Genomic DNA, 144,179 nt, shown 5'->3' on the forward strand with positions numbered 1-144,179 from the left:
TAAAATGTTAGGGAGGGAATTGTGGAGAAGAGATCCAGTTTGATTGCACTCGGGTGTTGCACTTGTGGCACCCAAAGTGGTCCAGACGCATGCCACATACAGTATAGGCTTTGGCCTGACAGTGCGTCGAGTGTTCGAGTCCTGTTCATGACAACCTTTGCAGTGTGTCTCTCCCCTTCTCTCCCTCTTTCCTGTCAGTCACTTGATACTAAAGTCAGAAAAGGCAAAAACAAATCTTTAGAAAAAAAACGAATCAAGACTTTGACGCAATCAAGGCACGACCAAAATACTTTTTTGTAGACAAAATGATTTATTTAGTTTGCTAAAACCACATATTTTGTCGACTAAAAACTAGAATCAAACAAAAACATTTCAGATGACTAAAATATGACTCAAACTAAATGGAATTTCTTTCACAATCAACAATTGAATGTCTGTGGAGAACTATTTTATTGTTCATTTCTACAATATGATTTTAATTACGTTTTATATAATATATATGTTTTGTAAAGTTAAAAAGTAACAATTAACAGGCAGAGAGTTGGTTGTATAAACCATACTGGCATGTGGCTGTTATGAGGACCAGTTCCTGCGTTTGGACTTTGACACTGTCAAATATAATTCAAACTTTCCTGAGGGTAATGGTGATCAAAGATGTTAAAACTCCAGATATTTATAAAGTTTGCATGTGGATGTGGGTTTAGGGACCCTGTTGGACATGGTACGCAAGTATCTGCTTGGCAGTTAACACAATTACACCTAGAAAGCATCTGTTATTTTAGCTTTATATTTAGCAAAACATCTCCACCAAAAGTTAGCGTTGGATATCTTTTTGTAAATTAACGCCCTGCCACGCAAAAGCAACAAGAGTAGCAGATCTACTTCGCACCGCGTTTTGACCTTGTTGATCTGCTACTTTTGATGCTCTTGAATTTGAATCCTGAAGAGTAGCAGTTTTGGACCTATGAGGTTTCCCCCCGACAGACGATTTGTAGAATCTAAATGGGGTCAGTCGTTAACCCCTTTGAGGTTAATTATGACTCCCCCGCCCTTGCCCCGGGTTCGATTAGTAAAATAAATAGCCCTATATACTTAGTAGTAGCAAAATAACCAATCTACAAGCTCACAACACGTCACATTGTGAAACATTTTGAGCTTGTAGATCAGCAGACTTGGATGTTTTTGAGGAAGTAAAATATGCAGTTTGAAAAATCGAATCAAAAAAGGATTTCACCTCCACTCCCCCGCAGCGAATTCAACCCTGCACCTGCTATAGAGTTATAGCAGAGTTATAGAGTCAAGTGATCAAGTGTTTGTCATCTGTGTTTTACTGCTGCTAATCTTTGGACCCTGATCTGATGTTGAAAAGTAGCTACCCAAATTGATGATGCTCAGTCGGAACTGTTAACTGGCAGCTTGTATACCACATTACACAGGGCCTGTACTCTGGGGGGAATTAAGGAAAAGATACCTACAGTATTAAGATATCATGTATTAGACATACAGTACAGGGAGGTGGTAGAAAAATGAAGAGATCCTTAAGAATGTCTCTACAACTTCTCATCCTGTATGTTCTGCTTGCTTGTGGTAAGACATCACTTATTTGTACAATATTCTGTTAATGCTAGCGTCCCTATTTTGGGAAAGATTTCCAGATTTGTTTTAAACATTTTGAAAACGGCAAAGAGCAGATTCCATGCGCACAACTAGAGCTATTCCTCTAGTAGTCTATATGATGAAGTGTATAGGGCTATAGGGTGGTTAATTCAATGTATGTATATTACATTTTGCATTAATTCCAACATGGGACCAGAAATAAAAGATGTTTGTACTAACTAGGCTTAGGTATATATATATACTTCTGTGCTTGTTAAAATGTCAGATTTCGGGGATGTCTGGGTTAAACAACTGCATGCATCCTTGTTGCTGCAGCACTATTGACAGCTCCTATTGGTTTCTAATGTTTGTCGGATGTTATTGAATTGTCAGAATTAACCTTTTGGTGTCATTCAAAAGCGTGTCAATCTGGATATAAAAATCATCTAAAACCCCCAAAAGAATGTAAATTGGGTAAGATGTCCAGATATGGATGTTTTGGTGGCAATGTTGACCATTTAATTTCAGTAGAGGAATCCAAACTAATTCCATATCATTTAGCTAATTAAGATCTTTGCCATTGAATGACCAACATTCCAGTGTCATGTCATAGGTCTATTACGGTAGATCTGATGCCATTTATAACAATTACAGAAAGGTTTAGTCTGTCAGACAATTTATTTATTATTACATTTTTATATTCTCACAAATCTGATACATGTGATGAAATGTTCATATTGTGATGTTACTTTATATAGGGAGACGTTCCTGCTGTACAGTGATAAAAAGCTTGCATATTTTATTCTTTTTTTGTTTTTTTTCTTAAATGAATGCCCTACTTCGTCACAGTCACACAAAAGGAGCAGACGTGGAAGATGGAAGATCAAAAGGTGTAGCGATGAGACTAGTTTTGAGCTTCTAAATGATCTATTTTTGAATTTGAATCCTGAAACATAACATGAGGCTTCCACAAAACATCAACGATATACAAGAAAATTGTATGAATCATAATTTCCGTGTGTTATTCTGTATTGTTTTCATTTCATGTCAATGGTTGTGAGGATGATCTAATTACCCTTCATCGGTCAATAAAATATGACCTAACCTAAAACATGAAAAATAATACTTGATAAAAACAATAAAGCTAACACTTTAGAAAGTTTAGAAGGAGAAATATAGATGCTTGTAGGTGCTTGTGTCACATCAGGTGACGTGGGTGTGTGTGCGTGCGTGTTCGTGCGTGTGCGTGTGCGTGTGTGCGTGTGTGTGCGCGTGCCCTGCTAATGTCTATACTCTGTAGGGCACGTGTTGCCCCGTGACATCTTTATGGCATAGTGTCTGTAAAAGATGTAGAAGTCAAACATTACCAAAAACATTAGATTTTTATGTCTGGTATTTGTGATTGTGAATCTGTCCTGGGACTTTGATCTAAGCAACATGTGTCCAGTTGGTTAATGACCTCTTAACCTTTATAGTTCCTTATAAGTATTTTTTATGACTTTCATATTATTCTGTTGAAATTTATATATTGGCATTTGTAATCTATGCAAAGTAACGCATCCTGCACCCTACTTGTGAAATTGTATAATTGTGCATAAAGAAATACATTAATTTAAAATAAATGATACATTTGCTGCCCTGTCTGTATTGTAAGCCTTGCCGAGCCATGAGGCCCATAGGTCAGGAGCCTATCTCCTGTTTCTGTAGCGTGAGGCAGCTTGATGTGATGTACAAGTACACCCCCTGGACATGACGCTAGTACAGTATGACACAGGGACTTACCCCCAATCCAATTGGTGTAGCTTGATAGGGGTCATTAATTCAGTCTGCATTTTGATCTGTGTCGCTCCTGAGTCCTGTATGTACAGTAACTGTGATATTATGTTGTGCTATGGTTAAAGTCTACAGTCAGTGTCCGCAAGGCTGGAGGCCATGGGACGGCAAATGTTACTACTTCTCTGTGGATCTCAAGACGTGGGGAGAGGCCCACACCTTCTGTCTGGGTCAAGGAGAAGGAAGTGACCTGATGAGTATAAATGAGCATCATGAGAGGGTGAGATGAGGAAATTGGTGACATGATTACTGTATGCTCAAACACATACGGCACACACACACACACATACGTTGGAATTTCTATACTTGTGAGGGCATAAAAGTTTTGGGACAGCGATATTATTAATGACATTCTTCACGCACACACGCACGCACACACACACAGGCATCTGAATTTGACTCAAATATGTAAATCCTTTCAGATTGTGTAATTATCTACACATTTCTGCTTGAAATTTGTAGCAATGGGTCCGGACACAGATTGGAACATCCATCTACTGGATCGGCCTGAATGATGTCGCTGCAGAAGGCATTTGGGAGTGGACTGACGGAAGCACATTTAGCGCATATTTAGCGTATGTAAAATATTTTCTTTTATGATGTTAATGTTAAAATATGTGTCAGCTCACATAACCATTAGATAATAAGCCATACAGTACTTTTTTTTGTATAGGTTTTTACATGCAGCTAATTCATAAGAACAGACAATTGACACTTGACTAACTATTGTCAGTTAAATGTGGTACTGTCTGGAATAACTATACTGTGGTTGTAGAATAAAGTCAGAATTCCTCTCCTCTCCTCTCCTCTCCCTCTCTTCTCTCCAGGTCATGGGCTCCAGGTCAGCCTGATAACTGGGGTGACCCTCCTGGGGAGGACTGTGGTCAGGTACAAGGAGACCTTGGACATTGGAATGATGAACACTGCAATATCAAGAGGCAGTACATCTGCAAAATCCGAAACCGTAGGTTTTTAAAGGGATATTTCACTTTCCAAAATACTTTTCATCTACTCGGGCTTATGTGAACACCCCAGACAGTTTTCAAGTTGCTCGATTCAATATTTTGATATTTGATATTAATTTCAGCTTCCAATACAAACCCATGATAGGTTCATCGAAAATACCTATCCTTTTTTCTGGTGACTGATATTGTCCTTCTAATACGTGAGGAGCCGTGTTTTTTTTACTTACTTTAATTGTTTTATATATTTTTTCGTCTCCTCCGTCCTCCTGCTGGAGGCGCTTCTTTTCCAAAATAATTATAAAAAATAAATGAAAAAGCTAATAAAAAAAAATATGCCTCCTCACGTATTAGATGGACAAAATCAGTCACCAGAATAAAGTATGTGTGTTTTCGATGAATCTATCATGGTTAAAATGGAGTTTGAAGTTACAATGGGTTATATAGGAAGGCGGGGCAGTACAATTAATATAAAAAAACTAAATACTGAATCGAGCATCTTAAAAACTGTGTGGGGTGTTCACATATAAGCCTGAGTAGACAATGAAATGACCAAAGGTTTTGTTAGGGTTATGATGTCTTCTGACTTCTTACTCTTAAGAATTAAGCGAATAAATACACAGGGAAGACATGTTTGAATATTCTAACCATTTTTAAGTGGTGCAAACCACTTCTACATCCAGCTTGCAATGTCCGTGTAGCTGTGTACCTGTGTGTGTACCTGTAACCATGAGCATGAGTGGTGCGCATGTGTGAAATTGGAACGACAGAAGTATGTGACATGGCTGCCACCTGCTGGACGCAAACGATACAGAGTTGCACCACTTACTTGGTTCACACTGGTGTGATTTTTAGAGTAATGTTAACTCCATAGACACATACAAAACATAAAAATACGGCACTCCATCTTTAAGGTTTGTCTGTCTGTCTTTTTTTTTTACATTTCTCTTCATCTCTCCTCAGCCAATCTTCCCACCGAGTGTGACCGTGCTAACGGCTGGAGGCCGTACGGCTCCAACTGTTACAAGCTGAAGTCTGAAAGCACAAAGAGCTGGTCAGCAGCCCGATATGACTGTGTGAGAGAAGGAGGGGACCTGGTGTCCATCGTCTCAGCTGCAGAGGAGCAGTATGTCGTCAGTCGGTTGGACAATTCATATTACGACCTCTGGTTGGGATTTTCCACACTGGTGAGAGTCCTGCTTAAAAGCTGCAGTCCGTAACATGTATGTCCTACCAGGATTCAAACCCTCTTGGATGAGGAACCCCCGACATGACCACCTCCAAGGTCCACCCACTGTAGCCTATACTAGTTAAAACGTTAATGCTACAGTAGGGCTACATATTGGTGGTAATAACATTTTTCAACATATTTCTTTAAAACAGGTTTCAGGCTGCAGCATCAATTTATACTCTGCTATATGATGGCGGTTTGTTTATGTATTTATTTGTGTTTTGCTGTTGTATTGTAAATGTATTTCTAAAACGTACTCTGTTGTTTTTAACAGAAATGCAACAAGATATCATGTGCGATCGAAGCTGGCAGCACTGCTTTCACCTGGTCTGATGCCTCGACATCTCAGCCCCCTCCGTTCCTGAACTGGGGGACGGGTGAACCCTCTGCAGTGTACGACTATCATTATACCATATCTATGCATGCAAGTAGTCATGCAATTAAGATGTTGACGTGTGCAAGAATGCTTTAGATATGTCTGTGATCTATTTCAATGTATCCGACAACACAGTGATCCAAATGGAGGTGCATGTGCTGCGTTAATCAAAGACACAAGCGACGAGTTCGGGAAGTGGAGGTCTCACTTGTGTCGACAAGAACGTCCTTACATGTGCAAACGAGGACTCAACAGTAAGACTGATTGCTTTGGAAATAAGCAAAGGAAACTTTACCCACCCAATGGTTATATTAACCATGCATGCCAATATGTTCTACTAAATATGACGTTATATCTTATTGACTCCTAGCCGTCTGCCCTGCTGGCTGGGAGAGCTTTAGTGGCAGCTGTTACTGGATGGTCAGTAATCCGGACCTCCTGACCAACTTCCATGAGTCTCATAGAGCTTGTATCCAACTGGGGGCCAACCTGCTGATAATAAACAGGTAAAGGATGAATTAAATTAACATTTTGGCCGCGACAACTACATTTAGGCTAATTTTGGTCTTCATGTGGGTTTCATTTACCCCAGTCCGTCACAGGTTACTACATCTCATAGGCCATTGCATAATACATTTTATACGACTATGAGTACCAGTTCGTCTTCACCTATGTGACTATGAGTACCAGTAGGGGCAAAAGTGGCGCTGTTGTGCCAGAAACGGAGAGAGAGAGATAGTGTTGCACTGTTGCCTGCTAATTACAGAGAGAGAGAGAGGCAGGGGGAGAGGGGAGTTGCAACACTCAGTTCACACAGGTGTGATTTTTTTTCAAACAGTACTTTTCTTCCATTTTTCTCCCAATGTAGTAATTGTGTCCATTCTCAAGCCACCTTGTAATGTAGTACCTTGTTGCTACTGACCCTATACTGTTTGATCTTATGGGGGCATAGGTGCCTGATCATGTGATGTGTCTCCTCCGCTTGTAGATCTACAACCCTTGTAGATCTGATATTTTAGAACGTTTGAGTACTTTTAAGTATATTTTCATGCCAATACTTTTGTACTTTTACTCTAATAAAAATGTGAACACTGGCCTTCAACTTGTAACAGAGTATCTTTCTATTGCGGTATTGATACTTTTACTCAAGTAACATTTCTGAGTGCTACCACGACTGTATATGTGTGTATAGCCAGGAGGAACAGTACTTCATCAATGGATACCTCCCAGATTTTCACCAAGTGGAAGTTCCTGACATCTGGATCGGTATATCAGGTACTGTGGTTGAGTATGATACGCGATGCATTGGGTGTGTCATATACTGTACTTTCAGATTTCAATTGTGGTGTAATTCTGATAAAGAGCAGCATCTAAGTGGATCATGTGACATTGTCTTATAATTTCTGTTTTGTAATATCACCAGACCAGGACCAAGACGGGGTGTTTAAATGGGTGGACAAGAGTCCGATCGAGGTGTCCGTGTCCAACTGGGCTTCTGGATGGCCTCAAAACACTCCCAACCAATGGGACTGTGGACAGATCTTCACAGGTTAACACAATTAAGCCTTTTACAACACTTAGTTTCAGTCATCATGGCTTAGTTTTTATTCCGTTTTCCCCGGTGAAAAAAGGTAGTTTTTTCACCGTAGTTTTTCGTCATAGTTTTAGTTAACAAAATCATAGCATATACTGCTCCTGCATTCGCAAGAAAAAAAGTGCTTGGAATAAAAATAATATTGCAAGCCAAGACAAGCGGAGACTTGTCGTTGTCGATATGTGGCGAGAACACCACTGACTGTCTGTATAACGCAGCGGGTCTTGACTTTTTTTTTACCCACTGTTTCACTTTACTACAGGAAATTACGCGGGCAAATGGGAAACAACCAGCTGCTTCAAAAGTCATGGTTATATTTGTGAGATGACAGGTGGTCAGAATGTGAAACCTACTCCAACTCCTGGTTAGTAATACCACATTTACACCCTCCTCTGTTATACTGTGGCACTTATCAGACATCAATGATATATATTATATACGCACGCACGCATGCACATATATGGATTTCATATTTATATTTATATTAGCCTTTACACTCTAATATTCGTTATGTCTTTGTAATAACAATGCTGAGGAACCTAAACCAAATACTTTTATTTACTCTTTTGTACTCGGTAGCAATAAAATGCCTGAATCTTGAATCTGGGAAGGTTTTTTTTTTTTTTTTTTGTCTAGCCTGGAGCAGATGAAAGCTTAAATAAATAAAACTAGAAAAAGTGCCCTTCTGGGCACAGGTCTCCACCAGGATAGGAATGTAGGACATTGCAGCTTGCCTTCATCTGGTGGTTGGATAAAAGGGCAACAAAAGTAAATTATCCACAGATCCGTGCAGTTTTTCGGCCAGTTATAGCGCCACCTTGAGGCTGAGTTGAAATTGTTCATGTGGCATTTCGTCCTCGGCCTAGTGGGAATGTGCGTGCACAATTTCACGGAAATCACGCGATGTGTTCATGATTTGCAGCATTTTGTTTGAAACTGAGCACTCCTGTGAACTTTGGAAGCCAATCTTAACCAATCAGGATGGAGTCTGAGAAATCTGAAAGACCGGTTTCGTTGAATGGCTCTAGAGAGACTGTGTACCAATTTGCGCGATGTTTGGACAGAATCTGTAGGTGTACTGTGCAAAAACTTGTTTTGCACAAAGCGGCCTCCTGGTGGCGCTATAACAGGCCCTTCTGGAAAGTTTGGGGCAGAGGTTCATCGTTGGCATCCAGGGAGTGTGTGTGCAAAATTTGGCATTGACCGGGTTAACGGTGGCCGAGATTAGCTGCTCACGGACACACACACGGACACACGGACGGACGGACGGAGTGCAAAACATACTCTCCCCCCATGCCTTCGGCCTGGTGGAGACAACAATGAAATCATGTGATGTTGCTGTTCCAGGCTCCCACTGTGACCCTGGGTACTTGCTGAATGGAGAGTCCTGCTACCACTTTGAGACAGAGTCGGTGCTAAACTGGAACACTGCCTCCACATACTGCATCAACCAGGGAGGAAACCTGGCCAGCTTCCACTCTCCGGAAGAGCTCAGCTTCCTGACTGGTGAGTGTCCCAGACAACAACTGTCAGTGGATATTAAAAATGTTGGATTAGTATAGAATAGAACCCGAAGGGAAATGAATGGATTAAAAACCACAGCCACTCTCATCAGAAAATCACATCCAAGACAATACCTAATAAAACACAACATAAGATAATTGATATATTCTTATATCGATTATTTTAACACAAATAACACTTACACCCCTTTAACTACCGGTGTACGTAGGTTGCCTTTTTATATTCTTTGAGAACTGAACCATCCTGAGAGAGACAACACTAGCATAAGATGCATGTTTATTGACCCTGGAGATAAATACAGTATATAGTATATGTACAGTGTCAACAGGCCTTCAACAGTGAATATATGAATTAATGTTGTAGTCTATCCTTAACAGAATCAGAATCAGAAGACTTTATTGCCATTACATGTAAACATGTTAGGAATTTGGTTCGGTGAACAGCAGAGTGCAGTTATGACATTTAAGTGCAAAACAGGACAAGATAGTGCAAAAACAACATTGTGCAAAAAGATAGTGAAATGAAATAAACAGGCATGCCTCCTAAGGATAACTTTTGAGAATCTTGACATATTATGTCAAGGTGTAGTACACATCCTAGTAGTTCAGTCAGTAATAATCCAAAAGAACAGACAATGCCAGAGTTAAAGCAGTATTTCCCAAACATAATACATAACAGACAGTGCAGGGTTTCTGAAGTTCTCTGAAACTGTCTTCTTTTTATAACCATATTTCTTATCCCGGCTGTAGCTCACATGCCAGGTGAAGGCTGGGTCGGCTTGAGCGACACAGCGACGGAAGGAACTTGGATATACACAGATGGAACCCCAGCTGTAAGTGATATGTGTCATGAACGACAGATATTATGTCGAATTACAAAAATCCTTCCTCTCCACCCACTACCATTGAAATAACAGGTTAACCCTATGCCCAGCTTTCTGGGTTTGTGTGAACATTGGCTTGTGTTGGCTGATCACCCCATATAGCGATGATTTTATTGGCTGAGCCAAGTACAACTGAAGACAAAAGTGAGGGCAGAAAAGTGAAGACGCAAATTGTGTTTGGCCAGAATGAGATGATGTATGATGATAAGAGCGCCCCTCACTTCACACAGGTGTGATTGTTTTGGTATGATAGTGTCCTGCATCACAAGATGCCCAGCCCGCTCGGGCTAACAAGACACTCACGAAATGAACATACGTCCAAGATGTCCACAAACGGAATACATAAACATATTGATTGTCCAGGCTGTGAGTTAAGGATACATCGTTCAGACTTCGAGTGTAAAATGAACACAGGCTGAGTGGCCCCACCTCTCCTCTGGAACAGCTCCAGAAACCCTGCTGGGTTTCAACCACAGGTGGGTGTCCACATCAAATGCATAAAGCTCATTGTAGTACTCCACTACACAGTGGCCTCCCCAGATGTAGACTGTATCTTCTACCAGCACAGCTGTGTGGCCGCAGCGCCTGGATGGAACCTCAAGGTGACCGTCTCCTCTCCTCTTGTTGAAGACATGGACATCCATCTGATCCTTGTTGTAGCTCCATCCATCACAGTAGCCTCCAAAGGAATAAAGCTGGTTCCTCACTGCTACAGACGCGTGAGAGACTCGCTTTGGTCCTCCTGCTTTGGAAACGTTCCAAGAAAACATCACCTCTGTCTGTCTGTCTGTCTGTCTGTCTGTCTGTCTGTCTGTCTGTCTGTCTGTCTGTCTGTCTGTCTGTCTGTCTGTCTGTCTGTCTTGTTCTCGTTCTCTCCCTCGGCGTCTACTGTAACTTTCAACACAGTTCATTATCTTATATATTCTGGTTCTCCATTTAAAATCCTGTTCATTCACACTTACTGTAAACCGTCGGTATATATTACAGTTGTGAGTCATGTGTGAACGTGTTCCAATCTCGTACGACACAGAGAAGAGCTCTGAGAATCCAAGAGATCTTCTCTCTGCAGCTGTGCTTCCTGGTACAGAACACGTCTCTGTCGGGGTGGAAAGCTCAAAGTGAATTGTACTGTGATACTGTATGTACTGTATGTACTTCAGGACTACCTGCCCTGGGCCACTGACCAACCAGACAACTGGGACGACGACGAGGACTGTGCCCACCTCAGAGGGTTCAACCACCATGAAGCTGGTTCACTCAACGATGACTTCTGTACCGCCACAAAGGAATTCATCTGCAAAAAAGGTTTGGTGCCATTAAATATTGTGTCTGAATATTCATTTTGTTTTCATCACCTTTTTCTTTTACATAATTGGCATTTATATTGTCCACAGTGGCTGGGACAGGTCCTCCACCTCAACCTCCAACCTCTGGACCAGGTAAAAACATCAATGCTGCTGAATTACTCATCTTTTATGCATTTATACAGTTATATCTAAACTGCATTTTTATGGAGGATCTGTGGGGGTCATATGGCCAATGACCGTGGCTGGGGGTCATCATTGGTGACACATTTGAAGTACACACGCGCACGCACGCACGCACGCACGCACGCACATTTATAGATTGATAGAGGAATATGTGTTTGTATGATAACTGAATTTCAGTTGCGTGGGATGTCTGTCTGTCTGTCTGTGTAAACAGATTGGAGTGAGACATGTGGTTCGTGGACAGAGGGACACTTGACGGACTACTGCTACCTGTTCAACTACCTGTCTATGAGGAAGTGGTCTGAAGCCAGAGCTGACTGCGTCAACCAGGGAGGAGAACTGGCGAGCATCGGACATCCATTGGAACAAAGCTTCGTCTATTGTAATCCTTCGTGTTTTTTGAGGGGCACTAGCCCCTCCTATATTCAGCTATTAGTGTACATTTATGTCTTGCACAAACAGTAAATTCCCATTGACAATGAATGGAGAATTTTTGTCATTATGTGGACGAGCAAATCAGTATTTTCCTCTTGCACAACAGTAAATTCCCATTGACAATGAATGGAGAATTTACGTGTCTGAGCAATGACAAGAGCGCACCCTCACTTCACACAGGTGTGATCTTTTTATGTCGTACTTTATTGTCCCCTCATGAGAAATGAGGGTGATTTAGCATCATACACAGATAATACCGCTGGTAAATATAAATAAATAAAAAATGAATGAAATGAATAAATAATTATAATATCCCATGCTCTTTTTACTGTATCCTCCCCAGCCATGGCGAAGCTGGCTCCCACGGGTATCTCCTTGTGGCTGGGCGGTCATGACTCTGTCACCGAGGCGGGCTGGGAGTGGAACGATGGCTCACCTTTCAGATATATCCACTGGAGTGGAGGTACAGTTCACCAATGAAACCACATAGATGTGATGGTTTCCCCGACCGTGGGTCGGGACCCATGTTTGGTTTGCGGACCAATTTTTATGGGTCGTGACTAATATTTCATAATATTTATACATATATATATATATATATATCATCCCCCCAAAAATCACAACTTTTCCCTAAATAAATTAAAACACGGTTAAAGGTATATTCAGTGATTTCACTCAAAAAACCTTAGGTTTAGTTTTTGGCTGTGGGACCCAGCCTTTCGTCCAATCAGGATAGAGAGTCAAAAACGAAACCTAAGGTTCTTTGACCCCCAGGGGTTAACTGGGGACAGGGAGGAACTCCTTATATGGTCAGCACACTCTATAGTAGGGAGGATTATCACAACAAAACAAAAAAAGAAGTGGTATTTGAATTAAGTGAAATCACTGAATATACCTTTAAGAAGTAGTGAAAATAGAAGATCTACAAGCCAAAACGTCTGACTTCTCCTTTGGGTCATGAGCTACAGTAAAAGGTTTGGGAAGCATCCACTGACCATAGAAAGTTGTAAAGTTGGATTCATAATGGTGGTGTACCCGTACACCAAAGAATAGCTGTCCTACAAACTGACAATGCTTCATGTTGTGACATACAGTGTCGTGAGTTTGTGTCGGGCTAGTCATTATGTGGGACTCACTATACTGTACGTTTCCCTTGCTTTCTCCTTTCCTCCCAGGCAATCCGGACGATTATTACGGTGAAGACTGTCTCACCATGCTAATTGGCTCTGGCAAATGGAATGATGACAATTGCAACGCTAAAAGAGGCTACGTCTGCAAGCGTAGAGGTAAGAGTTATTAGCGGTATTGGCTTAACTCTTAACCCATTGAAACCGAGGAAGCATTTGTGTGATTTCAGATTTTTGCACTGGATATTGAAAAATAGCATATAATATATGCTCACTCCACAAAAAAAAAACGTTTTATTTAACGTTTCATTTCCATTTAAAGGTATATTCAGTGATTTCACTCAAAAAACCTTAGGTTTCGTTTTTGGCTGTGGGACCCAGCCTTTCGTCCAATCAGGATAGAGAGTCAAAAACGAAACCTAAGGTTTTTTGACCCCCAGGGGTTAACTGGGGACAGGGAGGAACTCCTTATATGGCCAGCACACTCTATAGTAGGGAGGATTATCACAACAAAACAAAAAAATAAGTGATATTTGAATTAAGTGAAATCACTGAATATACCTTTAACGGGCAGAAGCTTGTTTTGTAACAGCGTTTTTGGTTCTTTCAGCCAACACGCCGGAGCCTCCACCACCTCATGATGGTACGTATGGCGGCCAACTGTCTTGAAAATGTGGCAACTTTCACTCCTTGAATGTATTTTGAAGGGGACGACATCTATAAAATGGCACATATTATTAGTATTTAGTGCAGTACACGTTATCAGAAATATGTCAAATCTGGTTGTTGTTTGTTGTGTATGTAGGGTATATGACTGCGCTGGTCTGCCAGGACTCCACCGCTGTGCTCCACTGTCCAGAGGAAAGCGTCATCAACATCCAGTCCGCGTTCTATGGCCGCAGGAGTGACGACATCTGTCCGCACCTGGATGGATCAGGAGCAGGTACAGAAACCTCAAATCTGTGTGAAGCCTTACGTCATCTAGTGAAAATGGGGTTACTGAACTAGGCATCTCTGTTGGCTGGTTTTGTGCCAATCGATGTTGCTCTCTGTTGTATTGTAGAGCACTGGTTCTAAAACGTTTTAGCCTGTGACCCAAAGCAGAAATTAGATACCGGTATTTGCCCGGGACCCAAACTACCCAAACTTGAGCTTGTAGATCTGCTATTTTCACTTACGCTTTTTTGCGAATATTTTTTTAAAGTGTTTTGAAATAATAATTAAAAAACAAATGTAGGAAACAACAACTAAGGGGACCCATAACAATGTGTCTGTGACCCACAAATGGGTCCTGACCCAGTGTTTGGGAAACTGTTTTAGAGTGTCGTCATCTGATGGCCCCTTCAGAACCTTGCTTTTCACCATTAGATGCCAGGTGTTTATGAGGTTTGATAAATTCGTAACTGTTAAAGTGTAAAATATGTATCGATGCCCTTCTCACTAACTTGACTAGATTTATTTTTTATATTTTTGCATACAATGCGCTAAAGAGGAAAACCTTCATGAATGCTATTAGCAGATTTTCTGCATCATTTTAACAAAACACCTCTTCTTACTTTGTAGGAAGTTGCGATGTGCCCGGGATCCTACCTCTGTACAGGAAGATATGTGACAACCGTCCCTTCTGCTTTGTGTACGCCCACGCGGATCCGGACCCCTGTCCTACTGTCTCCAAATACCTGGAAATGACCTACAGCTGTGAACAGAAAGGTGGCTTTTCCAGCATAGTTCCACGCAGTCTATTCAGAGTTACAAAGTATACAACTATATTCATAAGCCTATGCTACTTCATTTCATCTTAGATGAAGAGACTCAAAACTTTAATGAATACCAATTGAATATCCTTGTTTCGTTTTGTTTGTCCGAGACCGAGCACTACAAAAAAATAAGTCTTTTACTTTGAGAATCATGTCTGTCTGTCTGTCTGTCTGTCTGTCTGTCTGTTATTATTTAGGTTTCTTTTTTAAACTAACGTCAAATCAATCAGTTGCTTTTATTATGCAACAAAACTATATAAAACGTCTAGCTCTCAATTCATACCATCATTTTTTTATGAACTACTATGTAATATAACAAGTGTTGGCGTGTACTCTGTGTGTTTATAACAAGTGTTGGCGTGTACTCTGTGTGTTTATAACAAGTGTTGGTGTGTACTCCCAGTGTGTTTATAACAAGTGTTGGTGTGTACTCCCAGTGTGTTTATAACAAGTGTTGGTGTGTACTTCCAGTGTGTTTATAACAAGTGTTGGTGTGTACTTCCAGTGTGTTTATAACAAGTGTTGGTGTGTACTCTGTGTGTTTATAACAAGTGTTGGTGTGTACTCCCAGTGTGTTTGCAGGGCCTAGGTGTGGAGGATGGAAACATCACAGACTCCCAGCTCTCTGCTTCCTCCTCCATGGGTTCCTTCGCTCCTAGCAAGGCCCGTTTGAATGGCAACTCCTGCTGGAAGCCCGCTGGAAGCCGTATGTAGCATGCAGTCATACCATCAATAAATGCAGCTAATTAACAATGGGAAAGCCAAAACACACTAACCACTGCTACAGTGGTTAGTGTGTTTTGTAATAATAATCAAAATCTACGTAAATCTATGTATCTAGCAACTAAAGTTTTAATATAGTTGTAGTGGAGTAAAAGTACAATATTTTCCACTGAGATGTAGTGGAATAGAAGTAAAAGTATTAAGGAATAAGAAAGTAAAAAAAAAAAAAATACGTCCTTGATGGCAACGCTATGTGACCGAGTTCTGCGCTACAGCGACGTGTGAGGTCACAGATAAGGTTATGTCACGCATACGTACAGTACATACATACTGTACATCCTAAGTTGCTGTCCTGTCTTCCAGCGACATCAAGCTGGATCCAGGTGAACTTGGGAGAGACCAGGAAAGTGACCGCGATAGTAGTTCAGGGTTGCCCTACAGCCGACAACTGGGTCACCAAATTCAGTGTCAAGCACAGTGTGGACGGAAACACCTGGACCGACTATACTGCTGACGGGCCGGTGAGCTTTCAAAGCAACGCTTGCTCTGTTGTGATGGAGAGAAAGTGTCTTGTTTGAAAAGAAATGGACCACTTTTAGGTACATTATTTGTATTGATAATTTTCTATTTTTTTTATTTTTTCAGTCTTTCCCAGGTGCCACGGACAGGAATACTGTAGAGACCCAGCTCCTTGGTACTCCTGTGTCAGCCCAGTACATCCGGGTCTTGCCGTTGGAGTACCAAGGAGTGGCAGGCCTCCGTTTTGATATCCTGGGATGCACACCTGATTGTAAGCAAGCCAGCTTTTTATGCTGATAAACAAAATGCTAGTTGCAAATAAATAACATGAGGATTAGATTTAATTTGAAAAATATATATATGTAAAAATCTATAAAATCTATATATGCTTTCACATATAATCTGTGCTTAATCGGCTCTCATGAGTAATAGCACGTCTTTGCTCTCTTTCAATACAGATGCAATCACATGTGCTAACAAGCCTAACTTCATCTTTTCCAATGATCGCATGACGTAAGTAATTAAATTCTAAACAATTAAAATGTGGTTTTGACATCGTTATATCCCATGTTCTTAATCTTCTTTTGTATTCTTTATTGTGTGATCGTATGGTCTGATGCTGCTACTGCATATTGTGTCCACTGTCAGTGTCCACTGTCCAGCAGGATGTGCCAGAGCTCCTTACAATGTGTTTGGAAACGCAGTATACCGTGGGGTGAGTTCTTAACTAACTCTACTAAAAATGTACAATTAAAGGACAACATTCAGCCATTATTACAACACTTCTTTATATAAAGTTTGCTCATTTATTTCCCTTTCACCCACAAGGCAGCAGATGCACCGATCATGAGGTCTGCAACCAACCCTCTTCTTGGTCAAGACAACAAACCTAAGTAACAAGTAACAGTCTCCCATATTGTGTCTCTCTCTCCTCTGTTGTTTGTTTCGTGTAAACAGGACTCAAACACCTGTGCAGCAGCCATCCATGCAGGGGTGCTTCTAGACGACGTAGGAGGAGACTGCACTCTGCTGAAGACAGAAGGACAGGACTTCTATCCTGGCTCCACCAGGAACGGCATCACCTCCGCACAGTATGTACCAAACCAACCTTCTAACGCAATAAGCGCCTTCTCATATAGTTACAATTCAGAAAGTGCACATAAAAGCTCAAATAAAGGAGGAAGGAATCTGTTTTCTGCAGATTTGATGGAAGCTATTCAGTGTCTTACACGTTTGCAGATGGCGGTGAGTTGAACGGCAATAGGTTTCAATTTACTAGTGTTTTTGTTTCATATCACGTTATGTTTCGAAAAATGACTGTATTGTGTTAATTTGACGTTACAAAAATAATTGCTCATAACTGTAACAACCAAACAAACGGTACGTTCAACCTGCAGAGCTGAGATGTTCGGGACCGGACTGGTATGAGTTTGGAGACTTCTGCTACAAGCCGTTTGACGCGCAAAAGACATGGGCCGACGCCCAGAGGGCATGCAGTAATTTGGAGGCCAACTTGGTGTCCATCCTCTCAATGAAGGAGCAGATGTGGCTGGAGAGCTATCTTTACCTCGGTAAAGAAAATAAAACATAATTGAATATGATTTCTCTGATGAACTGGCTGTTACGGTTAATAATGGAACACAAATAAGGCAGATTTGTGACAGCCATCTTGACGTTGTTCCCTCCAGCTACCAGCCATGTGTGGACTGGACTCAACGACAAGCAGTTCTCAGGTCTGTACATGTGGAACGACGGTCACCACGTCACCATGACCTACTGGGCACCAGGGGAGCCCAACAACCACGACGGCTTCACTGAGGACTGCGTTGAGATGCTGTACACGGTGAGGATATGATGACGCCTGCCTGGGATTCTAATTCTAACCCCCCGGGTCTCCTGACACTAAAGTCAAACATCTTATCCACTAGCCTAATGGGGAATTTTCCCTTAGCCTGGGGAGATATTGTGGCTTTTCTTTGGGTCTTTATAGGCAGAGGCTCTGAGACACGCTTCTACATACACACACTTGCTTCATTTAATCTGCTGTTTCAAACTACAGTATTCAACCTACCAATATGTCAGTGGTTTCATACTGTATAAAGAAGAACGAACAGCTATTTAGGGCGTTATTCATTCTCTCTCTCTTTTTAGAGTAGCCAATAATTCTTTACCCCCTTTTTCTCCATAATGTAGTCGTTCTTTCCAATTCATTTGTCCCCACACACATTTCTGTGTGATGATGATGATGATTCCTATACTGACTCACCTCCCAGTGAGTAGCCCTTCGTCCTAGTCCTCCCGCCCTACACTCCCTGCTGACAGCCCGTAGGAGTACATGCATGGATGGATGGATGGATTTTATTTTGTCATTGGACACAAGTGTACAACGAAATTAATCTGTTGGCATCAATCCAATGCAATACAAAGAAATGGTCATATAGTACTGCAATAGTTGTTAGTATTGGCAAGAGTAAAAACAGTAGGAAAAAAAAACATTTTATGTACAGTCAGGAGTTCATATGTTGACCTGGGGGGGGGGGGGGGGGGGGGCAGACTATTGTTTGCTTAAAGAGTTCAGGAGAATAATGACTGAGGGGAAGAAGCTGTTTCTGGATCTGGTGGTTGAGGTCTTGAGGCATCTGTAGCCCTTTCGCCTCTGTGAATGGGAGGGGTGGAACAGTCTGTTGTTGGGGTGGGAGGCATCCTTAATGATACTAAGGGCCTTAGACCGGCAGCGCTGCTTATAGATGGACTCTATTGTTGGCATTGAAGAGCCCATGATACGCTGCGCGGCTTTCACCACCCTCTGCAGTGTTTTCTTTTCCGCAACAGTACAGTTGCCGTACCAAGCTGTAATGCAGTAGGTGAGTGTACCCTCGATGGTACAGCGGTAGAAGTTCTCCAGAGTCTGGTGGGAAAGCTTAGCTTTCCTCAATCTCCTCAGGAAAAAGAGACGCTGGTGGGCCTTCTTTATCCGGGAGGAAGTGTTTTGTGTCCAGGAGAGGTCTTCCGATATGTGGACCCCCAGGAACTTGAAGCTGCTGACACGCTCCACCTCCACAATGCAATGACCAATATCACCCTCGCCCTGGCTTCCCTCCCCCGAACATGGGCCAATTGTGTTCGCTTAAACGCTTGACAAAGCCGGAATTACCACGGTGGATTCGAGTCCGTCATGGTGGGCAGGGACTTTACCACTGCGCCGCCATAGTACCCCTTATTATTCACTCTTTATAATATAATAATATTAAATAACTTTGTTCGGTTAAATCTACCTTTAGCGATGTGCTCTTTACTTATGGAATGGTATTTATCTGTTTCAGAACGGTCGATGGAACGATGTATCCTGCACAAAGCTTAACACTTACATCTGCAAAATGCCCAAAGCTCACTACCCGCTGCCATCTGTAAAACCCACCGTTTATGGATGCCCTGAGGTAATAGCTTTACACACACGCACAATCATTAATGTCATTTATATTTGGAATTGTACAGTATATTGCATTGTGCAATATTGGGTGCTGAACTATGAAAAGAAAAAAGAAAAGTCCAAAACACACGACACATGGTGGTATTAAGCACTTTCTAGTGTGCAGACTTGTCTTTATATTTCTTATTGTATTATGCAGTTGAACTTGAAATAGCCGTTGTTGCTACAGAGAGCACTGCTTTTTGTTGAATGGTTCCAGGGTTGGGATGCATATGGATATGCCTGCTACTGGATGGAGACCAGAGCCATGACCTGGTCTGATGCTAAGACGTTTTGTAAGGAGGAGAAGGATGGCTTCCTTTTGCACATTGGAGATATGTAAGTTTGACAACTACTGTACATCACTCATCCAGTAACAGTAAGCAGGGTTTACCAATATGGAATACAGTAGCAGGTATATGTAGATGAGGTTAGACGTACTGTAAGATGCAGCAATAAGAAATAGAATAAGAAATTGCATACTGTGTATGCATCACGAAAAGGTGCAGTAACAGATGTGGGGCTCAGGCCTTCGTGCAAGAAACAGGTGACATAGTCCACATGAGGTGAAAGAAAAGAAGAAAACGCATCAGTAGGTCCCTCCCCTTCTCACTCTCCCTCACTTCAAGAATCCATAATAGTAACCAAACAATTAGTTTTTTGCAATAATACAAATAATACACTCTTTTCATCCTATGGGGGGAATTCAGGTTGAGGGCGGGGGGCAAGTCGTCATATTGCCAGGGCTCGAACCTGGGACCTTGTGCGTCACAGGTGGCCTCTCTACTCATTCAGCTTCCCCCCCCCCCCCCATATGAGCAGTGATAAAGTGTGCACACATTTGATGTACCGTTATTAAGTATGGTCTCTTTCATGTGTGTTTCAATGCAGTTATGAGCAGTCCCATTTCACAGTGGACCTGTCGGGGGAGACAGGAATGTGGTGGATCGGTCTTTACGCCCGTGGCCAGGACGGAGCAGTAGACTACATTTGGGACAATGGAGCGTCTCTCACCTTCAGCCACTGGGACAGAGACCAGCCAGGTACAAAGATATGCACGCACGCACAAGGGTTACTCAGAGTTACAGACCTGTAAGAGTCCATTTGGAGCCCTCTCAAGGAACCCTGAGGGTCCCCGGACCCCACTTTGACTTTTACTATAGCGGAGTAGTTCTACATAGCCGTATGGATACTTTCACTTAAGTAAAACAATTGAGTACTTTTCCCACCACTGGTATTGTCCCTCAGATACTGGAGAAGGCACGTGCGTGGCAATGACATCGGGTGTGATCGGTGGCTTTTGGGATGACAAGGCATGCACGGAGCAGTACAAATTCTACTGCGAGAAACCAAGGCCTGACATCACCCCGCCCACCAAACCTCCGACTAATCCTCCTGTGGCGGGCTGTGCTACCAGCTGGACGGGATTGCCTCACTTCAGAAACTGTTACCGGGTAAAAAAAAATGATAAAAAAGGTTTTTGTTCAATTGAGTGTTAAATACATTAGCTCTATATTCTATAAGCAATCATTGCTATAGAGAGTTTGTTCAGTAACAGGGGTCACCCACTCACCCCCCATCTCTCCAGCAGCTTTGGTAAACAGAAAATACATTTACAGGTCAGGATACCAATTTTATCCAATCAGGAGAGAGAACTCATTCAAAAATGATTTGATCTTTGTGGATCTTTGTGACTAAAATAAAGTTGGTATCAGACCTTTTAATATCCACCGGCTAAAAGTATGTGAACGCCAACACCAATAATAATAATAATAATAATAGCATTAATGACTGTATATGACTGATCTGTGTGGCAGTTGTTCCATAAGGTGGAGTTCTCTCAGAAGAAGAGTTGGGATGCAGCGCGGGCAGACTGTCTGTCCAGAGGGGCTGACCTGGTCAGCATCCACGGCCAGGAGGAAGAAAACTTCCTCACTCTCTACAGCAAGGGGACCAGCAAGTGGATTGGTCTCCAACTTAATCTGGACGGAGGTTGGTGCTATAAAATCTACAACTAAGTAAAGTATGTATAATATATAGTATATATACATAATTATATTCATGAAAGGCAAACGTATATGATTCCTTGAGTTTCATAGGAAGGGAATGCACACTCCTATGATCAACAACATCATCACAGTACCATATTTCCCGCTGAGATGTAGTGTTGAAAAAATAAGTATATTGTACTGAAGTACAGTATACTTGAGCAAATGCACTTGCCAGGTTACGGCTGGAGTGATGGCACGCCTCTGTCTCACACCAACTGGGGCCACGGAGAGCCCAACGACCATGACGGCCGTGAGGGATGTGTGGAGATGGTGAGCAGCGTCAACGGGACTCACTCCTACTGGAATGATCTGAACTGTGACGCCCATCAGGACTGGATCTGCATGATCGCCAAGGGAAAGACTCCCGTCCTCCCCCCGGTGCCGCCACCACCTGTCCCAGGTGGGTGCCCTTAGCCCATTCTGACCTGAGATCCGATTCTAAAAATGTCTATTACATCCTGACAGTTTCATTATGAACCCATTCTGACCTGAGATCAGATTCTAAAAGTGTCTTTGATTTTTCAAAAATAGCAGACCTACAAGCTCGTATCGCGCCACTCGGTGGCGCGATATGAGCTTGTAGATCTGCTATTTTTCAATAGCTAAAGCATAACATGATGCCAACACCAAAATGCATGCCCGGTCAGAATGGGTTAGATGGATAGATACAGTAGGCAGGCGTAAAATAATAAGTGGTATAATGTTGTAATGTTTGGTAATTGCTTCGTTCAACCATGTTAAAGCAGCCCTATGTAACTTTTTTTTAATGAATGAAACATTTATTTGGTCCAATCTGTATGGTTGTATGGTTATGTCAATGTGCAGCCTGTGTAGTTAGTTCAGGCCTTAGCTTAGAGTATATATGAATAGAGAAGACACCCGAGTTCTCCTCCCATCCACTTGCATTAAGTTGCTCAAAAGCGCATGAGGCGATTTCACTCCTCCTTCCGTGTAGGAACAGAGTGCATTCTGGGATGGATTGGCCCCAAACACATGAACGCGCTGCCGTTGACTATCGTTGTGCCGTTTGTGCGCGTTCACGTATGAAACATTCGTTCACGTGTCATGGCCCCAATAACATGAACGTGCGCAATGATAGTCAATGGACCAGCGCTGGCTCGAGCTGCAATACCAAATTCGGCCACTATGTCCATTTCGCCTCAGGGTTTCCTCCGGGTGCCGTCTCTATTCATATATACTCTAAGGTTCAGGCAGACAACTCAACTCAGCCTACCTGATCAGGTGACTATAGTCACATGCACTCTTTACCTGATCAGGTGACTAGTCACATGCACTCTCTGCCTGATCAAAGCAGCTAATTAAACTTCTCTGTCTACCTGCTCATTCCTGGCTTCTCTCCTGCTGTGCGGACGTGCGTCGCTGCTGCTGCCTCCCTGCCTTGCTTGCTACTAACCTGCTACCCATGAGGTTTTGCAAATCCCACCGCCTCCCCAGCATCCACCTGTACTAGGCTCTGTTTCTAGATCCCCCTGTGGTCTCAATTCATTCCCTGTAGTTCTATTTGGCTTAACTTAACTCAAATTCAAACTACTACGCCTCATATATCTATGCTCAATTATGCTCAAAAGTATATATTCTAAATTCAATCTAAGAGTTGTCTGACTGAAATACGATATAACTTGTCTCCCTTATTGAGACATTTAGATTGTGTCAGAGGTCACATAGACACAGGATCTGACACGAAAGTTAATCTGAAGATCAAGATTATTATCCTCTGTGCAAGCAGGCAGGCTCTATTAGCTCAATGGTAAAAAAACAATCACACCCGTGTGAACTGAGTGGTGCAACTCCCCTCTCCCCCCCCCTCTCCTCTCTCTCTCTCTCTCTCTCTCTCTCTCATTTCCCGTTTCCAGACCTAAGCGAAAAACGGTTTTGCGCTGCGGACAGAAGAAGTTGTGCGCAGCTTCTTTTTCCGGGTTTTTAGACAGCTGGTGGATGGAAAAAAAGCTCCACTTCCGCGGACGACTTGCGCGGAGGAGAACGCTTCCGGGAAGCTGGCCGTCGCGCAAGTCGTCTGTGGAAGTGGAGCTTTTTTTCCATCCACCAGCTGTCTAACAACCCGAATTTTCCTGGCTGTCCGCAGCCGAAAACGTGCGCAGCTCTTTTGATAGTGTGGCAGTACCCATAAGCAGGCAACAGTGCAGCACTGATACTATCTCTCTCTCTGTTTCTGGCACAACAGCGCCCCTACTGGTACGGTAGTCTTAGTCATACAAAAAAAATTCAGAACCTGTGCAGGAAACCAGGTTTGAATCCGAGGTCGAAGAGGAAAGTTACATGGTGCAGCTTTAACATTCCGTCATCATTATAAATAGTCATAGATGTATGTGATGATGTCACGCGTTTTCTTTCTCCCGAATCTCAGCTCCTGACTGTGGAACCAACCCCGGCTGGAGGAAGGACAACAACATGTGCTACTACTACAACGACACAGACATAGTGGATCTCTACACGGCCGTGGAGCGCTGTTACGCTGAGAAGGCCTTGCTCGTCTCCATCATGAGTCCATATGAGCAAGCATATGTCAACACCATGGTACGGCACTGTACACTGCTACACTACACATGATCCTAACCTGTCAACACCATGGTACGCACACTGTACACTGCTACACTACACATGATCCTAACCTGTCAACACCATGGTACGCACACTGTACACTGCTACACTACACATGATCCTAACCTGTCAACACCATGGTACGCACACTGTACAGTACACTGCTACACTACACATGATCCTAACCTGTCAACACCATGGTACGGCACTGTACACTGCTACACTACACATGATCCTAACCTGTCAACACCATGGTACGCACACTGTACACTGCTACACTACACATGATCCTAACCTGTCAACACCATGGTACCCACACTGTACACTGCTACACTACACATGATCCTAACCTGTCAACACCATGGTACGCACACTGTACACTGCTACACTACACATGATCCTAACCTGTCAACACCATGGTACCCACACTGTACACTGCTACACTACACATGATCCTAACCTGTCAACACCATGGTACGCACACTGTACACTGCTACACTACACATGATCCTAACCTGTCAACACCATGGTACCCACACTGTACACTGCTACACTACACATGATCCTAACCTGTCAACACCATGGTACGCACACTGTACACTGCTACACTACACATGATCCTAACCTGTCAACACCATGGTACCCACACTGTACACTGCTACACTACACATGATCCTAACCTGTCAACACCATGGTACGCACACTGTACACTGCTACACTACACATGATCCTAACCTGTCAACACCATGGTACGCACACTGTACACTGCTACACTACACATGATCCTAACCTGTCAACACCATGGTACGCACACTGTACACTGCTACACTACACATGATCCTAACCTGTCAACACCATGGTACGCACACTGTACAGTACACTGATACACTACACATGATCCTAACCCCATATTTTGCTGGAGACAAGGTCGGTGATGTAGGGTATGTTGACACTGTCCCCTCCTGTTATGAAGTAAAAAACACTGCTACCTTAGCCTGTTAAAAAAAACAAGGAAAGCATCTGTGTCATTTTGGTTGGCGATTAAAACAATTGCAGATCTACATGCTCACAGCGTGCTGACAGCTTGTACATACCGGTATACTATTTTTGAAGTTGTTTTGAAAAGTCTTGAAAGTGTTTGAAAAATCGTGAAAGTTTGAGAACTACTTATTTAGAAGCATTTGTAGAATTGACCTCAGGTCTTAATGGGCGAGAATAGACTAGCGCTTTTGTTTTCCGCTGTAAATGAAAGACACGTAGGGCACACAGTGGTATGGGACACAATTTACTTCATACATCAGGCTATTGCTTATAGTGGCAATCTGAAGACCTGTTGTGGAGCCAACATGCCTAAGACACACTCTATAAACTATTCTTAAATTAAGAATTACATTTCTGATAGCACTCCACTCAGACCCCAAAGAGCACTGACCAGCGCCTTTATAAAGCCTTTTGGTAATTTCCCATAAGGTTTCATGTAAACAAGTATTTGACCATTTAAAGTTTAAATGGTTTTTACAATTATGAAAAACATAATTGTAAAAAAGGCAAAGAAGTTTAGGGATAAAGGATTTAGCACTGACAAAACTAGGGCACCACGACTCTTCACCAAAAAATCTACAAGCTTGCGCTGCATCATGTCATGTGTCCTGAGCTTGTAGATCTGCTATTTTCACAGAATGTTCACTCCCAGAATAGGGAAGCTTGGCTTTAAAAGGAGGACAGTGTGAACATGCCCAGAGACATATTCTATACAATCAATTGCCCATACACCTATATGTATTTCATAGCAAGAAATATAATGAAATGTTATGATTGAAATGTTGTGGTGTTGGTTTTCCAGGTGGGGACAGGCGAGGTCTCTGCAGCGTGGATTGGAATGGTATTGTTTGGTATTACAGATGGACAAGCCATGTAAGTTCTTTGGGAATGCATTGCATTTGATTGTATTGACCACATGATAAAGATCACCTTTGTATAATTTCTCAAACACCATTTTTACAGAGTAAAACTTGATCATTGATCATCATTGATTTGATTAAAGATTTATTTTAATGAATGAAAACGTGTAGTTTCCATTGCTTTATTACTCTATTTATTGTGTTAAATATTCTATTTATAGTTCTTATGGATTTGATCTAACTCTAAAGCTCTGTTTTGAATGCTGCTATATAAAGCTATTATTATTATTATTATTATTATTATTAGTAGTAGTAGTAGTAGTAGTAGTAGTAGTAGTAGTAGTATGATAAAGAATGACAATATATAAGTTCTCATTCTAACTTCTAACCTCAGGTGGATGGACCAGTCTCCTGTCATCTATACTCACTGGGGTGCAGGCGAGCCCAACAATGCTCACGGGGAGGAGTTCTGTGTGTCCATGAACAGACATCAAGGTATAGTCTACTGACAGTGTGTCAATTCATTCATTTAGAATCACTGAATGACCAGACAGTGGTCTTGTGGTTAGAGTGTCCTGAAACTGGGAAGTCGTGGGTTCGATCCCCGGCCGGGTCATACCAAAGACTGTAAAAATGGGACCCAATGCCTCCCTGCATGGCACTCAGCATCAAAGGGTTGGATTGGGGGGTCAAATCTACTAATCAAATGATTCCCGAGCGCGGCACGGCTGCAGCTCACCGCTCCTTGGCTGCGGCTCACTGCTCCAAGAGATGGGTCAAATGCGGAGAACAAATTTCACTGCGGTAACGCGTGTGACAAATCGTATGACTTTGACTTTCTTTTTTCTCTTCGCACTGAGCGGTTCATGCTTAAAAGACACAGTTGTACGACAACAATAGCAGATGTACAAGCTCACAATGCATCGTATTGTAAGCTTGTAAATTATCTTAGTATTACATGCCAGAATAGAGACTCCAGCGTTATCACTTAAACTCTTAAACGCTGCAGTCCTGCTACTAAGGGCAACACAAGGGCATCAGAAGAGAATTTCCCATTCATTTTTCCATAGACGTTTCAAAAAGTATTTATTTAAAGACCGTTAAAGCCTCGGACAAAGCCACCTCGGATGATGACAAATCATGACAATAAGCAAACCTTTTTGGGCCAGACAAATAATTAGACCGAAGAAAGAGTGTTGTACACAGCACAAGGTCTTTAAATAAATACTTTCTGAAACGTGGGAAAATGAATGGGAAATTCTCTTCTGGTGCCCTCGAAGGGGGCGGGACTGCAACACTCTATTCTTGTATACTTAGTGAGATTTAGAAAAAAGAAATGTAATAATCTTAAAAAAACAGAGTTAATGTATAGCCCTCGATGTTCATTCTATTGTACGTGTCTGTTCCTTCAGGAGGGTGGAATGATATGAACTGTGGCATACGAGCAGGGTATGTGTGCAAGAAGTACCCTGGAGACATCCACACCCCTCCGCCACCTACACAGCCTTGGGAAGGCAACTGTCCTACAGGTAAACAAGCACATCATGCACACACACAAACGTCATTTATTTGATTCATTTTGCAATCCCTAAGCTATACCGAATGTCCAAACCGGGGATTTTAACCCAGGTTTCCCATGCGAGCGCCAAAATGTATACTGCTAAGCTAAAACAGAATATTAAGCTTCCTCTTGTCCCCCAGTTGTACCTACTAAATGGTGCATTTATATAGCGCCTTTTATCCAAGGCGCTTTACATAGATTGGGCATTACATTCACCCATTCACGCGCACATTCATACATCGATGGCAGAGGAAACCTTGCAAGGCACCAACCTAACCTGCACACAGGGAGCAATTAGGGGTTCAGCGTCTTGCTCAAGGTCAAGGAGGACACTTCGACACTAACTCTGGTGGAGCCCGGGATCGAACTGGGAACCTCATGCTTGGGTATAGCTGTTCTACCGGCCATTCTACCACTGAGCAACTGAGCCATCTCAATAGAAGAGCAGGGAGCAGGAGAGTACTGTACTCTAAGATAAAATGTGTCAATCAATCAATCAAACAAACAAATCAGCTGGAAAAAATGCAGCTCAATCTGTAGCTCACCAAAATCTAATGTCTTGTGAAACACTAGCCTGAGTTCTTTCCTTTTCATAATAACGCCTTTGTCTTTGTGATTGCAGGTTGGCTGCGTTTCAACAATAAATGTTTCCTGTTCAGAGGACAAAAGGATGACATTAAAGCCAACTGGTCCTATGCTCGCGCCTTGTGCAAGGCACAGGAAGGAGATCTGGCTGTAATTGACAGCCAATATGAAAATGGTAAGGCGATCAGCGAGAGCGAAAGAATTAATCCCTTCATTTAAACGTTGAAAGCGGATCAGTGGGGTAACTTGCCATGTTCCTCTCTTCAATAGACTTCGTGACCAGCTATCTCAGGGACTTGCAGCTCCCAGCATGGATTGGCCTGTCGGATGTTTTGGTGGAGAACCAGTATGGATGGTGTGACGGTATCAGTCCAGTACTGTACACCAACTGGAACAGCAATGAGCCCAACAATGCGGGAGGGACGGTGAGAACCCTATTGGGTATTGCCATACCTATTGGGTATGGCACTGTTTCCCAAACAGCGGGACGGGGCCCATTAGTGGGTCGTGGACATGTTTTTATGGGTTCCTTGATTTTTTGTTTTTTGTTTTGAATGATCCTTTCCAAACATTTTCAAAAAAACGTTCCCAAAAAAGCAAACATTTTCATGAATAAAAACTAAATTCAATGATTACATGAAGCAATCAAAGAAAACATCTAAGAAATTCCATAAATTAGAAAATCTACAAGCTCACAACGTGGCGACGCGTTGTGACCTTGTAGATCTGCTATTTTCACTAGTTGTGTCGCGGGGAGACAACAAATTCCTCTTTTGGGTCACAGGCTAAAACGGTTGGAAACCACTGTATTATAGAACTTGACTTAACATGACTAACTTAACTTGACTTGACTTAAATCAAGGCGAGTTCTACAACACAAATGTGTGCTGGATTATTTATCTACTACGAACCAGGAAGGGTATGGCCTGGTCAGCCTGCAATGACATGCATAAGATCTGGTCATCCCAGTTTAGTAGGATGTTAAAAGTAAAAATATTTAGGACGACCGTTGAGCCGATTCTACTCTATGGCTCCGAGACATGGACACATTCAAAGAAACGAGAGAAACGGTTGGATGGCCTTACACCCGCCTTCTAATGAGAGCGCAAAATCTGTGTTGGAAGAGCCACCCATCGACTAATCTAATATACGGCAACCTTCCCCGTGTTTCTTCACTAGTCCGATCCAGAAGAACACAGTTTGCCGGCCACTGCTACAGAGCTGACAATGAGGTTATATCTTCACTTCTTCTCTGGAGTCCTGCCTCAAAGCAGACCAGAGGTAGAAAACTGTCGTTCCCTGATGTCATCGCTAGAGACACAGGCATCAGTAAGCAAGAACTGGGGATGGCAATGAAGGACCGGGAAGTCTGGCGTGATATTGTGAAATCCACGATTTCGACTGCGGTCGAAAAATGATGATGATGATGATTTGTCTACCTAAATAGCTTCAGGTTGTATTTTTGCTCCTCAACAGGAAGACTGCGTGACGATGACTCACCACCCCCTGGTGAGCGGGAAGTGGAACGATGACGCCTGTACCGAGGAGAGGAGCTTTGTGTGTTCCAGGAAGAAATGTCAGTGCTCACTGTCTTCACTCTGGGCTAATCTCACTGGCCAAATAAGTAGTCAAATGTTTTACTCGAGTAACGGTATCAATACTGCAATGCAATCTGTTAGTTGTAAGTAAAGTAAAAGTCCGGAATTCAAAATGTACTTTACAGTACAAAAGTATTGGTATCAAAATGCACTTTAAAGTACCAAAAGCAGATAGTACTCTCATTATGCAGAATATCACAAGTTTTCAAATGTATGAAATGCATACATTACAAATCTTTTGAAATGGCAGAGTCACAATGCGTCACATTGTGTGATCACACATCACAGGCGAGTCGGGCAACATATTGTGAGTTTGTAGATCTGATATTTTCAAATGGCCGAAATGGATATAGGGCTGTAATAATAATGTGTGTGTGTGTGTGTGTGTGTGTGTGTGTGTGTGTGTGTGTGTGTGTGTGTGTGTGTGTGTGTGTGTGTGTGTGTGTGTGTGTGTGTGTGTGTGTGTGTGTGTGTGTGTGTGTGTGTGTGTGTGTGTGTGTGTGTGTGAGAGTGTGTGCGAATACATTTTCTATAAAACAGAATCCTTTGAGGTCCTGTTGATAACATTCTCTGTGTTCTTCCTATCTTGTGATGTCCAGCTAGCTCCATAAACCCTCCACCCCCGACCAAGACACCCTGCTCGGGTGAATACATCTCCTGGTACAACAACTGCTACCTTCTGGTGACGGAGCCAGCCACATGGGAGGCGGCTCAGGCAGCTTGTCAGCAACGCGGCGGCAATCTGGCCAGCATTGACATGAGCTACGAACAGGCGTTCGTATCTGGAGTGGTGCTGCAGGGCAAGGCTGATGCCTGGATTGGCCTCAGGCGTGCGGTAATTAATTTCAGTAAATCTGTTGTTTTGGGCTGTGTGTGTCTCTATGTCTCTCTCTCTATGTCTGTCTGTTTAGAGTACGACCTGATTGTGGCTGCATTCGGGCCACACACTGTTGAGCATGAAGCCGGGCCATTCACACTGAGCTAGGCTCGTATTTGGGTCCCACGCTCGCACGCACGCACAGACGCACAATTTCAGACAGATTTCCAACAGTGATAATTTCCCCCTGATTTGTTTGTCTGAAATTCAAATTTAGTGGCAGATTGTGACTATTTGGCTTGTGACGAATGGGTCCAATATTTCCTTTGGGGACTGCACAATGTGGGGCAAAATAATCGGTCACATTCTGTGCTCATGGTTGTTTCTCCATTGCAATTAAGAGACTCGACACACCTGACAAGCCATCGGCTGGGTAAACGCAGAAAAGTAATTTCACTGTGCATCTTGCATTGTAGGCGGACAGTAATTCTTACACGTGGACAGACGGGTGGCCAGTGTTTTATACGCACTGGGGCCCAGGAGAGCCCAGCAGCAACACAGGTGAAGGCTGCGTGAGCATGCACGGAGGCCTAATAGTCCACGGGACGTGGAATGACACCAAATGTGATGACCCCAAGGCCTACATCTGCAAAATCTCTTATGGTAAGATACAGAGTGAATTCTGACCACCATTGAATTGAATATTCCAATGTTTTGATTAGGAGGCATAATGTTCCAGCATGTTACATTACACAAACATGTATGATAATGTTTCTTTGATCTAAAAGTAGATGGCACATTTAACTACTTAATCCCTATATTCTCCTTATACCCTGTGTAGGACTCTGTCGCATGATGAATAGCAACAATAGCCTCTCTGCAAGCAATGCGACAAGTTGTGGGATTGTAGATGTTTGAAAAGGCGTTTTTGCATTTTTTTAGTTTTAAATTTACATTTTAAAATAACAAAATATAGCATATCTATACACAGTATAGGCACTATAGGGCTATAGGCTATATGTCAATATATTTGCAATATTTGTGGATATAATAATATAATGACAGGGACGCCAGGTTGAAAGTAGTTAACCCATTTAAACCTGCAGGACGCATCTGTGTCAACTTAGCTTTTAACCACTTTAACCACCATAATTTTAAACTTCAGCTGTTAAAAATAGCAGATCTACAAGCCCATAGTGCGGCACCGAGTGCCGTGCTATGAGCTTGTAGATCTGCTGTTTTTGAAAAATCATGAAAATAAATTGATATTCTTTGACAGCAAACGTTTTAAATTCATGTCTTTGCTTCTGGGGGTCTCTGGAACAACATATTTTCAGATGGGAGTCTGCGACCAATTCATATTTGGGGTCCTTGACATGAAAAGGTTTGAGCACCACTGATATAGAAACATAGGTTTTTCCAGAAAACTGTCAGGATTTAGAAGGCATTTGTAGAATCTGTTCTCAGGTCTAAAGTGGCTATTATAATGCATGGTGCTTGTTCTCAGACAAGCCTCCGCCAACTCCTGCCCCTGGGGATGGGAAGTGCCTGCACCACTGGACACCTTACGGCCGCCATTGTTACCTAGTGGTCAACCAGAAGTCTGGCTCCTCCTGGCCTGACGCCCGCCACCAATGTCAGCAACACAGAGGAGAACTGGTTTCCATCCACAGCAGAGCTGAGATGGAGTTCCTGAGAACCATGAACCACAGCAAATATCACAACGTGTGGATTGGTCTCACCAGGGACAGCAACTGTGAGTAGGGAGATTGATACTGTAGCAGGGATGGTATTTCTTTGGTCCCATTATGATATTGATATTGAACTTTATTTATAATTGTGCAGCTTTCAAAAGACTGTTACCTAGTGCTTTAATTAGTAAAGTAAGTCTTTGCAGAGCCATGAGGCCCATAGGGCAAGAGCCTATCTCCTGTTTCTGTAGCGTGAGGCAGCTTAAAGTTCACCTCTTGGACATGATGTACAAGTACACCCCTGGATATGACACTACTATGTCGCAGGGAATTATCCCCAATCCAACCCTTGATGCTGAGTGCCAAGTAGGGAGGCACTACAGGGTCCCATTTTTCAGAGTCTTTGGTATGACCCGGCCGGGTATCGAACCTCGTGTCACATTTGACTGTATGTGACACCTGTCTGCATTTAGACTTATTTAAACAAATCGGATTTCAATCTTGATGTGGCACAGATCAGACTCAGGCTAGATTTGGCTGCCAGTGTAAATGAGGCCTTATACAGTAGTCTAAGCATAACAAACACATGAATGACCTTTTCATGCAATGATAAGGATATAATTTGTCTCAGCTGGAAGAAGCATGATTGTACAACCCTTGTTACCACTAGATATGAATACCGGTTCTAACGCATTATTTTCCTATAGTTGGCTGGGCCTGGACAGACGGCACATCTCTAGCGTACCTGAACTGGGCTCCTGGTGAGCCCAATATGGCTTTCCATCCCGGGGAGATAGCAGAAGAGAACTGTGTGGAGATGTACCCTGACGGACGCTGGAATGACAACAACTGCCTTCAGAAGAGAGGTTATGCCTGTCGCCATCGTCAGTGTAAGAGGCTGCATATTTCCATAAGATTGATGCTGTAAACTGCCATTTTAAACTTTGATTTACTACCAATTTCTCATCGATACGTGATACTTTTGAGTAGACGTTTTCACATTTTTGAGTGGTGCAACCACTCCATTGCGGGGCTACTGTATGTGTGTTTGGGTCCCTGGGTTCCTGCTGTGTCCCTTGGTCCGTCCGAGCACGTTTTCACCACCAACCGTCACTGTTGCCCAGCCTAACACACACACACACACACACACACACACACACACACACACACACACATATTAATGATGATTTCGGGTATGACAGTACAGTACAGTTACAGTATTATACAGTACAGTATGGAACCGGCCCAGCCCCCTGGGCGCATTCCTGGAGGGCTGTGGACGGAGTTGCACCACTCAGTTCACACGGGTGTGATTTAGAAACATATTTCTTTAATATTCTAATAAATTGATTAGTTTGATTAACTCATTGTGGGAAATCATGGTAGTGTACAATACATACAACAATTCACTATGACTATGGTGTATGCAACATAACGGTAGGTTAAACTTGCTTTTCCAACTTGTTTCAGACTATACAACAGATGAAGGCGGTGGAATCGTCATCCCCACTGATCCAGCTCCATTCAACAGTAAGTTGTTACTCGTGCTTTTTGGGAACTGGAGCCATCATGTACACATCAAATTCAGGTGCTGGGTTAAAAACAAGCCTAGAACCATGATACTCAATCTAAATACACCTATAATTGTGTCTGGGTTGAAACATCATCAGTATTTTCACCCTGGTGAAGACCCAACAAGCCAAATGGTGTCATCATGATGTTATGATGACGTTCAGCACTAGGCCAGATCATAGCCCATATGGGGATGATCTTTACGTCATTTCCAGGACGTCTTCACCAGTTGAAATAATATCATTATTCTGGGCCAGATCTGACAGTTATGATATGACTTAAGTTGATCTGTCCTCGATGCGACTCTTCCAGGGATGTCCATCTTAGTGGGCAGTATTTATGTTGGTTGAAATCAGGTCTTGGTTTGACTTGATTTGGCCCCACTAATTCGTCCAGATCCTGACCGTGCTTGCTGGGCGACCTTCCGAGGTCAAAACAACAGCTTTTCTTCTTTACTAAAATGTAAGGTATAATTTGGAGTACAACGTGCCTTTATAGGGCTACTACACCTTTGTTTGATTATTGAAACTATACAGTATATTTTCTGGTGTAAGGACATGAAAGTTATAGGGATTGCAGCTTTAACGTGCATCTGATTTCACAACAATCTGACTCATACACTCTGTGTCCTGTTTGTATAGATAGTGGAGTGATAGCCGGCGCTACGATTGGAGCCATCATGGGTGTTACCGTGATACTTGGACTGCTATACTACCTCCACACTGTTAAAGGAATTAAACTGAGCGGCATTAGCCTGCCATCGAGGACACCCAATAAGGTTGATGTTGATGTGGTAAGTGACACGAAAAAAGTACAAAGACATGCACATCCACATCCAATCCAAACTTGGGCAGGGGCTGAGCGGTGAGCAGTATACAAAGACGCTCGCACACTGTGGGCTCCAATGCTGTGATAAGTGCCAATTTATTTGCCCCTTAAGATGACTGTGACGTTTCGAGCACAATGCTCTTCCTCAAGGCCTATTCATAGTCTGGATTTTCGGTGGTCAGCTCACCACCGGAGACCACCGGAGCTGAAATAACGTTGAGCGGTGGTGAGTAAAAACAGAGAGAAGGGCTGGAGCGGTGGCGGTGGTTTGCTCTTCACCGCGGCTCGTGACGTCATGTTGTAGTTCGGTGGTCACCCCACCACCGTAAATCCAGACTATGTATGAGCCTTCAGACTCAGTCTCATCACACCTTCACATGTGTTTCCAGTTCCAAGCTGCAGCTAAAAACTAAACAGGAGAATTGTGTACTGTACTTTCTGAAAACCTAGGACTACAGTTATGCGACTATTCCATTTGAGAATTGAACTGACTGTGCCCACTTTGGCGGAGACATTATTTTGTACTAGTGGACGTGTCTTCGTAATTTAATGATCTTTGCCAGTGATGTGCCAGCACCCATTATTCATTTTATTAGCATGGGGAAATGCAGCTTTTTTTCTTGGCGCAAATCAGCAAATGTCAACAAATTGCACAACACAACACAACATGGTGCACTTTGTGAGCTTATGTACTTTATGTCTAAATCTAAATCTGCAGAGAATAATAATAGGTTGTATTCTTCTCTTTCAGCCTGCTTTCAACAACCCCAACTTTGGAGGAGAATCCGATACCTAAACCCTCAATCACCTTTTGTATATTGGTTTAATTGTTATTTCTAAATTATCCAATGTTTGAGATATACTGCATATACATCATGATGAATGACAAATAATTTGTTGTACAACCAATTAACATGATGAAGTGGTTTGGATGTTTCATAAGGTTTAGCTTAAATTAAGCCATGCTTATGTTGTAAAGAATTTAAAGAATCCACTTCAAAACACTCACCACTTACAAAGCACTAAACAACCTGGCTCCCCCATACCTCTGTGACCTCCTCAAACGTCATGCTCCCTCAGGTCTAGTGATGCAAACCTCCTCGACGTCCCCAAAACCAAACTCTGTATGTGGGGTGACAGAGCTTTTGCCTTTGCTGCCCCAACCCTGTGGACTCAGAGATGCCCCCACCCTCCAAACTTTCAAAACCGCCCTCAAGACCCACCTGTTCAATATAGCCTTTCCTATGTAGCTAACCCTTCTCACTGTCTTTTTAATGTTTTCTAGCTTTAACTGTTTTTTTGTTGTTACCTCTGTAAAGCCCCCCCCATGTAAACCGTCTTTGGGTACTCAGAAAAGCGCTATATAAGTTTGAGATATTATTATTACTGTATATACATAATTATTTCCTTGGTAATAAAATTAAGATAAAACCTTCCGCATGTTGGACGGTCTCTGTGGTATTGTGTATTGTTAAAATGGGACCTGCACATATCTCATACCTTAATTGCATGTGAAGTTTGTGAACTATTGTACTTTGTAGTTTTGTCAGAAAGGTTATGTATAGGCCTAATATAATCTGTATACTCTAGGGGAAGGTTTTCCTGAACAGATGTGTTTTCAGAAGTCAAGTTTGAATGGGATTTCTAGGTGTAAGTATGTATAGGACTAGTAGCATGCCAAAGTTTGTGCTATTGCCATAGAGAATGCATTGGGCGTTTAAGTTACAACTCACTACTACAAAACATTTCAAAGTAAAAAGTTCCAGCATGTGTGCCCTCAGTACGCTGAATTATAAAAAGTGTGAATGGAGTTTCTAGGTGAAAGTGATTTTTGACATGCCTATAGAGCTGCCATTGAGCCCCATTATAAATGTCTCAAATTTGAAAGCCTTATATTTCTAAAACTATGAAACATTTCAAAGATTCCTTTTCAGGCAAACATGTCCACCGTAAGATGAACCTAAATAGGTTGGAATGGGGTTTCTAGGTGTAAGTATGTAGGACTAGTAGCATGCCAAAGTTCGTGCTATTGCCATCGAGAATGCATTGGCAGCTCTATAAGCACGTCAAAAATCACTTTCACCTAGATACTCCATTCACACTTTTTATAATTCAGCTTACTGAGGGCACACATGCTGGAACTTTTTACTTTGACATGTTTTGTAGTTTCTGAGTTATTTAACTTAAACGCCCAATGCATTCTAGTTAAATACGGCACACTTGCAAAGGACTTTAGCGTCCAAAGTGGTTGAATTTATTATGTTTACAGTATGTTTCGGCTTATTGCTTTCATGTCTTTATAATGACATATGCCTTGATGTTTTTGCAACGAGTCTCATCCCTTCTTGTCACTGATAACTGGTGATAAAATGGCCACCAACGTAATCAAAAAAGTCAATCAAAGAACAAGATTCCTTTACAGGATCTCCTCACTGGTCAGCAAAAACACCTTGAAGACCTTAACAGGAGCCCTCGTACAAGGTTTCTTTGACTATGCATCCACCTCTTGGTACCACAGCACCTCAAAGGCCCTTAAAACAAGGCTCCAGACCTCCCAAAACAAACTGGTCAGGCTCCTACTTGGCCTCACCCCCCGAACCCACCTCACCCCTGCCCACTTTGACAGGCTGGGATGGCTTAGGGTCGACGACAGAGTACAGCATCTTGCAATGGGTCTGGTCCACAAGATTCGATACACCACCAAGATACCCATGTACCTGTCTAAATACTTCCTTAATGTAAACGAAGTCCACACCCACAACACCAGAGGGAGTGCAACAAACCATGTACAACCCAGATTCGGCACAAACAAGGGACTAAATTATTTTCGCTCCTATGCCACCAAAATGTGGAACGCCCTACCAACAGTCATTAAGACATGTGAATCCCTTGACTCCTTCAAAACCGCTCTCAAAGGGCACCTACGGATGGCTGCAATTCGAAACTGGCCTCTGTTAAATCTGAACCCCCCCCCCCTCCCCCGCCCCATTTCCCCTCACTGTATATGTATCTTTTCCCTTTTTGCTTCCTATATGATGAATTCCTGTTCTGTTCTTTAGCTACATAGAAGTGTATTTGTATGTCTCTAAATGTTTTGATGAATTGAACAATGTGGACCCTGTTGTAAACAAGTGTAATGCTTAATTGGGTCGTCCACTCACAGTTAACAGTCTTTGTATTGAGTTTGTGCTTAAAATGTACTGTAAATTCTACAAACTGTTAATAAATATTTCAATCAATCAATCAATCAATCTCACTTCTGAACTGACTTTTAACCACTTGAACCCGAGCATCCCTATTCTCTGGGAAACATTTGCCAAAAATAGCTGATCTACAAGCTCACAACACATCGCAAAGCGGTGTCTTTTCGTCAGGACAGAGAGGCAAACAAGCAAATGTTTGGGGCCCACAACCTAAATAGTAAATTTATATAGCGCCTTTATCCAAGGCGCTTTTACAGAGATTGTGCATTACATTCACCCATTCACACACCGATGCCGGAGGAAACCATGCAAGGCACCAACCTGCACATTGCCATTAGGAGCAATTAGGGGTTCAAAGTCTTGATCAAGGACACTTCGACACTAACTCTGGAGGAGCGGGATTGAACTGGGAACCTTGCGGTTCCTATCTGGTCACTCTACCCCTGAGCCACTTCCGCCACTACCAAAACTGCCGCCACTACCAAAAAAGGGTAAAATGTTTCCCGGATTGCCACTCAAATTGACATAGTTCCCTTACAGTTCATCACCACTACCCCAAAAACATTGCACCCCTCCTAGCTGAGGGGGGATGGGGAGTGTTGGCTGATGAATGAACATCAACATCCTAATACATCCTAATACTGGGGGGTCTGTTACGCTGCAGAATGATTTGAACCCAAATGCAAGAGCAGAGTAGTTTCAGTAAATAAAGTATTTATTATATCCAAGGCAGCTAGGAACACAAACAGAAATGTAAGCTGTATGCTAGCTCAGGAAACAATCCAAACTTATCAAAGTACAAAGAAAATCTAGGCATAGCAAAAAGGCAAAAACAAGGGAGTCCAAGGCAGTCAAACAATAATTCCAAAAATCAAACCTCAGAGAACCACGGAACACGGAACCAGGAACACACAGGGGACATCGACAACACCAAACTATGAACTGACCAACATGTTTGTAACGAGTCCAGTCTTATAGGGGGAGGGTTGATTGATGAATTGTTCACAGGTGGAATGAATGTGACTGTAGAGTGGAAGGGGGAAGTGAGTGTTGCCAGGTCTGACAGTCTGTGGAGAGGTTGCCAGGTCTGGCAAGGTAAGCGGAGGGACAGATCCTAACAGTACCCCCCCCTCAAGGGACGGATACCAGACGTCCAACAAACATAACGAGGAACGCGCAGGGTGGGTGGAGGGGGCCTGGAGGAGGGAAAACTGAGGCAGAGCTGGAGACTTCAGGGGGACGTCCGGGGGGCTGGGACGAGGCAGCAGAGGTGTCGTCTGGGGGGCGGCCTGGAGGCCGGGACGAGGCTGCGGAGGTGCCGTCAGGAGGGCGGCCTGGAGGCCGGGACGAGGCTGCGGAGGTGCCGTCCGGAGGGCGGCCTGGAGGCCGGGACGAGGCTGCGGAGGTGCCGTCCGGAGGGCGGCCTGGAGGCTGAGACGAGGCGGAGGACCGTGGAAGCGGAGCCGGGTATGCTGCAGGCGCTGGACATGATGCTGCAGGAGACGCCAGGGGTGCTGCAGGCGGAGCCACAGGAGAAGCTGCCGGCTCTGGAGCTGAAGCTGCAGGAGACGCCAGGGGTGCTGCAGGCGGAGCCACAGGAGATGCTGCAGGCTCTGGAGCTGAAGCTGCAGACGACGCTGCAGACTTAGGAGACGGGACCCCAGAGGCAAGCTGCAGCGGCGGGGCCTCGGAGGCGAGCTGCGGCGGCGGGGCCTCGGAGGCAAGCTGCAGGGCCTCAGAGGCGAGCTGCAGCGGCGGGGCCTCGGAGACGAGCTGCAGGGCCTCAGAGGCGAGCTGCAGTGGCGGGGCCTCAGAGGCAAGCTGCAGCGGCGGGGCTTCAGAAAACGCTGCAGACGGGACCGCAGAGGATGCTGCTGGCAGAGGCGACGCCGGAGTTGCTGCAGGCAGAGGCGACGCCGGAGGTGCTGCAGGCAGAGGCGACGCCAGAGGTGCTGCAGGCAGAGGCGACGCCGGAGGTGCTGCAGGCAGAGGCGACGCCGGAGATGCTGCCGGCAGGACTGCAGGCGGAGCTGCAGGCGGGACTGCAGGCGGAGCTGCAGGCGGGACTGCAGGCGGAGCTGCAGGCGGGATTGCAGGTGGAACTGCAGGCAGAGCTGCAGGCGGGACTGCAGGCGGAGCTGCAGGCAGAGCTGCAGGCGGGACTGCAGGCGGAGCTGCAGGCGGGACTGCAGGCGGAGGAGGCAGAGCTGCAGGCGGAACTGCAGGCGGAGGAGGCAGAGCTGCAGGTGGAACTGCAGGCGGAGGAGGCGGAGCTGCAGGTGGAACTGCAGGCGGAGGAGGCAGAGCTGCAGGCGGGACTGCAGGCGGAGAACAGGAGGAGGATGCTGCAGGCTCTGGAGACGGGACCCCAGAGGACGCTGCACACCCAGGAGGCGAAGAGGATGCTGCAGACTCTGGAGACGGGACCCCAGAGGACGCTGCACACCCAGGAGGCGAGGAGGATGCTGGGACCCCAGAGAATACTGCACACCCAGGGGATGAGGAGGGTGCTGCAGGCTCTGGAGATGGAGAGCGGAGCGGCAGAAAACGGAACGGAGACAAAGTCACTGGGAGCGAGGAGGATGCTGCAGGCTCTGGAGACGGGACCCCAGCAGACGCTGCACACCCAGGAAAAACACCCCCGGGGTCCCGCTGCCGTAGTGCTGGCCCGTGACGGGGCTGCACCGCTGCAGGCGGGAGTGCATCAGGACGGGAAGGGGCTGCAGGCGGAACTGCAGCTGGACATGACAGGCTGGGTGGCGGTGGTTCCTGGCGGTGTAGGCGGCCATGCCTTTTTCTAGCAGGCCCCCGGTTTCCCACACTGTCAGGACAGGCTGGTCGGGTGGGCTTGGTGACTGGGAGACCCAGTGAGACACCCCCCCGCCTGTTGACACAACGGGGACCCCCCCGAGCCAGAAGGGTGCCATACAAGGGATCTTGTTCATTAGAACAAACTGGAACATAGTCACGGGAAAGGGGAAAAAAATCCATAGGCTGGGTGCCCTGCTGGTTAACATCCAGGCTAGCGGGACGCAGGCTCATCACTCCTACCCTAACAAAGTGAGGAGCCGGCTGGGAAACATGTGGTTGAGAGCTGGTGTCAAAGTCCTTTAGCCTCCCACGGACCACATCCAAATGGGGGACAAAATGACTCACCCATGGTCTCTCTTTAAACCAAAGCTGCTGGCTAGAAATCTGTCTCTGCAATCCAGCACGCCGGTTAGGAGGAGAGGCCTTGAGCTGATCAACTACATGTTCAAACTCCACCACTTTACAGTGGAAAAGTCTGAGCTCTGCTGGGTTCATATTTTGGTCAGTTCATACTGTTACGCTGCAGAATGATTTGAACCCAAATGCAAGAGCAGAGTAGTTTCAGTAAATAAAGTATTTATTATATCCAAGGCAGCTAGGAACACAAACAGAAATGTAAGCTGTATGCTAGCTCAGGAAACAATCCAAACTTATCAAAGTACAAAGAAAATCTAGGCATAGCAAAAAGGCAAAAACAAGGGAGTCCAAGGCAATCAAACAATAATTCCAAAAATCAAACCTCAGAGAACCACGGAACCAGGAACACACAGGGGACATCGACAACACCAAACTATGAACTGACCAACATGTTTGTAACGAGTCCAGTCTTATAGGGGGAGGGTTGATTGATGAATTGTTCACAGGTGGAATGAATGTGACTGTAGAGTGGAAGGGGGAAGTGAGTGTTGCCAGGTCTGACAGTCTGTGGAGAGGTTGCCAGGTCTGGCAAGGTAAGCGGAGGGACAGATCCTAACAGGGTCAAAGTATGACAGGCAATTCCTGCCTCAAAATATGACCCCCCCCAGTCAAAAAAGACTTTGTTTGAAATAGACACTCATGCTTTCCAAGGTGTGATTTGGGGTCCTAAGGATGAATACAGAATGAATATCAACATCTTAAAACCAAAATGTTGAATTGTGGGTTTGAGCTCACATGCCCTTTGATGTAAATTAAAAGGGCGGGGCAGAATCTGTCGAGACGTTTAAAAAGCTGCTAAAACCCATTTGTTTCGTAAGCACTTTTGTTTGTAATACTGTCTATATGGTACTGCATGTTTATATATTTTATTACTATTCTGTCATTGTGTTGTTGTTTTATTGTTGATCTATGTGTCGCTCTTGTTTTATTTTATTTTATTTATTGTACAGCACCTTGTGACATTTGTTTTGAAAGGCGCTTTATAAATAAATGTACCTTACCTGTCAGTGGGGAGTGTTGGCTGGTGAATGAATATCAACATCCTAATACATCCTAATAGTGGGGGGTCAAATTATGACAGGCAATTCCTGCTGTCAAAATATGACCCCCCAGTCAAAAAACACTTTGTTTGAAATAGACACTCATGCTTTCAAAGTCCTCCTAGCTAAAATATCCATGAATTCAAGTCCCCATGAGGTGACTGAGTAATCCATTATCATTACAGTAGTTCTTTTTTGGGTGAACTATTCCTTTAATGTCTCAATGTTTAATGTTTTGTGTAAAGCACTTTGCATTGCCTTGTTGTTGAAATGTGCTATTCAAATAAACTTGCCTTGCCCTTCTTCAGACCAGGCCATTGACTGATGAATGGTTTAGTTTAGAACACATTAAGCGGTATATATTGGTTATAACCTGGATGTGTGTTTCGGGCCAAGATCCTGTCTTAACTCACAAGTGTGATTTGAAAGCCAAAGTCCATGTACTAGCATTGATTGTGTTGGTGTAGTGTTGTAGACCTCTGTCCATAATGGTATAGAGTTGAGAGAGAGAGCGAGAGAGAGAAAATATCAGTAGAGCCCTCAGCCCCCCACCCTTAGACTGTTAGAAAATTAACATATAGTTGCATACTTTATTATTTTTTGAGGACCTAGTCTAAAACATCAGCTTTTTTATATTGATTGATGAGTGATGGCAGAAATGTCAGTTGCTCTAATTGCTGTGATAAAGACTGGTTACTCTAAAAACTCAGCTTCCCATCATGCACATGCTATAGTGTGAAGCTCAACAGCGCCACTTTCTCACCTATAGGCTGGGCTGGTACCATAAACAGACAGGGAACAATATGGAAGACGGTGTGCTCACCGCTCAAAAAGAACGTGTAAATGTTAACAGTTAATACCAGTAACATAGCCTACTAGGCTAGCCTATGATCCGTTCACCTGCATCTCTCTACGGGATTTACAGGAACTCAAAGCACAGGATCAACACCTCTGAACCACGAACATAATGGGTAAGTTAGATAGTTGACTGACATTAACAAAAACAAAGTCAACAAACGGTCACATAGCAAACACAGGAAGACGTCATACGCCTAAATTCATCAAGGCTATTTTTGTTGCATGGCTTTATTTTGCATGAAATTGATAATGAAATGAAATATTAATAATAATAATAATAATAATAATAATAATAATGAAATTGATAATGTTGGGCCAAGGATTTGACCCGTTTTCCTTTAAATTGTCATGAGAGAATGTTCCTAGATGAATTCATTTTGAATCCTGCTCAATTTTGCGTTTGCACAATGCATAGACGTCAACATTATTTTGACCTCGCTTTATTGTAACAAAATGTAATGTAATGGTGCCCTCTATCGACTAATTTCTATACTCAATCTACGGTACTTTGAATATCCCACAAGAGGCAAGAGCAGCTAGAACAAGTCTGTTTTGTGAACGGTCTTGATGAAGCTCCAATCAATCCCCCTTTCCACCAAAATAACTTGTTCTATAACTGGTTCCATTATTTATTTTTTATGATGGTTTACTTTATCGTTTATCACATCTGCATCGTCCAGGCTTATCTATTCTCTGTTCGTGCTAATGTACAGTAGCTGCAAATGAATCCTGATCTGAAAGGTCATCTTATAGTTATTTGTTTATGATTTATTCTTGAGTTTTATATAGACCTATTACAGACGACACGAAAAGGGCATTTTTAATATTAACTGAATGAATGAAGACCCTAACAGGAGCCCTCGTACAATGTTTCTTCGACTATGCATGCACTTCTTGGTACCACAGCACCTCAAAGGCCCTTAAAACAAGGCTCCAGACTTCCCAAAACAAACTGGTCAGACTACTACTTGGCCTCACTCCCAGAACCCACCTCAATGGCTTTAGGGTTCACTACAGAGTACAGCATCTTGCAATGGATCTGGTCTACAAGATACCCATGTACCTGTCTAATAATATACTTCCTTAATGTCAACGAAGTCCACACTCACAACACCAGAGGGAGTTCAACAAACCACGTGCAACCTGCAACCCAGATTCGGCTCAAACAAGGGATTAAATTAATGCCACTAAAATGTGTAACGCCCTACCAACAGCCATTAAGAAATGTGAATCCCATGACTCCTTAATTCAAAACCGCTCTCATAGGGACGACTGCAATTCGAAACTGGCCCCAAAAACTGGCCCCGACCACCTACCCACTCCCCTTTCCTCATACCTTACAAATACCCTTTTTACTTTCTTTATATGATGATTTCCTGTTTTTTTTCTATAGAAGTGTATATTTGTACGTCTTTATTTGTTATGATGAATTGAAAACGGTGGACCCTGATGTAAACAAGTTTTGTGCTTTTCATGGTTTCGTCCACAAAGTAGCATTGCTTTTGTATTGACCTCTGCTTTCATTAATCAATCAAAACAGAATGATACAATTTCCTCCCTTTTGGAACAAGATAACAGGTGGAAGTCTGATGGTTGATGCTTCTATTCTACATTTCCTATTTTCTATATAGCCATGAATGAAGTACTCATCATGGCACCTGCATTGCACAGTATAATTTGTGCATGCAACATCTACCAACAACCACAAGATGTCATACTTTTGCCCGTTTCACCCAGCTGTAGTTGTATGCATGATTAATTTCTTCTTGATAACTTACCAGTCTCTTGTGTACAGAAAATACTACAGAATATTATTTTACTCTGTTTAAAATACCTTGTTAAGTCATTCAGACTTTGTGCCACTACTTTAGGCTGCTAAGCGATTTGTATTTGAAGTGAAGGCAAAATCTGTTAGGAACTAATGAATATTAATAACCTGCAAGTAATGCAGAATAGTACAAACAAGAGTGAGCCAGACTGGTTTGGTATGTGTATCTAGGAGGTGTTGTTCTCGTGGCTTTACTTTAGGTTAGTTAAATCCTACACACAACACAACATTATGGATAGCCCTACCAAAATCTTGTAAATCAAACATAGCCTAAGTTAGCCTATATGCATTTTTGTAGAAGGATTGATTTTCTTTTCCTTTTTATTATAACTTGAGAAGTATCATCAATATCATCATCAATAATAATAATAATTATTATTATTATTTTTAGTTTTTTTTTCTAGGAAATCTAAATAATATACAGTTCTCACTCTTGAATAAGGCTAAAGCCCAGCAATACTACAACTTGAGCATTTTTAAATTAACCAAATATAGTCATATTTTCTCCTAGATAAGTTTGAGTCATTTGTAAGTTGCAAGGTCTTTAGTTAACTGTTAAGAAATCTGAGGCCAAATGTGCCCCATGCCCTGCATGGTCCGCATTGGTTGAAAACAGATTCGAGGCCACGCACTCAAAAAACGTGGATTGCCAATTTAACTCTGGGGGTTGTATTTGAAAGTCCCTTTGGTCGCAGAGCTCTCCGGGTTAAATGAACACGGAGGAGTTTCAGAGTGCAGTATTAGCCTATCTGATTGAAAATCAGGGAGGAGACATGAAGAGCAACAGGTGGATGGTTTACAGTGCTTGAGTTTGATGGTTTACAGTGGTTTGAGCTTTACTGTGGTTTAGTTTGGCAGTTTATACAGTGGTTTAGTTTGATCGTTTACAGTTAGTTTTGTAGTTTAGCATGGTTTAGTTTGATGGGTTACAGTACTAGTTTGATAGTTGACAGCGCGTTAGTTTGAAAGTGTGTACAGTGGTTTAGTAGTGATGGCTTACAGCGGTCTAGTTTGATGGTTTAGTGGTTTCGTGGCACAGTTTACAGTGCTTTAGTTTCTGACTTTTGAGGGAAGATTTGACGGAGTATTTTTGGACTGAATCATTTCCAAGACAAAAAAGGGGAAATTATAAAATCCACAACTGCCGGATTGACAAATTCAGGTGAGTTAATAATTATATTTTGTTGTTCATATATACATTTAAATAGTTTTTGGCTTGATTTCCGGAAAATCCATTATAATATATATATAATGATAATATTATAATATAATGATAATGAACAATTTTTGGGGTTGACATTAATTTAATAATAGAAGTGTATCAGCAACTAATATTTGAAGGAACGTTTAAAGTTTTAATCTCTTTTATGGCCTACGTCTTATTACTGATTGTGCTTTATTTTCATATTTTAAGATGGCTTTTTAAACAAATGTGTGGCCCTCTCTCTCTCTGATAGACATGCCACGATCATTCCTGGTAAAAAACAAAAGGTGCGCGTCTTACAATGTGCACCGGTCATATGATGAACCAAGGACCCCTGTACATACAGGTATGATAAAGAAGGTTTAGAACTATTTAACACTCTATTATTGGATATAGTGCTGTTCAGCTACGTTTGTTTTCGACACACTGTGTGTGTGTGTGTGTGTGTGTGTGTGTGTGTGTGTGTGTGTGTGTGTGTGTGTGTGTGTGACTGTGTGTGTGTATGTTTATATATTGAATGAATCCATCTGTTAAAGGTTTTATGACATTCATTTTCATTTATTTTTCTTTTTCTTTTTTCTTTTTTCTTTTAGGTTTTATGACTTCAATTACACCCAAAAAACCTGAACTTTGAACATTCAGTGGATTTTCTGTGGTCTGAAGTTTTCTTTGGGGTTTGGAAGCCTTTTGAGCTACAATGAAAACAGGCAACACAGTGAAAACAGTGACATCTGCTGGCAAATCCCATTGACATAATATATGGGATTTGCAGGATCTTACATCACAATCTGCCGGCAAATCAGAGCACCTGTTTGAGCCAGAAAACCCCAGATCACAGAAAATCTACTGAATGTTAAAAGTTCATGTTTTTTGGGTGCAATTGAGATTAGAAAACCTAAAAAAAATTCCAAAACCTTTTTTTTTAATGTCGCAATCCCTTTAATAATTTAAATGTGTATATTTATGACACATTGGCAGAAGTCCCATCTGAAAAGCACAGCACAGAATCTCCAGAACGAGCCCCGTCAGAACGAACCCCGTCAGAACTAGCACCGTCAGTGGGGTTTTCATTTGACAAGGAGGAACCAGAGCTCTCGTGTCCCCTACCGGTCCACCCAGAACCCACCAGACCCCCTGCACAGCCATACTACTTGTCTGGTACGTACAGTACGTCACGTGTGACACTTTCAGTCACTTTTCAGTCCCACGCAAAATAGGATAATGGCCTCAATGTTGCTACAATGCTACATGTACAGTACCAGCTGTGCTGTTGACAGTATAGACCTTGAAACTTGGCAACAAATATAATACACACACACAAAAAAAAGATTCGCTCATTGACCCATTACGAGTCCGACCTGAGGCAGATTTTACAAATGCGTTCTAAATCAATAGTTCTCACACTTTAAAGATTTTTCAATATAAACTAGACATGCACAATATTGAAATTCTGACCGAGCTCCGATTATTGAAAAATTGTAAAAATGCGGCACAAATCTTTGAATATACCGGTATATTCTTTCGATGTCAGGTCTAAATGGGTTAAGATAATTGGATATTGTAATAATTTTGATTAGTTTGAGTCAGGACCACTGCATAAAAGACTATGGCCAATGTGCGTGTGTGTGTGTGTGTGTGTGTGTGTGTGTGTGTTTTCCCCCAGAACCCCACATGGCAGAATTCCCTCCCTACTTCAAGCCCACATATGCGTGGGAACAAGTGTCTTCTTCCTATGATATCCGGCAGATGGGATTCAGCAACAGTGTTCTCCAGCACCCAAGCAGTCTGTATGGCACCCCCCATGTCACCCATCCTCAACCACAACAACCTCTGGACTGCAGCACCCACTATTCACCCACCTCCAACACGTACCACTGTATCACCTGTGAAAAGGTGAGCTATAAATGACGCCTATCAGATGCAGACACATTTAAAGCACTATAGGCTGATTAAGATAGCCATATATAATTCAGTAATGTGATGACATCTGGGTGATGTAGGGGGCAACACTAAAATGTAGTGCTGGGAAGTGTAAAACAAAGCGAAAACAATACCGTCTAAAAAGACACATACTGTAGTGCCCATCATTTAGAAGGGCAATATTAGACATGGTAAATGCAACATGCATGGTTGGTAAAGCAGTGCGCATTAATGTTTATTTGAGTCAATCACTCAGTTCTTCTATTATTGACTACATCTTAGGTTTTCTCAACCCCTCATGGACTGGAGGTTCACGTGAGGAGGTCTCACAGTGGGACGCGGCCTTTCGGCTGCAGCATCTGCAGAAAAACCTTCGGCCACGCCGTCAGCCTGGAGCAACACATGAACGTCCACTCCCAGGTACGAGAACAACTCGCAGCTCATTCTTTTTCCTTTTGTTACAGTGCACAATCAAACCTGGAGTGTAAAATCCAACGTGCTCATTTACGTATTTGACTCCCCATTAAGACCTGACAAGTAAATGTTGCATCCCTCTATATTCTTATAGCTTAAAGCTATATAGAGTGTTTGTTCAGTGTAACAGGGGTCTCTCCATCTCTTCAGCTCTTTATGAAAGTTCAGGCCAGGATATTAATCTAATTAGAAGAGAGAACTAATACAGGATTCAGGATAAATGTGTGTGAAATGAGGAGTGATGAAACGAGAGAACAAACAAACCACGGGTACACAAAAAGTAAAAATCTTTGACTGGATGAAATTGCTGACCCACGTGAAAATGAATTTTATGTCCTGGACCACTGAAGAACCAGAGAGGCATTGAGACTGAGGTTTAATGGCTGTGCGTGCGTTTGTCTCTGATCAGGAGAAATGTTTTGAGTGCAAGATGTGTGGAAAGACGTTCAAGCGCTCCTCCACTCTGTCCACTCATCTGCTGATCCACTCTGACACCAGGCCGTACCCCTGCCAGTTCTGTGGCAAGAGGTTCCATCAGAAGTCTGACATGAAGAAACACACCTACATTCACACAGGTAACCCGCACGGCGCATGAACGCACGCACGCACATACACGCACGCATGCACGCAGCCACGCACAAACACAACGTAATGTACACTACAATAGTGTATTATATGAAAACCTGCAGCTTTGACTCCTCATGCATAGAAGGAGGCATGAGGTCAGTCTGCTGCCCCCTCAGGTTGGCACAGGAAATGTAGCGCCCAGGATTACATTAGATAATTGGCACTGGGTGAAAAAACTGGGTTGCAAAATCGTGGGATAAAATGTAATAAAAAAAGAAAAGAAAACCTGCATCTCCCGTCTGTCAGTTAGTTAGTTAGTCACCCCACGCCTCCATATATGGTCACGTGTCATGACATGACACCTACATATGGTCACGCCTCGTGACACGTAATAATAATAATGATAATAATAGACTTTATTTGTATAGCAAATTAAGTGTATACTGTCTTTATACATACTATGCAGTATACACTGTATGCCCATAGTACTGGAGGGCAAGTTTATTTGAGGGAATAAGCAGTGGTGTTACAAATATCCAGTCATTCTTTAGGTCATTAACAGTGGACAAGTTACGACTCTTCTCTTCTGCTTTCCAAGTGCACAAAATGGGAGATGCTTCCAGGAGTAATATAACAGACTGATAAATCAGAAAAGGAAAGTTAAACAAATGTTCTGGGTATTTGCATATCTGGTTTTCCTGCTTGGCAAAGAGGCCTCTGAAAGGAACTGTGTGCCGTCACATGTCTCTGTAATGAATGTACAGGGAGACAAATCTGAACAAAGGCATGGTTCTTTGCCTTACAAGATTAATACAAACTATCTTCATAGCACAGCTATTTCCGTTTCAACAGGGCAGCATGTGTTATTTTACTATATATATATATATATATATATATATATATATATATATATATATAGCACATGGCTATTCAAAAATAGCGTATATATAAGCTTATACTATAGTATGCTTGTAGAGAAAGTCGTGAACATTTGTGCAAATCTTTGAATATATATTTTTAAAGCGAACATTTTTTATTCAAATCGTTGCTTCTGGAGTCCCTTGAACAAAATATTTTGAGATGGGGGGTGGGGGGGGGTCTGCAGCCAAATACATATCGTTTTGGGGGTTCTTGAGAGTGTGAGAACCACTGAGTAACAGTAGTTTTTTCTGAAAACTGTTTAAGAATTGACCTCAAGTCTTAATATGGGTTAAATTCATGTTATCAGAACTCAGTTGAGGCATGTGGAAATTATGCTGTCTGTCGCAGAGCAGATATTATTCTGAGACATTTTTATGATCACGTTCAAAATAAATAAATTGCATTCAACATGCTTTTGTTATTTATGTTTTGTTTCGTACAGGCGAAAAGCCCCATAAATGTCAAGTGTGTGGAAAAGCCTTCAGTCAAAGCTCCAACCTAATCACTCACAGCAGGAAACACACAGGCTTCAAACCTTTCGGCTGTGACATTTGTGCCAAAGGTTTCCAGCGCAAAGTGGATCTCCGTAGACACCACGAGAGCCAGCACGGCTTGAAGTGAGCCGGACTTTTTTGCATTTTTCCACAACACGGGCCAGCAGGCCTGTCATGGGCATTCAATGCCAAATTCAGGACAGTCACGGATGAACTGCAAAGTGCGGAGGCTGACTGGCGACACCACTGTGCCTCAATGTATTTACAGTATGTGCTTTGTTTTGTTTTGTTTTGTTTTGACATGATTCTATTTGTGTCGGTTATATTCAATGACACATTCTGTCTGCTTCTCATCAATTAGATGGAAATGGCTTTTAGACTCTCTACTGTATCAGTAAATGCACCAACATTTTAAATCTACCCATTACGTTGTTATTTACGCATCACCTTCTTTCATGGTGACACTGTTGAATTTCATCCAGTAGTCTAAATGTTTGACATATTACATAGATCTACAAGCTCACAATGTGTGACGTTGCAATGCATTGTGAGCTTGTAGCCTTTTTGTAGAGAGGAAATGGAGGGAACCAAGTAAAGACCCTGAGGAAATATATAGGGTTTAAGTGGCTACATTTAGAGTACAACTTTATTTATATGGTGTCTTTGAGCTTGCGAAAGGATAAGATACGACAATAAGCAAATGTGAATAACATTTTGACAGGGACTTTTTCATGAAATTAAAAGTGCATCTGTATCACGATGCTATTAATGTTTGCCTTGTAAGATATGACATTTATGATGATAAGATGATAAGATATAACACCTTTTTGTATAATTTATTTATTTAGAAATGCTATTTGATGCGGTGCTTTGTGGTGGAATTGATATACACTAAATAAAGGATGGCATTACAAACTAAAATGTTTCTAATTGTATGAATTACTACAGTAAAATTAAAATAAATATTGCAGTGATACAATGACAGTGATTCAAGATTTGTATTGTTGCATCTTGCGTACAAATTCAAGTACAAACGTACATGCAGTATAAGTAAAATTATTTGGTTTTGGTTCCTCAACACAGCAGCAAATAGTAAAACGATAACAAACAAATGATATAAAGGATATCCGTAATAATATGCACGATATCTACGTGTACGATCCCAAGCAGGCTACATGTTGAAATCCATGAGCCCAGTTTGTTTAGGGAGATGAGATTGCACAGTAAACATTTTCGCTGTTCTTTCTGTGTCATTTTGCGTGTCTCTCTCTCTTGTCAGAGCAGGATGTCATAGAGTTCTAACTGACTCTGTAGCCTCGGGTGGAAATCTCTTGTAGAACCAGAGATAATATGTACAGTGGTGATGAATCATTCAAATATATCCCTGGAACGCCATGCAAATACCAGGCCGAGATGCCAGCTCGGTCACAGGAGAAGAATGGTCCACTCCGGCAAAATGTTATGCAGGTATTAGTCTGTTATGTAGACTTCAAAAACATACGGTTTTTGTCTCTTCTGTGATTTACAACTTAAGTTATTAACAAAAGACCACTTATTTAATCTAGCTGAAATCATTATCGTCAAAGTCGGTGGTTCTCAAACATTTTCATGTCAAGGACCCCCATATTGATATGTTTTCATGTCAAGGACCCCCATATTGATTGCCAGGATGTTTCAAGATTTCTTTTAAAATAGCAGAGCTTGTCGATCAGCTGTTTTAGAAGAACCAAAACCTAAAGCAGAGCTTAAGCCCCTCAAGGATCCCAGGGATGTCCTCTGATCCCACTTTGCAAACCAGTGATCTTCGTGTAGATTATGAGGATCTTTACGGGCTGCGTCTGGAGTGGAGGTTTGACTGTTTCTTACGTCCAGAGGGGATTAGGATTAACTGGAAACAGCCAGGGGTGAGGAGAAGAAGAAGATTGAATCCTTAGACAAACTGTCATCGCCACACCCATCCGTTCCATTGGATTTACCTCAGCAAACACGTCCTAAGTAAGCTCTCACGAAGACTCACCACCTTCCTCAAACACAGGAGCCTGTTAGGCCAATAAGTTGCATGCTCCAGGCAAATCACATCATCATTTAGCCTATTTCAATCTGGCACAAACTGTACCAAGTCAGAAATGAAAGCAAATCGTCGCGAATGTACAGGAACCTTGTTTCTCCATATTTCTTCTTCTTGATGTAATCTTTTCATGGATTAATGATATTGGTCGTTCAATTTGTTGTACAAAAATCTAAAAACTTTTGCCTATAATAGCATGCCCAAAATAGGGCTGACAGGTTGGGAAATTGTGAAATTGTTGTCTGTGTATCCTATGGCTATGAATAGGGAACTAATGAAAATAATTAATTGGAGCTTGTGACTATTGGAGCCATTGACAGCATATGCCATACATTACAAGGGTTCTGCAACAAAATATGATTGTGTAGGGCCAGCATTTCACCCTCTTCTGTCAAACAGTACATCTCAATATTATCACCTAACACCTTTCCTTTAATTGGTACAATAGACTCTGATTGGAAATGTTTTGAGAAAGTAAAGAAAGCCTATATGCTCATTACTTAGTAATAATAGTCATCATAGTCAATAGTCAACCATGCCATTGACCTAAAATCTGTTGGTGGAAAGTAACTGAGTGCATTCATAAGTACTGTACTTGAGTACGATTTTTGAGTTACTTTTTTCCAATTTCCAATTGTCAGTACTTTTACTTCTACTCCACTACTACATACATTTCAGAGGCAAATGTACTTTTTACTCTACTACAGTTAATTGAAAACTTTAGTGATTTTATTTTATTGATTCGATTGATTATTATTACAAAACATAGCCTTCTATACACACACACACTTTGGCTATTTTCAAAATATTTATTATACATTTTATACATTTGATACATTTTCAAACTTGTGAAATGAGACATTCTGCGTAATTAGTACTTTCTACTTTTGGTACTTTTGATGCCAATACTTTTGCACTTTTACTGAAGTAAATGTTAAATTCTGGACTTTTTCTTATAACAGAGTATAGGCTTACGTCTACATTGCATTATTGATACTTTTAAATGTGAATACTTTTTCCACCACTAGTGCGTGTCAAATTACTGTGAAGTCAATTTGAAGAGGACAACTAAAAGAGCGTGAGCTTGTTTGCTATCTTCACTAGTTTGGGTCCCGGGCAAATTATCTCATTTCTTTTTTGAGTGCTGAGCTAAAACTTTAAAAAGAAAATAAAATAAATTTGAAACATGATGTACTGTAAACCCTCTCTATTCTGTGGCGAATATTCAGCAATTTGTTTTTGCAGATCTCCAAGCTTGTAGATTAGAATGATAGATGCAGGGCTATTTTCAGCTAAGACATTTGGTGTACATTAGAGGAATGGGTAGACGGAGCAGATTAGACCCCTGGGGGGGACCTCTTTTTTTTGGTTAAAACAAAGTTTTTTGTTAAAAGGTCACTATATTCTGATATAGTGATATTCTGACACCTACCTGACATTTTCAGGTAGGTGGCAAAATGTCAGCCAATCAGGACTCAGGAGAGAGTAGCTATTCATGAGCTTAATTGTTTATAGTGTCCCATTTCCAATTTTTATCCTGACTGTGTTCTCTATCCTGATTGGATAAAATTGCTATCCCAGTTTCAGTTTCTTGAATATGCATTTTCTGTTTAATAAAAAGCTGGAGAGACATGGAGAGGGAGGTTAACACTTATTTTAACCAAAGAAAATCACTTTACACTACACCCATTTTGGGTGTTTTAAACATTATGTTATAATTTAGCTATTGAAAAATAGCAGATCTACAAGCTCATAGCTTGTAGGTCTGCTATTTTAGAAAAACCGTGAAAATATTTATTTCAGAAAACTGTAGGCTACAGTGTGTATGAGTTGGTGACCGTAAACCCAGGTGTTTCTGGTGCAGAAATCAGTGTTCCATGAGCCACAGAGAGGCACATGAAAACCCACCGTCTGGTTTAGCTGGTAAACAAATCTGAGGTCTCTATGCAAATCCTGTTTAGATTACCTGGGCAACGGGGTCCGTTTGTTGTACCAGGGAACAGTTAGACTTGTCACATCCTGGTGCGTGACGAGACACGGCAAATCACAATCCTGCACAGGTAACCAATGGCAGAGGTCGGATCAAGGTGGGTGGGACAATACAAACAGGATATGGGTCCTGTAGAGAGGACACACACACACACATACAGGCACACACGCATGCGCACGCACGCACGCGCACACGCACACACAAACTAACACCTGGGTTCACCTTTTCAATTGTAAAATTCAGTTTAACATTATATACTGTAAATATAATTTTTGAAAGGTACTGTAGGCGGCAATATACTAAGTGTACATCCATCCGTTCTTTATTAAATTATCTCCTAATCTAATAATTATCCTGAAATCAAAGCATTTTGTGATACAAAAACCTGAAATTACATTTGAACTTTTTGAACTTTTTATACAGCAGACCGTGAAGTCAGATGCAGACCATTACTTGTTAGCTATAGTCACTGCCTGATCAGTAGACTATATTTACACATTAAAATAGCATACAATAACATTAAATTATAACACAGAGAGTCTACAAAACAATGTACAATTTCTATTACTGGTCCATGTGGTTACATTTTGATAATCACTCAGGGTTTTACTGTGTACGGCAGAATCTGATACTGAAAACAGTTTCAACCCAGACGACCACAGTAACAGAAAAAGAGAAGAATCAGTCAAATCTGTTCCACCCAACGCAAAAATCATGACTCAGACACAACACACACACAATCCAAAGACACAGCAGACAACAAGCACACACACACACACACACACACACACACACACACACACACACACACACACACACACACACACACACACACACACGTGCGCACACATAAGTCAAATGATGGGGTGCACAGGTGTATTTGACTTGCAAATGAGCAATATGCAAAGCAGTCTTCTTCTGACCTGGAAGGTTGCAGTGTGTGTGTGTGTGATAGCACATCAGTGAGCTGGATGCAATCCTACCTGGAGGGGAGAGAACAGATGGTGGAGGTGAACGGAACACTGTCCCCTCCCCTCCCAGTGAGCTGTGGCGTCCCACAAGGAAGCATACTAGGGCCTTTACTGTTCCTAATATATGTTAATGACATGACTTCAGCTTGTGACTGCAACTTGTTCCTGTTCGCAGATGACTCAGCACTGCTGGTCTCGGACAGGAACAAACTGCAGGTTGAAAAGACCCTCAGCTCTGAACTCGGTAGAATCTGCACCTGGCTCGCTGATAACAAACTATCCTTACACCTGGGAAAAACTGAATCCATCCTCTTCGGATCAAATAGTAATCTCAGCAAGGCAGATGGCTTCTTGGTTAGAGTGGGTGACAATATTATCACACGAAAAGATCAAATTACCTACCTAGGTTCCATCCTGGAGGCCAATCTTTCCGGTGATAAGATGGCCACCAACGTAATCAAAAAAGTCAATCAAAGAACAAGATTCCTTTACAGGATCTCCTCACTGGTCAGCAAAAACACCTTGAAGACCTTAACAGGAGCCCTCGTACAAGGTTTCTTTGACTATGCATCCACCTCTTGGTACCACAGCACCTCAAAGGCCCTTAAAACAAGGCTCCAGACCTCCCAAAACAAACTGGTCAGGCTCCTACTTGGCCTCACCCCCCGAACCCACCTCACCCCTGCCCACTTTGACAGGCTGGGATGGCTTAGGGTCGTCGACAGAGTACAGCATCTTGCAATGGGTCTGGTCCACAAGATTCGATACACCACCAAGATACCCATGTACCTGTCTAAATACTTCCTTAATGTAAACGAAGTCCACACCCACAACACCAGAGGGAGTGCAACAAACCATGTACAACCCAGATTCGGCACAAACAAGGGACTAAATTCTTTTCGCTCCTATGCCACCAAAATGTGGAACGCCCTACCAACAGTCATTAAGACATGTGAATCCCTTGACTCCTTCAAAACCGCTCTCAAAGGGCACCTACGGATGGCTGCAATTCGAAACTGGCCTCTGTAAAATCTGAATCCCCCCCACCCCCCCCACCCCACTTTCCCTCACTGTATATTGTATCTTTTCCCTTTTTTGCTTCCCATATGATGAATTTAGCTACATAGAAATGTCTATTTGTATGTCTCTAAATGTTTGTATGTCTTTAAATGTTTTGATGAATTGAACAATGTGGACCCTGTTGTAAACAAGTGTAATGCTTAATTGGGTCGTCCACTCACAGTTGACAGTCTTTGTATTGAGTTTGTGCTTAAAATGTACTGTAAATTCTACAAACTGTTAATAAATATTTCAATCAATCAATCAATGTGTGTGTGTAGCCTGAGGCATGCTGGGAGCTCCCCCACGCATTTCCCTCCTTCCATTAAACCCTCTATTCTGTTTTAGAAGAGCTGGTAACTGTACTTGGACCGCTTTTTTCCATCCACGCCAAACCTCGTCACACAATCTAAGCTCACAGCAGGTTGCAACACAATGCGATGAGCTTGTAGATCTGCTTTTTTTGGCAAGCGTACCCACCCCCCCCCCCCTCCCCCTCCCCCGCCCCAGAATAGGGATTATTTCATTCCAAGTGGCTAAAAACGACCCCTGTGACTTCACGAGAAGCATGTGTCACCCTGTTAAATCCCAAAAGTATTTACCCTTTAACACAACACCAAAATTCAGCTTATTATAATCAGTGAGGGTACTGTATGACCAAAAGTGGAGAAGGCAATATAAATATCATTTGTTTCGAGCCGTTTCGAGTCGACGTATACTGATCTAATTCCTTCTACTGGGACAGGCGGACAACAAGCCGATATAGTTAAAAAGAAAAAGGCTGCTGTCAGCACATTTCCTCCGCATGACTGTGCACAGAAGATGATTGACATACTGTAGTGTATACTGTACGACTGATAACACTTGATTAGGGAACTGTATGACATAGACCCCTCCTTCTTCCCCATGTCAAATAAGGAAACCAGTGTTAGATTTTTTTTTCTTCTTTTTTTACTTTCTTAAGCACTTAAAGGGACACTTCACCCTTTTTGCAAAAAAATATATGTTAATGACGTTTAGAAGCTTTAGAACACTTTCCTGGAGATCTTTATGTGTGTAATATGTGGTTTTAGATATTTTAGATTGTAGCAGTGAGCCTGTTGTCTCTGATGTCATGGACACTGGGCTCACTTCCTTCCTGGACTACATGTTGTCTCAGTAAGACAGCTCTCCCCCTATCCACAAGGAGGAGCAGTGCACCAAAGAATTATGGGAATTGTAGTCCAGGAAGGTAGTGAGACCAGTGTCCATGACATCAGAGACAACAGGCTCACTGCTACAATCTAAAATAACTAAAACCACATATTACACACATAAATACCCCCAGGAAAGTGATCTAAAGCTTCTAAACGTCATTAACATATATTTTTTTGCAAAAAGGGTGAAGTGTCCCTTTAAGGCCTATACAGTATCAGTGATGTAAATAGGTTTTCAGTCCCGGGATGCAGGGATGGTCTTTTAGATGAGTCCCAGGGACATTTCTATGAGTCCCACTTCAACAACGTATAGGAGTCATATTTTACCATTTTTACAAATTGCAGCATTCCATTTTATATGGTTAAATGTTGTTATAATCATGTAGAAAACAGAAGAAGAAATTATTATTATACAGTAACTAAAGCTAGCAAAAATATTGCTATTTCTTTTTACGTGTATTTTTTACTGTATGCTGAGTACAGTAGTGCATCCCGTGGATGCAGAGGTTGTTGTTTTATTGCGTCCCTTAACTATAAACTGCGTTTTGGGATGCAAAATGCACCCTATTTTAATCTCTGCAGTATACTTTGTTGTACAACAAATAGCACCTCTGCAAGCTCACAATGTGTCGCATTGTGGCACTGCATTGTTTTCCGGTTCATGTCCATGAAATGCATGTATTTAATTCAGTCTTGACCACCATAGAAGCAGGGACGATGCATACGAATGAATGTCCAGCGGGGGGGGGGGGGGGGGTATCAAAAGCAGAAGGCATGGATTTCCTCCCCCCCCCCCCCCCCCTCCCCCCCCCCCCCCCCACACACACACTGACTCATATAATCAGCTGCGGGTTTACAGTATAGCGCAGAGACTGGGAGGACGGTTAAAGAAGGGAGAGACAGACAGACAGACAGTCAGAGGAAGCTATATTATAACAGAGAAAAAGTGAGAAACCTCCTTCAGAGTGAAATCTGGGGCCAGCAGCAGGCCTCCCCAGAGCTTATCATGGCCTCTCCACACTGCGACGGTTGGAACACACTGATCCAGAGACGGGGAGGAGCGGCCAGGACTGGCACTGAGATAGCACCATGCTCTGGCCTAATCATGAGAGCCCAGCAGTGGTGGAATAAGTGCTTTATTATTGTTTTACTTAAGTAAAAGTGTCAATACTGCAATGTAGACATACTCTGTTACAAGTAAAAGTACAAAATAATAATAATAATAATAATATAATACTAATACTAAAAGCACTCATTTTGCAGAATGTCCCATTTCACAAGTTTTCAAATAATGTATAAAAATTCTTCTGAAAATAGCAGATCTACAAGCTCATAATGAGTCACATCGTGACGCATTGTGAGCTTGTAGATCGGTTATTTTCAAATAGCCAAAGTTTCAATAGGGCTCAAATGGTTAATGTATGGTGCTTTAATTCAAATCTATTCAAAGTAACTGGTAACTAAAGTTTTCAAATAAATGCAGTGGAGTAGTATAGTGAAGTGATAAAAGTACCACATTTTTTAACTTAAGTACCATACTTGAGTAAATGTACTTTTCACCTCTGATATAGCACCAAGCTCTAGTCTAATCTGAGAGCCCAGGGTTCCAGTCTGACGGTATAACACACACACACACACACACACACACACACACACACACACACACACACACACACACACACACACACACACACACACACACACACACACACAGAGTACTAAACAGATTGTCAGTCCCCATGTGGCCTCTATCGCCCACAAAGCACAGAACCTCATAACTTCTCACAGGAAGTACTCAAAAATGTTATCTGTATGCCTTTTTTGTTTTAAATGCATTATGGTAGCTCAAGGGAATTAAATACACTATAGCTTGGCATTACTAGCTAAATTATTAACAGATACATATTTGAGGTGTGTCTGCCTGCCTGCCTGCCTGCGTGTGTGTGTGTGTGTGTGTGTGTGTGTGTGTGTGTGTGTGTGTGTGTGTGTGTGTGTGTGTGTGTGTGTGTGTGTGTGTGTGTGTGTGTGTGTGTGTGTGTGTGTGCGTGTGTGTGTGTGTGTGTGTGTGTGTGTGTGTGTTGTTTGACAGAAACCCAAACATTGAATGAAGGTGACTGCTTGTCTGTGGAGACTGCATGGCGAAGATGGACAAGCAGTAATATTATCCGTCGCAGTTAAGAGCTGGAGGCATTCTGTACTTATAAGAGGACAAACTAGAATCAAAGTAAACACAAGAGGTAATATCGGTCCTCTGTTGACGCCCGTAAACTTTCTTCAAAGCATCATTTTGGGTAAACATACAATGCACAATTATTTCTTTGGAATATTCTCTAAGGACACAACGGCTTGTTGACACAGGGCTGACCACATTCTGAATCCCCCAAAGGGGTCAAAATGTTGACTTAAAAAGATGCTTTATAAATCTTATTTATTTGAAGTAGGTATGGCTCTTCCTTGTGGATAGAAATGTTAGCTTTATATAACAAAGTAATATCTCTCCTTAACCAAAATAGTCTCAAAAGGTTTACTCAAAAGATGCTTTATTAAATCTTTCATGATTTCTTTTAAGTAGGCTATATGCTCTGTATGAGTATAAATTTCAACTGTGTAACAAAATAATAACACTCTTTAATAGGCTTAATTTATCTCTAGAATGAAATGATTATATAAATAATAAAATACTAATGCTAACTTAATAAAAAAGAGTGGTAGGCTACTGTCAATTGTATTCAATGTGAGGGAGCTCAGTGCATTCAGGTCAGTGCAGCTTTTGATTTGAGCAAAGGAGCCACAAGCAGCCAGCCACTCAGTCAGTCACATTCGTTTTTTTGTTTTTTACTGCCATCATGTGGCCTAACGTTGCAGATTGCACAGTAACAACAATATGTCAGTTAAGTTACACTATTTTATCTGGGGAGGGGTGGGGGGTATCAATACCTTTACTCTGGTGGTTATGTTTATGCAATTTGAACAACATATCAAACTGTACGTATAATTCATTGTTTCTACTTTCTTCCCGGCATTATTTTCTAGTTGATGATGTTAATGTGTTCCTACCAGGATTACCAGTTCAGTTTTTTGTACTTAAAGCTGTAGGAAATACTTATTTTTATTTATTTTTATTTAACCTTTATTTAACCAGTAAAATCACATTGAGACCATAGTCTCTTTTACGAGTGAACCTTACACAGCTCTGCCAGTAACAACAAATACAGGACATGGCAAAGACAAACATGACCTCCGTAATACCAAAATCCTACTACCAGGGAGGCTCAGAGAGAGGCTAAGTAGCTAACCAAATACAGACTAATAAAAAGACTAATAAGAACAATACATCATGAGACTACTAAGCTAACTAAGATCACAGCATTTGCTACTTGTCAAAGCAGGGGGAATGGCTGCAATGGCTCTTAAAAGTCACTAGGGAGATCAAAGAAGCCAATTTTTATCTGGTCTGACTGTAGATCATTACACGACCAGGGCCTCACTAATATAGTGATTGCAAACCACTAATATAGTGATTGCAAATATATGAATTGATTCCCTGAGTTCCGTGGTGGGATTTCTGGTCTTGTTTTGGTGAATATTAAGTAGGCCTAGTTCCATTTTGTGGGGGTCAACAATACAAAACCACTAACTAGTGTCATTTCAACAATACAAATAAGATGTTGATATTGATTTTGTATTCATCTCGTGTGTATTTACAACACAGGGATTTTTTTGACAGGGTCATATTTTGACGGCAGTATAACTGCCTGTCATAATTTCACCCCCTCCCTATCTAAGTATTGGACCGTATTAAGATTTTGCATTCATCTTTAGGGCCCCAAATCACACCTTAGAAAGCACGAACTGTCTATTTCAAACACAAAGTGTTTTTGACAGGGTCACATTTTGACGGCAGTAACTGCCTGTCAAGAGATTCAAGAGATTCAATCATTTATTTGCCATGTCAACAAGTGATAGGAATTTGTCTTGGTTCATACTCAACATATACAGACAACCATAGATACACAAACAAGAAGGACAGTACAATACAAAAACAAAAACCAGCAGCATAGGAAATTACATTCAGTTTCTTTTAAAGTGCTATATGTATATACTATGAGTTCAGATGTCTAATGGCTACAGGGTAAGTGCTATCCCTGAAGCGACATGTTGAGCTCTGGATACTTCTATATCTCCTGCCTGATGGGAGGAGATTGAAGAGGTGATGTGCAGGATGGGAGTTGTCTGCAATGATTTTATTTGCCTTCCTAATTATTCTGGTGGAATAGAGTGAGGAAAGTGTAGGGAGGCTGCATCCAATGTTTTTTGATGCGCGACGTACTACTCTTTCAAGATTTAATTTGTCTTGAGAGGTTGTGTGACCAAACCAGACAAGCATGGAGAAGGTGAGAACACTTTCAATAGTGGCCCTATAGAAGTGAGTCATGGCTGCTTGGCTGACTTTGAACTTCTTAAGCTGCCGCAGGAAATAGAGACGCTGGTGTGATTTACTTATTATGAGACTGGTGTTAAGATCCCATGATAAGGATTCATGGATGGTGGTCCCTAGGAACCGGAAGGAGGAAACTCTTTCTACCTCTTCCCCATTGATGAAGAGGGGGGGAGGGGACTCGATTTATCTTTCCTAAAATCTATGAACATCTCTTTGGTTTTAGAGATGTTTAGAATCAAGTTGTAACTCTCATACCATCTCACCAGCTCCTCTACTGCTCTGCGGTAGTCGGTTTCAACCTCGTTGGTATAAGACCTACTAAGGATGTGTCATCACTCATCAGCAAACGTATACATCATAACTGTACTAAAGTGAGATTGACAGAAATGAGTGTATAATGAGTAGAGAAGTGGAAAAAGGACGCACCCCTGGGGGGCCCCAGTGTTTAGGAGCCTCGACAGCGAGACGAGATCACCTATTTTGACCACCCGTTTCCTGTCACATAGAAAATTAAAGATCCATTTACATAGATGTAACTTCACCCCCCCTGCCTAACTAAGTATCGGACAGTATCAACTATGCTAGTTTTGTGGATTTATTTACCACTTTTCTTTAATGCATGGCACCCAGTTTTCCCCACCAAATGCCCAGAACTACTTAATATTCACCAAAACCAGACCAGAACTCCCACCACGGGACTCAGCCCCTCATCAATTAATACCTTTGCAACCACTATGGCATAGCCATATAGTATTTCTTTGAGCTTTAAATCGAGTTAAAGAAATAACTACCGCTATGCGGTTTCTCCAGAATTTCCGATCTGACCGATATGTCCATATAGGCATAGTGGCATATGTGGATATCCAGTTGTCCAGAACCGCTGATCCAATATGTCCATATATGGCCATGCCGATATACAGGTTATGGCCAAACGCGTTTCGGCGCGCAGGCCTTCGTCAGTGTCAAAATCCAATTTTGACACTGACGAAGGCCTGCGCGCCGAAACGCGTTTGTCTGTCTGGTATGACTTCTGCTGCGGAGCACTATCTTTATTAATAAAGACTCTTACTCGAGCCCAGGCCGTAGCGTAACGGTCTGGGCACCGGACTGGTGATCCAGTCGCAGTGTGCCGCGGGTTCGACTCCCGAACCCGACACGGCCTTTACCGCATGTCATCCCCCCATCTCTCTCCTGTTTCCTGTCAGCCTACTATCTGTCCCTTAAAAAATCAATAAAAGGCGTAAGCCGCAAAAAAATATCTTAAAAAAAAAAAAAAAAAAGACTCTTACTCGACTCAGTCGACTGGAAGTGCGGATTTTATTTGTTCATTTGGAATCTGCACCCAGCACACGCCTGAAACTATATAAAACTGTCTGAGTAGAGCGGGCCTTTTCCCTTGAAGTGAACATATACTGATAACATCAGGAATCTCATATAATCTCTCGAGACTGTTGACTGACCAGAGGACAGTTTTTCCTTTTGTTTTGCCAATGGGTTCCCAGATTGGGGATGGGGATCTCCATATGGGCATAAATAGTCCAATAATTAAATGGCAGAGGTTGGACAAAATTGGATTATTGTGTTTCTCACCTGATTCTGACAGGACATTAGGTCTACTAGCCAGGATAAAATATCTACCCTAATCTGCTCACTGCAAATACCCTAATTTTGCCTTAATCCAATATGCCACCATTGACAATTTTCATTATGCTTTAAGTAGCATGTGACATGTCAAACTAGGGCATTTTCATGATGCTGAATTTCAAGCATTAGTTTTACACAAAAAACACTCCTTGGGCTAAAAACGGCCATAGCCGTCATCACTTAATGTAATGTAAAGTGGCTATGGTCAAATTTAGTCCAAGGAGTGTTTTTCATGCAAAACTAATGCTTGGAATGGATTCAGAATCATGAAAACCCCCTAGTTTTAGTAGTTTGACACGTCACATGCTACTTAAAGTATAATGAAATGTAGAAAATATTGGGTGTCAATGGTGGCATCTTGGATTAAGGCAAATTTAGGTTATTAGCAGTGAGCAGATTAGGGTAGATTTTGTATCCTGGCTATATATTCTTTCAGAGCGAACATTTTTAACTCAAATCTTTGCTTCGGAGGGGTTCCTGGAACAACATATTTTCAGATGGTGGTCGGTGGCCCATTACATATCATTTTTTGGGTCCTTGACATGAAATATTGAGCACCACAGATAACTGTCAGGATTTAGAAGACATTTTAAAAATGTCGACGTCAGTCGAGGTTGACGTAGAAAGAAATGACCCCTGTCACATAATTGAATCTTCTATTATTTTATCAAAATAAGATTTTGTGTTACGATATAAAAAGTTTTATTTATTTATGTATCTATGTAGGATTAAAGATAAGAGAGTTAAAATGATCTGACCCTCTGACCCTAAAAAAACAGAATAAAGAAACTTTAATCAAATAAATTAATTGATTAATTGATTTTTCTGATAAGTGCTGGTCAAAATATTATAACACCGTACTTGACTTATAAAATTGTCCTCCCCCTATTCATCGGAGTAAGCTTTTGATGTTGTCGGTTCTTTGTTCTTGAAGTCTTCGATATTTGATTGATGACATACAGTATAGTATGTATATCCACTCACCCAACCAGACCAAACAAACATCACAGCCAAGTGCTATTATCCCCTTTATGGAGCCTGTGTTAAGTGAGAGGACGTTACATCATATTGTTCTCAAACAAACTGCATTCTTATCTTATCCAAAAACAAGATGTTGTGAGAGATGTCCCATCTGTTCCCACGGTGCAGTCAAGGCCAACTTCCACACAGAGGACGTCACGCTTAACCGACACAACAAACGTCCGACATGCGAAAAACACTTGTTGCTCCCGACATGCGTTGGTTTATTTATCTACTGTGTAATAAAAACGGTATTATCCCAGATAATACAGGGAGATGCGGTGGGTGGTCATTTGAAAACTTAAATTAATACTTTCTACTTTTGTTACTTTAAGTACATTTTGTTTGATTGATTGAAGTATTTATTAACGGTTTGCAGAATTACAGTGCATTTGTTTACAACACCATTTTGCATTCATCAGAACATGTAGACTAGATAGACGTACAAATATACACTTCTATATAACCAAAAATAGGAAATCATCATAAAAGGTGGGAAAAAGGGAAAAAACATATAGCCTTCGGTGAGGGGAAAAGGGTTGGGGGGGGGGGGGGGGGGGGGGTTCAGATTTTATGGGGGCCAGTTTCGAATTGCAGCCATCCGTATACTGTAGGTGCCCTTTGAGAGCGGTTTTGAAGGAGTCAAGGGATTCACATGTCTTAATGACAGTAGGTAGGGCGTTCGATTGATGCCAATACTTATGCCAATACTGTGATTTTACTCAAGTAGATCCTTTCCATTGCAGTATTGATACTTTCACAGTAAGAAATGTGAGTACTTTTTCCACCACTGTGTGGCAGTGGTGGAATAGCCATGGTGAGATACTAGGCCTGAAGGGGTTGTAGAGTTCGTCAGATGTTGGTGTAAAACTCATTGCACAACCCATGTTCATGCAGTATTACACAGAACATCAACTTTGTTTATGTGGAAGTGACGCACGTGGCAGACTGTACTGCTGAAAAGAACACTCTGGAAAGTTATGAAGAGCTGCAAAGAGATAGTAGATCCTGTATATATAGTTCAATATGATTACTCCATCGAAACCCAAATTCAATTGCAGCATGCGTTTAATGTACGTAATACAGTTTCATCCCACTTATCTAATTTACCTTTGTTGTTTTAATATAATCCTAGGCACACTGCTGAGGTCTTTATTGGACTCCTTGACACAGAAAACATAATTAAGGTTCTAGGTTGTCTAGAAGCTAAGATAGCACAAATACTTACAGTAGGCCACAAACATCCAATATGGCGGCCATGCAGGTGTTGATCTTTTGATTCCCCATGTTCTGAATATTACGAAAACGTATAGTTATGCTAATCTCCCAAAATGTTGACCGAAAACAACTAGTGAACTGGACTAATTATAGACGTTTTAGGGAGGGGTCTCTAACAACCTGTCGGTCACACATATGGGAGGAGGGCTAGCGGTATATAAAGCATGATGAAATGGTGTGTTCAGGTTAAACCATACAGGTTGTCTGGGCCAGCCAACATGACGACGTTGGGTAGCCTAATTGTTCTTGCCCTGTTTGTGGCCACAGCCTCTGCAGCATCTGTAAGTCTACAATAATATATGTACTGACTGTACCTTTTATTAATACAGTACATGCAGCACACAGTTAAGTTTACATTATTGACAGCAAAGACTTGCGTGCACACACGTGCACACACAGTAATGACAGTAATGGGATAGAATTTGTCAAGAAAACGTTAATACCTTATTTTGACATTTGTTTACCATTACAGTTTTCTTTTCTTTCTTTTTTTTTAAATATAGGTATTTCATTAAGATAAATTAAATTGTGTGTGTGTGTTGTGTGTATGTGTGTTGTGCATGCACTTGTGTGCGTGCGTGCGTGCTGTACATACGTGCATGGGCGCGCACATGTGTGTTTACTTTGGATGAAATGTACTAGTCAATAACATTGTATAGATTTGACTCTGTGACTTTGAGTCCAGTAGACAGCTGTGTAAGCCTAGAAGATGGTGGCTGTCTGCCTGAAGATACCATGTTTAAACATACATCAGTGAAAGCGGAACATTTACAAAGCACTGTTAATATAGACATCTAAAATAGACATGATAAATAAGTTAATAACATATTGAGGAAACGTATAGACATACTTGAAGTGGAGCATTCAGAATGAGTTTTAGAAAGGTTTTTTTTATAATGTTAATTTAATGTGTATAGCTAGGGGTGGTGTACACAGAAGCAGGCGCCGTGAAAGGGGATAACGTTTGGCTTGGAATTGTTCGTCGTATGGACATCTTCAAGGGAATTCCCTTCGCTGACATCCCTGGGAGGTTTGAGAAGCCTAGACGTCACCCTGGCTGGGATGGTGAGAAACCAACATGAATGTCATGTCATTCACATTGACACCATTTTATTTTATTTTATTTTTGGGGGGATTTGATTAAATCTAGCCTAGTATGCTCACAGAGGGAAATCCCATTTACAGTTAGAAGATATGACATGATGAAAGATAAAGGCCAAATTCAAGGAGTTTTGAAAGATGATATGATTTTGTGGCAGATTGAAAGATTGAGATTACTTTTTTTTGCTGACACAGAATTAGATTTACTTTAGCTGGTGAAACATTTGTTATCTCCTGACCTCAGGCGTGATGAGGGCCATGGACTACAAGCCCCAGATGTATGCAGCTGAATATGACATGTTTATCTCCTGACCTCAGGCGTGATGAGGGCCATGGACTACAAGCCCCAGATGTATGCAGCTGAATATGACATGTTTATCTCCTGACCTCAGGCGTGATGAGGGCCATGGACTACAAGCCCCAGATGTATGCAGCTGAATATGACATGTTTATCTCCTGACCTCAGGCGTGATGCCGGCCATGGACTACAAGCCCAGATGTATGCAGTTCAATATGCTCCAGAGTGATACCCGTGGCAGCGAAGACTGTCTGTACCTGAACATCTGGGTTCCTCATGGCCGTAAAGGTATGTCAGTGGTTTTATTAATTAAATAAAATAACATATTTTCAGTTATTTAATCAGTTATATTCAGCAAAAGATGCAGTCATACTTTTAGGGTTGACTTTTAGGGTTGAACTCGCACAGTTTTAACAGAGAACTTGTAGTTCCCCCGACATGTATCGCTCAAACACACATTCTCCTTCAGTTAGAAAGTGTGCATATCTATTTTTATTTAATTAAATGTCACTGTTAAATGTGGAAATATTGTATTCTGTCTCTAAATGTTTTGTTAAAATGCTTTTATCTTTAGTGTCCAAAAACCTACCAGTTATGGTCTGGATCTTTGGAGGAGGTTTTATGGTTGGAGGTTCCATGGGGGCCAACTTCCTGGACAACTATCTGTATGACGGAAAGGAGATTGCAGACCGGGGAGAAGTTATCGTTGTGACCCTGGGATACCGTGTCGGAGCCCTGGGTTTCCTCAGCACCGGAGATTCAAGCATGCCTGGCAAGTATAATTAGCAAAGACATTATTGGCTGTAAATGGTAAATTAACTGCATTTCACTTTAACCCAATCACACACCGATGGTGGAGGATGCTCATCAGGAGCAATTAGAGTGTCTTAATTGCTCAAGGACACTTTGACACTCAGGGATCAAACTGAGAACCCTCAGATTCCAAGAGGGACAATCTACCTCCGGAGCCACTGCCGTCACTGTAGACTTGTGTTTACATGTAAAAGTCATTGGAATGGTTATTGGTAAATGGTAAAAGTCATTGGAATGGTTATTGGTAAATGGTAAAAGTCATTGGAATGGTTATTGGTAAATGGTCAAAGTCATTGGAATGGTTATTGGTAAATAGTAATTAATTCGTTTGGTTTCTTGACAGGAAACTATGGTCTGTGGGACCAGCAGGCTGCCATCGCCTGGGTCCACAGGAACATCCGCGTCTTTGGTGGAGACCCTGACAACATCACCATTTTTGGAGAGTCTGCTGGGGGAGCGAGTGTGAGCTTCCAGGTAAGTTGCTGGTGATGTTGTCTTAACCACAGGAACCCTACCAGTGGTGGACAAAGCACTTTGACTCAGTACATGAGTCAAAGTATACTATCTACTACTCTACTACTAGCGTACTTTAATTGCTGTGTGTGTGTGTGTGTGTGTGTGTGCGTGTGCGTGTGCGTGTGCGTGTGCGTGTGCGTGTGCGTGTGCGTGTGCGTGTGCGTGTGCGTGTGCGTGTGTGTGTGTGTGTGTGCGCAACAGACTCTCACACCCCACAACAAAGGTTTATTCAGGAGAGCCATCTCCCAGAGTGGGACTGCTCTGTGCCCCTGGGCCATCAACAGAAACCCTCGGGAGGTAGCAGAGGAGGTAACGTGTTCAAATGATGAAAATGTGTTAACATTATCCCCAGTTAATAACTAATTCGTTATTTGTTCTACAACTTTAAGCATATATTATATAGTCTTTAAATTGTTAAGAAAATGTCCGCCTGTCCCCCTTTACTTTTACCTTCAACTTCACTCTCCAGGTTGCTATAAAGGTCAAGTGCCCCACTGATGATCAAATGGTAGCTTGTCTGAAAATGACAGACCCTGCGCTGCTTACACTGGCCGGTTCATTGGACGTTCATGGATCTCCTCAGAGTGAGTATTCCATCAAATAGCATCACATCTCTATGTTTGCTAGGGAATTACGATTATATGCTGATTTTAACCCATAGAAATGCTGCAGAAAGATAGTAAGCCCACGTATTAGAATACTTCTGTCTTCAAGATAAATATGTTCTGGTTCTGTATGGAGCAACAATGTTTCATACCTTTGTTCATGCTAAGAACTTGAAAGTTAAGTTTACGTCAAACAACATTCGGTGCAAAAATATCATTGTTATTATTGAATATTGTTTGAGTGCTTTTCATCTGGTCCTGTGACCTGTTGTGACAGAGTGCTGATTAGTTTCATTTCATCCTATCCTAATGTTTATTAGGTTTAGGACCTAAACTATGATCAGGGAAATACGCTGTAACTCACCCAGCATCCCTATATTCTAGTGGGAACATTTGCGTGCGTGTGCTCGCAAATATGTTGCAACATAGCCTATGTTTGTAATTGTCGGATTTTCATGGAACTTGGAGGGAATGATTATTCAGCCAATAAGGCTATAATGAATACATTACTTTACTAACTTTTGGAGAGAAAAGGTCCATAACTTGGTGGGAATGATCAATAGGATGCCTCAAAGATATGATTACATTTTGGGTCAAAAAGGACAATACAACAAGATATGTTGGTGCAGGCATGTTTTGCTCTCCAAGATACATCTTCTATCTATAAATGGTGTGTTTGTGTGTGTTACCTGTGGGTAATGGTTGTATTTATCTCCTCCAGCCCCCGTTGTTTATAAGCTGAAACTGTCTCCTGTGATTGATGGGGACTTCCTTCCTGATGAGCCTGCAAACCTTTTCAGCAACGCTGCTGACATCGACTACATGGCTGGTGCCAACGACATGGACGGACACCTCTTTACCGGCATCGACATTCCCACCATTAACAGTCACTTGGTTGAGACCAAAGTGTGAGTATCAAGGGCAAGTTGGCCTTAAAGCTGCAATACATGAGTTTAATTTAAGTAACGAATTTAAAGGTATATTCAGTGATTTCACTCAAAAAACCTTAGGTTTCGTTTTTGGCTGTGGGACCCAGCCTTTCGTCCAATCAGGATAGAGAGTCAAAAACGAAACCTACGGTTTTTTGACCCCCAGGGGTTAACTGGGGACAGGGAGGAACTCCTTATATGGCCAGCACACTCTATAGTAGGGAGGATTATCACAACAAAACAAAAAAATAAGTGATATTTGAATTAAGTGAAATCACTGAATATACCTTTAAGTAACGAACATTTCGGATAAACAGCCTTCATCAGTGTGTGTATAGTGTGTAATACAAATCTATCATAGATCGAGGTGCATACAATTCACTGACATCATGAAGATATTTAAGATATTTGGAAGATGTTTTAGCTCCCATATACATCTGTCAAACAACAACAGTACCAGTGGCCTGCACTGTGCAACACGTACATAAAATGCAAGTGCAGATGTAACCCCAATCTTTTGGCTCACTCTCAGGTTTACAGCATGTATTGCCAACTCTGTTAGACAACAAACACATTGGCCTACACATGTGGATGGTGGTGTGATTGTGTGAGGCTCACAACACAGCTGCCATGGCCATGAACAGGAACAATGTGTCATTCCACATTTTTGGAAACAGGCTGTCTGGAGGGGTGGACAGCTTCTAATTGAGAAGGCAATAGTCAATTCTGCAGATATAAGGTGTGCCTTGCCCTTTAAGTCATCAGCACTGAATGGAAAAGCCACGAGAGTCAATGATGTGAGCGAAGGAGTGGGGCATCATGTAGTGTGGCATTCTGGATGCAGGCAGAGTGGCAAGGTGGAGTTTCAGTAGTCAAACCTGGAGATAACCGAGGCCTGCATGTAAGGAGCTGAGTAGACTCCTTGGTGAGAAAGGGACAGATCCTTCTGATTTGTACGGTGCAAACCTAAAAGACAACTGCTTTAAATGTTTTAAAATCTGTTTTATTTATTTATTTTTGTTTCTTTCTTTTTTTCGTCACATTGCAGGGAGGATTTGAAAGCTCTCATTGGTTCTTATACCAAAGAAAAGGGTAGTGCCGGCCAAGATGCAGCTTTTAAGCTCTATTCTTCCACCTGGTCGTCACATCCTACCAAGGAGGAAATCAAGAGGACTGTTGTTGACGTCGGAACTGACTACATCTTTCTGATTCCTACCCAGGCTGCACTCTACATGCATGCTTCTAACGCCCAGTGAGTGTTGTATTGTAATTTGTATACTGTAGTTCTCTGCACAATATGTGTTAATTTAACTACAAATGCAACAAATGCTACTGTAGGTCCATTTGTTTGCATTTATACACTCTCTGAGTACAAGTGGATGAATTCAACCTGAGTTAAGATGTATGTGCATGAGTTGTAAAGTTTTTTTAGTCATGTTATTGTGCATAATGTCAAATTATCAGATGTCAAATCACTCAAATGCAAAACTTGGCTGCACAGGTATAGCGACACTATAGCAAAATAAGATTATCTCAGGTATTTCCTCTCGTCATGGAATAGGAATAGGTTCGTTTTATAGTATAAAAACGAAAAAGGTGTACATCCTTTCCTAACTGTCTACACAGACAGGTCTGGTAGTATGAAGTATAAACTAGCCTCTACAAAATGATAACCATATCCTTATTTGCTTCTTGTCCCATCAAAGACGCGGTGTTACCTACTCCTACCTGTTCTCTGAGCCTAACCGCCTGGGTGGTCTACTACTACCCTTCCCAAGCTGGATGGGTGCTGACCATGCGGATGACCTGCAGTATGTGTTTGGAAAGCCTTTTACCACACCCCTAGGCTACTGGCCCAGCCACCGTGATGTCTCCAGATACTTCATCGCTTACTGGACCAACTTCGCCAAGACTGGGTATATCTACGACTACAGACATACAGTAGCCCACACACACTTTATGATCACCATTATAAAAGACTGGCTAATGACATCAACATTTACTTCCGGGGATCAATAAAGGTACCTTATCTTAAACCATCATCATCATTTTAGATAATTTCCCTTTAACCCATTCTGAACGGGCACCCATGTTATGCTTTAGCTATTGAAAAATAGCAGATCTACAAGCTCATATCGCGCCACCGAGTGGCGCGATACGAGCTTGTAGGTCTGCTATTTTTGAAAAATCGAAGAACGATTGACATTTTTTGAATCTGATCTCAGGTCAGAATGGGTTAATCAGACCAGTGTGTGTCCAGTGGAAACCTCGTATGAATCTGATCTCAGGTCAGAATGGGTTAAAGTGATTGATTCATGTCACCGGCGGTAAATAAAACTGAATGTCAGGTTTATGTAGCCTATTTGAAAATGTTTAATAACCATTCCAAACAAAACAAATATAATCCATCGAATCCATAATGCATTTAATTCATAATGATATTATATGACTTAGGCATATAGGTCAACATAGTTATTCTCATGGGGGTATTTCTTCTCTGTTGCAGGAATCCCAACTCTGGAGGGCTCAAGGTTCCTGCCGCATGGCCAGCATTCACCAGCGATGGCCATATGTATCTGGAGCTCAACGCCAAGACAAACGGTAACTCAGTGAAACAGCAGCAGAGACTTCGTTATGTGCAATTCTGGACCAATGAATTACCCAACTTGTAGTCGGCCTCTAAATAAAGAACTTATCTGCCTCATTAAGTTCATACTTACCGTATATTGTACTGTACTGTATACTGTACTGTACAGTGTCCACCACTGAGTATTTATTGAGATTTGCAACATATTATTTATTTAAATGGAGAGTAACTGTACTCATATTATCACTGAAACAATAAACCCAAACAAATAACTCACCTGCCTGCGTTATTATCTGCTATTATTAGGTCTATGCTTAATGCTATACTTCACAATCTCCGCCAGGGGTCGCGCGCGCGCGTGTGTGTGTGTGTGTGTGTGTGTGTGTGTGTGTGTGTGTGTGTGTGTGTGTGTGTGTGTGTGTGTGTGTGTGTGTGTGTGTGTGTGTGTGTGTGTGTGTGTGTGTGTGTGTGTGTGTGTGTGTGTGTGCGTGTGCGTGTGCGTGCGTGTGCGCAGTAGTTTTCTTATAGAATATACATGATTTTGTACAGAATCCTTTCTCAAAGAAAAGAGAAAAAAAGAGACTCGTCGCATGTAAATAGCTATTTTTGTATAAATTAAGCATTTGACTGAGCGTGGCCCTCTGTATGGTCCAGGATCATAGAGCCTAATGGCACATTAGTTGCCAAGATCATTTTATTTATTTATTTGTGTCATTTACTGTTAGAACTACTACTACTGTAGGAGGAAAAAAGAGGTTAACCCATTTAGGCCTGACGTCCGGGGGGGGGAAAAAAATCCAGGATTTTAATTTTTTTTTTTTTGGGAGGAGCCTTACTGTATACAACTGACCAGTAGGCTACTGGTCAGATGTACTGTATTTGGGAGGAGCCCTATAAGCCTATAAAACGCCTGGTGGAACATCAATCCAGAGCTCTCAGCCAGAGCTCAGTCACCATGAAGACACCGGCGGGGATACTGTTGGTTGTTGCTCTGCTCCTGGAGACCGTCTCCACCACGTCTGTGAGTCTGACATTTCTACAGTCATATGAAGTGTTCGTTTGTTTTCCCCTTTAACCCATTCTGACCTGAGATCAGATTCATACAAGGTTTCCGCCGGACACACACTGGTCTGATGAACCCATTCTGACCTGAGATCAGATTCTAAAAATGTCAGTCGTTCTTCGATTTTTCAAAAAAATAGCAGACCTACAAGCTCGTATCGCGCCACTCGGTGGCGCGATATGAGCTTGTAGATCTGCTATTTTTCAATAGCTAAAGCATAACATGATGCTAACACTAAAATGGGTGCCCGGTCAGAATGGGTTAAATAAATACTCATGCAATGATCATTTGAAATAAATATGATTTGATGAGGATCACTAAACACAGTCACTAGTATTAGAGAATGGATAACGACTAACTTGGGGATTCTAGGGGTCCAGCAAGATTAGCCAGTTCCCAAGATTAATCAGTTTAACCACTTTAACCTGTACATTCAATATTTGATAATAGCCATTTATATAAGCTCACAATGCGTTGAAATGCATTATGAGCTTTTTTTATGTTTTTTTTAATTTATATTGCAGCCAATTAATTTGGGGGTTGATGTATATTTCGATAGCATATTCCTTAACACATGTCATAATTGTACACATAATACTTCAGCCTATAGTTCACATGTAGTTAGAAGCCTGAGTAAAGAGGTCACTAGGACAGCTAGTCACTAAATGAGCCCAGAAGACAGCTGTTACTAGACTATTGCTATTTTCAGTCAATTTGCGATCCCGGGTTTCGGCACCACTGTGAAGTATATTTTCCAGCAACTTAAGAGAGAAGAGAACGGACGACGGACGACAGGCCAATGAAAGTTTTCAAGTCCATTTTATTGCAGAGTGTAGAGTACAGCAGATCACAGCCATGCAGCTCCAACAGGCAGCCTTGCGGCTCCTGGGGACTAACACACACATAGACATTACAGTGGAATCTTATACAGGTCAGAACAAAGAGATCAAAGGGACATGGCGAAAGGTGGTTCTCAAACCCCCACTGTCCCAAATGGTCTAAAGTGGTCACCAGGAAGAACAGTAGGCTACTTGCTATCAATAGGTCAGATATTTAGGGTCCCTGTAAATTTCTCCTGCAGCTGTCCCCTTGCATGCATCCTGTTCAAACATGCCTGTCTCTCACTCATGAGAGACACAAAGATCCACTTTAGTTTATTTAAACTATATTATTGTAAATTGTGATTTCCATATACATCAGGGTCTTTAACATGAAAGATTTTCAGAAACATTTTTGTATTGTAATGTTCAAAAAAAAGCTAAAGCTGAATATACCAACCATTCAAACCTTAAACAGAAATGGACAGGACTTTTGACCCTGACAGCTGTCACTCTCACCAAATAGGTATTGTAAAGCTTACATGGTGCAATGCACAAGGAAAGAAATTGTACCTACTGTAATTTCAGATTTTTTTACCATTTATAGTTTATAGTAAAGCAGTCTAAAACTAGGTTTAAACAAATTCACTCATTATTGTACAGCCATGTGCATAATTAATCAGTACAGTGATTATTATTGAAAATCCTGTGCTGTCTTTGAATAAACAAAACACATCGCTAATGACAGGTGGTGCAAACATCCGTTCAAATTGTTTAACATTTCAATTCATTTGTATCTGTGAGTGGTGGATGAGTTAGAAAGGACTCTTGTTAATGTGATGTATAGCTTGGAGTGGTGAAGACAGAAGGAGGAATGGTAGAAGGGAAGAACATTCGTCTTGGATTTGGTCGTCATATGGACGTCTTCAAGGGAATTCCCTTCGCTGACATCCCTGGGAGGTTCGAGAAGCCTCAGCCTCACCCTGGCTGGGATGGTGAGTAGAAACCATTTCAACATATTATTGGTGTATAAGTCTACTAACTGAATGATGGTAAATTGTAATAAAAACCATACTGTATATGTATACTTATACTATACTTGTATTTATTTATTATGACAGACTTAAATCGAATAAGATAAAGATCAGGGCTGTTTTCCAAATGAGGCTACAGCGAGGACTTGTTACTCATTTACTTTCCGACCACCGATCCTCTGCCAACTGGCAACCTTCCTGTCACAAACATGTTCCTTGAACCTTTAGGCTAGCGTAACTTCCCAATCACCACTGTTTCTTGCCTCAGGTGTTCTAAAGGCCACCTCATTCGGAAAGAGATGCCTTCAGATCAACCTGCTCATGACTTCTACCCGTGGCACAGAGGACTGTCTTTACCTTAACATCTGGGTTCCTCATGGCCGCTCAGGTATCACCTCGGTGCTTTTATTTCTTCCATAAAAGATGCATATCATTTCTGAATAACTGCATGGAGTGCTGCTTGAGTGTAATACGGTGTTCCTTGTCCCTCTGGCGCTCTTCAGTTTGTAGTAGTTCAAAGTTATTAAACAAAAACATATGAGCTGTGAAGTATTAAAAGCTTTTTTAATCTTGAGTGTCTCAGATGTTTTTCCAGTAACCTTGAACTAGAGTATAATGTTATCAAGGTTGACAAACAAAATGTAGCTAACGACAAAATCTCTGGCTCTTCTCTTCCTAGTATCTACTAAACTGCCAGTCATGGTTTGGATCTTTGGAGGAGCATTCCTTGTCGGAGGTTCTATGGGAGCCTATTTCCTGAATAACTATCTGTACAGTGGACAGGAGATTGCAGACAGGGGAGATGTCATTGTGGTGACATTGGGCTATCGTGTGGGAACCCTGGGCTTCCTCAGTACGGGAGATTCTAGCTTACCTGGTAGGTTTAAATGTATTTTCTATTTTATACCACAGTATACAAAAGGCCATATTCTAGTCATATCAGAATATGATGTTTTCCTTCCCAGATGTGTGGGTGTTTCTTTGGAAAAAGCTGTTTCTATCTCACAGCACAGTTTTTGTGTTAACAGGAAACTATGGACTGTGGGATCAACATGCTGCCATTGCCTGGGTGCACAGGAATATTCTGTCCTTCGGTGGAGATGCTGATAATATCACAATCTTTGGCGAGTCTGCTGGTGGCGCAAGTGTCAACTTCCAGGTTAGCTGGCTGTATACACACAGTATATGGTATATAAACGTATTATTATAGGACCTGTTCTTGGGTTTCTGTTTCTGATTAAGGATATACAGTATATATGATGAATTTTCTCTCTCTCTCTCTCTGTCTCTCTCTCTCTCTCTCTCTCTCTCTCCACAAACAAGATTGTCAGTCCTCACAACAAAGGGCTGATCAAGAGAGCCATCAGCCAGAGTGGCGTTGCCCTTTGCCCATGGGCCGTTAACAAGAGCCCTCGGAGGCAGGCGGAGGAGGTACAGTATTAAACAAATTCTCTCACCTGTGTAACTCTTCTGACTATATTTTGTATTGTTACTTTTCCAATTACAGGCAAACAGTATGTAATAGCAAAAGCCTCTATGACGGATTGGCGGTCATTGTTGCACAGTTGTAGTCAATTGCAGTAGGATATGAAAAATCTTAATGTTACATTGTTGATCATATGAGGTACAGTATGAGTTCTTGGCCTGGCATATAGCACTACCATCTCCGCCTCCCGTCCTGTCAGAGATCAAAGGTGAAACATGTTATGTGGGTGAAATTCCTCTTTCACATTTCTGCCTCTGCCAGGCCGAAGATGTAGCCGAGACAAGGTTTTGCATCGCGCGCGCGCGCGCGCGCGCGCGTGTGTGTGTGTGTGTGTGTGTGTGTGTGTGTGTGTGTGTGTGTTCTCAGGGGAGCACTAGTTTTGAATGTTTTTGTCTGTACTACACTTCTGTGTTCTTAACGGATGTATAACATTCATCCTCATCTATAGGTTGCGCTGAAGGTCAACTGTCCTACTGATGACAACATGGTAGCCTGTTTCAAAATGACTGATCCTGTGCTCCTCACCATGGCCGCAATCCCCAACCTCTCTATTTCACCCGATAGTAAGTACTCCAGACAGCAAACTGTGGACATATACAGAACTAATACTATTAAATGATTTGGACATATGAGATTAAAAACACCCCCACAAATCCATCTTGGTATACTCAAGGTACTTGAAAAATGTAATGATATATGATATAATTGAAAGATATGCAGTATACACTAATCCTATACAGTGATTCTCAAGCTGTTGAATCAAGGACCCCCAGTTGTATTGGTTTTTGAGAATCATTAAGGACAGGTGTTTTAAGCACTATGTTATACTTTAGCTGTTGAAGAATAGCAGACCTACAAGCTCATTTCAGATGGAGGGTCCGGGGCCAAATTCGGATAATTCTGGGGGTCCTTGACATCGAAATGGTTGAGCACCACTGACATAGAAACATAGGTTTTTCAGAAAACTGTTTTTTTTATCGGCCTCAGGTCTAAATGGGTTAACAATTAACATAATATAATATGATCCCTCCCCCAGACCCCCTTGTGACCAACCTGGAGTTTTCTCCTGTGGTTGACGGAGACTTCCTTCCTGACCATCCTGGCCAGCTGTTCCACAACGCCGCTGATGTTGACTATCTGGCTGGTGCCAACGACATGGACGGTCACATCTTCACTGGCATCGATGTCCCCTCAATCAACTCACCACTGATCGACACACCTGTGTGAGTTGGGTTCGTATGGTATAGAGCAGTGGTTCCCAAACTCTTTCATGTTAAGGACCCCCAAATCGATGCTAGTTAGCCCGCGGATCCCCATTTAAAAAATATATGCCAGGGACCCCCATGAGAGAAGATGTTTATGGCTCTAGCAGTGATTCTCAACCCGTTTAATGTCAAGGACCCCCAGTTTGACATGCATTAGTCTACGGACCCCCCCATTTCATTTCTATTAATCTCTGAGATCCCAATTTATATTGGAAAATCAATGTTAATTTAACTCTGAGAGTGTACAAATGGAACCAAATGGACCCGTTAAAGTGTACAAATGGAACGGGTCCATTTGGTTCCATTTGTACATAGTTACAGATCCATAAGGGTTCATTTGGTTCCAGACTATCTTATTGCCGGTGACCCCCTGGACCCCCAAATCATTCATGTGTACGTTGTACGGCGGTGTCGTGTGCCAAAAAATAGTTGATCCGTTATTTATACACCGAGGTGGTATTCGGCAATCTCACCCACATTTTCAAATATGTAATTGCAGGGATGATGTTAAGAGACTCCTGGGTGCTTACACCAGGGAGAAGGGGCAAGCTGGTTTGGACAAGGCCTTCGACACATACTCCTCAACCTGGGGCGCAAAGCCTAGTCAACAAGACATCAAACAAACTGTTGTGATGATTGGGACCGACTACATCTTTCTGATTCCTACGCAGGCTGCCCTCTACCTTCATGCTGCCAACGCCACGTGAGAATGTCTTTCTCAGGGTTTGATTCGTTTGTCTAAAAGGCAGGGGGGTATTTCGCGTGCGCGTGTGTAGTCTATTCAATGTTGATAATGGTGGATATATACCAGGCAGGTTTATAAGAACAGAGCCAGGTCCAGGCACGTCCTTTTCTTTCCAATATAGAGTTTATTACAAGATCAGCCGAATCGTGACAGACAGGTGAAAAGTTTCCTGAAAATAAAGTCTGCACAACCACGAGGCATCTTATATACTGGGTGTCTACATACATGTACTAAGTGCATGTGGATCCCGTGCATGTGCGTGAGTTGTGTGTGTGTGTGTGTGTGTGTGTGTGTGTGTGTGTGTGTGTGTGTGTGTGTGTGTGTGTTAGTGTGAGTGCATGCCCATATGGAAAAAAAAGTAGAAGAAACATATATGTTGTCCTGTTGCCTCCAATAGTAAGTATTTACATTTTATGTCTCCAATAGTAAGTATTTACATTTTATATGTATGTCATTTACATGTATGTCATGTAAAGTACATACTAGATTTTATATGTGAACTCTTGAAAGTGGCACCTTTCATACAATCCTCATATAAGACAATAAAGTGAATCATGTATGAATCAAGTAAACAACATGTATGTGATCTATGAGGTAAGTACATGGCAAACTGTATTTTCCTTACATGTTCCATACAATGTTTGTAGTTTTAAATTATATGAGATATATCCTTTCCATATATAAAAAAATACCATTATAGTATGTATTTTATGGTTTGTAACCATTTAATTTACAAGAAAAGTATGCTTATTTTATATGCTTTTTATAACATTGTTATATGTCAGCCAATACATTATAGCCTACTTTATAGTTATTACTATATGTTTTTATATGTGAAGTGTATGATAGGTATAAAAAACATATGCGCTATAGACCCCTGGGAGATAGTTGCTGAGATGGAGCGCCACACCTACTATACCATCAGCTCCCAATTCTTCCCGCATCACTTGCTGCACCCAAGCTGTGCTACTCATACGCTGAGTTGCCAGTGCCCAGGATCGAACCCATGAACTTGTGGTCTAAAGGCGAGAGCTCTACCGACTGAGCTACCCAGACACATCCTGACATATGTGAAGTGTTTGATATGCTCTCTTTATGATTCTTATATGTAAGTTACCATAGCAGTATAAAATGAAATGCATTGGGAGGGACATGGGGGGGACATTGGTGGTGACACTGGCTGGGGGGGCACTGGGGGGACAATGGCTGGGGGGGGGCACTGGTTGGGGGGGCACTGGGGGGTTGTGTCACACTGGGGGGTTACTGGCTGGGGGGGCATCACACTGGGGAGGACACTGGCTGGGGGGCATCACACTGGGGAGGACACTGGCTGGGGGGCATCACACTGGGGAGGACACTGGCTGGGGGGCATCACACTGGGGAGGACACTGGCTGGGGAGGACACTGGCTGGGTGGCATCACACTGGGGGGACACTGGCTGGGGGGCATCACACTGGGGAGGACACTGGCTGGGGGGCATCACACTGGGGGGACACTGGCTGGGGGGCATCACACTGGGGAGGACACTGGCTGGGGGGGCATCACACTGGGGGGACACTGGCTGGGGGGCATCACACTGGGGAGGACACTGGCTGGGTGGCATCACACTGGGGGGACACTGGCTGGGGGGCATCACACTGGGGAGGACACTGGCTGGGGGGCATCACACTGGGGGGACACTGGCTGGGGGGCATCACACTGGGGGGACACTGGCTGGGTGGCATCACACTGGGGAGACACTGGCTGGGTGGCATCACACTGGGGGGACACTGGCTGGGGGGCATCACACTGGGGGGACACTGGCTGGGTGGCATCACACTGGGGAGGACACTGGCTGGGGGGCATCACACTGGGAGGACACTGGCTGGGGGGCATCACACTGGGGGGACACTGGCTGGGGGGCATCACACTGGGGGGACACTGGCTGGGTGGCATCACACTGGGGGGACACTGGCTGGGGGGCATCACACTGGGGAGGACACTGGCTGGGGGGCATCACACTGGGAGGACACTGGCTGGGGAGGACACTGGCTGGGTGGCATCACACTGGGGGGACACTGGCTGGGGGGCATCACACTGGGGAGGACACTGGCTGGGGAGGACACTGGTTGGGGGGGGCACTGGATTGGGGGTGTCTCACTAGCTGGGGAGGACACTGGCTGGGGGGGCATCACACTGGGGAGGACACTGGCTGGGGGGGCATCACACTGGGGGGACACTAGCTGGGGGGGCACTGGGTGGGGGGCATCACACTGGGGGGACACTGGCTGGGGAGGACACTGGCTGGGGGGGGGCACTGGGTGGGGGTGTCACACTGGGGGGTCACTGGCTGGGGGGGCACTGGGTGCGGGGACACTGGCTGGGGGGACACTTGCTGGGGGGTGTCACACTGGGGGGTCACTGGCTGGGGGGACACTGGGTGGGGGGTCACTGGCTGGGGGGACACTGGCTGGGGTGATCTTAAATAATGTAGGAGTCATAAAATGTAAAAGGGAATACAACTCATTATTTTGTCATCATGTTATTTCATTGTAAGATTAGGTTTTGTTTAATTTGGATGTCTCTGTTTCTATACAATATCCTATCAGATTTTGGTTTCACTGATGTTTGCCCAACTCTACAAGTTTGACAACACACAATTACTAAGATAAGATTTTGTATGTGGATTTACTGCAGTAATTATTCATATATTCAAGTTCATACAGTATATATTTCAATTTATACCAATTTACTAAGAATATTGTATGTGGATTTACCGTCACATAATAGTTACAAAATTATATAAGTTTCACTTTACAAAAAAATACTATGGATCTTATATCTGCTTTGACTGTCATATATATTAACTACAAGTTTCATGTAAAACAAAAAACAAATTTAGTAAAAAAAAATCCATATGGGTGTGAGTGTGAGTTTACGAATGGTGTGACCTGCTGGCTCTCCTATCTCAGGCCATAAATGTGTTGGCATCGGCCGATAGACTTCCTGTGGGGACCAACCACCTGACCTGTATGACCTCAGGCCTGCCAAAACTGCTGAATGCCCCTTAGTGTCGTCACTTAGACCTCCACCAAGATGCACGACCATGGTTCACTCACTGTGAAACATGAAATGTATAAGACTACATCCAAACAACAACTCCTTATATTATATTGCAATGTGACATAACATAACATTATGATGTGGATGTAAGTACAGGTGTTTCTATATGTGTATTTATGACTTGATGAGAACATAAAACATCTTAAGACATATAGTCAAGGTTTTGTACTCCCTCTGAAGGGGGAGGGGTGGTTTGGTTTGTGAACGGTGATCCCCCTGTATGCCCAATTTGAGTCTACCCAGATGTTGATGAGAGGCAGCCAGATCACTTTGGGTCTCTCCACATCTCCACCTTAGATCTGTTTTTATAGATATGCCTATGCATGTCTGGGCGCCAACATACTACACGTGTGCCAATGAGTTGATTTTACATTCCAGACAAAGATTTCTGTCCTCAAGACTTGGGCTGTGTGGGAACCCAGGCGCGGTTTGTTTTGGTTTCAACTCGCTCTGTACTATGGGGTTGAGAGCACGGGAAGCTGATTGGCCTTTTAAATTAGCCAATAGAACCTCTCTCCATATTCTCTTAAATCATCATCTGAGATCTGCTTATGCAGTTTCTTTCTTTAACCCTAACCATTATATCCATGTTCCCTTCATTCAAAGAACCGGTCGCACCTACTCGTACCTGTTCTCTCAGCCTAACCGCCTGGGTGGTGTGGGTAGGCCTTACCCAAGCTGGATGGGTGCTGACCATATGGATGACGTGCAGTATGTGTTTGGAAAGCCTTTTTCCTCACCCCTGGTCTACTGGCCCAGCCACCGTAATCTCTCCAAATACTTCATCGCCTACTGGACCAACTTCGCCAAGACTGGGTATAACTACAACTATACAAATATACAACACGGCTATCGGTCATGATCATTATTATGGCAAATTAACAGAAGGGCGCTGATAAGACTATTGATCAGACTAAACATAATTGCTCTAATTCAGCTGCTGTTTGACTTGTCGTCTATACAGAGACCCCAACAAAGGAGACCTTAAAGTGCCTGTTGAATGGCCTGCATTCACCAGCACGACTGAGAAATACCTGGATATCAATGCCAAAATGAACAAGCACTCTGTAAAGAAGCAACTGAGGCTGCGCTATGTCCATTTCTGGACTAGTGTCTTGCCAAACCTTCCGTAATCAAAGGATTACATAATTGTTCATAAACAAGCTTGTGGCATCACTTGTTGTCAAACAGCACAACTACCAAACAACAAAATCATCAAGTCAAAATGTAATACACTGGCATTCTATTATGGACAAAAATAAATGAAATATTACCAAATGTTCTTGTTTTCATTTCATTTCAATTGCCATACTGTTCCATACATGGTATGAATAGAATTCAAATTAAATGGATAGCTGTGATAACAGCAATAATTAATATAGAAATTAAAGCAATCTCTTTTTCTACTCTGAAAAAAAATACCTTTTACGTTTCTGGGACTTTATCTTATCTCTAACTTCAACATTTGTATTGGTTCTTTTGAGAATCAGACCACCTGGAAACTCCACCAGGTGGGCAGAGTGAGTCGAGGTCAGTGTGCGTTGATCTCTAACTGACAGCCAGAATGAGCTGCGCAGCAAATCCTCTGATCATTCACACCCAAAGAGAGTATAAATGTTCCATTGGAACCATGATTGGAACTCTCTTCTCTTTTGAGTTAAAGGAGAATTCCATACTAAAAGGCTTTCTTACCTTTCTTTGTAGTTGTTACGTCCCCATCAAAGAGGTCCAGGTGTTATTTTGTGCAAAAGCTCCTTATTGGCTATTTCCCCTACCATAAGCCCTAAATGAATTGCATTGAATTGAATGGGATGTATGGGGTGTTGTGCTAATTCGCTTATTTCGATCAAAATAAGTAGTAAAGTGTGCCGCTTGGGTTATTATTTACATTATGAAGAGAGGATATATACAAAAAAATATATAATTTTGAGCGATGGAAATAAGCGAATTAGCACAACACCCCATACATCCCATTCAATTCAATGCAATTCATTTAGGGCTTATGGTAGGGGAAATAGCCAATAAGGAGCTTTTGCACAAAATAACACCTGGACCTCTTTGATGGGGACGTAACAACTACAAAGAAAGGTAAGAAAGCCTTTTAGTATGGAATTCTCCTTTAAATTAACAGAGGATCTTATTTGTCACATGTTCATTCATGCATGTATACCGGTATGCACAGTAAAATAGTGTGTCAGTGTGTTAACCATGGTTAACATACTGTATATAATACCAAGAAATGATAAGCAAAGCCTAGAGAAAAAAACAACACAATGATGTAGTGAATGACCAAGTTTTGTAGCTAAAGGAAAAAGTATACAAAATATTAAATATATGTGACGCCCACTATGTGTGATCACAATGTGTGTGTGTTAACACTGAGGTGGTATTCGGCAATCTCGCCAACATTTTCAAATATGTAATTGCATGGATGCTGCTTACACCAGGGAGAAGGGGCAAGCTGGTTTTCGACAAGGCCTTCGACACATGACATACTCCTCAACCTGTGGCACAAATCCTAGTCAACAAGACATCAAACAAACTATTGTGATGATTGGGACCGACTACATTTTTCTGATTTCATACGCAGGCTGCCCTCTACCTTCATGCTGCCCACGCCACGTGAGAATGTCTTTCTCAGGGTTTGATTAGTTTGTTTAAAAGGCAGGGGGGGTATTTTGTGTGTGCATGTGTGCGTGTGCCAATGAGTTGATTTTACATTCCAGACATAGATTTCTGTCCTCTAGCCTATTGGGAACCCAGGCGGGGTTTGGTTTCAACTCGCTCTGTACTATAGGCTATGGGGTTGAGAGCATGGGAAGCTGATTAGCCTTTTAAATTTGCCAATAGAACCTCTCTCTGAGTTAAATTAACAGAGGATCTTATTCGTCACATGTTCATTCATACATGTATACCGGTATGCACAGTAAATTCTTGTGGCAGTGCCAAAAAATGATAAGCAAAACCTAGAGAAAAAAAACAACACAATGAAGTAGAGAATGACCACATGCGGACTAACACATAATATTATTTAATAGCATCAGCCCTGGGTGTCTGAGATATAATATCTTGAAGTTTTGTAGCTAAAGGAAAAAGTATACAAAATATTAAATATATGTGACGCCCACTATTGTGTGGTCACAATTTGTATTGTGGGGACTGAACAACACCAGGACACTCGGGTGGATACAGGATATCTCCAATTCGGCTATTTATTGTTCACAGGCCCGTGGGCATGGGCTTGATAACGAGAGCAAACAGAAATGTCACTCATTGTGGGAGCTCCAGGCTTTCCCGTCTTTCCCTACAGGTGGCGCTGGCCGGCTCTGTCCCTACAAGAGGCTCACGGTGAATGTCTGTCTGTCACAATGTCACTGTTCACTCCTGGCTGTGACACAATGACAGGTACTCCTTTCCCCGTCTAAATCCAGCCAGGCGAGTGGTCTATGCTCCGATTTATAGTCGTTATACCTATATGGAAGAGAGACGTGGGTGTTAGCGATTGCTTCATACATCAATGCTGTGAGTCGTGTGTGTGTGTGTGTGTGTGTGTGTGTGTGTGAATGTGAGTAGAGTCGCTTACCGCCAGTGCATGGCCCGAGAGGCGTCAGAGAGGAACTGAGGGCAGAGGCAGCCTCGTCTGCACTTTATCTGTGTGTCTGGCCGCACAGGTGGCCTTGATGAACTTGAGACAGTATGTAGGCGGGTACGTAGCGAGCGTCTAAAAAAGGCAAAGAAGTTTAGGGATAAGGGGTTTAGCGGTGACGAAAATGGAGCCCTTAGTAAGTAGTAAGTATATAGAAAATGTCTGCACCTCCTTTTACTTTAACCTTCAACTTCACTCTCCAGGTTGCTAGGAAGGTCAAGTGCCCCACTGATGATCAAATGGTAGCTTGTCTGAAAGCGACAGAATATCACATTGTGATCAGATAGACGTGTTAAAAATGGTCTTGGTGATTCTTTCCGTTTTGTTGGAGAACAGCAAATGTTTTTGTCGCTGAGTGTGATACTCGTAGGCTGTTCTACTAATTCAGTGAGATTAAAGTGATCTGTTATTTGAGTTGTTTCCTTCCCTTTTTATCGCCAATTAAAACCATTTCTTAATTAAAATCGCAAGCTTTGAAAATGTATTTTAGCTGATCATAAAACTCTAGTTTGGCTGATGGTTGTTGGTAGCCTTGTTAACCACCAAATGTATTGAAATGAAATGTATTCAAGGGGGGAGTGGTTATCCAGGCTAGGTTGTCACGTCAGTACAAACAAGAGTGAAAGATATGTTGGTGGACACTGGAGAGTGTGAGGTCTAATACTACACCCACACATTCTGCCTGGATCTCATTTGGCCAAGTCTCCGTCAGACCCAAACAATCAATATTTGAGTGTACAAGTAGGTGTTAATCATGCAACGGATATTTAGATGGCCTCAAAACAGTTCCTTTACACTGAGGTTCCGATACAGTTTGTTGGTCGTCTGTTGGTCAAGAGTCTTCTGTGACAGTGTTTTGTTTTTGGCTTTTCTGCATTTATTATTGATAGATACAAGTGAAGACAGACAGGAAAGAGGGAGAGAGATGGGGAAGACATGCAGCAAAGGTCATCATGAACGGGACTCGAACGCTCAACGTGCTGTCAGGCCAGAGCCTATATGTGGCATGCGCCTGGACAGCTAGGCCAGCGGGCGCCCCGACACAGTGTTTCTTTAAGAAGAGGGTTTCCCAGTTCAGACAAAGGAAGTTTAGAGAAGGAAAGGTCATGGTCACGTGACACCATGACACTTTCATGGGAGCCAAATCTCGCACCGGAAGTCCCATGAATACATGGCAGTGAATGGAGCCGGCTGGACCAGCTCATAACAAACATTATTTCTGAACAATTGAGACCTGTGTCATATAATATAATCGGTTCAGGAATATAAAAGAAGACATATCACAGGTTGTTTTCTAATCACTTGCTCTTCTATTTGCACAGAGTGCACATTACATAATTCTATTTGAGGATCTAAACAGCAGCAGGTATAGTTTCTGTCTCGGAGGTCTCGCGAGATTTGGCTGCGAGACAGGAAACGACGGACAGTCTCGCGATAGTCGGCAAGTTCAGAAATGTACTTTTTGCACTTTAGAAACCTCTATAAAATTACACAGTGTACACAATGAAAAGCAACACAGCAGACAGTAATGTGTTATGTCTTCTGTTATTTGCCAGAAGCGATTACTTTACAAAAGATCTCAGTCATTCAGAAATAGTGTTGTCACTATGAGCTGGTCACTGAGCTCACATTGACTCCAGTGCATTCTGCCGAACTTCCGGGTGTAGTTTGGCTCCCATGGTGCGACGAATCTGCCGTCTGGAATTGCGTGATAGCGAAAAGGACGTTGTGACCTTACCTCCATTTCATATACTGTACCTTGGTTCAGACTCTGAACTGGGAAACCTTCTTTCAGAGTCTTCTGGACACAGGGTGGTTCCAGTCCCTGGAGGTGCAGTTGTGTAGTTGCTTTGTAGGCAGCGCTGGAGGTCCCACCCCAGGGCGGTGGCCAGGTTGGCAGTTCTGGACACAGTGGTCCCTGCAGGCCCTGAAAGTGCAGATGTTTGGTCACTGTTTGGCCAGTTTGAACCAGGAACACAGGCTAGCTCTGCTGGTGGCTGGAATCATGATGTTTGCTACTTCACTTCACTGGTGTTCTGCAGTCATCCTGAGAACCGTCAAACTCGTTTTGTGTGCTGTGTTCATGCAGCACAACACCAACACATCTACAGGCAGCAACACCAACACAACTATACAAAACCAACACATCACAACTACACAACACCAACACATCTACAGCAACACCAACACAACTATACAAAACCAACACATCACAACTACACAACACCAACACATCTACAGCAACACCAACACAACTATACAAAACCAACACATCACAACTACACAACACCAACACATCTACAGGCAGCAACACCAACACAACTATACAAAACCAACACATCACAACTACACAACACCAACATACTGTCATCATCATCAACACAACAAACTCAATACTTTAAATGAGTCAATGACATTAAATACCTAAACTGGCAAATCAAAAATGTATGTAAAATTAAATCCTCAGGTAGCCCGGAAGGTTGGCTGCCCCACCCCACTGACATGATGGCAGACTGTTTGAAATCAACTAATGAGACACTGGCCACATGGCTGGTCCTGTCATCTCATCAGGCTCACCAGACAGTATAGTGAGTATGATGTGTCTGCGACTGCTATAAATAACTGTGTGTGTGTGTGTGTGTGTGTGTGTGTGTGTGTGTGTGTGTGTGTGTGTGTGTGTGTGTGTGTGTGTGTGTGTGTGTGTGTGTGTGTGTGTGTGTGTGTGTGTGTGTGTGTGTGTGTGTGTGTGTGTGTGTGTGTGTCTCTCTCTCTCTCTCTCTCTCTCTCTCTCTCTCTCTCTCTGTGTCTCACATATTTGATCTGATGTCACACACAACAGAAATAGTTGGCTTGGAATGAGCTCCAAAAGTCTTTATAAATCATTTGGTCAGTTATCTTAATTGGCTTTTTAATGTTTTAAGTTGCTGTTTTATGTTCTGTGTTCTGTGTTATTTTGGAATTGTACTGATTCACATTCCTTTCCAATCTGTAATGGAAACTCACTCAACCATAAACAAACCTGATACGGCTTTTATTGGGTAGGCCCTAAAATGATGATGCCCTTGATCACAGGGAATTGCTCTTAGCCTCGTAGGCATACTTCTTATTCCGGTTTGTGGTTTCCTGCCTGATGACTACAAATCAGTGACTACAACATGACGTAAGTTACCATCCGCTTCTGACCGGATCATTAACCCCAGGGGGGTCCCCAGGGGGTCACTGTACTGTACTGTACTGTACTGTACTGTACTGTACTGTACTGTACTGTACTGTACTGTACTGTACTGTACTGTACTGTACTGTACTGTACTGTCACACCTGAAATCATCATATATATACAGTGTGTGTTAGGCTGTGCAACAGTGACACTTGGTTGTGAAAACAAACCAAACGCTATTTTCGTGCTCGGACAGACCCAGCCAGGGAGGCAGGGACCCAGGCAGGGACAGGCACACATAGGAGCTATACTGTATGTGTGAAAAGGTTGTGACAAGAAGAATGGTTGTTTGGTACAGGTATACCTGCCTCACACCACAGACATCATATCAGCTATGACCAGAGACCAGGTAAAACTCTCCAAGCCCGGGCAACTAAAGGTCACTGGTATGGGCCAAGTCCTTATTATCAGTGTACAGTTTGTCCGTTTACTATAGAACTTATAGGGAGGGGTCTCTAACAACCAATCACACATATGGGAGGAGGGCTAGCGGTTACTGTATATAAGGCCTGTGATGAAACGTATAGAGTGTACAGGTTAAACCATATTGACCGTACAGGTTGTCTGTCAGCCAACATGACGGCGTTGGGGAGTCTAATCGTTCTTGCCCTGTTTGTGGGCACAGCCTCTGCAACATCTGTGAGTCTACATTAATATGTGCTGACTGTACCTTTTATTAATACATGTAGCACACAGTTAAGTTTACATTGATAGCAAAGACTTGGACAGACAAGTGCGCGTGACCGCATGCGTGTGCCCGCATGCGCGTGCGTGCGCACACATGCGCTCGCCGCTCACACACACACACACACACACACACACACACACACACACACACACACACACACACACACACACACACACACACACACACACACACACACACACACAATTATCTTTTAATGTGAAACACATTGTATGTGCTACTCAATAACATTGGATGCAGCTGTCTACTGTGACTTTGAGTCCAGTAGACAGCTGTGTAAGCCTATAGAAGATGGTGGCTGTCTGCCTGAAGATACCATGTTTAAACATACATCAGTGACAGCGGAACATTTACAAAGCAGTTATTATAGACATCTAAAAGTTGATCATTCAGAATGATTTGTAGAAAAGGTTTTATATTAACATGTTAATTGAATGTGTAGCTAGGAACGGTGTACACAGAATCAGGCGCCGTGAGAGGGGATAACATTAAACTTGGAATTCGTCGTAGTATGGACGTCTACAAGGGAATTCCCTTCGCTGACATCCCTCAGAGGTTCGAGAAGCCTAGACGTCACCCTGGCTGGGATGGTGAGAAATCAACATGAATGTCATTTTCTTTAATGTATTTTATTTTATTCTATATTTTTGAGGATTTGATTGATTAAATCTGGCCTATAGTCTCAAGGGGAAATCCCATAAAGAAGTTTTGTTCCAGAATGGCATGATGAAAGACAAGCAGCAGAATTCAGGAGGCGTTTTGAAAGATGATATGATTCTGTGGCATGAGGCGTTTTTGCTTTAGGTGCTAAAACAGTTTTATCTCCTGACCTCAGGCGTGATGAGGGCCATGGACTGGAAGCCGAGATGTCTGCAGGTGAATGTAGCGCAGGATGATGTCATGGGCAGCGAAGACTGTCTGTACCTGAACATGTGGGTTCCTCATGGCCGTAAAGGTATAATATCAGTGGTTTTAATAATACAATGAAAATAACAGATTTAACCATTAACATTGGTTAATTTTTCAGAATTTATTTTCAGCAAACAATGCAGTCATACGATGAATAAAGTATAACTTGTGGGTTCCCCTGACATGAATAACTCCAACACAAATTATCCTTCAATTAAAACATAGCTATTTGAATTGAATTAAATGTCACTCCATGTGGAAATGTAGTATTCTGTCTCTAAATCTTGTGTTCAAATGCTTTTATCTTTAGTGTCGCAGAATCTACCAGTCATGATCTGGATCTATGGAGGAGGGTTTCTGACTGGAGGTTCCATGGGGCCCAACGTCCTGGACAACTATCTGTATGATGGAAAGGAGCTTGCAGACCGGGGAGATATGATCGTTGTGACCATTGGATACCGTGTCGGAAGCCTGGGTTTCCTCAGCACCGGAGATTCAAGACTACCAGGCAAGTATTAGCAACATTTAACATTATTGTAAATGGTAAATGGACTGCATTTACAATATAGTGCCTTTCTTGTCTTTCTGACCCTTCAAAGCACTTTACAATGTATTTCACATTAGCCCATTCGTGCGTGAGTGTGTCACTCACGCTTCCCTCTGGAGACAGTTTTATCGCTTTAGCTGACTTTAGTACAGATGATACAGGTCGGTACAATGGATGCTCTGACAAAGCCCCCGACACTATGACTCAGACACATCGGTCGGATCTGCTGTGCAACGTGCAGCAGGTGTAACTCTAGGTTGATTCTGCAGTAACTCTAGATGTACTCTGGTGTATGCAAAAATCATTGGTTATTGGTAATTTATTAGGTTGGTTTCTTGACAGGAAACTATGGTCTGTGGGACCAGCAGGCTGCCATCGCCTGGGTACACAGGAACATCCGTGTCTTTGGTGGAAACCCTAACAGCATCTCCATTTTTGGAGAGTCTGCTGGTGCAGTGAGTGTGCACTTACAGGTAAGTGGCTGGTGATGTTGGTTTAACAACATGAATCCTTCTAGCCAGTGGTGGACAAAGCACAAAGCACAAAGGATCGTGTTAACTTGGGACAAAACGTTTTTGAAGGTAAACCACAATGCAACTCCTTGCAACTCAATGAGTTACATTGGTGTAACTCATTGGTTTACCTTAAAAAATGACCCGAGGCTTTAAGGCTTGTTCGCCTTGTTAGAGAAGCCCCTTTGGGACAAAGGGGCGCAACGACTTTGTTCATTATGAAAGACAAATGTGAAGGAAAAAATAAAAGATTCCGAGCGATCAAAATAAGCGAGTTAGCCTAAGACCCAGCGTGCTACGCGTGCTAATTTTTCACCTGTACCACTAAATAATATTTCTATATCTATAATAACAGATTATAGGTCTATATGTCTAATGCGGAATTCTCCTTTAAGTGGTTAATACTGTGTGTGTGTGTGTGTGTGTGTGTGTGTGTGTGTGTGTGTGTGTGTGTGTGTGTGTGTGTGTGTGTGTGTGTGTGTGTGTGTGTGTGTGTGTGTGTTGCGTGCGTGCGTGCGTACAACAGATTCTCACACCCCACAACAAAGGTATGATCAGGGGTGCCATCTCCCAGAGTGGGACTGCTTTCTGCCCCTGGGCCATCAACAGAAACCCTCTGGAGCTAGCAGAGAAGGTAACGTGTTCAATATATACAAAATGTATTAACATTAATCCTACATTAACCCTGCTTTTTGCCTCCCCCCCCTTAAGCCTAGTTAAGAAAATGTCCACCCACGCCCCTCACTTTTACCTTCAACTTCACTCTCCAGACTGCTCTGCAGGTCAACTGCCCTATTGATGATACAATGGTAGCTTGTCTGAAAATGGTAGATCCTTGGCAGCTTACACTGGCCTCTAAAGTTGACATAGCGTCTGGATCTCCTCACAGTGAGTATTGCATCGCATCTCTATGTTTGCTAGGGAATTATGATTCTATGCTGACTAAAATTATATTTTAACGCAATAAGGTGAAATGCTGCAGAAAGACGTTAGCCTACTGTCACGTCTTGTTGTACTAGCACCTGAATAAAAGGCTTAAAACTGTCTGAGCTGCTCCAGTGTCAATTCTGCAACAGTAGCCTACATATTGGAATACTTGTTCTGGTTCAGTGTGGAGTAGCCAATGTTTCATGTGAATTTTAAGGTGTAACATACTGTAATACTGTTGATCATGCTTGTATCTACCTCCTACAGCCCCCATAGTAGATCTTCTGGTATTTGCTCCTGTAATTGATGGAGACTTCCTTCCTGATGAGCCTGCAAAGCTTTCCGCCAACGCTGAAGACGTCGACTACATTGCTGGTGCCAACGACATGGACGGACACGTCTTTACTATGTTCGACATCTCCAACCTTAACAATCCCTTCGAAGAGACCTCTGTGTGAGTATCAATGGCAGTATGAAATATAGTTGGGCTTAAAGCGGCAATCCTTTAGTTTAATTTCCCAAACCCTGGTCCCCCGCGTGAGTGCCGCAATTTCTTCAACTGAGCCATTATCTGGGGCATGTTTCTGTCTTGTTTGCTCTGGGGAGCAATAGATTTCTGACCTGGCAATACCATTAGTTAACCAGTAGCGGGTCTACCAGGATACAGGATCTAAATGTCTCAATAGAAGAGTGATCTTATCTAAAGTCAGACTCAGCTTGTCATTGAGAGGGGAGGGAGGTTGGATCATTTTCTGCAGATCGGGTGTGCCATAATTATACAGTACCTTAGGCTGCTACAGTAGGACATCAGCAGGACATTGAAGTAAGTGGATGCAAGCAGCAACCGAGAGTCAATGATGTGAGCGAAGAAGTGGGGCATAGCATTTGTAGCATGGAATTCTGGATCAGTTGCAAGGGGGAGTTGCAGTTGTCAAACCTGGATATTACTGTTTTCTTTCTTTCTTTTTTTTGGTCACATTGCAGGGAGGATATGAAAACTCTCCTTGGTGTTTATACCAGAGAAAAAGGTAGTGCCGGCCTAGATGCAGCTTTTAATCTCTATACTTCCAACTGGCAACCAGAACCTACCTGGGAGCAGGTCAAGAGGACGGCTGTGGATATCGGAACTGACTACATCTTTATGATTCCTACCCAGACTGCACTCTACATGCATGCTGCCCACGCCAAGTGAGACTTTTATTGTATACTTAATGTCTGCACATTAAAGTGTGTTCATTTAACATTGAGAGAGTACAAATGCAAGGTCTGTTAATTTGCATTTTGTACACTCTCTGAGTCTGAGTACAAATGGATGAATTGACATTGAGGAATTTACTGTGTAGTGAAGATTTGTGTGCATGAGTTGTAAACGTCTAACCTTATTAGGCATGTTATTGTGCATAATGAAATATTGATTATTTACCGTCAGGTCCACTGAAGGATATTATCTTCTGGCGTACCCATAACCTGAGAGTGCGCTGTACCAATTGAGCTGTATGCAATATTATGATATCATCTGTCAGGGAAAGCGTTTCTATTTTAGCAATTTACAATTTAGGCATTTAGCAGACGCTCTTAATCCAGAGCGATTTACATTAAGCAATAACAAAAAGCATGTCATAGAGATACATCACATATATAAAAAGTAGTTATCATGAAACATGCGTAAGCTAAGAAAGTAACAGTGGAGTATCTATATCATGAAACTATATATAAACTATACATACTATACTATATTATACTTGTATGTACTATAAAGTGCTATGACTACATAAAATGCAATTATAGTGCTGTCTACGTAACATGCTATAAGTCAAGTTAAAATGCTATCTAAGTCTACATAAAGTGCTAACGGGCTAGGGCAAGTGCTACGGGCCATGATGGAGTCTGAAAAGGTGGGTTATCAGACTACGGTGGAAGATTGGGAGTGAGGCTGCAGTTCTGGAAGTGCATTCCATAGTTTTGGAGCCAGAAGGGAGAAGAGTTTGGGACGTGTGGAGCGTTGTCCCGGCGTTTTTAGTGAAGGTACTTCCAGGCTCCAGCTTCCCTGCGTTGGCTGATCTGAGTGCCAATGGAGGGAGCGGAGAAGGAGGGGGAGACGTGTGAGAATGTTGGCTGGTTGAAGACCAAAATTCTCACACGTCTCCGCCCTTCTAGCAAGCAATGGTAAAAGCGACAGTATACCTGAATTACAATGATGGGCAATACCCTTACCCCTTATCCCTAAACTTATTTTGCAGTTTTTTACTAAGAAAAACCTTTTAAAATATTTCAAATAGCCGATCTACAAGCTCACAACGTGTCAATGTAGATAGGCTAGTTGAACTGTTTATTTTTAAATAGTCAAATAAGTTTAGGTATAAGGGGTAAGGGGTGCAAGATACGGTAGATAGGGCCCGATATGTTAACTCAAATATGTTGACAATAGAATCTGTGCATAACTGTATAGTCTCAGGTTTTCAGACGGTGGCATAACCATTTCCTGGTAGTATACTGTACTTGACCTTTCGTTTTTGAAATGTACCCATTCAACATACTATGAATGTTCAATCAATCAATCAATCAATCAATCAATCAAACAAGTATAAACTAGCCTCTAGTGCCTCTAGGACTTGCCTAACCACATTTCTTTTTACCACGTTTTTGGTAAAGTGATAACTATATCCTTATTTACTTCTTGTCCCATCAAAGACGTGGTCGTACCTACTCGTACCTGCTCTCCGAGCCTAACCGTGCTGGTGGTGTGGGGAAGCCCTACCCAACGTGGATGGGTGCTGACCATATGGATGACATTCAGTATGTGTTTGGAAAGCCTTTTTCCTCACCCGTGGGCTACTGGCCGAGCCAACGTGATCTCTCCGAATACTTCATCGCCTACTGGGCCAACTTCGCCAAATCTGGGTACATCTACAACTACAGACATACAACACACACGCATGCACGTCCACACATGCCACTACCCAGTCTTATAAAAGACTGGGAAGTGACAGGTAAGCTACAATGACGTCAACATTTGGATCAATAAAATAAAATCTTAAACCAGTATCATCATGTCATCATATCATCATGTGGTAATTTAGATAAAATGGTATGTTCATTCATGGCAATAATGTCAGATGTATATTATATATATTTTTCCCCCTTTCACAACAATTCCAATCAAAACTGATTTTGAATGTATTTTATCGAGAAAGTAGAAATGTAATCCATCAAGTCCATAATGCATTTGATTCATATGGTATTATGAGAGACAGCGATTATACTGTAGGCTATACTGTTATTCTCATGGGGTGTTTCTTCTCTGTTATATATAGGGACCCCAACCAAGGAGGGCACCGGGTTCCTGTCATCTGGCCAGGATTCGACAGAGCTGCAGCCTCTCAGGAGTATCTGGATCTCAACGGCAAGATGAGCTCCAGTAACGCCGTGAAACATGCGCTGAGACTTCCCTTTGTGAAATTCTGGACCAGTGAATTTCCCAACATCAACTCAACCTCTGTAGACATATAACGTATCTGCCTCACTAAGTTTATACTTTACAGTATAGGCCTATATGTTATGCTGTGGCCTACTGTGACGGTGTTGCTTACCAAAGGATGAGTTCTTAATTAATTGTACTTATCACTGAAACAATAAACCCAAACAGATAAGTCACCTGCTTGCTTTGTTATTATCTGCTATTATTGATTCTATGCTATACTTCACAATCTCCACGTGTGTGTGTGTGTGTGTGTGTGTGTGTGTGTGTGTGTGTGTGTGTGTGAGGGTGTGTGTGTGTGTGTGTGTGTGTGTGTGCGCGCGCTGCTGTGACATGGATCAGTGTTAGTCCGATTTATACTTCAGTGTACATCAGTGTAGCACGCCAAAACTAGCCATCTACAAGCTCACAACTCAATACTTGTAAACCTACCACGTTCAGCGAGTGACACTGTTCTACAGTATTCTACGATTAAGTATAAATGAAGAACTCGACTGAACGTGATCCTATGCAATCTGCATGGACCAGAATTGTAATCCTGCTGTGTGTCCATGCTGAATGTTATATGGAACATATGGAATTAATTCTGTACTGGCCATATATGGAGTCAGTCATTGTTAACAAAGTTGCGTATTCTAAGCAGACATGGCAACACTCCATGTATGTAGATCTAAGGGTTTGAGGTCAGATATAGAGTTGCTGGTCGGCGTCATACATGCAGATCTAGGTGATGATCCAGTCTTCTCTTTGTATGGTTATCCAGGGTTAGATGAGGTCAGTGTCATGATCTTCATATATGGAGATGGCCATATATGGGGCATGACTTGTCACAAGGCGTGATGTCACTAAGCGTGACCATAAACTGTATGTAGTAGGCGTGATCTCTTGAGGCATGACCTATATGGAGGCATGATGTCACGAGACGTGACCTTACATGTGCATGACCTATGTCACAAGGCGTGACCATATATGGAGGCGTGACTAACACACAGATAAGCAGGTTTTCATCGTAAATGCATGCAAAAAAGGCTTATTAATTGCCTCTTCTCCAGGCCAGTGCCATTCGACTTTCCTTCGACTTCTTTCCATAATATGGTCACTTCCACCCTAGTAGGCTCAGCTGCAGGTGTAATGCATGCAGGTAATCAGCAGTGTTGCCAAATTTTGAAAGATAAGTAATGTAAGCAACCAAGTTTTACCACTTTTTTCGGCTACCATGTTTTTTTCTAGATCTATCTTAGATCATTCTCTTTTGTAGATCTCAAAACTATATATATATTGGGGAAGAAAAGGGATTTTTTTTCCATTGTTAATAAGCAAATAGACTTTAAGAACAAAGTTGCGTATTCTAAGCATTCTGGCAACGCTGGTAAACAGGAAACTGCTTGATATGTTTGTGATGTCTTCACCAAAACTGAGTATAACATAATACTCCCTCATCAAGATCATCATTATTATGGCTTCAGTCATTGTTACACCCCATGGCAGATCTAAGCAGAAGCACATTGGTAAGACTAGACTAATATATATTTTCCTAAAACATAATGGGCTGTATTTTGCATGTCTTAAGTACCAGGTCTTATTCCCTAACTTGAGTAAACTAAAGACCTGGAGGTGTGATCAATGCCATTTGGCTATTCTGAGTGGCCAAAGAGCATTGATCACGCCTCCAGGTCTTTAGTTTACTCAAGTTAGGGAATAAGACCTGGTACTTAAGACACGCAAAATACAGCCCAATTGCTCTAATTTAGCTGCTGTTTGACTTGTCATCTATACCGGGACCCCAACAAAGCAGTGCTAAATATGCCTGTTACCTGGCCTGCATTCACCATCCCAGTTAAATAATTATTAATAAACAACTTGTGGCATCACTTGTTGTCAAACTGCACAACTACCAAACAATGTCAAAATGTAATGTACTTTAATGGACAAAATAAACTCTGTTCTTGTTTTCTACTACCATACTATTCCATACGAATATAATTCAAATGAAATGGATAGATGTGATAAGACATTAATAATTCATATAGATATTACGGATCTCCCTTTCTATACATATTACCTAATATTACTACATATTACCTAATATTACCTATAAGTAGCTCTGAGTGGCTTATTGTCGGTATCAGGCAGACAGAGCAGAGTTTTATTTGTTTCTGGGCCTTCATCTTATCTCTAACTTCACGTGTTTGTTGGTTCTTTTGAGAATCAGACCACCTGTTTCCAGGTGGACAGGGTCGAGGCCAGTGTGCTTTATCTCTAAACTGACAGCCAGAATGAGGCGCACAGTAAATCCATTCCTCAGTGATCATTTACTGTACATCTAAAGAGAGTACAAACGGAAGTTCCATTGGAACTCTCTTCTGAGTTAAATGAACAGAGGACTTTACTGGTCACAGATATATATATATAACGGATTTGGAAGAGTGGTGACAGATGTTTGTGGGAATCCGCGATGAGAACATTATGGATTTTGATCGTTATTGTCCTCTTTGTAGAGACAACCTCAGCTGCCTCTGTGAGTGTCTATATTCTAGATTGTTTTACTCTGGGACAATGAATAAAGTAGAAGCATATGATATCTGTCGCTTTGTTAAGCTTTTAAGATTGAATTATGTTGTTTTAATTTAGATATCCCATAGGCCTATATATTTATTCCGATTCGAAGATACAATTGTGTATTTGTCAGTAATCATTCTCTTTTACAATATTGAAGATCTATAAAGTTAAATGTACAATTTCTTTTAAATGACTTTGAAAGTATATTTATATTCATATTTAATATACAATTTTAAAGTTGTGGGTGCCTCACTTTTATACAACTAATGAGTTTAGTTTTTTCCATTAACACTGATGATGTGTGTGTGTAGCTGGGGACAGTGGCGACAGAGGGCGGCTGGGTTCAGGGTCAGAGTATTCCCCTGGGACTGTTCCGATCCATGGATGTCTTCAAGGGAATTCCCTTTGCTGCTCCACCCGGGAAATTTGAAAAACCCAAACCTCATCCTGGCTGGAACGGTGAGTTCAAACCCAAGGTTTTCATTATGTAATGTAGAACAATTAAACAAAATGTGTGTTTTGGTTTTTTACAACTACCCCCAAGCCAGCAAGATCAGAATGACATTTGAGTATCAGATCACATGTTTATGGGTGTGAAGAAGTCAGAAGTGGGTGAAATTGTTGTTTTCATTGCTCCATAATTAGCAGTTTTCCTAATCTGGCTCCCTCATCATTTCTAACATGGTTAAGATTGTGTTTGCAGTTCAATGGGCTTCAATGGACTACGAGAATGCTTGTCTGATAAAATGAATATCTTAGTATATACATTATTTTGATCCCACATTTGAATCGGAACTGGACAGAGAATATAAGCTACAATTGCATGATGGCTTTTAATAACATTTAGTAGAAGAGTGTAAAATACTGAAAAAGAGAACAATATGAAAGCCATACTTTACTACTGCTCTCTGTTTCTGTATTTTAAGAGTTGTTGACAAAATGCAATATATTCATTCAACACTAAATGTGGGGTTTTTTTATTATCTCTAAAACATGTCATTACACATTTCATATTTCATTTCTCTTCAGGCATTCTGAAAGCTACCAAATTTGCAAAGAGGTGTCTCCAGACTTTTCCTGGACTTCCAGCCTTTGGTAGTGAGGACTGTCTTCACCTCAACATATGGGTGCCTCATGGACTGTATTGTACGTTTACAAATTTAAATATTTGACATTTTTGCTTTCCCATAAGATAATGTATGGGGTCATTTTTTACTATTCTTTCTTTTTCTCTTTGAGTGTCTACCAATCTCCCGGTCATGGTGTGGTTTTATGGAGGAGGGTTCCAAGTTGGTGGTTCTATGGGGCCCAACTTCCTGGACAACTACATGTACAGTGGACAGGAGATTGCAGACAGGGGAGATGTTATTGTAGTGACAGTGGGCTATCGTGTGGGAACCCTGGGCTTCCTCAGCACTGGAGATTCTAGTTTACCTGGTAGGTTTAACCACTTTAAGGGGAATTGAAAACCAGGGCTGAATTTTGTTTTCCAGTTAATGTTAATTACTACAGCAGATTAAAAACACGGCAGGCTAGTACAAAGCAACCAGCTGCAGCTAATCAACTTAAGTGTTAGATTTTTAGGAATGTACAGAGCCTTCATGGGTGTGCGGCAAGCATAGTCTATATAATTATACACCTGTTATTAATTGTACTTGTTCAAATTTGACTGTGTTTGGCTCCCTATTTTTTCTTCTAATTTTGGCAAAAATAGCAATCTACAAGGTCTACAAGGCTATTTTCACCAAATGATCCTATATTTTCACCCAATGTTCACCTACAGTATGTGGTTCATGTGGTCAGGTTCAGCTTAATCTACTGTGTGTTTCATCGTTGAACAAAGTAATCTACTACTTATACTTGAAGCAATGGTGGTCAATTAAATTTGGAATAGGAGGCAACATTTGTCAGTGTTGCTTGTTTTATCTTCCAGTCACAATGGAACATAGTAAAATGCTTGTGACTCACAGTTGTCTTCATTCATGACAGGAAACTATGGTCTGTGGGACCAGCATTCTGCCATCGCCTGGGTCCACAGGAACATCCACTCATTTGGAGGTGACCCTGACAACATCACTCTCTTTGGCGAGTCTGCTGGTGGAGCAAGTGTGAGCTACCAGGTGAGGACGGTGCTGTAATAATACATTTAAGAGTTGTATACAGTTGTATAAATGCATGCATACATACATACATACATACATACATACATGCATACATTAGGTATGCGGTCTAGCTTAAACTTGGACTCAGGGGGGTGGATGCCTCTGCCTTGCATAGTCCCCAGTGAATAAGCAGTTGGCCCTTCACTGGTAACCCTATTTTGGACTCATTTTAAATATATGAAGGTATTGCGGGCAGGGATTTTTACAAAAAAGCCTCCCCTTTTAAAATACATACACACATACATACCTACATAAATACATTTCAGAAGTTTTAGCAGTTTTTAAGGACCCACTTTTAGGCCAGTGCACCAGAGCAAACTCTTGCCTTTTTTTAAACCCTACCCATTTTAACCAAATACATACAGTACATACCCAGCCGATCGCCAAAACGTACTTTAGTTACATCATCAAGAATGGTGGTCCCTTGTTGGCCGGGGGACAACATTGACCTACATACATACCCAGCCGATCGCAGTACTTGCACACTCTGCTTGCGCAAGTAACTATAACATATCATACTTCCACAGACTCTGACTCCCTACAACAAGGGACTGGTGAAGAGAGCCATCTCCCAGAGTGGGGTTGCTTTCTGTCCCTGGGCTATCAACAAGAACCCCCGTCAGTTGGCAGAGAAGGTAGGCTACTGCATGCTTCACTTCAACCGTCCGTCCGATCAATCAACTTCAAAGTTGTTTTTTTGTGTGCACAGAAAACAGCCTAACACAACATCAACGTGACTTCACACGGCTACACAACACTTAAAATGAAAATACTTAAAATGACACATTTATGTGAAACAAAACCCTCAGGTTGCCCAGAAGGTTGGTTGCCCCACCGATGACAAGATGGCAGACTGTTTGAAATCGACTGATTCTAAGACACTGTCCATGGCTGTTCCTGTCTCCCCACCAGGCTCACCAGAGAGTGAGTATGATTTTGTCTACTAATGGAAGGATTTCAATCAAAAGCTCCTAGTAGGGTAACAAGTAGGGCTGGGTATTACCTACAGCCTACTGTCACCATAGATCCGTATCACGATACAGAGGCCACGATACCATATGTATCGCAATAAGCGTTGATTTTGAATAATGGCCGTGTCCGATGTCCTAAGATTGAATCAATGCAAATGAAATATTCTCTTTACAATTACAATTTACAATTTAGGCATTTAGCAGACACTCTTAATCCAGAGCGATTTACAGTAAGCAAGAACAACACATAGTAATACATCAAATGGAAATAGTCCTCAAGAATCATAAGCAAGCAATCTGTCTAATGAATATCTATACAATGAAACTATCTATGAGTGTATACTGTATATATACACTATAGAGTGCTATGTCTACATACATAATGTCTAAATTACATAAGTTTAGACTTTACATACGCCTGTGACTCACAGGCTGTGAGGTTACAGAGGCTAGTGCAAGTGCATCTTTACATTTGTTTTTACTACAAACACACCATATCAGATTTTTTTTTAAAGTCGCGTCACACAGCATTTCCTGCCATATCGATATGGTAGCCACTGTATCGAAAATGATTATCGGCAAGGAATATGATCTGATTATTGCCGTATCGATTAAGTGAGCACATTCATAGTCCTCTTCTGAACATGGATGCTACATGACACTTAATTATGACTCATGTTTACAGACCCTTCTATGATGACTGACCCATTTCTGGCTCCTGTCGTTGATGGAGACTTCCTCCCAGATGAACCTCAGAACCTGTTGCATAATGCTGCTGATATTGACTATGTTTCTGGGGTCAATAACATGGATGCTCACATGTTCACAGTTCCTGACATCCCTTCCATTGACAGCAGTGAGGAGTTGCCAGTGTAAAGCTACTAGTTTTTTGTTTTTACAGTGGTTATCACAAAGTAAAGCATCTGTGATTTAAATGGCTATAACCCGATTGTAATCAGTAATCATTGCTCAGTAACACGGGTCTCCCTACCTCCCCAGCTCTTTAGTAAACATAATATACATTTCAGGTTGCGATACCAATATCATCTAATCAGAGAGGACTCATACTAACAGGATACTGAATAAAGTGATGAAACGAATCAATTAACAGACTTAATTAATTAACAAAATTAATTGGAACACAAGCTGATGCATTTTTCTGTTTACTAAAGAGTTGGAGAGATGGGGAGACCTGTTACTGTACACTCTTTATAACAATGATTGCTATTGGAATATAGAGCTTCAACCATTTAACAACAAACATTAATTGAAACAAATACATGTCACTTACATCTCACTTAAATAATTTTATAGATCACTATGGTTTTAGAGGGATTATTTACATAACGTATCCACATCAAGTGCATTATTAGATAGATTGACCTTCTGTTACTGTAACATTAATGTCGCGCATTGAAGTCTTCACTGTGATTCCAGAGAAGATGTGAAGAGCTTAATACGAGCTTACACAAAGGAGAAGGGCCAGGCTGCTTTTGATGTTGCTTTTGCCGAGTACTCATCGAATTGGGGACCAACACCCAGTCAGACTGCCCTCAAGATCACTGCTGTGGACATCGGAACTGATTACCACTTCCTGGTAGCTAGCCAGGTTGCCCTCTACCTACATGCTGCCAACGCCAAGTGAGAGCACGTCTACATACAACTCTCAGTAAAAGTGAAACCCATGGATGTAGTGTTGGGGGCAGAGACTTGCGGAAATTCTTTTAAAACAACATTTTCGAGAAAAACACTGGATATTGTTAAAAATATACGGTACCAGTGAAATATCATATCAAAACTACTTTTGTTTAATTGAAAACGTTATACAGTATGACTTTAACTTTAATGTCTGAACTTGACATTTATTTATACAAACTCGGATACTAAATTCGTTTGAACTTATACTTACACATTATGATGCTTCCCCAGGTCTGGTCGTACCTACTCCTACCTGTTCACTGAGCCCAGCTTCATGGCTGGTCAAGGCAGACCTTACCCCCACTGGGTAGGAGCTGACCATGCAGATGAGATGCAGTATATGTTTGGTAAACCTTTCACTACGCCTACGGCTTATGGGGACAGCCAGCGAGACCTGTCCGCCTACATGATCGCTTACTGGACCAACTTCGCCAGGACTGGGTAAAAAAAAGAAATAACAGGGGACACTTTTAAACAAAGTCATTCACTTGCACTGCCCTCTCTGTCCACTTGCTTCTGATGTGCAGAGATTTCATTTGGTTCCATTTATGCATTCTTTGGGTATTAATTAACTGGGGATTTTTACTGTTTGTACTTTGTACAATATTATGCACACTTGCACATCATTGCTGTTGGGTGGAAACCTTGTAGGCTATGTCTTAAACTGTTACTCTTCATGAAATCTATTTGGGCATGTCTTTATAAATTATAGGCTACAAGCTGTGTGTGTTGCATATCGTTGCAATATGAACCATTATTACTGTAAGAGCCATTTGAGTGGCTCTTACAATTACATTATATGTTATTACATTATGAGTTGCTATACACATCACACTGTCATAAGACAAAGTGTACTGTAAAATTGGGCATTAAGAAAATCACACCCGTGGGGCACTCTCGTCACAGTGACATAAAATAGATACTATGCCTATTTGCTCAGACACTATGACGTAACATTCTCCATTCATTGTCAATGGGAATTGAATGTTTGTGTAGGACAAAGGTTGCACACTAAAAGTTGGATATAGCGCCCCTCAAAAACAGAAAAACTGATCATATTTGTTTCTCAACAGCTATGTGATTGTTCATACATGTGTTCCCCCCACAGAGATCCCAACAAAGGACTACATAGTGTTCCTACTACATGGCCTGAACTCACAGGCACTGGACACAGATTCCTGGAGATCAACGCCATGATGGACGAGACCTATGCGAGGCAGGGATTGAGGACGCGCTTTGTCCGTTTCTGGGCCAGTACATTCCCTGGCTTCCCATTTTGACCTGATCTCGAAATTTAAAAAGAAATCTTCTAAATCCTCCAGTTCTTTTAAATAAATATTTTCACGGTTTTTCAAAAATAGCAGACCTACAAGCTCGTAGCGCGACACTCGTACCTGAGAGGGTACATTGACACAAGCTGACCCATGTAAAGGGTATTCCACGCAAGTACATGAACATGGATGACAACGCCACGCGCAGCTGCCACAGAGAATGTCTGTCTGGAGATAAGCTGGCGAAGACCTGTCAGTCACCACATGCAGTTGCTTTGTGCATTGTTTATTTAATGAATTCAAATAAAATGGATACATATGACTCAGTAATAATTCATGTAGATATTGAAACGCACCCATGCTACATACAAAAATGTATAATACCAAACACTAAATGTGTTTCAGGGCCTTCATCTTATCTCTAACTTGTATTAGTCCTCTTGAGAATCAGACCACCTGTTTCCATGTGGACAGAGTCAAGGTCAGTGTAGTTTGAACTCTAAACTGACAGCTAGAATGAGAGATCTGGACAATATAATAAAGAAGGAACCTAGATTCAAGATTCAACATACGGTACAAATATATTTTTTCAGAAGATCACATGCATGTGCAGTTAATATTGTTTTGGCAGTCTCTGACAGACTGTGCTAAGAATGTCCAACATAATATAATGCATGATATAATACAAAATATATCATATGATACGAATAAGGCGGTAAGAGTAAAAAAATTAAGCAAACCTAGTGCAAAAAGCAACAACATGCCGAGATTAGATAATGACCTTTTCTTCTGCAAGGAAATTGCACTCAGACAAGACAACCATCCTCGCAATCATTAAAATATTCACATTTTCACTACAATATCTGATGTAGTGCTGCAACATGGTTCAGTAGCCTACTATTATATTTCACCCAACATACCAGCCTTATACCATGTCATGGCATGTTTCACTTCAATGTTACAAGAAGTATTATTATTATTATTATCATTATCATTATAATCATTATTATTATTGTTGCATAAATGGGTGCTATTGAACACCCTTTACATCTGTGTGTTGTTTCGAAAATATTGAACAAATGGAAAGTATAGTAAACGCTTTGGACAAAACCTCTGAACTATATTGACAATAATATAGTCACCAACTTTGATGAGGCAGTATTTTTCCATTTCCTGAGAAATTTACATTTTGGAGTTTCTTCCTGACAGCAGAGATATAGTCTTTGTCAGCCAATGTATAATGTGAATAGGCTAATATATAAACTGCTTTTATATGTACTAAAATCAATATGCAGAGGGTACAGTTGCAAAAATAATTTATTGCATAGCCTATGTACAATTCCTTTAGCCATAGATCATGCCTCTTAAGTCAAGACATGTTCTTTTCCCTCTTTGTTGACAGTCTGCTGACAGATACTATTGGGTAGAAGAGGCACACAATGTCCCAGATATTTGTTTTTCATGCTAGAACCCTTTACCTATAGCTACGGTAGCAGAGAGCAGCCTATAGGTTCATGACATCAGTGAGGATGCTGGGACATACTTCCTTGTATACAACCCGGCTTAAGAAAGATAACTAACTTCAAGTGCTTTGCAACTGGCCCACAATGAAAATGTCATACAATATGACCCCAGGTCCCGCTGAAGGGAAAATAGTCCAAAACTTGAGCGTTGGTAACATTGACACCTGCAAAAACATTAACATAATGTTCTTATTTTGATCCAGCTGTCCACCAGACCATCACAAGCCAGTATGACGATGAGCCAGCCTGTCTGTCTGTCTGTCTGTCTAGTCATCCATCCATCCATCCATCCATCCATCCATCCAGGGCACCCCGGTGTATGGCACAGGGGTGTATGGTGATATAGTGCCATCTACTGTTCAGATCAGATACATCAGAGACCATAGACCGGCTCTGAGATACATACATCATGTGACCCTAATGACAGTGACATTGAAATCAGCTGTTGGGTTTGAGTATGTGAGAAAAAGAACAAACGGAGGTCGAAGGAGCTTTTTTTTTTTTAAATGTGTCTCTATAAAACAAGATACATTTATATAAAATAAGAAAGGAAAAAATATTCTGGGCAGAAAGCATGCATGGTATATGTCACCTGTTGCTTTGTTTATAACTTGGTGCTTGTCTCTAGCCTTGCCATGTATCCCCTAGAGGGTAGAGTCTTGAACAAGACATCATATTTTAGGGTGTTCTAAACAGGCATGCAGGTAACAGGACGTCAGTTGTGGGTCCTCACAGAACGTTAATGCGTTGTGAGAGTGGCATGTTCGGTCGCTGACTTGTAAATTGGTAAGCCTATATGCTTGTTTTGTATGTTACCGTTTTATTGGTTTTCTTGTATGATATAAAATGAGTCTCTTTATATTGTCAGGTCTACTCTACACTACCCGTGAGCCTGTATCCTGTAGTTAATATTGGAGATTTAGTTTACTTAGTTTAGGTTTACTCCCCAAGAATTGTTTGGGGGTGTGGCCACTGGCCACCCACCAGTTCTAACGTGTATTGTAGGCATTAAGCTGAACCAATTGATGGATTTTTTAAAATATTTTCTGTGGCTAGCAATGGAGCTCCTAGCAGCAGCCTCATACTGTCATTATACACCACCTTGAGGCTCTCATGGTCTCTTGTTTATACAAGGGCGGTATATAGTTTTGATGTAATTTTACTTACAATTTTCTGTACTTTTTACTTCTATTGCACTACATTTCAGAGACAAATATTGTACTTTTTAGTTACTACTATTTGAAAACTTTAGTTACTAGTTTGTACTATTTTCAAAAGATTTATAATTTACATTTGAAAACTTTAAGTGGGACATTCTGCACAATGAGTATGTTTACTTTTGGTATTTGAAGTCTATTTTGATTCCAATACTTGCATACTTTTACTTGCATTTGACAGCCAACCACCAGCCTCCATCTGCTCCTGGACAACCCTGCTGACCGTGGCATCGCTGGGACGGCACCGAAGTGGTTCTCCTCCACCTACCAAGACGCCTGGTAGGCCTCCCACACCGTCCTAACCGGGGTACCGCAGGGATCTGTACTTGGCCCCCTCTTTTTCTCCCTGTTGTACACTCAATCTCTTGGCTCTGTCAACCGATGACACTCAAATGTATCTTTCCTTCTACCCCTCTGCCACTCGGGTAGAAGAGCACGTCGCTGCATGCTCACAGTGGATGGATGTCTTCTCACCATCTCAAGCTGAATCCTGAGCTTCTGAGCTGAACTGAGCTTCTCTTCTACCCAGGTAAGTCCCTGCCCCACGCCCGATCTAACTATTCCCATAGACAACGCCCTGGTGACTTTGGTTCCAACATCCAAGAACCTTGGTGTTGTCCCGGACAGTCGGCTCTCATTCAAGGCACACATTGCAGTGGTCACTCGATGTTGTAGGTTTACAGAGTTAAGAGTCAGCGCAGCTTCGTATCCCTACCTAAGTCATTAATCAAAGCTTGACTACTGTAACTACCTCCTTAGTATGTCCCGGCATGTGCACTTAACACCTCTACCATTGATCCGGAATGCTCTTGAACCAGCCAAAATGTCCACATGTCGACCCCTTTTCTGCTCCCTCCATTACGCTCCCAGTTACAAAACACTGATGCTGGCCTACAGACCAACCCAAGGCTCGGACTCTTCTCCCTCCCCATTACAGTTCTAGAACTACAGACTCACTCAATGTTCCACCATAACCTGATGAATCTCCTCTTCAGACTCCACCTCAGCCCGTAGCACTTAACTCTCCTCATCCTGTCACATTTCGTTTCATTGATTCTACTACGACCATGTAGAGTCGACAGACCGTGGTCATTTGTTCTCAGGTTTTTTGATGGAAGCATCCCCGACCGTTGATAATCTAAGTGCCGTTCGCTGTACATCCCCCTCCAAAAAAAGTTTGTAAAACAGTTCATGCGTTCCATTGTTATCGCCCATCGCAAATGTAATGCAGGTGGACAGGGAAAATCCTCTTTAACTGGGAGTGGACAGGAGCTGTGTTGGTGCGACCACATGATTTCCTGGTCTCTGGCCTCAATGAGACTCAAACGGTGAATCATAGGTTACCGAAGAGTGCCATCTAGTGTAAAAATAAATGGAGAAAAGTTTTCGTTGGCAGTGAATGAGTTGAGAACATGCAGTATGTGTAGACTTTATTGTCCACCACCTTAGAGTATATATGAATAGAGACGGCACCCGGAGGAAACCCTGAGGCGAAATGGACATAGTGGCCGAATCTGGTATTGCAGCTCGAGCCAGCTCTGGTCCGTTGACTATCATTGCGCATGTTCATGTGTTTGGGGCCAGGACACGTGAACGAATGTTTCATACGTGAACGCGCACAAACGGCACAATGAGTCAACGGCAGCGCGTTCATGTGTTTGGGGCATAGAGAAGACACCCGAGTTCTCCTTCCATCCACTTGCATTAAGTTGCTCAAAAGCGCATGAGGCGATTTCACTCCTCCTTCCTAGTAGGAACAGAGTGCATTCTGGGACGGATTTGCCTCAAACACATGAACGCGCTGCCGTTGACTATCATTGTGCGCGTTCACGTATGAAACATTCGTTCACGTGTCATGGCCTCAAACACATGAACGTGCGCAATGATAGTCAACGGAGCAGCGCTGGCTCGAGCTGCAATGACAAATTCGGCCACTATGTCCATTTCGCCTCAGGGTTTCCTCCGGGTGCCTTCTCTATTCATATATACTCTAAGGTTTGGGGCCAATCCATCCCAGAATGCACTCTGTTCCTACACGGAAGGAGGAGTGAAATCGCCTCATGCGCTTTTGAGCAACTTAATGCAAGTGGATGGGAGGAGAACTCGGGTGTCTTCTCTATTCATATATACTCTAAGTCCACCACGTGTGCTCTCTCTCTCTCTCTCTTCCCCCCCCCCTCTACCCCACAGGTGGTACAAGAGAATGAGGAGACGGATCATCTCTAGATATCGTGGTGAAGTGGAAGGTGGCCTCTCTGCCTGACTGACTGCTGGTTCACACTGATTCTCACTGAAGGTGTGGAGGTAGTGATGACGCTCGGTTGGTGGTGCTGCAGCTATGTTTGGCCTTCTTTAGACTATATGCCCTTAAATGAGCTCTTCAGGAGAGTTATGCCCTTAAAAATGTAGCTCTTCGGGAAGACATGTCCAACCCATGGCTATGTTTGGCCTTCTTGTCCTTAGCTACAGAGTCGGTTCACCCAAAAAGATGAATTATCTTTTATCAATTACACACCCCATGAAGTCTTGAATTCATGATTTTAGTTTTTGTCGCATTCCTGAGCCAATGTTTTAACAGGGTCAGTAGGAGACTCCTTACCGGAGACTAGCTCTGCTGGCGAATTATTGGCTTATAGGAATGTGACAAAAAACCCATATGGTTGACCGGAGTCCCTCTGGGCTCTAGTCTAGATACTAGTGAATTTCCTGTGAAAAGCTTTTACTCACCAATATGGACAATGGAGTTTAACAGTGGTTAACACTCGCATTACTGAGATCATTATGACCTATTTTTTTTTAAGTTGATTATCTTTGCCCATGAAGCTTTCAGAAGGTCACCCTTCCATGACCACCATCATTCCATCATCTCGGATTTCTTTTTTTACATCTGAAACATTTTCTAAATATGAATTTAAGCACATGATACTTCTGTCACATTTTACTTCAGTCATGCGAGCAGTTGAGCTCTTCAGAAGAGCTTAACTCGGCAGCCAAATACAATTTCGAGGGTCCTTGACATGAAAACGTTTCAGCATTACTGATTTTGTTTCACAAAATTGTTTTAGAATTTACAAGACAAGTGTAGAATCGGCCTCGGGTCTTAATGGGTTAAAGGTGCTTTGTTCCTTTGCTGTTAGGTCTAATTGATTATTTGGGAGAACTTATGTCTTTTCAAAATGGGCCTGTAGAAAGTTAACCAACAGCTGACATCACTGTGTCTACACTCTACACTGGGGACTGAATTGTCTCCGCAACAGTACGCTACCACTATAATCAATGGAACCCGGCTGCGGTGGGTTGTGCGTAAGTGCCGTGTGGATCTCTTTTGTTACGCAAGTGCGCTATTTTTCCGCGTGTCCGCAGTAGGGATGGGAATTATCGATGAATCCATAATAGTTAATACGTTTTGATTAGTTAGTTGATAAGCAGCGTTTAAATCTTTTTGGAGAATCTTAATTTTTCTCAACGTCTAACTCTACCGTTTGCTGATATACAGAAAGAATACAAAAGGCATATTACTGTATATTCCTTAATCAAACAGTTATTTGACTATTTGCGATACAGGGCCAGGCAATGGCATCTTTGTATGAGAAATAGAATCAAATGAAAAGTGCACTGTCTTGTCTGTGGCATCGCATACAAAAGCAGAGACGTTTCGATTAGTTATTAACTGTTAAGTCTAACCGACTAATCTCTTAACGGCGATTAATCAATTAACTGTTAACATCCCTAGTCTGCGGGCGTTACGCAGCCCCTCTCCTTCAGAGGAGAAAAACAAAACGGTAAATACGGAACTCCCTGCGGTGACGGGCAAATTGTCGGTGCAGCCACCAACTTTATACGGTTCCGTTCCCAGTGAAGCCCCCCTGTTGGTCCATATCGTCTCCTCTCGTCCAGCGGAAACCTCATTATGTCCAAAAACGTACTTACTTTTCAGGATTCTAATAAAAATCACACCTGTGTGAACTGAGCGGTGCCACTGTGGATACTGTACTGTTTTGCTCTTGCTACTCGTACGGTACTACTCATACTGTGCACTACTACTCATACTGTACTGTACTACACTCTTCTACGATGCTGTTCCTTGGAGTGACTAGAATCTCCACACAAACTGTAATCTGTACTTTACTCGTGCTGTACTGTACTCGTACTGTACTAGTCGTACTGCACTACTCATACTGTGTTGTACTGTACTACTTGTACTGTGCTGTACTCGTACTGTACTGTAGTACTTGTACTGTACTGTACTGTACCAATCATACTGTACTGTACTCCTCATACTGTACTGTAGTGTATTACCCCTACTCTACTGTAATATACTGTACTACTCATACTGTACATGCCCTCCTCCCTGGCCTGTGTGTGACGCTGCTCAACAGTGCCATCCAGTGGTATTGCTGAGATGTTGCCGCTGGCCGTGCTCAGACATAGAGACAGACATACATACTGTACATCGAGATACACATAGCTGCGTATAGGAGCGGTTGGGTACCGTACCACTCACAAAATGGCAAAAGTAGCAGATCTACAAGATCAAAAACGTGTGGCTTTTTGCAGAGGTTTTGCCACCTCCCTGAGGTCAAAGGTATATGTACTGGTGGTGGTGCTCCTCAGAGTACCCAGACTTCACCAGGCAACCCTTACAGGCATAAGTTCCGGTGCAATCATGGTGGACTCTTTGCATTGGTTGAAATCTGTCAATTGTACGTGCCCTTGGCTCAGTTGGCTGTTGTGCACTGTAGTGTGCATTATTGTTATAATTGTATAATGTACATTGTGCACTTTATTCATACTTTGAACTATGACACAAAGAAATAATGTTGAGACTGCCGTCTGTTCTGATGTGTTCAGCCACAGCCAGTGCAGCGGTCACTTGCTCTTTGCCACCACCAGAGAGGACAGCTTTCCGTTGCTGTGTTCCAGGTCACTGCCACTAAACTCCAAGATCAGAAATAGCTGCTCCTCTTCAAATAAATCTGGTCTGTCATTCAGTCCAGTTTTATTTCCAGAATTTGGACATACATAGAATCGTGTAAGTGTCCAAATGTTCTGGAAAATGGCTAGGGAGCAGCACTAGGCTTGTCGGCCCCTACCCCTGGTGGGGTCTTATTTACTTTCCATGGAGACATAATGTTGACTTACAGTGCTTCTGTTTACCTTCACCTACTTATATATATTATTATATTATTATTATACTGTATATTACAGGCACGCACGCACAGTCCCTCTATTCTGCCCTCGGCCTGTTGAATCTTCTTCAGTCTCGTCTCCTCCTGATGTTTTAACGCCAGCTGCTTCTTCAGCTTCTCCTCCGTCAAGCGCTCGGTACGAAGCTTGTCGTTCTTCTCCAGCGGTATGACACTGTGATTTTTGTGGTGCGTTTTCACGCAATCAACACAAATGCAAGTCTTGTCCGTCTTACAATAGAGGTCAGGGAGCCTGTGATGGTTCTGGCACAGCCTGTCCTCAAGACCTGCTACAGGAGCAGTTAAAATGTGGCCTCTGAGGCCTGCAACTCTCTGGTGAGGCTCCAGGTGCGTCTCACAGAAAGACGCCAGGCATACCAGACAAGACGCGACAGCCTTTCCCTTCGTCACAGAACAGCCATCGCAAAGAATCCTGGCAGTAGCCATATCTGGATAGAGAGAAGACAAACAAAAGCGTGCATTTTCAGAAAACTTAGCACCAAAACTGACTAAAATCAAACGATAAAATCAATACAAAACATGCAGTGCAGGGGGTTAACAAATACACACCAATAAAACCCAAATGTCCCACAGTGCAGTCCCAACAGAAGAGAAAAGTGCCGTGTGCAGCAGGCGGACCCGGCCTTTAAAGGACAACTTTACAAAATGTTATAGCGATTTATCTTTTTATTATTTACTATAGTCCTAATAAACCCCAATAAATTACATCTGGCCACAGAAGATCACAGGATCTACTGAATGTGAAGGTAGCCTACTGGGGGGAAGCCACACTGTGTCATAGGCTCAATATGTCAGTTTGACATATTCAGTAGATCCTGTGATCTTTTGTGGCCAAATGTAATTTATTGGGGTCTAGTAGGACAATAGTAAATAATTAAAAAACAAATCGCTATAAAATGTTGTAAAAAAATACATATTTAGCCCCATGTTCGAATGCCCCCGCCCCCCTGTCAAAAACAGCTAAAACCCCTAAAACAAAAGAAAGCAACAAATGAAAAAAAGATTACTCATCTTTTACTTTCTCTAATAACAACCTAAAACATGAACATTGGTTGAAAAAAACTAAAGTTGTCCTTTAACAAGGTTACTCTGTAACATAAATAGAGAGAAACAATTAAAACAAGCCAGTAAGAACGAAATCAAATATGCCTAAAATGCCCAAATCAACTCAAATAAACAAAAGGATAAAACAACAGTGACTGGACTGGTCCCTTTAAGGAAACATAAAAACATATTAGTGCCAACCCTAGTAGTACACAAACACTATTCAAATCATTATTAAAAGAACAAACAATAAAACCTACTTTGATTTGCAGTGAACAGTGCAATCAATGTATCAATCAATCTTTATTTATCAATCAATCTTTATTTATATAGCACGTATAAAACAACCGAAGTTGACAAGTGCTTCACAACAAAAGACAACAATAAACAAATTCAAATACTATACAGTGCCTAGAAAGGTTAAAATCAGTTCACATTAAAAGCAAGGGAAAAAAAGGTGCGTTTTGAGAAGGGATTTGAAGATGTTAATTGATTGAGCAGCTCTAATATGGGGGGGGAGGTTGTTCCAGAGCTTAGGGGCTGCCACCGCAAAAGCGCGGTCACCTCTTGTTCTGAGGGTGCGTGATGTTGGCACGGTCAGCAATGACTGGTCCGCAGACCTCAGAGCTCTGGTGGGGTTGTATTGATGGATGAGTTCGGCCATATATGGGGGGGCCAGGCCGTTGAGGGATTTAAAGGTGAATAAAATAATCTTGAAATCGATTCTCTGTTTTATGGGGAGCCAATGGAGTGAAATTAAGACTGGTGTGATGTGGTCATATTTTTTTGGTATCGGTGAGGAGGCGGGCAGCAGCATTTTGTACCATTTGGAGTCGTCTGAGAGAGGATTGGGGGATACCATAATAAAGGGCGTTACAGTAGTCTAGTCTAGAGGAGATGAATGACTGGATGACAGTTTTGAATTGTTTGAGGGGAAGGTAGGGTTTGATCTTGGCAAGTAGACGTAGATGGTAGAAACTAGTTTTAACAACCGAGCTGATCTTTGTCGAAGTTGAAGTGGTTGTCGAATATAACGCCAAGATTTTATGCACTGGTATGGATGATAGATGTAAGGGGGCCGAGGTTGGTGACAGAGGGGATGGGGTGTTGTCCAAAGATGATAATTTCAGTTTTGTTGTCATTAAGGTGAAGAAAGTTTGCGTCCATCCAGATTTTAATGTCCTCTAAACAGTTGGTTAAGGGGTTGAGTGAGTTATTGCTGGCGGATGTGAGTGGCATGTAAATTTGGACGTCGTCAGCATAGCAGTGGAAGGAGATGGCGTGTTTGGAGAGGATGGGTCCGAGGGGCAGCATATATAATAAAAACAGTAGTGGGGCCAAATTCGAGCCCTGGGGGACGCCACAGGTAAGGGGGGCAGCGGATGAGGAAAATTCACCCAGCTGGACAGAAAGTTCTATCTGTCAGGTAGGATCTGAACCAAGTTAGGGCCATCCTGGAGATGCCAACCTGCTGTTCCAGTCTTGTAAGCAGGATTCGGTGGTCGACCGTGTCGAAGGCAGCGGATAGGTCCAGCAAAACTAAAATGGCAGGGCTACCGGAGTCCACTGTTAAAATGAGGTCATTCAAAACTTTTAGGAGGGCTGTTTCCGTGCTGTGGCCGGGTCTGAAACCAGATTGAAATTTTTCGTATTGGTCGTGAGTAGTTAAAAAGGATTGCAGTTGTGTATATACTATTTTCTCCAGGACTTTGGAGAGGAATGGTAGTTGGGAGTTGGGCCTGAAGTTTGAGAGGGTAGATGGGTCAAGGTTTTTCTTTTTAATTAGGGGGTGAACTACAGCATGTTTGAAGGGGGCGGGGACCTGTCCTGAGAGAAGGGATGTGTTTAATAGAGTGACTAGGGTTGGGCCGACAGCGTCGAGAGCTTCTTTGAGAAGGCGGGGGGGAATACTATCAGTGGGGCAGTTTGTAGGCCGGAGATGGGAAACTATGTCAAGAAGTGAGGGGAGAGATATTGGAGTGAAATGGTCAAGTGTAGCGGGGCAGGGTGAGATTGCAGGGGGAGGGGGGGTGTGCAGTGCCCTGAGGTCTGATATTTTGTCTATAAAGAATCGTTGGAAATTCTCACATAGAGGAAGTGATGGGATGAGGGAGGAGGCATCACAGGGATTTATAAAGGAATTAAAAATATTGAACAGTACCTGGGGTTTATGGCTATTTTTTTTGAAACGGTGTTCGAAATGAACACCGATTTAGCATTTTTAACAGCTCGTTGGTATGTAACCAGGCAGCCATTTAAAATCTAGCGGTTGACATGGAGCTTATTTTTATTCCAGGATCTCTCAGCGCCTGCATGTGCGTCTGAGGGATCTGGTGGTGTCGTTTAGCCAAGGCTCGGAAAGTGCAGTAGTGCGTTTTAGCCTGAGGGGGGCGATGGAATCTAGAATTAGAGTGCATGTTGTACTGAAGTCAGAGAGGAGCGCTTCCGTGGTGGGAGTTGTGATCGTGGGAGTGGGCGCAGAAGTATTGGACATAGTGGAAAATTGTGATGCAGTTGAAAAGCGCGCGTGTGGCGCACAGGATCGGTAGGTTTGGGAGGTAGGCAGGGGATTGTTACAGTGAAGAGAATCGGGAAATGGTCAGAGGGACATGGGGGGGGGGGGGGGGGGGGCAGGCACACATATATCAGATATGGTGATGGTTAGCCCCTTTGATAGAATGAGGTCCAGAATGTGTCCTTTTTCATGGGTGGGATTTGTAACGGATTGAGTGAGGTTGAAGGATTCAATAAGGTTAAGGAAGTCTTTGACGAGGGGCTTTGATGGACAGCCGACGTGAATATTGAAATCGCCCCAGAGTGAACAGTGGTCGTATTTGATCATTGACCATGACAGGAAATCAGAAAATTCATTTATGAAATCTTTCCTTTTGGGAGGGCGGAGTGAGCAAAGCACGGGGGGGGGGGACATTTTTAGCTCAAAGCATTGCAGTTCAAAGCTATGTAGTATGTAGCTACGGGCTGAATTAGGGTGCAATTAATATTATTTTTAAAAATTGACACTAGACCCCCTCCCATCACCTTCGTTCGGGGGGTACTGAAAAAAGAACGGTCCGGAGGGAGGAGTTCAGAGAAAGAGGTTGAGTCACCCATCGGGACCCAGGTTTCTGTTAAAAGCATAACATCCAAGTCGTGGGTAGTGATGAAGTCTTGCAATAAAAAGTCCTTCATGGATCGTGTTGAAAAGGGCCATATGTAGTTTAACGTCTGGGTTGGGTGATGGCATAGACGAGACGCGTTTTAGCGGTCTGAGGTTGCTGAGTTTGGTTCTGTGGGATTCAGGTTTACAGTGCGGTCTATGGCCAATTTGAACAGGGATAGGAGATGAAATGCATATGTGAGCAGTGGCATTGTTAGACAGACTGGTGATGAGAAAGGGGGCTGTGAGAGTGGACGTAGATGTTGGTCCAGGCCCGATTGAAGTTATGGAGAATAACGCAGAACTATTGTGATGGGGGGCCGGGACCGGGGGGACATCAATCAGTGGGGGACATGACATGACAGGACTGGTCACAGGTGTTTTGGTCAGGTAGGGACTGGGAGCGAGGAGGTGGAGGCTAAAGGCTATATTGGATGCCAAAGCCTGGCTACCCCGTCTGCTCGGGTGTAGACCGTCTCTATAGTAGAAGGAGGGACGGTCCCAGAATAAATTCAAATTGTCGATGTAGCCTATATCGAACGTGCGGCAGACACGCTGGAGCCAAGCATTGAGGCTAACGAGCCTGCTGAACTGCTCGTCGCTACGGCAAAAGGTTGGGATGGGACCAGAGAGGAGGAAGGATTTTCCACAACTACTTGAATCGTTGGTTGGGATGGCGTGGCGGCGCCAACGACCACTTCATGATCGGACGAGTCCGTTTCTGGGACTAGGGAGACGGTACTGGGAGATTCAGGACACAGGGAGTCGATGAGCAGCTCATCATCCTTTATTTGATGGAGTATGGTGATCCTTCCCTCTAATTCAGCGATTCTTCTGGACAGGCGAAGGCAACCGTCGCAGCTGGGTGGTACGCTGAGTGGGGGCATGGTGATGGTGGTGCTGGGGAAAGAAAAAGCTATGGCCAGTAAAGTGTATAATGGTAATAGACAGGTGTTGATGACAGACAGGTAGGCGGTCAGGCAGCAGTGCAGCTCACGAGACGTACCCGCGAGGGCTACTCAACGGTAGCCCACAGCGATGAGTAGACACACGACATTTTACACAGCAATGACAGCAGGTCTCAACCGGAACGAAACTCACCGGCAAAGGCCCAGGAGAGTGGGCCTGTTGCGTTGAGTCCGCTTGTATTGTTTGGTGTTCTCTCTTCGTTGTCGGGGTGTCACGATCCTTGCAGTGCTGGATGACTGACGGGCTAGCTGTCAGCCAGCGCCCGTAGGCTAGCTGTCAACCTAGCCCCGGGGCTAAAAGCAGGTGTAGGTAACCTTCCAGATCGAGGCAGGCGATAAAGCAATGACGGCACTTGTGATCTTATGTGATGATGTGAGAAAGTAAATAAATCATGTAAAGTTAGTCTCCAAACGGTTCCAGGAAACCTTTTGAAACTTGAATCACCCGGTGTGCTGATGATGACACTGTTTACTACTCTGTTTCCTGGAATGTAAGGGCAAGGGCAGGGGGGACATCAACAGCCTCACAGCTATAAGAGCACACACACCCACACACACACACACAGTGTGTACTACAATATATGAATGTAATAATGGACAACTATAACAATGTCATAATAATATTGTGATATACATAATGTGATATAGTACAATATAATAATAATTATGATATACTATAACAATACACAATTACAACAATGATGTAATATATAGTATAATACTAGTAAGACGCCCTGAGGGCCAATTGCCATTAGGCAATCCTCTAATAATTGTGCCAGGTCTATATATATATTCTAAAGCTGGATACTCAACAGGAATCACTGGGGGATGAAGCCTGCTCCTCCTCGACAGGGAACGATATTCCATCCTCCATTGTGTGACGTTTGTTTGTGGCTCTGTCCGTGCCAGGACTGCTGCTCACAAGAACTTCCACAAAGAGCTGCCGACAGCATTTGGAGTCGAGGCGGGCGTCTGCTTTCTCAGCGGGGGTTCAGGGGGTCCTCGCTGTGGCTTTGGCGAGAAAGATTGCCATGTTGCCATTTTCAGAGGCTCTGTCTTCTGTCTGGACCGTGGTTTCTTCTTGTCTGCTTTCAGAACAGATGTCCTCCCCCACCTCAACATCTCCAGCTGCCCAACTGGGAGAGTTGGGCAGAACTAATGTGTCCTGCATTAGCAGACCGCCGAATTGGCAGACCGACGCAGTGCCCAACTCCATCTAAGCTGATCTACAAGCTCACAAGTTAGTTATGGTTTCAGTATCCAGTTAAAGGAGGCCTCTGACAATATTCCTCAGGTGATAAATGGATACTTTGGTGATGTTGCTGATGTGGGCCTTGAGATTTGAGTCAAGTATGACACCAATTCAAAAACCAAGGTTTTTTACCTGATCCTTGGTGCTTAATGAGCAGGATTTTAGTTTATGAGATACTTGTTCCCTGTGGGGGTCCTCTCCAATAACTAGGATTTCCGTTTTGTCTTTATTTAACTGGAGAAAGTTTTCTGACATCCAGACATTGATGTCCGAGATGCAGTTTATTAGGGTGTCAATGGGGCTGAGGTCCTTAGGGGATACAGATATATAAAGCTGTGTGTCGTCCGCATAGCTATGGAAATCAATTTTGTGTCTCCTGATGACATAGCCAAGTGGCAGCAATGCAGCATGTACAAATTAAAAAGCATAGGACCTAGAATAGAGCCTTGGGGAACCCCACATGTCCTCTCCGTCTTTTCAGAGGTATGGTCACCCAGGGCTACAAAGGACTCTCGACCTGTCAGATAGGATCTGAACCACTTGAGGACAGTGCCAGAGAGACCAACGTGGTGCTCAAGTCTGTCCAAGAGTGTTGTGGTCGATTGTATCAAACGCTGCACTGAGGTCCAGGAGAACAAGGACGGACAGGTGCTTAGTGTCACTGTTCACTCTAAGGTCATTTATGACCTTGACTAGGGCCGTCTCTGTACTATGATTTGGTCTGAATCCAGACTGGAATAGTTCAAGAATATTATTATTGTTTAAAAACTCATGTAGTTGATTAAATACCAGTTTTTCTTAAATCTTACTTAAAAAGGGAAGATTTGATATGGGCCGATAATTACAGAGGAGTAGCCTATCCTCCTATCCAGGTTATTCTTTTTGAGGATTGGTTTTACAATAGCAGTTTTGAGTGATTTGGGGAATGTGCCTATGAGCAGGGATTGGTTGACCAGGACTAGTAGCTCCTCGGATAGTGAGTTGAAAACCGTTTTAATTTTTTTTAATCCTGTCACCACTTTGGTGATCATTTCGAGATCCACTGGGGTAAAGTGGACTAAGGTGTGATCACTGTGTGCAAGGTTTAGGTCAATCAGTGTTTGCTGGTCTCTGAGTTATGTTTGATCTGATTGTAATGACCTTAGTCATCAAGTAGGCTGAAAATTCGTTTTTTAGTTGAAAGGAAATCTCTGGGATATTGGAAGGGGGGGTTTGTTAAACTATCAATGGTGGAAAAAAGTATTCTAGGGTTGCTTTGATTTTTTAGGATGAGTTCTGAAAAATGTGCTTGCCTAGCCTCTCTGAGGATTGTATTGTATGTTTTCTGTTGTTCCTTGCGATGGACCAAAGCTTGAAGAAGTTTAAATGACCCATCGCTACGCAGTATGGACTGTGGACAAGTACAGTATGTAAAAATGAACTTGTAGTTTAGTTTTTCTCCATGTACGTTCAGCTTTCTGACAATGCCGTTTTTGCTCGTTTACTGACTCATTTCTCCATGGGGGCTTCTGTTTGGAGGAGAGCTTTTACATTTTTATAGGCGCTACAGAGTCAAGCGTTGACCTTAATTTATTGTTAAAGGCCGTAACTAATTTATCAACAGATGAGGGCAGGGTGAGGGTGGGTATGCTATAGGTCTAATGTGTGACCACAATTATGTGTTGGACCCCTCACGTGTTGAGCCCAGATCATTTAATAGAGAAATAAAGTCTATGGCTTTTTTGTCTACAGACAATGCATAAGTGAGTGACAAATACTGTGTGGTGGCTTAGGGCCGATTCATACTACTATTTTACCGCCGTTTCGGCGCTGTAGTGCCGAAATGATTTCGGCTCGTCAGAAATTTTCAGTAGCACCGAAGAGCCGACTTTAGGACGGTACCCGCCCCCCCCGAACCTCAAATGACGTCAAATTGTAGGCTCTACAGCGCCGAACCGACTTTTATTCAGCTCTAAAATAGGAGTATGAATCGGCCCTTACACCGCGGGCCATGCCTGTTCGGGTGGAGACCGTCATTGCGGAACAGAAGTGCACGGCCCCAGAACAGATAAAAATGATCTATAAAGTTAAGGTCGTGGGCGCAGCAGATCCTTCCTTGTTAACCAGGTGTTGAGGCTGGCAATTCTCGTGAAGCGCTCATCACTGCCCATGAAGATTGGGATGGGACCGGAGACAATAAATATAAGGCCACTAGTTAAAAAATCTGAAAGGCAAAGAAAGTCGGTTTTTGTCTGCTCGGTGTGACAGCGAGCAGTGTCGTTCGATCCAATGTGGACCATCACGCTTGTGATGGACTGTGGAAGTGAATTAAAAACACGTGGAAGTTTCTCCAGGAGGATTGGGACGGTCGCGCCAGGAAAGCAGCGGATTAAAGAAAGGGAAGCAGAAATGCCCTTCACTATGGAGTGAGTCACCTACAATCAGAAGTGTAGGGGGTGGCGCGGTGGATGGAGCATTGTTATCGATGGGCTGATTCACTTGATTTATAGGAGGACAGTGCTGGACAGCAGCACGAGGGGAGGGGTCTGGAGAGGTGGCGCGGTGGATGGAGCATTGTTACCGGGAGGGAGCAGCTGTGGCAGGGGACGTGGTGCATAAAAAGAACAAAAAGAACATTAGAATAGTGGGATTACATTTCAACTGGAACACATAACAGAATGTTGATATCCCTCAACAGGTTTACAATTCTTAGATTTTTTTTTTTAACATGCCTGTCTCGAACGATTTTCATCAGCGGCGGAAGTTTCGGGAGTGTGGGAGAGTAACCCCCCGCCCGACGTTGCACAGCCGCCTTGAGGAGGTGACGGCGGTCGCTTTTCAGGCCATTGGAGAGTGGGGTAAATTCGCTCATATTAAATACAGAAAATGAGTTGCTTATGGTGATTGGAGGGGCCTGGACTGTGAAAGGACGGGGAGGGGGGCCTCGGGAGACCATTTTCCAGCGTACTGGAGTGGAGCTGGCCTGGAGTGGAATGGAACCGGGAGCGGGGAGTGTTTCGTCAATGTCTGACCTGAGCGGTGGGAGAGTATCCTTCGTCCAAGAGCTTCCTCAGCTCATTTTCTGTTTCAGTGGTGCTGGGGCCTGGTGTGGTGCTGGGGCCTGGTGTGGTGCTGGGGCCTGATGCGGTGCTTGGGTCTCCGGAGGTGCTGGGATGTCCTGTGGTGAACTGTGGCACTGGTCTGGTGCTGCTGTTCTGGGGGGTGGTGCGGTGTAGGTTGGTGCTGTTGCAGCGCTGGGCTGTGTAAGGCTCCACACCCCTATGTGACCCATCAGACCAGGGCTACGGGTCCAGTTGAAATAAGTTTTGTTCCGGGTCAGGGCATTGCTTATCTGCGCCTTGATGCCATGATGTCGTCAATGAATGAATGAAACCTGACTAAGTCGAAACTGAAGAAACCTTCAGAAAAGTTCAATTCAATTGTCACAAAATTGTGTTCTGCTTTAATCATAGACAAAAAAAAGCAGACCAGCTGGAAAGATATGCTAACAGTCTCGGAACCGTCACTCTCAGATTCTTGATCTGCCAGACAGGCCTCCATTTTCTTAATTCTAGTCTCGAGTTCTTGACTGGGAATGATTTGAAACGCCTTTTTGTAGCCCTCCAGGCCTTTTAATATGTTTCCTCCTTTGGCAGCAGCTTTGGCGTGCAGCTTGATGTGACAGTGGTTGGCCTACGCACCCATTTTCTCATTGAAATCCTATCCCTTAGGACCGAATGACCCATGTTCAACTGCTGTGCACATGGAACCTTCTCCACTCTCTCTCATTCATTGCCAGTAGGTGGTGCAATAGGACCTTTTATTTCTCACAAAGATGTACAGGTACAATGTGCATATTGCTTGGATTAGTTCTGTCAAAATGTATTCACACCATAGCGGTAGTCATGTGTGTGTGTGTGTGTGTGTGTGTGTGTGTGTGTGTGTGTGTATGTATATGTATGTATATATATATGTGTATATATATATATATATATACACTAGACTAGAATGCGTACTAATGGGGCTTGCAAACCTCCCACCTTATTATGCAAATTCGGGGGCGTTGCCATTTTGAAGGTGTCGGATATAGCAGGTATAGCAGATCAACAACAGTGCATCAGAACTCCAATGAATTAATTTTAACGAAGTTAAAATACAGCTTCAAAATCTAGCCTACTTGGAAAAGGTGGACGGTGGACACAAAATGTAGAGCACTGTAATCTCTGGATTGGACCAGTATACTCAACCATTTTAATTTAAGAGGACCAATTCAGTTTCATATGCATTAGGCTGCGTGGACCCCCATTTAATTTATATTTTTTTATTTCTGTGACTCCTATCTACACCCAGGATCATTTTGTACACTCAGAGTTGCCCTCGGATCGCAGGTTGGGGACAAATTGACAAATTCATGGGGAACCAGTGGTCATTGTCCATGTCAAGCTTCCACAGAGAATCCTTTCAGTGAGTTTGACTGGTCGCTGAGGTCTCTCCTCCAATCACGGTGGCTGTATGATGGTCAGTCAAACACATGCCATGTCTCCAGTGTGCTGATGGACACACAGATAGACAGTCTGCGCCCACAAGGTTTTCCTTCTCACAGCTGTTCTCACACTGTGTGTGTGTGTGTGTGTGTGTGTGTGTGTGTGTGTGTGTGTGTGTGTGTGTGTGTATGGCAAAGCCTAGTCAAACACACAGACTTCATTATTTTTCTGACCATTATTTATATATATATATATATTATACTGTAAACAAACTAACATGCAGTATAAGTGTAGACTGCATGTGTGGCACTAATTTACATGTAAAAGAGGAATATTACACTTTTGACTCCACTAATGCATTTCCAGGAAGGTAAAGGTGCATCCTACTATACTGCGACGGGCACGTACAGGTCTAGTACTATAGATGAGAGAGAGATTCTATTTGTGCCATGCACCAGAGGTGCCCAGCCCACATGGACTTATAGGACACAACATATAAATCATTACATCAATATTGCATGTTTTTCAAACTCCATTGCAAGCCAACAGAACATTCAGTATTTTTCCTGAACCTTGCATAAGAAATCTTTATCTAAAGCGAAAATACCTTTACTGAAACGTAACCCTTTTTTTTTTTTTTTTTTTTTTTTTTTTTAACAGTACACAGTATGACTGCAGTGCAGATTACATTCAGTACATCACAGTATGAGCACATACTCGTACAGAACTGTACAGTACAATACAATTTACAATTTAGGCATTTAGCAGACGCTCTTAATCCAGAGCGACTTACATTTAAGCAAGAACAAAAGCATGGGAATACATCACATAAAAGCATCTATCATGAAACATGCGTAAGCTAAGAAGGTAACAGTGGAATATCTATATGATGAAGCTATACATACACTATACATAATAAACTATACATATTCACTACTATGCTATACATATGTACTATGGCGTGCTATGACTATATACAATACAATTATAGTGCTGTCTACATAACATGCTATAAGTCTGTGTCAAATGCTATCTAAGCCAACAGAAATGCTATCTAAGGGGTTAGGGTAAGTGCTATGGGCCATGATGGAGTCTGAAAAGGTGGGTTTTCAGGCTACGGCGGAAGATTGGGAGTGATGCTGCAGTTCTGACTGCAATGGGAAGTGCATTCCACAGTTTTGGAGCCAGAAGGGAGAAGAGTTTGGGACGTGTGGAGCGTTGTCCCGGCGTTTTTAGTGAGGGTACTTCCAGTTTCCCTGCGTTGGCTGATCTGAGTGCGCGGGAGGGTTTGTAGGGTTCAATCATACTTGTAAGATATGGGGGAGCCATACCTTTGGTTGCTTTGAATGCCAGCATCAGAGTTTTGTATTCTGTGCGGGCAGCGACCGGGAGCCAGTGGAGGGAGCGGAGCAGGGGGGAGACATGTGAGAATTTTGGCTGGTTGAAGACCAAGCGAGCTGCTGCATTTTGGATCAGCTGGAGAGGCTTAAGTGCACATGCTGGTAGGCCAGTAAGGAGGGAGTTACAATAGTCGAGTTTTGACAAGACTGTTGTCTGGATTAGGAGCTGGGCTGATTCCTGGGTGAGGAACGGTCTAATTCGTCGTATGTTATAGAGTACGGGTGCAGTACTTTGGGTCATATTTTGACAGCAGGAATTGCCTGTCATAATTTGGATGTATTAGGATGTTGATATTCATTCATCGAGACATCAGCCAACACTCCCCACTGACAGGTAGTACCCCCTACCCCCCCCCCCCCCCCCCCAGAGAGGACGTATAGGGCCTTAGTCCTACTCCTCCCAGCCAACACTCCCCACTGACAAGGGCATGTGAGCTCAAACCCACAATTCAACATTTTGGTTTTAAGATGTTGATAGTTTTGTATTCATCCTTAGGACCGCAAATCACACCTTGGAAAGCAGGAGTGTCTATTTCAAACTAAGTGTTTTTTGACTGGGGGGTCATATTTTGAGGCAGGAATTGCCTCATAATTTGACCCCCCAGTATTAGGATGTTGATATTAATTAATCAGCCAACACTCCAGTCATTGGTCCGACAAACGACAACCTACCTCAAACCCTAACCTAACCATAACCGCAAGCACGGGAGCAGCACATGTTCGAGCGGTTCCCGCATGTCGGACTAATGCTCCATCGGAATTATGCGCGGATCCCGTACAGTATGAGTACACAGAGTACAGTAGGCCTACATTACGAGTACTACAGTACGAGTAGTACAGGATTTCAGTACAGTAACTATAACAATAACCGTATAGTTGCACCGCTAAGTTCACACAGGTGTGATTTCCCTAATCATTTTAAGGAACATATAATTCTGCATATCATAGATATTACATTTAAATAAATGATGAATTATACATTATAGATTTTACTTCACTGGCCCAGGGGTAAACTTCACTGGCCCAGGGGTAACCATTAGAAATGTTGCAGTTAAAATGGTTTTGGTTACTCTGAAGGAGTGGTTATTTTGAATTAACCACTTAAGCCCTATTTCAAATATAGTAAGAATAGTCATCTACAAGCTCACAATGTGTCACTCACAATGCAATACCTTTACAACTTGTAGATATATATTTTCACTATTTTAAAGTGATCCCTTTTTTTAGGGGGGTCTCAAAATGACATTGTAGCAATTGATAAATTTTTGATCCTTTTTTATCCATAATTACATTACATACATTGATACATTGATATTAAAAAAGAAAATGTATATTTGTACTTTTGGATACTTTTATTTTGTTTTTGTGTATTGTCTTTTACATGTAACTCTTCCGGTGTGTAATCTATTAATATTTTCACAACTTTAATATCAATATTCCACAAGTTGTGAAAATATGAATATTAAAACATTTGTGGTGTTTAATGCTTACTGCGGTTGCTATTACAACCTGAACTTCCACCACACGCATCAACCAAAGTTAATCTTTAATATGCTTCAGAAATGTGTTATTTGTGTTTATTTAAAAGAATTGTCATGTCCTGTGTATTATGTAACTATTAAATGAAAAATGTAAGGATAAACATTGACAATTTAACTGTATTCGTTTTTATTTATATAAGGTATTTACATATTTATTTGTAGGAAGTCATTTTTTCTCTCCAAAACATCAAGGAACTAAAGTATAATTTACATTAAATGCATTGAAAGAAATGTCTTCACCAATGTGTTTCTAAAGGTGTCTAATACTATGTACTAAAAGAAGGAAATTTCATAATTCTTAAGTAGCATGTGCAGACATGTGAAACTAGGGGATTCTGAATCCATTCCAAGCATTAGTTTTGCACAAAAAACACTCCTTGGGCTAAATTCTGCCATATTTTCCTCCCAAGGAGTGTTTTTTGTGCAAAACTAATGCTTGGAATGGATTCAGATTCACGAAAACCCCCTAGTTTCATATGTCACATGCTACTTAAAGAGTGATGAAATTAGGACTTTTTTGCCTTTTATATAGGATGTTAAGGATATGGTTGAATGAATTTCAATCTTATAGTACATATTATTAGACACCTTTTAGAAACATATTTGTGAAGAACTTTCTTGGTAACGATTTAGTTCCTAGATTTTCATAAGTTTCTCTTACTAGTAACAGAAAAACCCCAACATCCCCTATTATTCGGGGGAAGAATAAAGACTATAAACTCAACGTGTTGCGAGCTTGTAGATTGGCTGTATTAGGCAAATTTGGTGAAGGATTTGCAACTCAATCCCAAAGAGTAGAGTATGCTCTGATTCAGATAGATTTACAAGTGCCTGATCAGAGCAAACTAGTCAACAAAGGTAATTTATTTGTATAATAAGACATCTCGACTATAAAAAGTGCCCCTCAGGGCACAGGTCTCCGCCAGGCCAGGTCAGGTTGTGGCCTCCTTGTATAGGCCAATGTGAAAAGGGTGCTATTTTGTTCTTACGCCTTTGATGGCAATTGGATGATTTGAGGCATTTAGTTCCAAAAATGTGTTTTGCTATAACAGGCCAATGTGAAAAGGGTGATATATTCCTCACCCTTTTAGGAAAGTGTGTGAAATATTTAATGTAAATTGCACGCTGTGTACACGATTTAAGGCTTTTTGTTCAAAATGGGCCAATCCTGCAAATTTTGAAAGCCATCGTTTGCCAATTAGGATGGAATATGAAATATCGGACACATCCGTCTTGAGCACATGACTATAGAGATACTGTGTAATGATTTGTGGGATTTTTGGACATACTCTAATATAAAAAGAATGTGTTTTACAAAAGTCGTCCTTTCTGGAATGTTTGGGGCAGAGATTCATCGTTGGCATCTAGGGAGTGTGTGCAAAGTTTGGCATCGACCGGGTTAAAGGTGCCGGAGATTAGCTGGTAATGGACGGACAGACACACACAGACAAGTGCAAAACACTCCTTCGGCCTGGTGGAGACAATAAGGCAATTCAATGTGCTTTAAACGTCATAATTATTAAATGGCATTAGGATGAAATGAAAGTTACAAAAATGTATAGTTGCAGTGCAGAAGTGTAAGTAAAATAAAAGTAACATGAAAGGCATGTGGCAAACAAAGGTCTCTAGTTGTGTTTTAAAATAAACTAGAAAAAGTGCCCTTCTGGGCACAAGTCTCCACCAGGAGGATTGGAGTGTGTGGGACTGGGATGTTTGGCAAAATGTTTTTTTGTTTGGTTTTCTTTTTGCAAAAAATGTCTTCATTTTGTTGAGGGAATGCAGAGCCAGATCACTCATAGCATCTCTGAGGAAAGAATTCTGGATGAGCAGAACATGTGCAGCATTTTGTACAAAACGGGCCACTCCTGAAAACATTGGAAGGCAGTGCACTTCTGTCAAAAGGTATGACTCCCCAGTCAAACACATTTTGCTTTCTAAGGTGTGATTTGGGTCCCTAAGGATGAATACGAAATTAATATCAACATCCTAATACTGTCCAATATTTAGATAGGGAGGGGGGTGAAATGATGACAGGCAGTTTCTGCTGTCAAAATCTGACTGTTGTTGTTAAATAGCCACTAGTGCTTTCTAGGGTATGATTTGGGGCCCTAAAAATGAATACAAATTCATTATCTACATCTTAATACTGTCCAATCTTTAGATGTGTTTGAGATACACACTCATGCTTTCTAAGGTGTGTTAACAGCCCACATAGTTTTTGCATAGAAGGTTTTTAAAACATTTTTGAAATGTATTAAACGAAAATGTTTGTGTGGTCAGCAATGGCATGGTGGGACATGTCATTAATGTATGAATGATGGAGGCGTTGGTTAGGGTGATGGTGTAGTGTTACTTGCTGCTAGAGTTACTCGTCAGTGGAAACCTTGTGTTTACACTGTGTGTGTGTGTGTGTGTGTGTGTGTGTGTGTGTGTGTGTGTGTGTGTGTGTGTGTGTGTGTGTGTGTGCGCAGACCACACTGATGCTCGCTGTGTACTCCCCAGAGTCTCCAGCACACTGGGGAACAGTAGGAAGGAATAAGCGATCATGGAGGTAAAGTCTTAATGCTTTGTTGCTAATGTGTAATTGAGTGTGCCTGGCTTTGGTTTTCAGTAATTAGTCGTTAGTATTTTATTATTTAATGTTGCCAAATGTTACCAAATGTTTGCCTATTTATGCTGAATTTTGACCTATTACTTTCTGACAATGCCCAGGATAGGGTTTGCTAGCATTCAGAGTTGGATTTATTTGTATTTTTTCATCAGCCTACATGTAATTTCCTATTATCCTCTTTTTGCCCCTCTTGTCTGGTTTTCCAGTTCTCTCTGTGCCGGCTGCGTACCCACCAATGGTGTTTTCTGCTTTTCAATGTTCTACTTTTCCACGCCCTGTTGTTTGGGGCCGATTTTGTCGAGGAGTACCTGCTCCAGCCGACGCCAGGTGTGTACACGGACGGTTCGGTCCTAGATGTACGGGAGAGGGCCAGGAAGCTAGATCTGAGCCTCGAAAAGGAGAACGTGTCGCAGGCCTACCCCATCACCAACCCCGACGCCTGTCGGAGCCCTGACTTGTTCCTCCTGACTCTAGTATTTAGCTCCCCAGGCAACATCACCCAGAGGGACGCAGTGAGGAGCTCCTGGGCCAATCAGACACACGTCCAGAGTTACCCAGCACAGGCTCTGTTCTTCTTAGGGTCACCCACGACGTCTGCAGCACAAGACGCCATCGATAAGGAGTCCCGTCAATACGCTGACATAGTCCAGGGTCACACCACGGCGGACTCCTCCCTCCACGGCCGGATGTTAATGACGGTGATGGCGCTTCGTTGGGTGATCACTTTCTGCCCTGCGGCCCGCTTCGTCATGCTGACAGAAGACTCTGTGTTTGTGAATCTGCCTGCCCTGGTAGGCTACCTGCTGGGGCTGCATAGGCACCCTGAGGATCTCTATCTGGGGAGGGTGATCCATAGAGATTCCCCCAACCGTGACCCAAACGGCCCTGGTTACCTTCCCTTAACCCTCTACCCTGATAAGTACCTACCTGACTACTGTGCGGGTACAGCGTACGTGCTGTCCCAGGATGTTGTCCGTAAGGTATACGTGGCCTCCTCAGTCGTCCGCGCCCCTGTGCCTGCTGACGTATTTGTGGGCCTCTGTGCTCAGAGAGCAGGTGTGGTGCCCACACATAGTGCCAGGTTCTCAGGGGAGAAGCACATCCGCTACAATGATTGCTGCTACCGCTATCTGTTCAGTTCGGCGGGAATGGGGAGTCAGGAGCTGGGCACGGTGTGGGCAGACCTGCGGCAAGAGGATGGCAAGTGTTCACTGTTTCAGACGTATTATGGTCTGGTGAAATGCAAGGCTCTAACCTACCTGGATAAACTGTCCTTCAGCTCCCAGGCGCAAGCTGACACCAAGACATAATGGACATGGAGAGTGTTGTGATGGAATTCGGCATGTGTGTGTGTGTGTGTGTGTGTGTGTGTGTGTGTGTGTGTGTGTGTGTGTGCGTGCGCACGCTCTTTTGTCAGTGTGACATAATTAGTGTGTTCACCACATTGAATTCACAACTTGCAAACGGTACTCGACTCAAGGGAATCTAAATGAAGCCATGTGAATTTCCATTGTATCTTCTCACAATAGCACAACCTCTTCCTCCTAAACAATGCCGTAAAATCATGATGCATAATGTCAAACAAGATTGCCCTGACAGTTATGTGCAACGATTTTGCATAGTTGCATTGTTTCTTAACAAAATAATGTAATTCTTCTCTTCAAATATAAAATGATTATATATAGATATAGATATAGATATATATCTACTGATATGTGAAGTGTCATTTGGAGAACAAGGTTGTATCACTGTTCATTTGTTTAAGTTTAGATTTGTTTAAGGCTAGATTTCTACTGTCGTCTCTCCTGTTCACGTGCGGGGTGTGGTACTAACACTATAGAGAGGAACAATAGTAAACATATTTGACCCATGAAAGACTTCTGCACCCAAAATCAGCTGAGTTTGTTTTTTTGCAATTAGATTGAGGTCAAAGTACATTATTACTGGACTATACTGCCTGAAGACCATAAGCCCAGTATTTCCACCCAGTTACTTGTACCATACTACGTGTGGCGCATCTGACTCTTCCTGTTGAGATGTGTATTTATTTTGTATATTTATTTGTATATAACGAGGCATTTGTTTATGTATTCATGCATGCACATGTGCCATGTTTACCTGTGATTCGGCATGCATGTACTGTATGTATGTCCAAGGGAGATGCACACATTTAATGTGACATGCTCTCAGGGCTACGCATTTTATGGCTGATTTCTGAGGGCCCCTCCTATGTCCAGCTTTTGGTGTGTGTTCATAAACTTTGTCCTACAAAAACATTAAATTCCCATTGATAATGAATGGAGAATTTTATGTCATAGTGTAAACTTTACATCATAGTCAAGTTACATCACATTTTACGTCATAGTGTAAACACAAACACTGCGCAAAACACAAACATTGATGACGAAGGTGAGGACGCAAATTGTGATTGGCCGGAATGAGATGTTGTGTATGATAATGTACAATGATGATAAGAGCGCCCCTATAGCACTTATCTATACCTTTTGTTTTGTGTTTTGGCTTAGTTTTTGTGTTCAGTGGTGTGTCTCCAATACTGTTAAAGTGTGCCTGCTTCCTGATTAATATTATTTTGACAATGTAATTGGCCTTAGCACAATGGAATGAATTTGGAGGGAACATTTAGCTCTTAGAAATGTAATTAAATTCTACATACTGTATACTTTGTGGTACGATGGGGCATTAATTAAATCCAGACACAATTTTGTGTCTATTGGACCTATTGGTTTGTGTTCATGACAATAACATGTTCCTTATTCCGCTTATTGTTAGTTATTAAGCCTGCTAGATTAATATTGGAAAACAGTAGGCTACCTACCATCAGTCATTTTATTTGTATCATGTACAGTATGTATCATTATACGTTTGAGATATATAATTACCCTCGCGTCCACTACAAGAGAGGAAATGGTACATTTGACATTGTAGGAGACTAGAGGGAGCCAATATGGATTTATTTTGAATATTATTAGTCTTGGTGGTGTTATTGCACCGCCAAGCCACAAGAGGGCAGTTGACGCATTGGTGGTGGACAATTAAGTGACGACCTACACAGCGATCGGTACCGGAATTATGTTGCCGAACTTGCCGTTGTGTTTACTTTGGACCACAGGTGACACATAGTTCTTACAGAAGCACGCACGCACGTGACATAGAAGTAGAACAAGGAATTTATAAACACAGAAGGAGTTAGGTCACATAACTCACATTACACAAACAAGGGTGAATTTGGGGTTTATATTGTTTTATGCAAATTAGTGCTGCTGGAGCCTGGAGGCAAAGGAACCCGGGCCGGCTGGAGTGAGCGCATCAAGACAATTTTGGTGAGTCCAAACCTCAAACTCCAAGTCCAAACCATAGGTCCAATTTGGACCGTCCAAACCTCACTGTGAACAAACGAGGCATTGGCCAAATTTAGTTTAGCCACAGGATAGAAACTTTTTTTTAACTATTATTATGTTTGTACCTTATAGGCAGTTATTAACAGGACATATAGGAATAGTTTAAGGGTTTAACTACTAACTAGTCTAGGGGTTGCTGCTGCCTGCTATGTAACATTTTGACAGCAGTGACTGTACTGTACAGTGTACATAGGCCTGGCCTACTTGCCGTTTCGGGGACATCTGGTGTTGAGCAACAGCACTGCAATGCTCTATAGACGTTTTGTTCTGCTTCTGACCATGGGGAGGCGCTAGAGGAACCACACCGAGTCTGTTCCCAATCCCAATATTTCAAAAAGTCTTTAAACCACATTCAACCTGACATCCTTTTTTTGCTCACCACGTGTTGCATCCCTTTCATTACAACAGCAATATTTTGAAGGGGCCTTTAAGGTTTATTTTTTATGACTAAACAATAGAAAATGACATTTCCTATGTCAGATTGAAACCATTAATGAATACTTGTTAATTCCACAAATGAAAGGGAGAACTTGAGTGCACTTCACACTAGTGACAGCAAGTGTGTTCTTTCAACCACCTACCAACAGAGGGGGCTATAGACTGCAGCTCCTACATGCATTATGATTTATCATTTTTGCACAGCCAGTGTACAACAATTATAAGTATTCAAGTCTAACCTACAATCTACAGGATAATACATACGTTGGCTGTCCTTTTATAGTGACTAGTGCTGCCCAAATAACCTACAAAATATTTCACAGGCTGCATGCATATTGCATTACAGCTTTGTATGCCTACATCATGAGACGGTGGTGTTCATGGAAAGTGCTACAACAAGTTCCAGTGTGTATATACACATGAACAATAAGATGAACTGGACGAATATCGAGGCCCTCCAAGAAGGGCCAGAAGAAACTGGACCTCCCGAGTGTCTGTAACAGGATGCTGCAAGCGTTGTACTAGCCATGGTACATACTACATGGTGCTCGTACTTGATATTCATGACAGTCATGTTCCACCAGGACTAGCGTTGTACCAGTCTGTTGTGGTCAGCCATGCCAGCGTCCTCTTCTCTGCAAGTGGCTATATGCAGACAGAATAACTCTTCCTACTTCCGGGTCACTTCCCTACTTCCTTGGTGTGCATGCATATTGCCCATATGCATGCTCGGTTGGTCACAGTAACAAAAAGAACAGTAACAGGCTGAACAAGCTAGTGAAAAGGGCTGGCAAACAGGATGGTTTGGACATGGTGGTGGTGGAGGTGAGCCCAATGAGGAGGCTGGTGTCCTGTCCTCCACCTCACCATCATGGCATCATCCCATCCCCTATAATAGTAGGTGCAACACAGATTCATCCTTTGAGAACTTTGCGCCTGCTGGCTGCTGCCATGAAGTTGTCCAATGGCGCTAATGCACGACCCACAAACAGACCTGGCCTGGCCTCTGGTCGTGATTGAATGACTAATTAGTGTGGTTGCCCGAATGGGCAACCAGACTCTTGTAACTGTGACACTTTATTATTATTATTTTTTTTTTTTCACTGGAGTAGTCTTTATTTTGACGCTTTATACCTCCCACACTGTACGCTGTACGCACTTGAGCCATATGTCAAATTGACCGGAAAAATCGGGAATCGTGTGCTTGTATTTTGTTAAGAGAAATGTTGTATAGTTTAATTGATATGAATTTATTAGTGAATTAAATTTCCCCATTGACATGAATGGGAAAAGGCAAAAATTCACATAAAAGTATTTGTTCCTCGGAGACTGTAATCACTATAGTTACAAAACCTTTAGGGATAATTCAACATTATCCCTAAAATTATTTAACCCTAAAATTTTATCGGTCGGCCTCATGGTGGCGCTATAACAGCCCACTTTACCTTTTGGCTTATAACTCTTGAACCGTAGGTCGTAAAATCAAAATTATTTTTTCCCTGGATTCCTTGGGTCATGACGCATCTCCCCATATAGGCCACGCCCATTTCCGCCATGATAGATTTTCCGCCATTTTGAATTTTGTCCAAAACACACTTTTTGCTTTTCCTCCTACAGATTTTGTCCAAATCTCACAGAAATCGGCACACGTGATCTCTGGACCCATCCAATTAAAACTGAGCCGCAGAATTTTGAAAGTGCGTATCGTTCGGCCGCAATCGTCTTCCGAAGTTAGTAGGAGGGGCCTATATCACAAAAAATGCCATAAATCACGAACGGAATGTCCAATCCATCCCAAATTTCAATCACATGTCCGGGGTGGTTCAATCAACCAAGTTCTAATAGCAATTCCATTTTCATCCATAGGGGGCGCCGCAAATGCGAGAAATGTAACCGTTTGTCGCAAAAACATGAATTTCGGGGGTTAAATCCCCTCCGAATTACTTACGCATGATCTAAGGCGTGACTTGAAATTGTAATTGGCTGGCAATACTAGTGGGAGGGGCATATGTAAGCCACTGCGGCAACCACACTCTGCAATTTTTTAAAATTGCGAATTTTCTAGTATGATTCTGGTTCTTGTGACTCTTGTCCCCGTGCACTAAGGACTAATGACAATGTGACTCTGTACCATTCTGTGTTGCATTCTCATCATCTGTTTTCTTTTTGTCTTTTGTATGATGGCTCTAACTACCTATAGGTGACTACATTTCCACTGTGCGATCAATAAGGCTATCATTCTGCAGTGGTTGGATGCGGTCTGTTCTGCCTACTTTTACATTGAGAAATGTAGGCCCAGGTGTCAGGTATAGGACACAATATCTCCCAGGTCAAGTGGGAATTTTCTCTTGGCTTGGTATTGAATGAACACTGAGAGGATTTTACTGTGTAGGAATAGTCTGGATTCAGAATTTCAGATCCCCTCCATCCATGGCCAAGCTTCTGGCCTCTGTGGCAGGTTGTGTGTTGGTCCACTGACTCCACTGTCATCCTATTGAATTGAGTAGGACAGAATGAGTTTGAGGCTCGCAGCTGGTTTGAATCGCGATCTTGGATCTTGATCTTGAGATGTATACCCTGTATAACTGAAGATTGACTGTACAGTCAAATGCTGTGTTCATTTAACTCAGAGAGGGTACAAATGTAATCAAATGGACACAGTATTGTACATTGACCATTCATCTGATCTGAAAAGCACCTGGCTCCCATCCTGTAATCTAATGGGATTTACTGTACTCTGATCTGACTATGAATATAAAACCATGGAAGCAATGATACAAAATAGGATTTAAGTTAAGTATCAGCTACAGTATACACCACAAATCCCTCATCAATTCATGATCATCTGTCAAGATGGATTGTTGGGAGAGAAAGTGGAACGAGATAGAATGTGTGTCACAGTGTGTCATGATGCAATCATGCAACGCCATGTGAACTGATAGATTTGCTATTTATTTTCGGTATGCAAATAAACAGGCTTAACTGGTTGGAGCCTAAACGTAACGCTAAACCCCAAATACAAGGACACAAATATTACGGTACAGCAAGGTTACATCCAAAAAGTCTCTCACACGCACACACACACACACACACACACACAGTGCCTGCTGGGATTGTTAATGTGAGGTGGTCAGCTGAATGTGGGTGGCGCAGCGCTCTGATGAATAACTGCACTCAGAGCGTTGCATCTCTGCAGAGCAACACTCATCAAACCAGAGCGACACGGTTGCATTTTAACAAGAGTCGGGGGCTCCTCCGTTACACTGGAAATCTGTTGCTGAAAAAGCCTATTTGTGGTGTGTAGACAGAAAGAAAAACTCAAGTCCGTTTCTCAAAGAATAGAGGGTTTAAGTTGTGAACAATAACCGTTTTGGCCTTGTCGTTTCAGAATTATTCTTTTAAATGGCAGACCGACAAGCTCACAACACGTTTTGAGTTTGTGGGCTATTTTTGGATAGGTAAAGTATAAAATAGGGCCTTGCAGGATTCTTTTTGCATAATGGGTGCGTGCATGCGTGGGCATGTGTGCAATTCCGTGCACAGCCTATACGTGAGTTTAGTTCACAGCACATTATTTCCATGGTCGTTTTCCCTCTCGGAGCACAGCCTCTGTATTCATGTGGCTCCTCCGGCCCACTTTCGCTGACGTAAGAGCAGCAACCTCAGGGATGAACCCCTCGTCTTCTTGGCATGTGGTTTTACCTCCTTTCCCTTTTTTTGCAAACTTCATCTTTCACTTGAGGTTTGGGGAACCTCAGGAAGCCTGTTTCAAGGCAGCTCCCCTAGAACCCAACTACGTACTGCTGCTTTTGACTTTTCCCCTCTTTTTATTATTTCCCCACGTTTGGGCTTCCAGGAATTAAGTTAAAGCTGGAAGTGACCTATGAAACATCAGCATACGTAGGTTTCCTCACAATGCAATACACAGCATTATGAGCAATGAGCATACGGTACGTGTATAAGATTATACAGACTATTTTCACCTACTGTGAGATGCTCAGAATAGGGAAGGGAGGCTAGGGTTCAAGTGGTTAAAAATAAAAAACTAAAAGTAGTTTTGAGCTCATCATCTCATCCAAGAGCTCATCTTATGCTGATAGTGTGTATATACCATACAGCAAAAGGTAGATTGTGATCTACCAGTAGATTACAGAGGCTGTGCAGGTAGAACACATGACATCTCCCTAAAATATATCTATCACTTGAATTAAGGTGACTTGATTGATTGATAAGGGCCTGTCAGCTCAAACGTCAAAGTTATATACAAGAAAACCTACCAATTCCATTTCTCCTCTCTATTTCCTGTTCCAAGTGCATGTCTTATGTAAATATTTCCAGCAAAGGGATAATAATTATTTTGGTCATTAGATCTTACTTTGAAAGTAGCTCTCAGGTCCAAAAAGTGTGGGCACCTCTGCCATACAGTATCTGGTAGCGCGCGTGTGTGTGTGCGTGCGCATGTGTTTGTGTTGGCTTCGCTATTGCAGATGTACTGTAGTACATTGAATACATAAATCTTATACAACGCATTCTCTCTGCCAGGCAAACATGTGGCTGGCCGATTTACAAGTGTTTGTTTATAGTGAGTCAATTTAAACATGACAGAGTCATGCGAGGACTCATCAGTCAGCACTGTCACGAATGGCGATGGATGGGTGGAGACCTGCTCTGTAATAGAGTGTAACCAGATCACAGGTTATTAGAGGGTTACATTGGCTGACGGTTTCTGGTATGGTATTGGCAGGGCTATATATACACACACACACACACACACACACACACACACACACACACACACACACACACACACACACACACACACACACACACACACACACACACACACACACACACATACGTGTACTGTATACACTATGTAGACTGTATCGTGTGTTGAATGTCCTCGTTGCATTATCGTTAGTTGACTGTAGGCTGTAGGGTTTATGTGCCATTCATTTCATTCTGATTATGCAGTTGCTCTGGATAAGGGCGTATGCTAAATGCCTACATTTTTCGCCTTTATTTTATTTTTTTCATTGCGGGACAGACAGTAGGCTGACAGGAAATGGGGAGAGAGATGGGGCGGTGACATGCAGTAAAGGCCGGCGGGATTGGGAGTTACTCGTACAAATGTTATCCATACATCACGCAAATCACACTATCTCTATAGTCATGTGATCAACACAGACCTGTCAACCCAGATTACCTTCCAAAGTTTGCAGGATTGTTCAGTTTAGCACAAAAAGCCTCAAATCATAAATGCAGAGTGCAATTTGAGGGAAATTGTGCATCCACATTCCCACTATACTAGGCAGAGGAAGAAATGCCACTTGAAATTTCCACATCAGCCTCATGGTGGCGCTATAACTGGCCCATTCATGTTTTGCCTATAACTGTACCGATCTGTATAAAAGAGGCCATGGAAAACCCTAGAGACCTGCATTTTTCACATCTGCTCTTTATAGTGCCACCAGTATTTTATCTAAATCTCACGCAAATCGGTACACATGAGGCTTTCTCTATTCCATCCTGATTGGCTAAGATTGTTATTCAGGAGTGGCCCGTTTTGTACAAAATGCCGCAAATCATGAACACACATGTTTGTGGTGAAACTGTAAACGCATAATATTCCCACTAGGCTGAGGAAGAAATGACACTTTACAAAACGCTCTTATCCTGGAGATCTGTGCCCCGATCGGGTGCACTTTTTCTAGTTGCATTGTGCAACAAAACCAGCCACACATTGATACACCTAGTAAATGCAGATGTCCCTGCATGAGAAAAGAGTATTGAATTGTCACGACACACACAGTCACAGTGAGTGCTGTCCTGTAATCACCCCAGTCAAATGGTTAGGGAAGGGTGTGGAGCTAGTCTGAAGGGTGCCCAAATTGGAATATAGTGGAGATTGAGGAAAAGACCAGTAATACCAGAAATTACAAAGCTGGGTTTCCCAATAAAACAACCTCATCATGCAACACATCTCATTAAAACTGTCCTCTTAAGAGCTCCAGGGTGAAGTGCTATACGGAACCTTCAGCTATGTTCACAATGGCAATCCAGATTGGTTTTTATCATGTCTGAAATGCAAGAACCTCTTTCTTTCTTTCTTTCTTTTCTTTCCACATTTTTCAACTATCCTAGTTTAATCTATATAATGAAGAAAACGGTCATTCTATCTGTCCTCATCCATTTGGCTCCTCAGTGGGTCAACCAATCAATCTGAAATTGCACATTGATCGTTGGCGGGAGTTTCACTTTACCCAAATTTGAGCCATTCCCATTATTGTCAGGCTGTGACAATCGTCATTCCCTTTATTGTCTCTATAGTCACAGTTACGGTTGGGACGGATGGTGGGTGGAGATGGAGGGAGTGACTCACAGGAACATAGGCCTATATGACCGTCAGGTGTTTCCATTTGTCTCCACTCCACTTTATAAGCTGGAGTGGAAATGGCACTAGCTGCTTTGAGGCTATACACACCACCACAATGCCAGAGAGAATGCCAGAAGAGAGAGAGAAAGCTGTCTGGAAAAGTTACAAAGGCAGGCAACAAATTCCAGAAAGGCTGGACTATATAGAGCCAATATATTCCTGTGTGGTTGTTCATGTACGTGTACGTGCAGTGAAAACGCGTAGTACAAATTGGTCCAATCATTGTGTCAAACAAGGAATTGTGTACATTAAAGGCCTATTCATACTCCAGTTTTAGGTGATAAGGTGACCACCGAAACAGTGGTTAGTAAAAACAGAGAGGTGTTTTGGGGTGAGTGGTGAGTCGCTTATCACCACGTACACTGCGTGACGCCATGTTGTAGTTCTCGGCGGTCACCTAAAACTCTAGTAACTTCCATGACGACGCCAGGCCCAGGAAATAATTCCCAATGCATTTTTCCCATAGACATTTCAAAACGTATTTATTTAACGATATTTTAAGCGTCGTACAAAGCCAACTGGAGTCGTGACAAATCATGACAATAAACACAATATTTTGGACCAAACAAATAATTACAAAGAAGAAAATGTTGTAACCTGCCGTTTTCTTCTTCTTTCTAATGATTTGTTCGGCCCGAAAAGATTGTTGTCATGATTTCTCACAACTCGAGTTTGCTTTGTACGACGCTTAAAAGGTCTTTAAATAAATACTTTTTGAAATGTCTATGGGCCCTTGTAGGGGGCGGGCCTGCAACGCTCTATACTGAGGCCTTTCGGGTGCGGTCACATGCACGACTGAAACAGACGCGTCCTGTTGTTCACTATGATCGATCTGAAATTGTACCTGCAATCTCATCTTTTAACACAGGCCTTGTCGTTAGTGTCAGACCTACCTGAGATTGTCCTACTTTTGCATCCTTTATGTACAATAAAAAAAATGGTTACTTGATAACCAAACAAACGATATTTGACAATGTATCTTGTACAAATTGATTTATAAATAAATAGCAGATCTACAGTACAAGTTCACAACACGTATTGTTAGCTTGTCGTAGGTGCTTATAATACACTTGTATTACTATTTAAGAACATTCATAAAAGAGTTTCATATCATCGTTGTCTCCGCCAGGCTGAAGGCATGGCACGCACGCACGCACGCACGCACGCACGCACGCCAGGGGAGAAAGATGCTCACTGCAGCCAAGCTCATAATTAATACTGACTTTATATGCCCTCTCTGCAATAGACCATGTGGCTCTCGCATTGGACTTCACAGTCACCTCAAAACTCACCAAAAGAAGAAGTAGAAGTCAACATTGCATACGATGGACTACCATAAGCAAGTAAGTGTGTGTGTGTGTGTGTGTGTGTGTGTGTGTGTGTGTGTGTGTGTGTGTGTGTGTGTGTGTGTGTGTGTGTGTGTGTGTGTGTGTGTGTGTGTGCGCGAGCACGAGCACGAGCACGAACATTAACATGCCTCAGATCATGCACGTATCGTCCGATTGCTCTGAAACATTGTACGCACACATTCCCACTAGACCGAGGAGGAAATGCCATCCTATATGAACAATGAACATGAACAATGCCTTATTACAACAAACATAAAATTGTTATCTTTTAAAAGTTTGCTTTTCAAAATACCAAATCTACACATTTTCGAAAATAGCAGTGATGTTTGTGATGTCAGCTATGTTTGCTATTTACGTTTACAGAGTGATAGCACATACAACCTATGTACGTAGATATGAATACAGAGGAGATTTTAACTTGCCCTTTGGTGTTCCACAAAAAGTTTGAAAACCTCATCTAGATGATACAGTACAGCCAATTGAGGACTATTATTGAGGAGAACTGTTGTATAATGTATATACAGTAGGCTAATGGCTATAATGTAGCAAAGGTTTAAAGAAGCTTCCAACTAGCTTTATAATTATTATGCGGGTGTTGTACCCAATGTTTTACCTGTGACATTTGGATCAGTTATAATAAGTCCCTCCACTGTTTATATACGTAGACTGATTATTAAAGTGCACTGGGATCTTGAACGAGGTGGCATTCTAAGTGCAGCAGGTATCTACAGTTACAGTGGCTTCAGTACAGTGTGATTCATTCTAAGTGCAGTAGGTTATCTACAGTGGCTTCAGTACAGTGTGATTCATTCTAAGTGCAGTAGGTTATCTACAGTGGCTTCAGTACAGTGTGATTCATTCCAAGTGCAGTAGGTTATCTACAGTGGCTTCGGTGCAGTGTGATTCAGATCCAACTTCATTGTCACATCACAAGATTACAGAAGTGCTTGAAATAATGTTGCATTTAATTGCAATTAAGGTAGAGTTGGAATTGGGAGGGGGATTGGCGGTAGAGATGTCCTGATACTTTATCGGTATCGGGAAAATCGGATCTGCCCTTATTTGTCATATCGGTATCGGTGAATATGCCAGTCTAACCACAGATCCAGCACAGGGGTAATGGGGTTGACACTATGGCAGGCAAATAAAATGTTGGGACATGTGGAGTTTGCTTTGGAGTTGCCCAAACTGAAAGTGCACATTTGAGTGAGGAGTCTGCTATAAACACAACACGAGATATAGCTATAAACACAACATGAGATCACTGGTATCGGTATTTACTATTCGGTATCTGTATCGGCTAACACAGAAATTGAGGTATCTGGATCGGATCGGAAGTGACATTAGGGACATGCCTAATTGGCGGCCTACCAATACAGAAGGCCGAAATACTTATTTTGCAGATAGAGAAACATCCGGCAGATATACTGTATAAACAGCAGAAAGTTGTAAGTGGTATTATTTTTTTAAGGGAAGCATTAAATAGCACATTGTTAATTTGTTATCGACTGTTGGTTCAAGTTGGAGTGCCATGATTTCTTTTGTTTTGTACTGTATGTGTCTATGGAGTTAACATTACTCTAATAGACCCCCAGGTGTGGTTAGAATATTCAAAATGGTCTTTCCTGTGTATTTTTAGTTTTTCCTGAAATCTGAAAGCCTTTGAGTCAAGAGGCCATAATCAGGATACTGATTTCGTACTGATTGAATCTATTCTGAAGAGTGAACTCATAGAGAATAGAGGGTATGCTCATGCATAAAGTGAGTTTAACCTATTTAGAGGATGATTCACATCTACAAATAAATGCCTTCTAAATCCTGACAGTTTTCTGAAAATCCCATGTTTCTATGTCAGTCGTTCGACCCCCATCTGAATACATGTTGTTCCAGGGACCCCCCAGAAGCAAAGATTTGAGTTAAAAACGTTCGCTCTGAAAGAATATACATATTTCTGCCACATTTTCACGATTTTTCAGAAATAGCAGATCTGCAAGCTCATAGCAGATCTGCTATTTTTCAAAAGCTAAAGTATAACATATTGCTTAAAACACCAACAGGGGTTCCCGACTTCCCATCCAGGATGGGTTAATGTGGTTTAACGTTGTTTAAGGCAATCGGATCACTTGTTCTGTTTAGATGTATGGGCTGTCAAGGCCAGAAAGTAGTTTTGGGCCACTCAATAGGCATTTCCGCATAACTTCCGGCCTGGTATGATGATGATGTCACGAGCATACCCTCCATACAGAAATAATTGCACTTTTATAGGCACTTTTCCAAGTGCTCAAATCGCTTTTCAATGGCGCATTCATACATTTGGGAGGTGATGCGGCGAACAGTCGACGCCAGCGTCCTCACTTCCAACATTCACACACCAGTGGTGGCAAACTAGCACCGACCGACTCATTGGAGGCAATAGGGTCTTGCCCAAGGATAATCACTTTTTTTAATGAAGTTAAGGCCTACTATTTCTACAATTGCAACAAATTGATACAGACAGACCTGTGAATATTAAAACATTTTGAGCATAAACAAGAAGGGTAGTTTTAGGTCTGATAATACAGTAAAATCATGTATACTTTACATTATTTGTTTTTAACATTTTTAACATTGAGGTGGCCACAATGTTTAGGTGCTGTATTCCAGGTAAGACATCCATAGTCAAGTAAGGTTCAGTGATAGAATTCTTCTCCATTTCGGCTGACCCCAGATCAGTGTGCCCATTGTCCTTCCTTAGAACACGATCTTAATCTGTCCTGAATGGAGTTTTGTTTCACAGAAGCCTTTCAAACAGCCAGACCTCATCAGACACCATGGCCTTGTTCACTTCACACTGCACATCTGTTTCTCCAATCTGATCTTTAGGTCTGACTGTCCAGTGTCCACACTGTCGTTTCCAAGTGATAAGATCAGATTTGTGTATTCAGACATCGGCAAAAATAGCCGATCTACAAGCTCACAACGCATTCTTAAAGACTTTATAATAAATTAATGCCAAATTATGACCTGCCCAAAATAACGAGGCCTGCAGTTTGAAAGTGGTGAATGTTTTCAGTAAATGGTGACAAACAGTACCCTAAAACAA

At 42.4% G+C, this 144,179-nt stretch overlaps 8 protein-coding genes across 9 annotated transcripts; all 8 read left to right on the forward strand.

The window, feature by feature from the left end:
- Positions 1–3,641: 3,641 nt before the first annotated feature.
- On the forward strand, positions 3,642–24,159 carry LOC310878977 (macrophage mannose receptor 1; the record flags this gene model as incomplete). The annotated part of the gene is made up of 32 exons (XM_083793392.1): positions 3,642–3,649; positions 4,257–4,312; positions 5,355–5,532; positions 7,191–7,273; positions 7,422–7,547; positions 7,855–7,956; positions 8,940–9,098; positions 9,866–9,948; positions 11,030–11,080; positions 11,160–11,304; positions 11,734–11,871; positions 12,268–12,387; positions 13,100–13,210; positions 13,662–13,694; positions 13,857–13,994; positions 14,615–14,761; positions 15,380–15,514; positions 15,895–16,052; positions 16,177–16,321; positions 16,509–16,563; positions 16,699–16,765; positions 17,008–17,141; positions 17,252–17,295; positions 17,448–17,621; positions 17,739–17,893; positions 19,374–19,487; positions 19,740–19,858; positions 20,411–20,562; positions 20,768–20,973; positions 21,337–21,511; positions 21,746–21,970; positions 23,957–24,159. The coding sequence occupies 32 exons, from the start codon at positions 3,642–3,644 to the stop codon at positions 24,157–24,159; spliced, it is 3,939 nt and encodes a 1,312-aa protein (XP_083649518.1).
- A 1,802-nt stretch (positions 24,160–25,961) lies between these two features.
- On the forward strand, positions 25,962–35,499 carry LOC310878979 (macrophage mannose receptor 1-like; the record flags this gene model as incomplete). The annotated part of the gene is made up of 13 exons (XM_083793394.1): positions 25,962–26,064; positions 26,446–26,546; positions 27,464–27,580; positions 28,235–28,372; positions 28,468–28,622; positions 29,674–29,773; positions 30,395–30,630; positions 31,089–31,275; positions 32,120–32,368; positions 33,011–33,193; positions 33,774–33,833; positions 34,517–34,668; positions 35,455–35,499. The coding sequence occupies exons 1-13, from the start codon at positions 26,030–26,032 to the stop codon at positions 35,497–35,499; spliced, it is 1,758 nt and encodes a 585-aa protein (XP_083649520.1). The 5' UTR covers positions 25,962–26,029.
- A 9,988-nt stretch (positions 35,500–45,487) lies between these two features.
- Positions 45,488–51,334, forward strand: gfi1b (growth factor independent 1B transcription repressor). 2 transcript variants are annotated; one of them, XM_083793145.1, is made up of 7 exons: positions 45,488–46,022; positions 46,318–46,410; positions 47,043–47,231; positions 47,728–47,957; positions 48,267–48,404; positions 48,868–49,033; positions 50,389–51,334. In XM_083793145.1, the coding sequence occupies exons 2-7, from the start codon at positions 46,320–46,322 to the stop codon at positions 50,565–50,567; spliced, it is 993 nt and encodes a 330-aa protein (XP_083649271.1). In that variant the 5' UTR covers positions 45,488–46,022; positions 46,318–46,319; the 3' UTR covers positions 50,568–51,334. The 2 variants fall into 2 exon arrangements, with proteins under 2 accessions (XP_083649271.1, XP_083649272.1); XM_083793146.1 differs by having other exon boundaries at positions 45,489–46,022; positions 47,043–47,222.
- Positions 51,335–66,325: 14,991 nt separating this feature from the next.
- LOC310878980 (bile salt-activated lipase-like) lies at positions 66,326–73,041 on the forward strand (the record flags this gene model as incomplete). The annotated part of the gene is made up of 11 exons (XM_083793395.1): positions 66,326–66,388; positions 67,025–67,172; positions 67,675–67,794; positions 68,081–68,278; positions 68,663–68,793; positions 69,037–69,144; positions 69,305–69,419; positions 70,162–70,348; positions 71,418–71,621; positions 72,076–72,285; positions 72,876–73,041. 11 exons carry the CDS (start codon positions 66,326–66,328, stop codon positions 73,039–73,041), a joined length of 1,650 nt encoding a protein of 549 aa, XP_083649521.1.
- An 891-nt stretch (positions 73,042–73,932) lies between these two features.
- On the forward strand, positions 73,933–83,602 carry LOC310878981 (bile salt-activated lipase-like; the record flags this gene model as incomplete). The annotated part of the gene is made up of 11 exons (XM_083793396.1): positions 73,933–73,977; positions 75,685–75,832; positions 76,140–76,259; positions 76,551–76,748; positions 76,900–77,030; positions 77,195–77,302; positions 77,806–77,920; positions 78,394–78,580; positions 79,122–79,325; positions 83,076–83,285; positions 83,434–83,602. Exons 2-11 carry the CDS (start codon positions 75,712–75,714, stop codon positions 83,600–83,602), a joined length of 1,563 nt encoding a protein of 520 aa, XP_083649522.1. The 5' UTR covers positions 73,933–73,977; positions 75,685–75,711.
- A 6,306-nt stretch (positions 83,603–89,908) lies between these two features.
- Positions 89,909–119,408, forward strand: LOC310878982 (bile salt-activated lipase-like; the record flags this gene model as incomplete). The annotated part of the gene is made up of 16 exons (XM_083793397.1): positions 89,909–89,971; positions 99,282–99,429; positions 100,000–100,116; positions 100,210–100,407; positions 100,960–101,090; positions 101,660–101,767; positions 101,942–102,056; positions 102,789–102,975; positions 103,541–103,744; positions 104,033–104,242; positions 104,910–105,039; positions 107,994–108,091; positions 113,104–113,165; positions 118,047–118,188; positions 119,098–119,204; positions 119,317–119,408. The coding sequence occupies 16 exons, from the start codon at positions 89,909–89,911 to the stop codon at positions 119,406–119,408; spliced, it is 2,112 nt and encodes a 703-aa protein (XP_083649523.1).
- Positions 90,340–96,443, forward strand: LOC310879626 (bile salt-activated lipase-like; the record flags this gene model as incomplete). Its single annotated transcript, XM_083794396.1, has 11 exons — positions 90,340–90,373; positions 90,481–90,628; positions 90,874–90,993; positions 91,258–91,455; positions 91,837–91,967; positions 92,533–92,640; positions 92,777–92,894; positions 93,201–93,387; positions 93,954–94,121; positions 95,625–95,834; positions 96,248–96,443. Exons 1-11 carry the CDS (start codon positions 90,356–90,358, stop codon positions 96,441–96,443), a joined length of 1,602 nt encoding a protein of 533 aa, XP_083650522.1. The 5' UTR covers positions 90,340–90,355.
- Positions 119,409–129,389: 9,981 nt separating the features above from the next.
- b3galt9 (beta-1,3-galactosyltransferase 9) lies at positions 129,390–130,765 on the forward strand (the record flags this gene model as incomplete). Its single annotated transcript, XM_083793398.1, has 2 exons — positions 129,390–129,395; positions 129,662–130,765. The coding sequence occupies 2 exons, from the start codon at positions 129,390–129,392 to the stop codon at positions 130,763–130,765; spliced, it is 1,110 nt and encodes a 369-aa protein (XP_083649524.1).
- Between the last annotated feature and the right edge of the window lie 13,414 nt (positions 130,766–144,179).

The sequence above is a fragment of the Protomyctophum parallelum genome (assembly GCF_964188405.1).
Source record: "Protomyctophum parallelum genome assembly, chromosome: 21".
Classification (NCBI taxonomy): Eukaryota; Metazoa; Chordata; class Actinopteri; order Myctophiformes; family Myctophidae; genus Protomyctophum; species Protomyctophum parallelum.

Bases quoted from the DNA above. Each gene is read 5' to 3' on its own strand.
- gfi1b (XM_083793145.1), top strand. From the start codon at position 46,320: ATGCCACGATCATTCCTGGTAAAAAACAAAAGGTGCGCGTCTTACAAT. The intron at 46,411-47,042 runs GTATGATAAAGA...ACACATTGGCAG, and splicing joins AAGGACCCCTGTACATACAG to AAGTCCCATCTGAAAAGCAC. The intron at 47,232-47,727 runs GTACGTCACGTG...GTTTTCCCCCAG, and splicing joins CTACTTGTCTGGTACGTACA to AACCCCACATGGCAGAATTC.